General features: G+C 40.2%; 7 protein-coding genes and 2 long non-coding RNA genes across 9 annotated transcripts; 2 read left to right on the top strand and 7 right to left on the bottom strand.

The window, feature by feature from the left end:
- Positions 1–6,615: 6,615 nt before the first annotated feature.
- On the top strand, positions 6,616–20,522 carry LOC134676580 (serine hydrolase-like protein). The gene is made up of 8 exons (XM_063534971.1): positions 6,616–6,673; positions 7,013–7,144; positions 13,029–13,139; positions 16,131–16,313; positions 17,372–17,506; positions 18,105–18,252; positions 19,299–19,427; positions 19,862–20,522. The coding sequence occupies exons 1-8, from the start codon at positions 6,616–6,618 to the stop codon at positions 20,148–20,150; spliced, it is 1,185 nt and encodes a 394-aa protein (XP_063391041.1). The 3' UTR covers positions 20,151–20,522.
- On the bottom strand, positions 10,988–11,748 carry LOC134676334 (uncharacterized). The gene is made up of 2 exons (XR_010099909.1): positions 11,543–11,748; positions 10,988–11,405 (listed from the first exon to the last, which is right to left on the bottom strand). It is a non-coding gene; the product is annotated as an uncharacterized LOC134676334 (long non-coding RNA).
- LOC134676579 (putative cysteine proteinase CG12163) lies at positions 20,511–25,968 on the bottom strand. Its single transcript, XM_063534970.1, has 5 exons — positions 25,752–25,968; positions 24,749–24,872; positions 23,284–23,468; positions 21,947–22,072; positions 20,511–20,883 (listed from the first exon to the last, which is right to left on the bottom strand). The coding sequence occupies exons 1-5, from the start codon at positions 25,966–25,968 to the stop codon at positions 20,723–20,725; spliced, it is 813 nt and encodes a 270-aa protein (XP_063391040.1). The 3' UTR covers positions 20,511–20,722.
- A 2,095-nt stretch (positions 25,969–28,063) lies between these two features.
- Positions 28,064–67,118, bottom strand: LOC134676246 (transferrin-like). The gene is made up of 11 exons (XM_063534593.1): positions 66,839–67,118; positions 52,572–52,680; positions 51,497–51,624; positions 50,973–51,130; positions 50,427–50,571; positions 49,148–49,305; positions 47,648–47,778; positions 32,982–33,194; positions 30,847–31,044; positions 29,269–29,672; positions 28,064–28,892 (listed from the first exon to the last, which is right to left on the bottom strand). Exons 1-11 carry the CDS (start codon positions 66,924–66,926, stop codon positions 28,441–28,443), a joined length of 2,184 nt encoding a protein of 727 aa, XP_063390663.1. The 5' UTR covers positions 66,927–67,118; the 3' UTR covers positions 28,064–28,440.
- A 1,764-nt stretch (positions 67,119–68,882) lies between these two features.
- Positions 68,883–93,560, bottom strand: LOC134676578 (V-type proton ATPase subunit S1-like). Its single transcript, XM_063534969.1, has 6 exons — positions 93,044–93,560; positions 92,221–92,364; positions 89,056–89,214; positions 74,087–74,235; positions 72,734–72,872; positions 68,883–69,040 (listed from the first exon to the last, which is right to left on the bottom strand). The coding sequence occupies exons 1-6, from the start codon at positions 93,558–93,560 to the stop codon at positions 68,883–68,885; spliced, it is 1,266 nt and encodes a 421-aa protein (XP_063391039.1).
- Positions 79,235–82,015, top strand: LOC134676135 (uncharacterized). Its single transcript, XR_010099878.1, has 2 exons — positions 79,235–79,638; positions 80,257–82,015. It is a non-coding gene; the product is annotated as an uncharacterized LOC134676135 (long non-coding RNA).
- A 2,898-nt stretch (positions 93,561–96,458) lies between the features above and the next one.
- LOC134676577 (UDP-glucosyltransferase 2-like) lies at positions 96,459–107,991 on the bottom strand. Its single transcript, XM_063534967.1, has 11 exons — positions 107,980–107,991; positions 105,745–105,882; positions 104,143–104,236; positions 102,928–103,087; positions 102,058–102,130; positions 101,830–101,951; positions 100,789–101,005; positions 99,884–100,103; positions 99,167–99,386; positions 97,033–97,136; positions 96,459–96,616 (listed from the first exon to the last, which is right to left on the bottom strand). The coding sequence occupies exons 1-11, from the start codon at positions 107,989–107,991 to the stop codon at positions 96,459–96,461; spliced, it is 1,518 nt and encodes a 505-aa protein (XP_063391037.1).
- A 2,702-nt stretch (positions 107,992–110,693) lies between these two features.
- On the bottom strand, positions 110,694–124,125 carry LOC134676575 (UDP-glucosyltransferase 2-like). Its single transcript, XM_063534965.1, has 9 exons — positions 123,976–124,125; positions 120,761–120,860; positions 117,690–117,849; positions 116,535–116,729; positions 115,260–115,476; positions 114,302–114,521; positions 112,502–112,721; positions 111,781–111,884; positions 110,694–110,851 (listed from the first exon to the last, which is right to left on the bottom strand). Exons 1-9 carry the CDS (start codon positions 124,123–124,125, stop codon positions 110,694–110,696), a joined length of 1,524 nt encoding a protein of 507 aa, XP_063391035.1.
- Positions 124,126–129,511: 5,386 nt separating this feature from the next.
- LOC134676530 (cytoplasmic dynein 2 intermediate chain 1) lies at positions 129,512–138,479 on the bottom strand. The gene is made up of 12 exons (XM_063534917.1): positions 138,307–138,479; positions 136,892–137,640; positions 136,366–136,600; positions 135,656–135,815; positions 134,383–135,306; positions 133,682–133,838; positions 133,445–133,594; positions 132,440–132,914; positions 132,014–132,143; positions 131,628–131,739; positions 130,712–130,873; positions 129,512–129,904 (listed from the first exon to the last, which is right to left on the bottom strand). The coding sequence occupies exons 2-12, from the start codon at positions 137,624–137,626 to the stop codon at positions 129,797–129,799; spliced, it is 3,348 nt and encodes a 1,115-aa protein (XP_063390987.1). The 5' UTR covers positions 137,627–137,640; positions 138,307–138,479; the 3' UTR covers positions 129,512–129,796.
- Between the last annotated feature and the right edge of the window lie 989 nt (positions 138,480–139,468).

The following is a 139,468-nucleotide window of genomic DNA, read 5'->3' as shown; positions in this document are numbered from 1 at the left end:
TACTACTCTCAGAAGTGTCTGTTTTTGGTATAGTAACACTTGAAGATGAAACTGATAGTACGGGTGTGTCAGGACGCTCTATCGCGTCATAAGGGGGAACAAGCTTAACTATCACTGGTGTAATTGTAGTAATATCTTCATCAGGTATATCTCCTCGCTCATCAGGAGGTGTAACAGTACTTGATTTCACATTTGGAACTTTCATTTCAGTATTTGGTGGTAAATTTTCAGGAGCTTTTGATGTTGTTTTGTCTATTGGTGGTAAATATTCAGGAGCTTTTGATTTTGTTTTATCTTTTAATGGTAAATATTCAGGAGCATTTGATGTCGTTTTATCTATTGGTGGTAAATATTCAGGAGCTTTTGATGTTGTTTTATCTTTTGGTGGTAAATATTCAGGAGCATTTGATGTGGTTTTATCTTTTGGTGGTAAATATTTAGGAGCTTTTGATGTCTTTTTATCTTTTGGTGGTAAATATTTAGGAGCTTTTGATGTCGTTTTATCTGTTGGTGGTAAATAGTCAGGCGCTTTGAAATTATGAACAGGTTTTGTACTAGAATTGCGAATTGATATTGTGTTGGACGTCACCGTACAACAACCGGAAACAACGTGGTTTTGAATATTTTCGTAGCTCTTGAACCAACCAATTTTAAATGACTTCATATCTTGTTCTTTTCGATAGGTTCTGGTGTTAAGCAAAATGCGTTTTGGCCTCCAATGTTTATTTCTTCTAATGCGTACAATATTCTTCAGTCCAGTGGTTTCGTTCGCATTTTGGTTTCTAGTTTGCACAGAACCTTGAATAGTTTCTTTAAGCTGTTGAAAATTATTAATTTGATAGCCTATCAATACCTGGTTAAGAAAGTGTTGACCATCTCTTGTCCGTAGTTGAGTACCGTTCGGACTTTCATTTGTTTCTATAGAATGTTCTAATTTTTTTATTATTCTTGGTTTAAGTTTTGTTTTAAATTTATGTTTAATTTGTAAATTTTGACTGCTTATTTGATTCAAACTCACACTTTGTATTCGGCTGGAGTTAACACTGTCGTATTGTGTCAAGACTGCGAAGTTTCCATAACAGTGATTGTGAAGTTCTGAAACATTAAACAATGCATTATAATAATAATATTGCTTGCTAGCATTGTTATGGCTGGTGTCCGAACTCTTTACAATAGCCCAGTATCATTGTCCACCCAAATTTCAATCCATAGGCCGGTATACTCGTATTATTCACTTTTTATACAATGCCTGCTGAGACCGGTTCATGGGTGTTTATTGTTGTGCCAGTGAACGGGTTCCAGCAGGCGTTCCACATGACATTAAAGCTCTCCAAAGGACCTCTACGTGTTGGATCTATATCCCCACGCAAGCCTATCAAAGGACCGGGATTTAAAGGCCCGTGAAATCCAAAATGGAGGTACAAATAATATTGCTTCGATAGTTCACGCAGAAAATTTAAATAACATTTGATTGTATTTGAACGAGCCACGGGAAAAGCGAATGACAGTCAATATAAAAACGTAGAGACAATATTGTAATTTAAAATACATAATGTAGTATAATTTTTATAGGAATGAGTAAACTGACTATTAAATTTAGTATTTGACAATAAGTTTTACATACATACATACATATAATCAAGCCCATTTCCCGGAGGGGTAGGCAGAGACCACGGATTTCCACTATAAGTTTTAATACGAACTAATGATGTCTTATGTCTTATTCAGAAATAATCCAAAAGATGATGATTTTTCGAAAGAACGAAAATGGTAATTTACCATTTAAACTTTAATTGATTATGTAACAACAAAAAAAACTTAAACTCTAGTTATTTACTCACCTAACGCAACTAAAAAGAAATAGATCTTTAACATTATTATTTTTTTAACATAACACCATCCTAATAAGTATCACTACAGATACACCTTTCCATAAAAAAAAATATTAACTTTTAAGAGCCCTTCAACGTGCACACTAGCGCCACAGCTAAATAATCGAGATTATTTAAATTTAACGAAAGATATTGAAAAAAGGGGGCCGCTACGGACTGTATTGTGTATTTAAGTACCTTTTGAATACATCAAACTAGTTTTTATGTTGCTGGATTCGGCAATCTATGCGTCCAAAGTTAAAACGGCCGTTTTTCTTTTGAGTTCCTAGATCGACGAAACCAGCAACATAAAAACTAGTTTGATGTATTCAAAAGGTACTTAAATACACAATACAGTCCGTAGCGGCCCCCTTTTTTCAACATCTTTCGTTAAATTTAAATAATCTCGATTTTTTAGCTGTGGCGCTAGTGTGCACGTTGAAGGGCTCTTAAAATAATTCTGATGAATTTTCATATTATATCAGTTACTTTTCTACACGACTACTTCAGAGCAGTTACGATGTGTTACTAAGATCTATTTGTTGATGATTCTACTAACGTTCATAACATCAACAGATTGTGGGCCCGATTCGGATTTTGAAATAGACATCTATTAGATATCTTTGTGTAACATAATATTATTGCAGGTGACTGTACAAGATTAATATTTATTTATCACTATTAAGTAAATATAAAACATTAAATAAGCTTACAAATAATAATACAAACTATCTCTAAACTAAATAAACTTCAAATAAAAAGCCTATAAATAAAAAACGTCCCCCAAGTCACTGCCGATGGGCAGTGTGCCCAGAAGGCTGGCCGCATTGCCACGTTGTATGGCAATACTTATGCGTTGAGCAAAATACTGGATATCTTTTAGACATCACCAAGATACGATAACGATATGTTTAAGATCTAACCTGTCAAATTTGAATTTGCGCGATTCTGGAGATACTCTTGAACGATTTGCTCGGGCTATGAGTTAGATATCCAATTCACATCTAATAGATATCTTACGCTATCTAACGTAAAAGTGACATTGGTTGCCCGAATTGCGTTGCAAAAGTGAACTAGTTGATAACTATAACGTATCTAGAATAGATCTAGTACGTGTCGTCTCTTGTGTATATCTTGAAGTTCGAATACGGCAGTGTATTAGTAATAACCAATGTTATGTACTTATGTATAAAGTAGAGATGCAACGGATAGTTGTTTGGCCGGATACCGGATATTCGGCCTGACGTTTGGCCGGATATCCGGTATCCGCCTGCAGAATATTCGGCCAGCGGAACTATACCTACATTTCGGTTTTTCAGGTGCGCATTCTGCAGGCTTGACCTGTTTCCTAGTGAATGTTCGCGCGGACTCATTTCTAGGTTCGAAATGAGTGCGCGTGCAAATCAGTGGAATGTTTAAATTGTTTTAAAATAATAAACAAATACGATTATGATCAAAACTGTTTCTTAAATCCAATTAGTTTACTCCGAAAGCAATGTTACTATCCGGTATCCGGCCGGATATTAAAAACATGGCTGGATAGGCCGAATACCCGGCCGAATATTAAAATCATGGCTGGATAGGCCGAATACCCGGCCGGATATTAAAATCATGGCTGGATAGGCCGGATACCGGATAGTAACCGAATATCCGGTGCATCTCTAGTATAAAGTATAATATGGACTTACTCGTACCTGTAAATAAACAATCTATGACACAGTATAAGTACAATGACAGTAGGTAATCACCGTTCATTTAGTAACGTAATGTTTGACCACATAATAAATAATAGTACTAGGTACAGAAGACTCACTCTCTAACAAAACGCGCCTGTCACGGGGCCGATTTTTGAAATTCAATCGCTCGATTGCGGCACTCGAAAATCAGTGGAAAACGGCGAAATGCCAATTTCTGAAATACGAGCGATCGATATTTGGAATCTAGTGGTATTGACCACTCGATTTCAGTTTTATTAGTAGAATTTAAATGCCTAGTAGTGGAGATATCATTTAACGAAATACACGAAATCGAGTGGTCGAATTTCAAAAATCGGCCCCCAGCACAGATATGGCCGCTAGGTGGCGACAGCGTCACGCGCGGCTTATGGCAAACCCCAAAATTGGGGTCGAACGGATGTACTTTTAGCTACCTCTAGCAAAGCGACGAAATCGCGAAGTGAGCCACGCCTGGTTTGACGTCCAAATCTCGAACACAGTGACTGCTCGACCCTGGGGGCCGATTTGTATTTTGAGCGTTCGATTTCGTCACTATAAAATCGGTGGAAAACAGCGAAATGCTAATTTTTGAAATACGAGCAAAAAAATTGGGAATCGAGTGGTATTAACCACTAGTTTTCAATTCTATTAGTAGAATTTACATGCCGGGTACTGGATATATTATTGAACGAAATACACAAAATCGAGCGGTCGAAATTCAAAAATCGGCCCCCTGTGCGAATTACATTTATTTCCTAAAAAAAATCGCAAGTATACAGCCGACCACTGACGAACAGGCGGCCGGACGGTAACGGCCTGTCAGTTAGAACAAAATTTTGACAGTTCCGAACAACTGACCGGCCGATATCGTCCGGCGGACTGTTAGTCAGTGGTCGACTTTAAGCCAGGCGGCACACTCGGAATTATCATTCGGTTGCCGTACGGAATGACAGGTGGGAACGGATAATACATTTTGTGTCTGTAAACATCGTGAGGAAACCTGCATACATCTGCGAAGAAATTCAAAGTTGATGTCCCCAATCCGCATTAGGCTAGCGTGGGGACTTAGGCCAAGCCTTCTCGCGCATGAGAGGCCTGTGCCCAGGCTGAATTATTATTTGTACCTACTCCATTTTGGGTTTCACGGGCCTATAGATCCCGGTCTCTTGATAGGCTTGCGTAGGGATATAGATCCAACACGTAGAGGCCCCTTGGAGAGCTTTAATGTCATGTAGAACAGAATTATTATTATTATATTAAATACTAGTTTCTTTTTATAAGTACAAATTAGTTACACAGCATAACAGTAGGTACTTCTAAAGGGGCCTACTGATTAACAGTCCGCCGGACGGTATCGGCCTGTCAGTTAGAACAAAATTTTGACAGTTCCGAACAACTAACAGGCCGTTACCGTCCGGCGGACTGTTAATCAGTGGGCCCCTTTAAGGCAGTGCGAACTACAAAACATTCTTATCTGAATCAAAAGTAAAGTACCTAATTTTATACATTTAACTACATCTACATATAACAAAAATAGGATATATTTTAAATTGAAATAAATGTCATTACGTACCTATTAAGAAAAAGTGACCAAAGCCCTCGATTACACCAGGCTGGGATCGAACCAGCGTCCTCTGCTATCGCTAGGATATATTTTATACTAAGTATTTTTTTACTTTTTTATCGAAGGATATATTTTGGTATGAACATTGAGTTACAAGTACAATTTTGCAAAATTCAAATATACCTTGTTATAAAATAAAAAAAACCGGGCAAGTGCGAGTCGGACTCACGCACGAAGGGTTCCGTACCATAATGCAAAAAAAGCAAAAAAAAAAAACGGTCACCCATCCAAGTACTGACCACTCCCGACGTTGCTTAACTTTGGTCAAAAATCACGTTTGTTGCATGGAAGCCCCATTTAAATCTTTATTTTATTCTGTTTTTAGTATTTGTTGTTATATTAGCGGCAACAGAAATACATCATCTGTGAAAATTTCAACTGTCTAGCTATCACGGTTCGTGAGATACAGCCTGGTGACAGACGGACGGACGGACGGACGGACGGACAGCGAAGTCTTAGTAATAGGGTCCCGTTTTACCCTTTGGGTACGGAACCCTAACAATGCATAATTGAAAGTGAAGATACCTAATAATTATTATTAGGTATAATATACCTAAGACCTACCCCTACCTCTGTCCAAGTTAATGCCTGATTTTGAAGATGAACTACTTTTAAATAAATCTACTCTGAATATTACGTGATGAATGTGATGATGACCAGACGTAATAATTATAACTATTTTGTCGAGTTATTGGCATTGTATCAAATATGATACATATGATTTTCCGAAACTGGAAAATCCTGGATTTTTTCCTTTATTTTTAATAGTCTAGTATGCATAATTATAGCCATATCTGTAACACATTAGCATTGATCGTACGTTAGGACCGTTTTAGTAGCCGACTAGTGCATATCCCGCGTGCTATATTAATTAGTCATCTTTTAATTATTTATTTTCATTAGTTTCCAAGCGTTGACAGTTAAGGATAAAGGATAACTTACGTTAGACCGGGCCGGAGCTTCCAGGGCTTGTTATTTACCTACATACTAACATATATTATAAAATAATTCAAAAACAAGTCAAAAAACAATAAATAAAAATAACTTAAAATTAAACTTAAACTATTTAAAATACAAACTATTCTAAAATAAAATAAAACTAATCTAAACTAAATCTAAAAAAGGCCCCTGTGGCAAGGTCCCCAAGATACTAACATATATATTCATTTTTATTTTATGTTTAGTTATTTAACTAAACACTATTTAGGCGACACAACGACGTGGCTCCATTGTCGTCGTCTTGTGTTGGATTTTTATTTGTTATCATCACATACGTGATTGTTGCCTTGCAGTGATAAACTCGATAAAGAATTGATAAATATTGGGAAATGTCAAATGAATTCGTCACGTCTAGACACATAATGTTTGTTTTAGACAAGTTTTAATTGCATACAATTAATTTAAAATGCCGGAAAATCCGATGAAAGAGTGGTTTTTGAAAGTGCCTTGGGGAAAGTTAGCAAGTAAGTTTTTTTTTTTCAGATACTTATTGTGATTTAATGTGTATCCTTTTTTAGTTTTACCAAATAAATCACTCTTTCAGATATTGTTATTACTAATAAACTTTCAGATATTGTAATTTTTATTAATAATAAACTGTTTACGGAAAAAGTTATTGAATGCATCGCATGTTAGAGTTCAACCAAAATAACTGCAGCGATTTCGATAGCGCAGACTGTAAGTGTTATAATATATACGTCATAATATCATAGAAGTTTGTCGTTTAAAACACTTGCACAGTATGTGCTATCAAAATCGCTGCAGCTATCTTGGTCTAACTGTAATCAACTAGTTGCTTCCAGTGTTGTCCTGGGGAGATCCTTCGCTACCTCCAACGCTGCTGGTGCACGGATTCATGGACACAGCCGCCACCTTCATTCCCCTGGTCGACGTCATGCCTGCTACTTTCCACTACGTCACATTTGACTTGCCTGGTACTGCATATTTGACGACCTAGCCTATATAATAAACGTTCGTTATTTAGTTCACAACTTAGCTAGACGGAGCCCCGCTTCGCGGGGCTCCTATTTCTGGGCGGTTTGCCCTTCGAGCATCTGAAGCTACCTAACGAACCTAATCTACATAACCTATTAATTTAGTGTGACGTCCATGAAAAGTGGGGAAAAATGCGACCGGGAATAATGCTACCCGGAACTAACACGAGTGGGGGAAAATGCGATTGGGAATAATGCTACGCGGAACTAACGCGAGTGGGGAAAAATGCGATTGGGAATAATGCTACGTGGAACTAACGCGTTTGGGGCACATCTAGCTAACTACTCTCACTACAATAGAGTCAAAGTAAATTTTGTGGTGACAGTAAATTTACTGCCATCTTTCAGGCTAAGAACATTTGGCCTATACTCGTGTAGATGACGACACATTTTGATATTTAATAAATTTAACATTTATCAGTGAAAGAATAAGGATCAAAGTCAAATGACGTTCTAAAAGTTCAATGCTGTATTTACTGTGACTACAAAATTTAGTTTTACACTACGCCTCTATACTAAATTATCTTTGCTACAGTTTCAATACGACCGTTCTATCACGCTTCTGTTTCATTATTTCTATAGGGGAGACCGAGGTGAGTTGTGACAGAGGAGAGATGAGACATCGTCGATTTTTTGGAATAAACTAGAAACTAGGTCGCAATAGCGCGCGTTTGTTAATTCAAGTTACGAGCTAACAAACGCACACTGTTGCGACCTAGTTTCTAGATTCCAAAAAATCGACGATGTCACAACAGTTGTGACATCGTCGTTGAGAGTTACTCTCCTCTGTCACAACTCACCTCGGTCTCCCCTAAATCTACTGTTTAACTGAGGGGGTTGGTAAATTTTTAGTAGGGTAACTTGGTAACCTACAGACTGGTAGGCTTGGCTGTATGAAGCTTTTTCGCAAGCATGTACCTAATATAGTAACCAGTTTCAGGTCTAGACCTCAGCAACCTTTTACTAGAAAATTACCACAAGGACTTGTGGTAACCGTGTCTTTACCATTGTGGTAACCTTACCAACCGTACGAGATTGACCGAGCGTCAGCGAATGTCTCCGGCAAAAATGGGGCATTATCTATGAAAAGGGACCTTATTGTCGATGGCGCATACGCCGCACAGCGTCGCGCGGCATTGTATTTATATCGGAGCATCGTTAATAATGGCGTAAGCGCCATCGACAGTAAGGTCCCATTTCATAGATAACGTCACAAATGCTTTCGTATATCATATCCGAATGTTCTCCTCTACAGGTCGCAATTCTCAACCTATTCTCTTGACTTTTTGTGAGCTGGGGGCCTAGCCAAAACGCATTTCGAAAAAAGATATCGCTAACGAATCGATAAAAAATGTATGGGAATGACAGGTACCGTAGATGAGTTTGTCGAAAAATATTAACGAATACAAAAATGTTAGCCAAGTTGCAATGTTGTAACGAAACGCAAAACTTTCGTTACTGGAATTCGATATCTGTCATACATTGCCTAGCCGAGTGACACTTTTGACATGCGAAATCGAATCGTTATCGCCTCCTAGGTGTCGATAAGTAGCGAGAGCTATCCCCTTGCAGATAACTTATCGAAGCACAAGAAAATGCCGTATAATAGTGTTTGTAAATTAGAATTTGTAGTAAAAAGCATACTTTAACATTATTGTGGGCGGCGAACAACGCGGAAGTCTCGCTTAGACGCAGGCGCCGTCTGAAAAATCGCCTATTGAAACTGCTTAGGAAAGGACTGCCCTTAGCTGGTGGCTGGTGGCTTTATGCTACGGGGTCAGATCAAAGGATAGTGGGCCGTACGCAGCATTTCACCCAAAGGATCCAATGTGACCGAGGCGCTGAATATCTACCTATCTATATTGACAGTGTCATGGAAAAATGGATTATGCACCCACAAATGCAACACGAAACAACGTCCCTACAAAGGTAAGAGTGAGCCAATAACTTATCCCCACATACCTAATAAGTATATAAAATATGTAATTGATGCTAAAATAACTTCTTATGTGTTCCTGTTACGTCTTCAAATATAAACCGATGAACGGTGTAGATTAAATTTGGTACCCATATGCACACAGGCAAGCACTTGTTTCTCAATAGGAAAGTGAATTGAATGTGTAAAGGCAAAGGTATATAGGTAAAGGCTTTACAATTATAGATAAAGACTCGGGAACAAATGTTCTTCACACAAATAAATGCCCTTCCCGGGAAACAAAACCATAACCTTCATAGGCAAGGTCACTAACGACTAGCAATATTGTAGTGTCATCCCATTTTCTTAAATTGATTTGAAAGAGACGAGACTACAGTGTTGCTACTTTTTGATTTCTACAATTTCTTGTCGAACTGTACAGTAAGCTCAAGAAGACTTGTGTTGTGGGTACTTAGGGTACTTAGATAACTATATATAGATGGTCAAACCAATTTGTCACTCAGTAAGAACCAGGAAAACTATACTCATACTTTTGGGTGCTAGTACTAGTATATGACAAAGCTAGTATGATTCTCTCTGTCTTTGTTTGAAATGAGACAGTCCTTTGACAAACTATACTTAAATACATAGACAACACCCATGACTCAGGTACAAAATATCTGTGCTCATTACACAAACAAATTTCCTTACCGGGGATTCAAACTCAGGATTAATATCAGATTAACCGGCAGGGTCACTAGTCACTACCCACTAGGCCAGACCGGCTGTTTGTTATGCATATAAATTATCAACCATATTAATGAAACTTTTTCATATTATGAAACATATTGTATATGACTTCTTTTGGCAGGCGCAGGTACAGTCAGCTGCAGAGAAATGGTACCACTCCTGCATACAAACTTCTATGTAGCGGTGGTACCTTTTCTGTGCAGCAGACTGTACCTACACACTATATAAAAATATATGTACTTACACAAAACATTTAGTTTTTTTTGTCATATGACTGGTAGAGAATAGATAAATATTATAACCAAATGTTACAGAGTTTTTTGAAAAACTAAGCATTCATTTTGTTTCAGGTGACTTGGATATTCATTGCAGCCTTGACATATTTATGGTGCTCCAAAGCCAGGGTCAAGGGAAGAAACTATGACACATGTACAACCACAAAAATATATTGAGTGTTGTTTTACTATTTTAAAACACTACATAATATATGTACAAACAAGAAAAGAATGCTTGGCTACTGATTTCATGCTGCCGGCAAAAAATACCTGCTGTATCTTTCATTAATAGATTTCCAATAAAATAAATTAACTTTTTAACCCAATCATTGTTTCATTTATTTATGGTGGTTACCACCTTAACCTTTGGTATGCTTAGGAGCAGATCTGCTCCCATGTACTTACCTATATTCAACTTTAAAAAATGCATTAATTTTGACGACCGGTCTGACCTAGTGGGTAGTGACCCTGCTTGCTAAGCCGATGGTCCTGGGTTCGAATCCCAGTAAGGGCATTTATTTGTGTGGTGAACACTAATATTTGTTCCTGAGTCATGGGTGTTTTCTATGTATATAAGTATGTATTTATCTATATAAGTATGTGTCGTTGCCTAGCACCCATAGTACAAGCTTTGCTTAGTTTGGGGCTAGGTTGATCTGTGTAAGATGTCCCCAATATTTATTTATTTATTTTATTTTATTTAATTATGATTGATATATAAATTACAAATTGTTGACAGGAGCATACAAAAGGTTAAATATGAATAGCCAGTAGCTTAGCGGGTGAGATTTCCTTCCCAAATTTCCATTCAAAGCAAAGATGGTAGGTAATTAAAAAATAATATTAAGTAATAATATGATTTATTAGTTTTGGTTTCACAGGCAGCTTTTATCTTATCTAATGCATAACATCTATGTATTCAATGTTCGCTTGACTTTTGTTAATTTCGAAAATGTTTGAAGTCTATGAAGTAAATGAGTTCACTGAGGTTACACTGATTCGGGCAAACCTGTTCACAATCTCACTTCACGGTTTGAATCATTACTAACACTTAAAGTATTGTCTCTTCTGGTCAAGTAAGCCAGCAGTGCACGTCCTTAGCACTGGTAACTGCCATGAAGGCGTCATTGCAGCGGCAGCTTTGACTGTTCGTGCCAACTTGGCGAGGACTTCTCAGCGTGGAAGAAGAGCCCGCGGAGCCCGCTCTTGCCCGCTCTGGCTGCGCCGCCGCCTTGATTGGGGCTGCGGTGACGACGGCTGTCTGAAATTGTTAAACTTAGGTCAAAATTATATGCAATTAACAACGCACTCTTCAAATATTACACTATATAGAGTTATTTTATCACGAAATTGTAATTAACTAAGTTAAACAAATGCCAAAATATTTCATTTGCTTACCGATAAAACAATTATTTTCTCCAAAATTAGATTCGCTGTTCACTTGACACTCTTGACAGCTGACAGATGACGTTTCTTGACGGTTTTGAACGAGAACCACAGACTAAAATTAATTTTTATCGACTTGGCCCGTCGAATATGCGATAACTAAAAAGATTGCCTCTTGGCTAGGTTATTATAAACATTATCGACCAGTCGCTCGCGAACGTAGAGATCGAATCGATACGGAGCGAATGTAATTTGGCTACGGGCCCTGCCGGCCTAGCCAAGCTTACAATCGCTATCGCTTCGACATCGAAAAGCATTATGTCTCTCTATCACTCTTCCATATTAGCGCGACAGTGACAGTTGCGTTTCGATCGCTACGGAGCGTAAGCGATTGGCATCTTGGCTACGCGGCCTGGTTCGAAGAATAAATAGGTTTTTTTAATCAAATCATTTTTTTGGAAATTCTTCAGCCATAGGTACATTTGGATCAAACAGAAAACTGTGTTACGTCTTTCCTGTAGACATAAACAAGAGTTAAGGGCTATAAAGGTTAATTTTCTTATTTAACCCTTATCCACGTGGCAAAGGTCCTCCTTTTATTCCACAGGAGAGAAAAATGTACAGTTCGCGCGAACACACTAGTTTTCTCTCCTTATGGGCAATAGTTAACAGCTTGTGGGAATGTGGGCATGTAAGTAATGATTTTAGTAGTAGTAGTAGTAGTAGTAGTAAACACTTTATTGCACAAAACAAGTACATAACACAGAGAGAATACAATAAATGTGTACAAAGGCGAACTTATCCCGTTAAGGGATCTCTTCCAGCTAACCTTTAAGTAACTGAGAGATACATATGAAATGGTAGTCAAACTAAGATAAAATGTACATGACGGCGAGACTTAAAAGAAGTAGCTAACCCTAGGAACATAACTTAATACAATGTGATGCATTAGGTGCAAAGGCATATACATATATAGATATACGAAACAATTACATGTCCATAACAATATTACTAATTACTTCTAAATAAATAAATATATACATACATATATATAAATACATACAAATATATAAATATATATAACCGCACAATCCTACCTACGTGTCCTTCAGTTGACATTTTGTGTTATTGCCATAACCTCATTAATTTTGCCTTCAGCGACGCTACAGACTGACACTGCCTTAACGGGGATGGCAACGCGTTCCATAGCTTCACAGAGTGTATCGTGAATGACTTATTGTAAGACCGGTGTTTGTGGGGAGGAATGGATATGGGGAGCGATAGATCCGCACTAGATCGCAGCCGGTGGTCACTACCATCCGCCAAAAACCTAAACCGCTCTGCAAGGTAAGTTGGAGAAGAGGGGCAGAACAGCACCTTATAAAGTAGAGATAAGATGTGCAAGTCTCTACGGCGGCGGATAGGTAACCACTCAAGCTGAGAACGGAACGATGAAACATGGTCAAATTTTCGCAGGCCAAATATAAATCTTATGCAGACGTTCTGCAGGCGCTCCATCTTATTAAGGAGTTCCTCATTAAGGTTCAGGGTCGCGATGTCCCCATAGTCCAGAAGAGGAAGCAAGAGAGAGCGGGCAAGGACGACCTTCGTACGAAGTGGGAGAAAATTTTGTAGGCGCCGCAGGGAGTGCAGTGAAGCGAAAAGTCTTTTGCTGACCTCGGTAACGTGAGCTGACCAGGAAAGAGTCTGGTCCATGATAATGCCCAAATTCTTGACAGTAGAGGAGAGGGGAATGTGAGTTCCATCAAAGAAAATATTGGGTATTATCTGACCAGCCAACTTGGAGATGAAATAAGCGCCACCAACCATAATTGCCTGCGACTTCTTAGCATTTACCTTTAGACCAAACGACTCCGCCCAGTCACGAATAGAAGTCAAATCGTGATTTATTTGGCTTATCAACGACTCGACATCATCAACGCTAGCCGCTGCGTATATCTGCAAGTCGTCTGCATATAAATGATATGACGAAGTCAGAGATTTCGTGATACCATCAATGAAAATTGAGAATAGCAGTGGGGACAGCACACCACCTTGAGGAACACCAGCCGTAATTTCGCTCCAGTCAGAAGTACTGTCATCAACCTTGACTCGCTGGCGCCTCCCAAAGAGATAGTCTCGGAACCAGGCCAGTGCCAACGGGGACATGTTTAGATTACGCAACAGAGCTAACATAATATCAAAGTCAACTGTGTTAAAAGCGCTGCTAAAATCCAACAGGACTAACACCGTCAACAGGCGGTTCTCGATATTCAAACGAATGTCGTCGGTCACTTTCACCAAGGCAGAGACAGTACTATGTCCCGGGCGGAAGCCGGATTGAAGTGTGTTGAAGAGGCTGTAACGATTGAGATAAGAGGACAGGCGCTCATTCGCAAAGTGCTCAATGACTTTTGAAAGGATCGGGAGAATAGAAATAGGACGATACTGGGAGAATGACGTGGGACTAGGGACTTTAGGAAGTGGGATAACCTGAGCAAGTTTCCACGTGGTGGGAAAAGTGCCAGAGGAGAAGGAAAAATTAATTATATGAGCTAAAATGGGAGCAATATCTTCCGCCACGAGCAAAACCATGTCCAAGCTGATGTTGTCCTGACCAACGGCCTTCGTTTTAATTTTTTTAAGGATAGTAAGAACCTCCTGCGGTGAAATTTTGTCGAACTGGAACAACTGTGTATCGGGGCGTGGCGTATTATCAAGCAGGGATAGAGTTCGTTGCTTTACAGAGGAATCGAGCTCCACAGGAGAAACGCTAAAGTGGCGGTTGATGGCATCTACATCCAGAACACCCGTACAATTCTGTTGACATTTGCCCACCCCCAGTGATTTTAAAAACTTCCACAGTTTTGTTGGGGGGCAATCATCGATGGACTGATGTATATACTGCCGCCGTGCCGTTCTACACGCTCTATTGCAACGGTTCCGCAGAGATGTGTAAGCCTGTAAGTTATTTTCTGACGGGTCCTTGCGAAGTTTGACTCGAGCACGATTCCGTTTGGCCATAAGTAATTTAATGTCCGTAGTCAGCCAAGGCGCAGGAAAATGTTTAACTCGTGTTGGTCTTAAAGGGGCGTGTCTATCGAAAGTCGCGAGCAAAACATCATTGAAAGTTCCTAATTTAAACTCCACGTCGGTAGACTCCTCCACAGATGCCCAACTCACACTGCGTAAATCGCCAAGAAGGGCTTCCAGGTCAATGTCATGGAGGTTGCGACGCATCACTACCCTATGGCGCCTTTTGGGGGGGCGAATATTAAAGGAGGCGTATATGAGATCGTGGTTAGAAAAAGCTGCTGCATTGAATTGGCCGTGATTGGAAACTAGGTCGGGAGATGAAGTTAAAATTAAGTCTAAAAGAGAGGGAGGTCCATTGTGGGGAAAGTGTGTGGGACTAAGTGGCAGAACTTCAAGGTTTAAGGACGATGCCAAAGTAAGGAGTTTACGAGAGCGGACGTCTTTCTTTACAAGACAGGTGTTGAAGTCGCCCATAATGATACTGTGAGCGAACTGTGGACAAAGATCGACTAAAGTATTTTCAAGGGAGTCGAAGTAGTTGATGTTAGAAGAAGGGCTGTAAAAAACTCCAAGCAAAACGTTGCTATGATGTAACGTGACGTTAAGGAAGAGAAATTCTGGAGAATTTGAGTTCGCCGCCGGAGACTGTGCAACCACTTGACAGGGGAAGTCACTTTTTATGTAGATGGCAACTCCTCCACCCCGGACCATACTGCTACCGCCGTCCCTAAAACCACATCTGTCATTCCGAATTAATCGGTACCCAGACAAAGGATATATGTAGAGTTGAGGGAAGCGAAGGTTTCAGCCAGGATTCCGATATAAGTATAGCGTGGATGTTATCAGAGTCAAAAGTGGCTAGTAAATCAGAAAAGTGGGCCGGTACACTCTGTGCGTTAATATGAACCACATTGAAGCACTTTTTTGCCGAATCGAAAGTAGAGTGGAGACATTCGCGTAAGTCAGGTATGTCCGAAGCGTCGCTAAATGAATCATAAAGGCTGGATGAGGATAGTGAAAAAAACTCACTGCCTGAGGAGGCATTAAGAACGTTTGACATTATAGGAAGAATATGCGGTAATTTATATATATATAAAAATAAAATAAATATAGAAAAATAATAATATACCTATATAAAATGACTATATGTAGCTCTTAAAACTTTGCTCACTCACTCGCCGGCAGCTGGCACAAAAGCATAAAGAATTAACATAAACACATGAAAACAACACAAACAGTAACAGTAAAAACAGGAAGGCAGTAATTTATAATACAATCACATTATAAGTACAGTCACAATAAAATTGAAATAAGGGCTAGTTCCCCAAAAGAAAAATACACTTTTCGCAAAGGTGAAACGGAACGTAGCTGTCAAAAGTGACGTGACATTGACAGTACGACTATCCAGAGAAAACAGAGCGCAGTTACCTTCGATTTTTAATTAGAAATGAGAAACAGACTTAAGGTAGATAAGAAATTAGAAATACGTTATCAGAAGTACCTGCCTTCCAGAACAAAGAAATTTAGACTTAGGGATAAAAATACGGCAATCAACGACGATCAGAGTTGGAACCTGGAACCTTTTTGGCGGCCCGGGTGGGACGCGCTTTCAGCGCTGGCCCCGAAGCCGACGGGGTGACGCCAGCAGCCGCTGTGTGCTCCAATCTCTCAGACGCGGGGGCTTCTGTAATAGGGCAGTCGTCAGCAATAGGGGCCGGCGCGGCGGTGTTAGATATAGTGGGCGCAGGCAGGGCCCGCAACTCGGCCAGGGAGGTTACTTTTCGCCGCGACCCATCTGGGCACACCACCACAATGCGACCCTCGCTTGTCCAGCATCCATTAAGGCCGTATACTTGTCTCGCCTCCATAAAGACACTGTGACGGGTGCTTGTCAGAAATTCAGAGAGAGTCATACCAGATCCCTTTAGCCGCTTCTTCGAGGCCCATACACTATCTCGGGTTCGTGGACAAGAGAACTTTATAAGAATGGGCCTGGGTTTAGAGGGCACCTTTTGTCTACCAAGGCGATGGCAACTGATAAACGAGGACTCCGAGACACTACTCAGTTGCAGCCTGCCCTGGCAGATATCCCGGACTGTTGTAGATGCTAACTCACTCTCTTCTTCGGGAACCCCATGTAGCAGCAAGATGTTTGAGCGTGACCGGGTCTCCAGATCTTCCAGAGTCTTCAACACAAGGTCCATTTGCTTTTGGAGGCTCTCCACCATCTTCCATATAAGCTGTTTGAATGTTTGATAGTCATCTTGGATTTCTGGCTTCAGAGTGCTCTCTGATGCCACGGAGTTCTCAAAGGAAGCCATGCGAGAAGAAAATAGGTTCTTCATTTCCTCCATACCTTTTTGAAGTTGTGACAAAAGATCCATCGCAAGTGTAGTTAGTGACTTTTTCGAACTGTGCTTTAACTCTTACTGTTGGTGTGCAGAAGTATTGAAAACAGCTGTAGGCGGCACCGAGGTAAATATTAAGTCATACAAAAAATAATTTTTGAAAATTATTGAAATAAATAATTAAAATGAAATAAAATTAGCTTTCAATTACAAAATACGTGTCACTTGTTTGCCTACCCGTTTTTTTTTTTTCTTTTTTATTTTATCATAGTTCTCCAAATAAAAGAAGGACCTTTACACGTGGATAAGGGTTAAATAAGAAAATTAACCTTTATAGCCCTTAACTCTTGTGTATGTTTACAGGAAAGACGTAACACATTTTTCTGTTTGACCCATTTAGTGTTAAGCTAGTTTTTTTTGCTCACAGAGCCCACAAATTATTTCGTTTTCTTCTCAGGCCACGGACACTCGGACACGATGCCAGGTCCACCGATATCCCCCCTACATTTGGTGGAAGCTATACGTCAAATAGTTGACCAACTACAGTGGGACACGGTCTCTTGTGTCGCTCACTCCATGGGGTATCTCATTTGTGAGTATTTAAAACAAAAAATATTCTGAACTTCTTGGTTTATTTGACGACTAGTCTGGCCTAAAGGGTAGTGACCCTGCCTATGAAGCCGATGGTCCCGGGTTCGAATCCTGGTAAGGGCATTTATTTGTATGATGATACAGATATTTGTTCCCGACTCGTGGTTGTTTTCTATATGTATACATATGTAAGTATTTATATATTATATATATCGTTGTCTGAGTACCCACAACACAAGCCTTCTTGAGCTTACCGTGGGGCTTAGGGCAATTTGTGTAAAAATTTCCTATAATATTTATTTATTTATTGGCTTTCACGGTATTTTTCAACTCAATCACTTACACCTTATAAAATAAAGTCCCCGCCGCGTCTGTGTGTGTATTCTATAGTCCGTTTTTTTAGCATTAGAAAGAACTTCGCAGAAGTAAATTATATGTATTGACCATGCTACATTATATAATTCAATAATTACTAACAAATAACGAGCCTGATAAAAACTGCACGCTTGCTTCTGTGGAGTTCTTTCTAATGCTAAAAAAACGAACAGGAGTAGTTATAATATCATTACGTGTACCTTTACTACTTTCTAACATTGCAGGCGCGTATTACAACGCAGTGTACCCCGGTCGAATACGAAGGCTGGTGTCACTGGCTGGTGCGATCAGCATCCAGCTACACGGGCTGGTCGAACTGCCGAAGGACTGGTTCGACATCAGCATCGCCAGCTACTACCGTCGCTATTTCCAGTACGTACCTAGTAACAAAGTGTACCCTGGCTGTATACGAAGGCTGGTGTCGCTGGCTGGCGCGATCAGCATCCAGCTACACGAGCTGGTCGAGCTGCCGAAGGACTGGTTCAACATCAGCATCGCCAACTACTACCATCGCTATTTCCAGTCCGTACCTATTAACAAAGTGTCGTCGTAAATTTAAGAGTTAGACTCTTGTCGGTGTAGCTTTCTCCATTTGACTATCCAGGGCCGCCTCCTTGAATTCCTTATACGACATTACAGCTACCTTTTCTTTTATTTGTGTTATTTAGCTTATCCTCGGCCTTCCTCTTCCTCTCTTGCCTGCAATCTTTCCTTCTATAATGTTATTTATAAAAGCGTCATGTCGTATAAGATGACCAATCCTTTTCCCTCTCCTACTCTCTATTGTCCTCAACAAAGTATACCCCGGTCGATTACGAAGGCTGGTGCCGCTGGCTGGCGCGATCAGCATCCAGCTGCACGGGCTGGTCGGACTGCCCACGGACTGGTTCGACATCAGCATCGCCAGCTACTAATACCGTCGGTATTTCCAGTATGTAGTACCTATCCGAAGAACCACGCTTTCTACATTGAAAGCCACCAACGATTATGATGAATGTAAAACGGGTAACGAAAGCAGAATAGGACTAATTTAAGAACTTGACGAAAAACCAATGGGACAACCCAAGACGATACCCTTATTTTATGATTTTTTGAATAACACATATGTACCCCTTGAACCGATTCCTTTTAGACACCTAAGTAAAGGATGGCTCACGCTAGACCGGGCCGACGCGTCCAACAAGTTATTTTCTATGACGGCTGATCATGGGTTCGCAGCATCTGCGAACTTTTACTAACAAGATCGGTTACATCAGCCACTTGCGAGTACACCAGCGACAGCAACGGAGTTGACACCAGTCGCCGTGGCGGAAGTCGGCCATTATCATCCTTAAAACAGCTAGCAGACATCAGGCTTCCGTTACTCTTAGTATTTCTCAATTAACATCAAGCTTCTTAATACATCCTTTACTTAACAGGCCTCCAGCACCCTTAACCTACACATATAAGAAGGCAGTGGAATCCCTTGCTAGGGCTCGAGACGTGAGTGAGGCAGACGCCACTATCTTGGCGTCTCGATGCCTTAAATCAGTCGACGGAGAGTTCAGGTGAGATTTGCAGTGTTGACAGCCCTAATAGGCCCCCCCAGGCCTTGTTGTAACTACTCCATCATCATCCTGGCGTCAATCCCGGCTGTGACCCCGCGCGGGGCGCGAGGACCCGGGGTCCGCCTTCCGACTCCTTCGTGTCCACTTTGCCCGATCTTCGGCGTCCCTGGTGGTGAGTCCGTTGGTACGCATCATCATTCATCATCATTTCAGCCTATACATACATATACGTCCCACTGCTGAGCACAGACCTCCTCTCATGCACGAGAGGGCTTGGGCTATAGTTGGTACGCATGCCTTGTTGTAACTACTAGCGGCCTCTTTCTCAACACCCATCGTATAGACTGCCGCCCCTAATGTCTTGCCGCCCTAGGCCCGGGCCAAGCTTGCATCTAAAATAGTTTTTTTTCACAAAACCTTAATTCACATTCCAGGTTCACATGGGACGTGAAAGCAAAGAAGATCTACGTACCGCCCATCGCAGAAGACATATTATACTCTATCCTATCCACCCCCACTCCCACGCTTTGCCTCGTGCCTACAGAGGATAAAACGCCAATCACCTTCTACGACTGTCATGTCAACATGTTAGCGAAATTGACCAATGAGCGTTATGTGTTCGTCAGCGTGCCAGGCGGGCATAGCGTGCATTTGACTAATCCAGAGTTCATTGTGCCGCAAATTGTTAAGTTTTTTAATGAGGATGTAAAATCAAAGTTATAATAAATATAACTACTTATATGTCTGTATCTTTCGGCATTTAAATAAATATAAACTAACAATTTGTAAATATTCGGGTAGTTATAACATTTATTGGTTAACCAATCAAATACAAAACCGTCTGAATCAGTCACTGAACGACTTTAACCTACATAATTTGATCATGTACCTAATGTTGGCATCTACCCTCAACTGGCTTAAGGAGCCATTTTACTTTTATTTAAATACCTAAAGATACAGACTATACAGAGTATAGAGGAAGAAATTAAGTACAGCTCAGAGCCACTGGTAATAGCTCTGTGCAATGCGTAAGTACTCAACGCTGGTGTCGATTTTAATATCTTATATAAATAAAACCTAGAATTATTTGCACAATTTAAGGTTTTCATTTAAAAGCCTAAACTAATAGAAAAAATTATATTCCACTGCATTAGCCTAAGGGCTGATTTAGACGGCGCGCGAACTCGCATGCAATTTTAGTTACATTGCGGACTGTTGGTTACATCAAATTCAACCGACCGATCAAAAACGGCAATGCATCTCGCATGCGAGTTCTCGCATCGTCTGAATAGGGCTTAAGAGATATCTATTGCAACTTTAGCGTAAGACACGTCCATGGCGATGCCGCATGCGTTGGTCCCGCGGCGGAGGTAGTAGTACCCCTGGTCCCCCTGCGGCCAGTCCGTCCCCCAAGAGTTCTTGATGATCCAATATGGCACCGTTCGTCCATCAGAGCCTGTTTCATAGATTTATATTATTTTTTAGGGTTCCGTACCTCAAAAGGATAAAACGGAACCCTTATAGGATCACTCGTGCGTCTGTCTGTCACCAGGCTGTATCTCATGAACTGTGATAGCTAGACAGTTGACATTTGTACAAATGAAGTATTAAAAGTACGGAACTCTCGGATCGCTTTTTCATTACCCTTTGGGTACGGAACCCTAAAAACTTACTATAAGCGACGCTGTACCCAACTATGAGTACGGCGTGGTTCCGATCCTCCGGCGGGCACTGATCCTCCGTGAGTTCGTCTATGTCTAAACTTACTATAAGCGACGCTGTATCCAACTATGAGTACGGCGTGGTTCCGATCCTCCGGCGGGCACTGATCCTCCGTGGGATCGTCTATGTCTAAACTTACTATAAGCGGCGCTGTATCCAACTATGAGTACGGCGTGGTTCCGATCCTCCGGCGGGCACTGATCCTCCGTGGGATCGTCTATGTCTAAACTTACTATAAGCGACGCTGTAGCCAACTATGAGTACGGCGTGGTTCCGATCCTCCGGCGGGCACTGATCCTCCGTGGGCTCATCTATGTCTAAACTTACTATAAGCGACGCTGTAGCCAACTATGAGTACGGCGTGGTTCCGATCCTCCGACGGGCACTGATCCTCCGTGGGATGGTCTATGTCTAAACTTACTATAAGCGACGCTGTAGCCAACTATGAGTACGGCGTGGTTCCGATCCTCCGGCGGACACTGATCCTCCGTGGGCTCATCTATGTCTAAACTTGCTATAAGCGACGCTGTATCCAACTATGAGTACGGCGTGGTTCCGATCCTCCGGCGGGCACTGATCCTCCGTGGGTTCATCTATGTCTAAACTTACTATAAGCGACGCTGTAGCCAACTATGAGTACGGCGTGGTTCCGATCCTCCGGTGGGCACTGATCCTCCGTGGGCTCATCTATGTCTAAACTTACTATAAGCGACGCTGTAGCCAACTATGAGTACCGCGTGGTTCCGATCCTCCGGCAGGCACTGATCCTCCGTGGGATCGTCTATGTCTAAACTTACTATAAGCGACGCTGTATCCAACTATGAGTACGGCGTGGTTCCGATCCTCCGGCGGGCACTGATCCTCCGTGGGCTCGTCTATGTCTAAAGCGTGGCGAGGATTTAGCATCATTTTGTCGTTAATACCTGTAAGTAACAAGAAAAAATCCTCAGAGTTGACAGAACTCTTTGGGGTACTCCAACTCATGATTTTTGACCATCATACACAATATATCATCATTTTCCTTTCGTTATCCCGGCATTTTGCCACGGCTCATGGGAGCCTGGGGTCCGCTTGACAACTAATCCCCGAGGCGTAGGCACTAGTTTTTACGCCATCTGATCTGACCTTCCAACCTAGAGGCACAGGGCGGACACGCCATACATCAAAACTCGTTTGCGTGTATATGTGTGAACGGCACGTCTGTACACGCGTCATTGTGTGAGTAAGTCGCTTAGGGCTACTATTTACATGTTTTTGAGTTCACGGAGCGTTATCGTTGTACTCGTAACGTAAATATCAAACATTTTTATTCCTAAAATTAAAGAAACAAACATAATTGACAAGATGGTATTTTCTCCTAGATCCTTGCTATAATAAACTGTTCTATTCACAGGTCACAGCCAATATTATTTGAACGTATATGCGAACTCACACGTAACCCGTAAAGGCCGTAAAATATTACGTAAAGTATGGTGCGGCAATAAATTACCAAAAATGTCATGTCGAATTGTCGATAGACAATTAGCGTGGACTAAATATAAATAATTACAAAACGCTACTTTTTAATATATGTATAATAAAAATAAATGTTCTTTATTTCGTGAATTTGAAAAACAACCATACATCGCAAAATACATCGGCATTTTGAACGTTGCGTCATCGCGCCGCGGCGTTGCTAGCCGAACTGAGAGTATGTCAGGAGTCCGTCAGAACTCAGTCGCGGGGCGAGGTAATCCGAGTCGGGGCGGGGCGGTGCGTGTCCGTTCTGTATGATAATACTATTACTTATTCTGTGCTAGAGGGTAAACTAGGCCTTATTGGGATTAGTCCGGTTTCTTCACGATGTTTTCCTTCACCGAAAAGCGACTGGTAAATATCAAAAATGACATTTCCTACATAAGTTCCGAAAAACTCATTGGTACGAGCCGGGGTTTGAACGCGCGTCCTCCGGATTGAAAGTCGCACGCTCTTATTGCCGCTAGGCCACCAGCGCTCACATCACATACACAATTAGGGTTTGCAATCCGGATCCGAAATGTATGAAATTATCCGGATCTGGATCCGGATCCGCCGCGGATCTTCCCGAACATTTCGGATCCGCCGTGCAGACCCTGTACACAATACAAAGCCTTACCAGCAGAAAGCGGGCCATGTTTCCTCAAAGCTTTAGCCATTGCATCCTCGTCTCCTGGCCTGACTCGCTCCAGCCCAACCACGTTCACCAAACGAGGCTTATGCTGTGGGCATTGCAATTTTTTTTCACTGTACGGCCGGTATTGTGATTCGAATGGCACGCCTCCGAGATTCGCTATTATATCACTGAAACATTATTTACATCATAAGCCCGCTCCACACTCGTGCGCGAATCGCGGCGCGAAGCCGCGAACGCGAGTCTGGAGTCGATTTCGCATATCAGCGAACTAGACTCCACACTCGCGTTCGCGGCTTCGCCCGCGATTCACGCGCATAGTCTGGAGGGCGCTATACATACATCACTGGCTCAGTGACCCAAAGAGGATCTTGGCCTCTGACACAAGAGAGCGCCATTCTGCCCTATTCTGCGCCACCTCACGCCAGTTGGGTATTCCGAGGGCGGACAGGTCTTTTTGGGCTTCGTCACTCCAGCGGTATCTGGGGCGCCCGGAAACATTATTTAATTAATGAAAAGTTTTTATTATATTTTTACATACTTGTATTTCATTATATGAACAGTCAGCAGCAAAAGTTGCTAGGCGGGTGAGGTATTCAAAATTACCTTGACATGCTCTTATTCTCTTAACAATAAAGTCGCCAAGATCATTTTGAACTCCTGGCCCGCTTAGCAACTTCTGCTGCTGACTGAACAAGAATAAATTTTAAAGGGGTTTAACATTTTATTTGACTATCCATGACGAGGTGCGGATTTGCCCTAAGGCTCAGTAGGCCCGGGCCTCGGGCAGCAAGGTGTTAGGGGCGGCAAATTGTGGCAAAAAATTATCTGATGATAACAAGAAATAAGTCAAAATGTTGGTCAATACTGCTGCTGTTTGGGTGCTGAGAAAGGGGCGGCTACAGGGCCTGGGGCCTAGGGCGGCAAAACTGCAAATCCGTCACTGCCATGACGTACGCATATTATGTATAATTAAACCAAGGAAAGTCGGCAGTTATTTATACGTTACCTGAGATGTCATTTTTTATAGCGATTAGGTAGAGCAAATTTTCTGTCGGACGTACCGATTTTGAAAAACAAGCAAAAAATTTAACAAAAAAAATTTTACAACTCTTGGAATGGAGCAAACTCGGATTACACTAATTTAGAACCAAATGAAGTTATTAAGATAATTTCTAGCTTGTTGGTAATTAATTCCTGGGAAAAATCTAATTTGACTGACCTATAAGTCCGAGAACAGCAATACTTACGCAGGCGTGGCTCACTCCGCGATTTCGTCGCTTTGCAACAGGTGACAAACACACCAATTTTGGTGGCCGCAATAAGCCGCGCGTGGCGCTGTCGCCGCCTATAGCAGCCATATCTGTTCTGATCGTAACAGACGCGTTTTGTTAGAGAGTGAGTCTTCTGTACCTAGTACTATTATTTATTCTGTGGCAATATTACTTACGCAAATGTGTGGACAACGCTGACCGTGTGATTGCAATCAGCGCCCATGGTGTTGCAATCTAATAGGTACTGCTCTGAAAGGATGAAAGGATAACCCTTCATCCAAAACTGACTCTCGATGTTAGCTGAAAATTGTTGTGTGTTAAGCTTTAGATTGTCTGGAAGAGATCGCTCTTTAGCGATAAGACCGCCGGTTGTGGGGCCGATTTTTGAATATCGAGCGTTGGATTTCTTCACTCGGAAATCGGTGGAAAACAGCGAAATCCTTTTTTGAAATACGAGCGATAGAGATTGGGTATCGAGTGGTATTAACCACTCGTTTTCAATTATATTAGTAGAATTTAAATACCGGGTACCTACTGGAGATATTATTGAACGAAATACACGAAATCGAGCGGCCGAAATTAAAAAATCGGCCCCCATGTTCTTTTTCGTATTAGTGAGCAATTTTGTATTTTTTTTCTTCTACCTAGCGTTATCCCGGCCTTTGCCAGGGTCCGCAAAAAAGGGTTTGTATATTTTTATTGGGTCCATATTGGGTCGCATAATAGTTGATTGTCCTAATGTATTACTGAATCGCGATTAGAAAGGGATTGAGATAGCTGTCAATCCATATTGATTTTGACGTAAGTGTATGGAAATCTGTTATTTCTAATCCCTTTCTGATCGCGGCATGATAATAATGTTACGCATAAAACTCACTTCGCATAATTGTTACTCGTATTGTGCTGGAAATATTAACATTTCTGAAAAATTATAACACAAACCTAACCTAACCTACCCTATTCTACACAACCTATGCAAAATATTTTAGAAAATACTTTCTGTTTCAGCTGGAGAAAAAATATGCGAAGAGATTTATGCGTAACATTACATTATGACAATCAATTAATATTATGCGATGAGAGAGGATCCCATTTGTATTGCATTGTATTGTATCTGGGGAAAAAGAGTCGTAAGCGTCCAAAGTATTATTTATGATGCTTTATTAAAAACGGACTTACCAATGGCACTAAAAGCCCAGCAAGAAGAACAGGAATGACCTTGGTCCTTGACCGGACTTACCCCGCCACATTCCCTCCAATCAAAATGCTGACCTTCTAAATTTGAAACAGTTCCATGACAGAACGTCGGTTTTGACACATGCTGGGCGGTAAAAGACTTAGCTGAGGCAAGAACGTCGGTAAAAAGGCATAGTAAGCTGATAAGTTGGACGTACATTTTGTGTTTGTAGAGTTAAATGCGGCTGATAGCTTTTATATTGCTTATACACGCGTTTTGTGCACATTTTATGTTTTTTAGAGTTCTGTATTATTAATAACAACCATACGCCATGACAACTTTTTCCTAAACACCCTGGAAGGCAGGATTGAAAAGAGAAGAGAGGAAGGGAGACCTAGAATTACTTATCTCAGCCGAATAAAAAATAATGAGTCGTATGAGATTAAAAGACTGGCACAAGAAAGAAATGGTTGGTGATTACTTTCTCCCAGTGGCGTAGCTAGCATGGGTGGCACCCGGTGCGGAAATTGTGGGTGTCACCCCAAATATCAATCAAAATTGTAAAATATATTTAAAAAGAGTAATTGTAATTTATGTTAAATAGCTCAGGATTTACTCCATCGCATTAATTTTACATGATTTTACGAATTTTATAGATGGCACTACTGATGTTCACGGTCGGGTGTCACCCCTAAATGGGTGACACTCGGGGCGGACCGCCCCCGCTGCCCTCCCCCCCCCCTAGCTACGCCGCTGATTGTGATAATTATTAATAACATTTTTGTGGAAAGGCAGATAGAGAGCTATTAATACTATCTCCAAGAGGGTATTATGCCTGGGGATTGAAGTCCAATGGGAGTTGGTTGCTCATAACTGACATTCGAAACTCCGTAAGCGCGATGTAGAAAATACTAACGCCATCTGTTAACATATTGTGGCACATCGTTGATAAAAGGCGCCAAAATTTCAATAACAACGTTCTGTCAGACAAAGACATTAAAACGCTTTGTTGTATATTTCAACAAAAATAATTTGTTGCAATTGGGTACTTTCCTCTACTTAAAATAAATTATTTAACAACGTGCACGAAATAAAGCACCAGATTATAATAAGAAAAGCATAGATAACAGTTATTTTTAAACACAATTTCTGCTTAATTAATCGGATGGAATTGTATAAAAAAAGTAGGTGAGTTCACTGTGACGTCACTACACACGTTTTCATATAAATTCCATATTAGCAAATAATTTTGACAGTTCTAAAAAAGAAGCTGATTTGACTAGTAGAAAAGTAGCCAATTGAAAAACCCTGCTAAATATAGAATAGGAAAAATGCCAGTTTTTTCGTTTTACCTATACTAATTGGTTTGATTTATTACTTTACAAAAATGTAACAAGACAATAAAATAAAATACTTTTTTATTACCCTTGCCATTGGAAACGTTGTCTTACAAAAATGTATTTAATTAACTTCACGTGTACAGTCGCCATCAGATATATCGGAGCGGCCAAGGTGTTCACAATATCTGAACACGCACTATAACGCCTTCACAATAGAGGCGTGCTGAGATATTTGTGAGCACCTTGGCCGCTCCGATATATATGATGGCGACTGTACTAACTAACTAAGTAAATAACGTATGTTGATTATACTAAATACCATAGGTTTTTTTTTATTATTTTAATCTAGCGAACCGCCTGGGTGTCGCAAAAGTTTTCGCATTACCAAGGAATAAAAAAAAAAACATAATTAATATCACAATTATTTTATTTTCTTTACATTATTCAATACGTTCCCTAAAATGTATGTAGAGTCGGACCAAGAAAAGTTTGCAGCGGATTTGATAGCCCACTCAGTGCAAGTGTCATTTATACGTCATAATTTCATAGAAGTTTGACGTTTAAAATAACACGTGCACTACGTGGGCTATCAAATCCGCTGCAGACTTTTTATGGACTGACTCTATTACTTTGTTGCCAATATCTAGATCTGACTAAAATTTTATTGCAATATGGCAATTTAACTATGCTGGAAATAATATAACTCTGTATCTTTAGATACCTACTTAAATAAACGTAAACAAAATCTACCCTCAAATGGCTCCTTATTACCAGTTGAGGGTAGATGAAAACATTACATGATCAAATAATGTAGGTTAAAGTCGGGTCGTTTAGTGACTGCACAAGGCGGTTTTGTAATTGGTCGGTTAACCAATAAATGTTATAACTACCCGAAAATGTACAAATTATTTGTTTACTTTTATTTAAATACCTAAAGATACAGATTATAATAAAGTAAAAGTGTAGCCTTCAAGTGTATTTAACTGTTTTTATTATTTTCACTACATATGATTCATCATATATTTGTATATTCCAAATCCGCTACTTTATCGGTAAACATTTCTATATGTCAAGCCATTTCCGTCAGTAGAAACAAGCGGCAAATTTAAAAAAATGTAGGCGCAAAGAGTTATCGTCCCATAGAAAATTTTAATTGCGCGCCTTTTTCTACTGACAAACTTGTTTGACCGGCTATATCTTATAAATCTAACACAATTTCACATACAGCTTGGCAAAAAAGAGTAGAAATTAAAATGTGGCAACACTGTAGTGCCATCCTTTTCAAACCAATATATATAAGGAAACGGGACGACACTTTCTACTCTTTTTTGCCATGCTGTACATTCAGTTCTTACAAAAACAACACGCAGACCATCGACACAATCAACATTAACTTCGGCACAACACTACCCGCGGCACCTGTCAAATCTGACACATGACAGCTGTCAATATCCTTTAAGCTGCGTTCAAAATTCAGCGGCACTTTATCGAACGGATGCGTTCGTAAAACATCGCTTGTTGACAATGCCTTAGTATTATCATGGAATAGAATATTATTCTGATGATTGTAAGGCCCGTAGAGAGAAAACATGACTGCTGACGCTTGATTCGGGTTATGTTTGCCAAATAATTGGTCCAATTTCGTCATAACGTTTATGATTTCTTGGCGGCGCATCGCTGTGGTATTTTTGGCGAAAACATGGCCGATATTGGACCAGGATATGAAGCAGTATTTCTCGTTGTCCTCGGCGCAAATGGGTTTGATTTTGACGTCTTTGACCCAAGGTTCAGGAATTTGTTTGGCTGAAAAAGTGAAAATTAGGTTACGTTAAAGAATACCTAAAAAACCTCGACTTGATAATTTTTATTTTGGGGGCAGTGTATGAATTAGGTACACATGTCTTCACGACATTGAAATATATTATGGTAAAATAGACACATTAATTGGATTTGTATTCTTTCATTCAAAATGTAGGTAAGTACATAATAATTTACCAAGTAGGTACACCTATAGATCATTATAGGCGAATTCGTTTTAGAACTTATTTTAATCCCTTTATAATATCATTTCATAGTACATTTTAAATTGAGATAATAATATGGAACAAAAAATAAAAAGGCCCTGTTTACAAGTTCCTATAAGAAACTATCCAATAAAATCATAATTAACATAACTTACCAACATATTGGTTATAGGTAGCCATGCTTAAAAACGCGACGTCACTCTTCCCCTCCACTAGCGACCTCAGCGCCCCCCACTCTCCCTCTACCACCTTCCCCTCCTCCACAACGCACCCCTCTATCCACATCTTACTATCTTTTACATATTCATCTACACCCGGCGCACAAATACTTTTAAAAAATCCATTCAAGATATCTTTACAAGTATTTTTTTCTATATTCGCAAGGTAGCGTAGAACGGAATGCCAAGCCAGACCGTCGAAGCGCGGGAAAGCAGCGCGCGTTCCCTTCAAGTCGGCCATCTTGAATAGTTTCGCGTCCTCGCGGACGTAGGCTACGACTGTGGTGCTTTGGTTGATGATAGGCGTCGTTTCGTGAAGGATCGGTATGAGGGACATGTCTCTGTAATAAAACATAAAGTAATATAATTTTGAACACAGTCGATTATCTTCTGTGACTAAGAAAAATGACATAACGTAGAGACAACTAGAGATAATTTAAAAAAATCTATTTATTACAACTACCTTCAAGCGTCGGCGTCTAGTCAACTCTATGACTGCTGCTCGACGCAACGTTGGCGCAACTGCGCAGCGACGTCATTTCTCATAGCGCTGATTAGACGCTGACGCTCAAAAGACGCTAATGTGGTGTGGCCCTTATCTAGTCTTAGTCAGTTTATTTTCTTCTATCAAGAAGCTGAATGTCACAACAAGTTGAATGCGATATTAATGATGTCACTAGGACCAGGCGTGGCTCACTCCGTGATTTCGTCGCTTTGCTACAGGTAGCTAAAAGTACATCCGTTCCACACCAATTTTGGTGGATAGCCATAAGCCGCACGTGGCGCTGTCGCCACCTAGCGGCCATATTTGTCCTGATCGTAACAGACGCGTTTTGTTAGAAAGTGAGTCTTCTGTACCTAGTACTATTATTTATTCTATACCAGGACTCACCTCTCAGCTCTAACAAGCCAGTCCCCACTAGCGACCGTGACATCACAGCTTTCATTCTTCTTAACCGCTTGCATACAGGCCGCTCGGTCATCTTTCTCTTATCATGAAGTGTGCTAAGCTGAATACGATAGTTAATTAAAGATGTCACTAAGACTCACCTCTCTCCTTTAACGAGCCAGTCCCCACTAGCGACCGTGACGTCACAGCTCCCATTCTTAACCGCTTGCATACAGGCCGCTCGGTCATCTTTCTCTTATCATGAAGTGTGCTAAGCTGAATACGACAGTTTATTAAAGATGTCACTAGGACTAACCTCTCTGCTCTAACCAGCCAGTCCCCACTAGCGACCGTGACGTCACAGCTCCCATTCTTAACCGCTTGCATACAGGCCGCACGGTCATCTTTCTCTTATCATGTAGTGTGCTAAGCTGAACACGATAGTTAATTAAAGATGTCACTAGGACTAACCTCTCTGCTCTAACCAGCCAGTCCCCACTAGCGACCGTGACGTCACAGCTCCCATTCTTAACCGCTTGCATACAGGCCGCTCGGTCATCTTTCTCTTATCATGAAGTGTGCTAAGCTGAATACGACAGTTTATTAAAGATGTCACTAGGACTAACCTCTCTGCTCTAACCAGCCAGTCTCCACTAGCGACCGTGACATCACAGCTCCCATTCTTAACCGCCTGCATACAGGCCGCTTGGTCATCTTTCCTCAAGCACTGAACCGCAGGCTCCACTCCGTATACCGCAGCGGCTTCGCTCAGCCATTCACATTTATTCTGCTCGAGGATTGACGTGGTGCACATTACTATATGTCTGAAAAATTAAATAAATGTTACTACATAGAAAATTTGCATAAAACAGTGCAGTATCTCGGGAGAACGAAAATAATAGGGCAGGGACGGCCATTATAGACCGCGGGCCAGGAGCATTGTTAGTCATCGCCTCCCGTTTGATACTTTGTCAGATGAGGGTTTAGATGCTATCGTGAATTAATAAAATAGTCATGTAAAAAATAACGGCGATGTTTCGGTGGCTGCCATTCATGCCTCAACCCACCAACGGAGCGGCAGCTGACGTCCATGATACATACATAGCCGTTCACCACTATAAGAGTTACCACGATTAGAGGAAATGTATCAGGATGACCGATGCTATGAAGTCACATGACTATTTCCATACATTATTTAGGTTTCCAGGACCCCTTAGGGACCCCCCAGATGGCCCCTTGGCCAGATAGGAAGACAGGCTGGGACAGAATTAAGTATTTTTTTAGAGAAACACGGAATACTGTAAATCACGTAAAAAGAAGGGCTTGTAGTGCCAAATTTTTTGACTACGCAGCAAATTTGGCACTACAAGTTTCCATCCCAGGTCGAAGATCTAGGGGCAGACCCAGAACAAGATGAAAGGATGTAGTGCTATAAGGACATGAGTAACTGCAAGTTAAGCAGGAAAGCTGGCCCCACCACTATGTGGGATAAATATCATAAATAGCTAGGAAGAGAGAGACGAAATACAGTAAATATGAGAGCGAAAAACTATTACAGCACCCGACTTCAGTCTGTTTCAACTTGCAAGCCGTGTTAAATTATGAGGAAATAGATGATGTTACCAAAGCAAAAACAAGATGGGAAAAGGACCTAATAGAAACACTAGGAAATGGCAATAGATAGACAGGAATGGAAGAAAATGTTGGACAAAAACTTAAATACAGGGTGGCCAACTTGGAGGTATACAACTTTTTTTGCCGCCATTTTGTTTTGGCGGCAAATATGACAGTTGTTGCATGAAAATCACTTTGTGTAGATACGGCAAATTTGTTATGGAGCGTTTACAAGACGGGGACACGTGTCACACGCCACGAGCCACAATAGAAACATTAAAAATAACGTTTCCCGGTCGATTAATTTCGTGAAACGGTGACATTGACTGGCCCCCAAGATCGCCTGATTTAACAGCTCCTGACTTTTTTCTGTGGGGCTATCTAAAGGGACGTGTCTATGCTAATAGGCCAACGAACCTTCAGCAATTAAAACAAAATATTCGAAACACTGTCGCTGAAATAACGCCAGAAATGTGTGAAAAAGTGATGAAAAACGCGATGAAAAGGGTTCGCAGGGTGGCAGATGCCATGCTGCTAGAGGTGAACATTTGTCTGACATTATTTTCCATGTGTAATTGCTGACCCTACATATTATATTTAACAAGGAATACTTAATATTTTTTATGTTTTATAGAATAAAATTTCAAAAATAAAGTGTACCTATACCTAACCTGTGTGTGTATACCTGTTATTTGGCCACCCTGTATATTAGAAAAAGGCGATTCGGAAGAGGCCTAGGTGAAAAAGACCTTACGAACATGCATATAGAAAATATACATACACATATATATAATTGTTAAATGAAATTTTAACTGTTCGTATAAGAAAGGCTTTAATAATAATATTAAAGATGATATGGCAGGTGTCCGGACTTCTTTGCAATAGCCCAGTCTTTTTTCCATCCAAACTTAAACCATAGACCAGTACTCTGTCCATATTCTTTACAATAGCTTCCATTGCCTACTGAAACCGGTTCGCGGATATTGATGTACCCGTGAATGGGTTCCAGCAGGCGTTCTACATGACATCAAATCTCTCCAAACGGCCTCTACGTGTCGGATCCATATCCCCAGGCACGCCTTACAAATGACCGGGCTCGCAAGACCCGAGAGTTTTAAAACGGAGATACAAATAAAGATGATATCACCTTGACGGAGTGCATCCGGCCTGGCTGTAAGCCTCCCTGAACCCCCCGGCACCCGCCAGGTAATCAAGCGGCGTGCTCGGCGGCCGCAGCGGCGCCGGCAGCGCGCCGTTAGCCTCGAGCAGCGCGGTGAGCGCGCCGCGCCAGCCCCCGCCCACCACCACTCCCGCGCCGGTGAGGTTGGCCGCCAGACGGCTCACAGCTTCAGCCGCTTTCCTGAAAAACCGGCCAAGTGTCGGACTCGTGTTCCAAGGGTCCCTTCCTTTTTCCTCGCGTTATCCCGGCATTTTTGCCACGGCTCATGGGAGCCTGGGGTCTCCGCTTGACAACTAATCCCATGATTTGACGTAGGCACTAGTTTTAGCACTCACGATGTTTTCCTTCACCAAGAACACGATCTTGTTTTCACGATGTTTTTCTTCCAAGGGTTCCGTACATTACCCAATTTTTAACAATGTAACAAGTATGTTAAATGTGAAACGAGAGTTACTTAATTGCCTTTAAAAAACCCGTAGGGGTCGGATCAAAACCTAAGTAATTCGTCCAACTCACGCTTGACTGCATATTTCTAATAGGTTTCCCTGTCATCTATAGGTAAAGAACTATTTTGTGTATTTTTTTCAAAATTTTAGACCTAATAGTTTCAGAGATAAAGGGGGGACGGGGAATGATAATTTTCTTCGTTATTTTGTTAAATAACTTCTAAACTATTTATTTTAAAATTAAAAAAATATATATATTTGAGATTCTCAAAATGAGCTCTTTCATTTGGTATGTAACACGATACAGTTTAATAAACATTATTTTTAGATTTTCTCTTTTACCCCCCAAAAGTGACCTCCATGTTTAAAATTCATTTTTTTACGTAAGATGTCCGTCTTTGAGTCACAAAACATATGTGTACCAAATTTCAACTCAATTGGTCCAATACTTTTGGAGAAAATGGGCTGTAACAGACGGACAGACAGACAGACGCACGAGTGATACTATAAGGGTTCCGTTTTTTCCTTTTGAGGTACGGAACCCTAAAAATAATGCAAAATTATAAAATTGTATGAACCCTAAAAATAATGCAAAATTATAAAATTGTATTTCCTACAGATGTAATGCATAATACTCTATTGCACTACGTCTGTAGGAATACTGTACATACATGCGACAGCCTCTGTTATCTTTTCACACTTAAATCGATTACACGGGTATGGAAATTCGATTAGAACTTTAAGATATCGCTCCGTTAGACATTCACTAGGTATGAAATAGTAAAGATATGTGACGTTCCACGGCAAAAGGTACCTTATGGCAGCTGGCGCTTACGCTTATTATTAACGCCGCTCCAATATTCAGTCGGGGTAAAGGTACCTTTCGCCGTGGAACGTCACATACCTTTACTACATAATTATATCTTATCTAGTGCATATCTAATTCATTTCCCGAATCGCGCCGTGGAGTCGCGAGTAGGGTTACCAGATGACAGGAATTATCCTGACATGTCAGGAATTTTGGCCTTCTGTCAGGAATGGGGACGGAACACGAAAACGTCAGGAACTTTTTGAATTGATAGACTTTTTTATGAAGTACCTTTTAAGGCTTTTAATTGACTTAAATTATTCCTACTATACCTACTACCAAAAAGAATAGATAGTATAGAGGGGTCCTGTCATAGTAAATTTTTAGTCATTGTAAATTTACTGCCATCTATCGACACACGACTAAAACTCTTAATGAAAAAGTAAAAAATTATCAAAAAAATGTATAAGTATATGTATATGTATATGGATAAATGATATTATTATTATTTTTATATCATTTTGATCCATCTTCATTCACTGATATCTATGTTTTAAAATTGTTAAATATGAAATGGTGTCGTCACGCCATCTAGCCGAGCATAGGCCAAAGGTGTGTGTATCATCTATCCGAGAATGACTTTTTCTTGATTTCCGAGGCACGTTTTTTCCTTAGACTTTATTCGTCTTATATGAAGTTCAACCTGTTAAGGTGGATGTCTAGGGATGGGATGCCGATTATCAGCCAAAAGATGGCGTCACTGTGCACGAATTGTGGATTTTCACTATTCCTCCCAAAATACAAAGTTTCATAAGATGTGTTGATATGTCCGAAAACTATAAAAAATACTACATCCAAATCGAGACATGTTCAACTCAACATTGTCTCATTTCGTTATTATCGGAATCCAACTGCAAAATATTGCAATTTCTTGCATTTACGCACACTTACGTACTTAAAGTCACCTTAAAGTCAGTGTCAAATGTCAGCAGATTCGTAATGTTACAGTAAAGTAACCTAGAGGGCGCAGCGGATGAAATGTTTATTGTTGAAAAAAGATTGGAAATTAAATAATAAATTCTTGTTTGAGCAACGATGAAGAATTACAAGGCATTCAGAAGCAACTAATGTTTTCGACCATCAACTGTCATGTGCTCGTGGCACCCGTAGCCTCTATTTTGAAAAAAAAATCAGATTGTAGCTAAGATACATGGTTCAAACCCCGACATAGCCAATTTTTTTTCATTTTATAATTTTAGCATTTTCTTTTGAATCATTTTAAGCGTAAGTTATTCTTCGAAACTAAACTTACGTGAGTAAAATATTTTCAGTATTTTAATTATTTTTTAATAATATTATGGGAAGATTTATAAAAGTATTTTTATTTTCCGGTTTTCAAAGGATATAAATACTGATTAAAATTATTTAAAAAAAGTCATGCATGAGGCTAATTAGGATCGCAAAATAGGTACATAAGAAGTCAACTATCGACGAAGTATAGCTGGTCAAGCAGATCTTGTCAGTAGAAAAAGGCGGCAAATTTGAAAAATGTAGGCGCGAAGGGATATCGTTCATAGAACATTTGGATTTCGCGCCTTTTTTTACTGACAAGATTTGCTTGACCAGGTATAAAATAAGTTTCCAAAATTTTATTGAAATGATATACCTACATGAAATAATCAAATACAACACATTTACTTAAAATAACTTTTAAAATAAGGCATATAAAATTACCAAAAAGATGAAATAAAATAAATAAATAAATACAAAAAGAAATGAGTCTTTGTTCGTGGTTTGAACCCTGTTATGCTGTTCAACTTGTTAGACTTATACTCAATAGCTAAAAGCCACTAGACCATTTGACCATAGTAGACCCGGGCGAAAAATGCCTTCTTATTTAAGTAACCCATTACTGTCAAAAATATCAAGTTTTAATTGATTTGAAATATAATTTTTCATTGTCGACTTATTGACATCCAAACGTTGCGAGCATGTTGTACTTTAAACCATTTGGCAACGTCGCACGGGGAAATCTTCTGAAAATGTATGTCCTTTTATATTTTGATATTTATGGATATATGAGGATTCTTCTACTTATGTTGCAAATTGATTAAATTATCGAGAGAAAAATGCTAATGCAAAGAAAACAAGAAATATCCGTTTCATTTATCATGATTCGGTTAAATTGTGTTCTAATGTATGGGGAAGACAAACTAATTATAGCCAGCCTTTTATGAATGTAGTATGATACCTTAGGGTATGGTGCTTTACGCACACTAGCGTCCCTTCCCCTCCCCCTGACGCAACCCCCCCTTTTTGCATGAAATATGTCCCGGTTCACAGTTTTTTACATTTTTTGAGGAAAGTATACATTTTAGGAAAAAAGTGTCAATGAAAGAAATAATCCTTAATAAAATTCTTAATAAAAAAGGTCATATTCATTTTTTTTACATGATGCACCATATTCATGTATTAGCTTGTTAAAATTCGAAATAACATAGTTTTTACTTAGGATTCGAAACCCATTTATTATACACGGTGTAACACGAGGAAACCGAATAATTTTGACAGCGTATTCCTGATCATATTTAGAGACAAAAATGTCCTATAAACTTTTTTGAAATGCGGCTAGTTTCAGAGTTAATACCAATTTAAAAAAAAAAAACAAGTTTCTATTGTTACATAGTTCAAAACGCCTTTTTGATGGCGATGTTGTTACTATGGGATTTAGTCTAAATATCCTTATTGATATGTCAAAAAGTGACAATTAGGTAACACATTGCAAAAACTATGTTTTACGAAAAAAAAGTAAAAATCCATGTTAACTGACAAGTTTACCAATAACATTTACTTTTTATGTACATACATATATATTCAAAAAATTAAAAAAAAGCGGCCAAGTGCGAGTCGGACTCGCGTTCCAAGGGTTCCGTATATAACACAATTTTTAACAATGTATTTTTTATTTTATTTATTTATTTATTTAGATATTTAATTCAGGGAACAAGGCCCATATTACAAATACCTTACAGACTAACATACATATGTATTTTATAAACTTAAAACTAAACATTATTTATGCGAAACGTGAGTGAAATCTTTAAAAAATCCGTAGGAGTCGGATCAAAAACTGTAATTAAGTCCAACTCACGCTTGACTGTACATTTCTAATAGGTTTTCCTGTCATCTATAGGTATAGACCTATTTTATGTATTTTTTCAAAATTTTAAACCTAGTAGTTTCGGAGATAAAGGGGGGGGGGAATAGTCATTTTTTGCCTATTTTCTTAAATAACTTCTAAACTGTTTATTCGAAAATTATAAAAAATATATATTTGAGATCCTTACAATAAGCTCTTTCATTTGATATGTAATATGATATAGTTTGAAAGTTTTTATTTTTGAATTTTTTCATTTACCCCCCAAAAGTGGCCCCCATGTTTAAAATTCATTTGTTTACAAACTTACATATGTGTATCAAATTTCAACTTGATTGGTCCAGTAGTTCCGGAGAAAATCGGCTGTGACAGACGGACAGACAGACGCACGAGTGATCCTATAGGGGTTCCGTTTTTTCCTTTTGAGGTACGGAACCCTAAAAACAATAAAAAAAATTGTTTTCGGCGAAATTGACCTAAACTCATACATACATTTTTTCCTTCTTTTGACCTCAGAAATAAAATCTTTCGCATTTCTTGAGGACACCTTGTATAATAAGTGTTATAAAAATGAATATAACCTTTTTTACTAAGAATTTAATAAGGAACTATTTCTTTCATTGACACTTTTATCCTAAAATGTATACATGAGGTCAAAAAAAGGAAAAGATGTAATATGTGTTTAGGTCAATTTCGCCAAAAAAAAATTTTTTGTTTGGTTTTTTTATTTTATTTTATGAATGAATTTGTACATAAAAATTAAATGCTATTGGTAAACTTGTCACTTAAAATGGTTTTTTTTTCGTAAAACTTAGTTTTTGCAAAGTGTTACTTGTCACTTTTTGACATATCAATAAGGATATTTAGACTAAATCCCATAGTAGCAACATCGCCATCAAAAAGGCGTTTTGAACTATGTAACAATAGAAACTTGTTTTTTTTTAAATTGGTATTAACTCTGAAACTAGGCGAATTTCAAAAAGTTTATAGGACATTTTTGTCTCTAAATGTGATCAGGAATACGCTGTTAAAATTATTCGGTTTCCTCATGTTACACCGTGTATAATAAATGAGTTTCGAACCCTAAGTAAAAACTATGTTATTTCGAATTTTGACAAGCTAATACATGAATTAGGTGCATCATATAAAAAAAATGAATATGACCTTTTTTATTAAGAATTTACTAAGGATTATTTGGGGTCATCCATTAATTACGTCACACCAATTTCTAGGTTTTTTGACCCCTCCCCCCCCCTTGTCACACATGGTCACATTTGGCAAACCCCTCCCCCCCTAGTGTGACGTCACATTTTTTCTACGAAATCGCCAAATCGAATTAAGTAAGTACCTAAGTATTATTAATATTTTATCAAAATATTTTTGACGATATAAATATTAGTAATTTTATAACCCAAAACTGCTTAGGAAAGAAAATTAAACGATTAAAAACTATTTTCGTTTTAAAAACTTGTTATTTAAATGTACAGCGAACTAAATAATTTAAATAAATTTTCGGTTACTGATGAAGTTAAAGTGACGTCACAAAGTTTGTGTCTCCCCCCTCCCCCATGTCACAATGTCACATTTTCTTAACCCCCTCCCTCCCCCTAAACGTGTAACGTAATTAATGGATGACCCCTTTCTTTCATTGACACTTTTTTTCCTAAAATGTATACTTTCCTCAAAAAATGTAAAAAACTGTGAACCGGGACATATTTCATGCAAAAAGGGGGGGTTGCGTCAGGGGGAGGGGAAGGGACGCTAGTGTGCGTAAAGCACCATACCCTAAGGTATCATACTACATTCATAAAAGGCTGGCTATAATTAGTTTTTCAAAAAGCACAATTTGACCGAATATATGAAAGAGGGTCATTGTTGTTGTAAAAGGTGTGCAGGAAATGATACGTTTCTGCACTAGAGCAGTTTAGGTTCCAATTCCAAGTACGATTTTATTATTCTTTTTATAATAAGCAATTGAAATTTGGGTATACATGGATTTGTTATACAATTTCCATTCTGATATTTGACTCCCCATTCCATAAATAACGATACTTTTGGCCAAATTGTTAATTGAAAATACCTACTCTCAAAAATACCTACTATAAAAATGTATTTAAAAAAACACATGCATTTTACTTTCCTCGTATGCGAAATGAAAAGTAGAGTGTTTTAACTCGGGTGAAAGGCAGCATTTTTGAAAAAAACCAGGCAAGGGCGAGTCGGACTCGCGCACGAAGGGTTCCGTACCATAATGCAAAAAAAAAAAGCAAAAACAACGGTCACCCATCCAAGTACTGACCACTCCCGACGTTGCTTAACTTTGGTCAAAAATCACGTTTGTAGTATGGGAGCCCCATTTAAATCTTTATTTTATTCTGTTTTTAGTATTTGTTGTTATAGCGGCAACAGAAATACATCATCTGTGAAAATTTCAACTGTCTAGCTCTCACGGTTCGTGAGATACAGCCTGGTGACAGACAGACGGACAGACGGACGGACAGCGAAGTCTTAGTAATAGGGTCCCGTTTTACCCTTTGGGTACGGAACCCTAAAAATATCATCTACTAATGTTATTGTTATGCACAAGCAGAAGATATTATAGAATCTTGTTTATTTACAAGAAGATGACATTTTTCTCCACATACCTATATATTTTTGAGAAAAATATAGCTAGGTATTTTAGTTTAAAAATCATTGTTACAATAAATATAGGCTTTTCCAGAGAACATTTATATTTCTACCGAAACGAAAGCAGAATTCACAAGGGTTTTCGGTGGACGACCGTAACGCGAATGATTGTTTGGACTGACCTTTCTATGAATATATAAATGTATTTTATTGTGTAATAATCATAATAATTATTAAGTTATATTAAATCTGGGAATGAAATTATATCAGAAAGGCGATTCTTAAATGAGTAGGTATACTCGTAACATGCTTTGTGCATTCAATATACCTCCCTCTATCTATATCTATATCGGCTACGCAATGTAGTCTCAGAAGAAGCAGCTCTTTCTGCATATCACGGTTATGTGGCATCAATATTACGGTACGGGCTCATACTCTGGGGAAACTCGACGGATGCTGATATAATTTTTAAAATACAAAAAAAATGCATCCGCACTTTATGTAGAGCCGATTTCTTAGACCACTGTAAGCCACTTTACCAATCCAAACGTATACTGCCACTTCCATGTTTATATGTGTTTGAAATGTGTATCTTTGTAAAGAAAAATATGGAACTGTTTGATGTAAGAGTCACTAACTCTAAAAGAGGGACACATAGGATTAAGTTAAACTTACCGAAAACCAATCTAGCGTTATCACGACAAAATTCATATTGTATGGCTATTAAGATATTTAATATTCTCTCAGATACATTTAAAGAAATGGCTTTTAATATTTTTAAGAAGAAATTATTTAATTGAACATTGTTATTATTCTGTCGATGAATTCATAAACAAATGTAAATTGTAATGTTAGATATTTGTCAATTGTAGGTACTACTTATTCATTAATTTTATAAAATCGAATTGGAGAATTATTATTGTATATAAATTGCATGAATTGCATGAAATTAAAATTAAAATCGTAGTCTATGTTTCGGTTTATTCTTGTACATAGTCAATTTAGTTAGTATAAGTACAAACAATATTTGTACGCCAGTCATGGCAAAACAAGGATCGTACAAAAACAAAATGTAACACCTATATATACGCTTGTTTGAAGCAAATAAACATTCATTCATTCATTCATTCATTCATTCATTCATTCATTCATTCTATTGAGGGAAAATAAAACAAAATACACAGGTAATCTGTGTTGCGGTTTTAAAGTGCCATCTGTTACACCTTTGACAAATTAAAAATGATTGCTTGTCAAATGAAGTCGCCATGTTAGAATTACACCGATACTATAAGCATCACTCACACAAACAAGCAATGAGGCAAAATTTTACCAATATTCAAAGGCTTTTTTCTTAATAATTTTAATCAAAATCTAGTATTTTTTTACGTTAAGCGAAGACAGAAATATATATACTACCCAAACATTACATATACAAGTGAAGAAACCCTATATAATTGGAAATTAAACGAACTTACCTGTAAGTGAAGTTCTATTTCAATTATATTAGCTGCACAAACTTCGAAATGATAAATATTAACTGTGTAGTACGCGCTTATCATTCAACCTATTCCACATGAAAGTTACAGAGGTAAAACCAAAATTAAAAATATGTATGATTTATGAACGCAACTCCAACGCTGAACGGTTCCCGCGCCGTCATCTGTCACGTCATTTAGTTTAGAGTAACAAGCCAAGACATAACACTTTCACTGCCAGTAGCCCGCTAGAGTTCTCTATTCTTAGGTACTTATCGCTACAAAGCGGAAAAAACATATGGTATCCGCTATACTTGTAGCTCACGCTGGCAGTGAATATGCCAATAGATGGAACAACTTGGCCTCCAATTCAGCAAAGCCAATATTACCATAACTTTGACAGGGATTATAGGTACACGAATCCCTGGTTGTCTCAGGACAACGTGGGTACTGGGTGGGATGGGTTATCATTTCGAAGTTTGTGCAGCTAATATAATTGAAATAGAACTTCACTTACAGGTAAGTTCGTTTAATTTCCAATTATTATTACGCTGCACAAACTTCTTCAATGATAAATATTAACTGTGTAGATGTTTAGAGATAAGTACTTATTCAAAGTTTGTTTTGGCTTTGTATTGCAACAATGAAATCATTGATTAACAATGATTATGATTTCATTTTAAATTAGGTACCTTTTTAGTTATCATTAACTATTTTCAAAATATATGTATATTTAGTTTATAACATTATTTAGAGATCTAGTGATATCATTTCATCAACTGTCTATCGTCAGTATAGATAGTTGAAACAAAAATAATTTAATCCTTATTAATAGATGTATTTCATTTATACCACCAAATACCACATATAAACTTAATTATTATAGGAATATCAAAGAAATCAAAGGATAGCATGAGATGCAATTATTAACGAATACAACAACTACAGTAAGCAACTCTTGACAGTGTGTTGCAGGTTACAACTTTTAGTAACAGTTATTTTCTCATTTATCATAGTAAGGATTTACTAAAATTATTGGATAGAACCATGACTATGAAATTGAGAAAATCGTTATAATTAAGAATCACTCCACCTTGATGTTTTTCTTCCACCAATATTAACTCCTAAACGATTTACAGTTGACACCAACACAAAACAGGCTAAATAGGTGGTGAAAATAAAAATATACTTATCAATACAAGTCTTTAAGAGTTGACTTAGTCCCTCTACAAATCATTAGGGAAGTGATTTTTTCATGATTTTGAGGGCAATAAATAATCACTAACAAGTTAATAACTACCATCACGAATATTATTGTTTGTTATTTATATAGGTACAGGTAATCAATGTTTTACACCTCATCCAATTTAAAATTAGTGTTTTCCCTGAAAAAATAATAATAATACTATGGATAGCAAGGGTTGCTGAAATTTATCAATCAGAATAACAGTAAAGTTTGATATTTTTTCAAGGACAGGGTTTGCACGTTGTGTACAATCACAACAGCTAATAAAAGTGATTTAATCCTGTAATGAATGATTTTCATTAGTTGGTGACATTATTAATAAATAATTAAAGACCGATTAAGGGTACCTAGGTCACACTTTAAGGTTGAGTTTGGTGTAATCGAAAAAACGTTCTTCATAAAGTGTTCAATTCTGTCATTTTGAGGAGAGCTTATTCCCCAATAAAAGCACACGAGCAGATTTACAATTATTTACACATCTATACCTAGCTCCCTCATTACATAAGTAATGCTATTAAAACGGCAAGCACTTCTGGAACAGATGCCATAAAGTAATGAATGTAATTATTTTTACATAACATACACTAGTATTTCAAGTGTGTGTGTGTGTGTGCTTGACGGTGTTGGGCGCAAGGGATTACACCGCACTGTACTCCTTTCTCCCCTTCCTCTTCTCCTTCAGTGATGGCTGATGGCACTTCCTGGATAACACTGGGGTAACCAGGATAATACGCTGTTGAAACTTGAAACCAGTTAATAAAATATGTTATTATAAATGAGAGCTGGGGCGCAAATCTATACAATTATATGTACATATGCATATAAATCTTTTGTAAACTGGGCAATTCCAATGACCGTGCCTTGATGCTTTCTACTTTTCCTAAAACTTTAAGACCTTAGATTTCGTTTCAATTGGAAGGAAAACATAGATAAAATATTTTATGCAAAAGCATCTACTTATGTAGAAAAAACATCTGGGTTACTTCACCAGGATATTTGTATAATAACCAATAACTCGGTAGGTACTATATAGATTTCTAAAATGTTGTAAGAAATTTCAAATTTTATTTGGGTTAAATCTGAAATCTTACACTATTTCCATTCAATCAGCTTATGACACAGCACATATATCATTTAAGTAAAATATTGTAATGTTTCTTTTCACACCACTGCTTAATGTTCCTAGACATAAAAATACTGTATTTCATTTCACCAGTTTTTAAATAAACTATGTATGAAATGTAATTGCGATAGCTGTGTTGGCTTCTCTCAGATGTATCTCAGTCTGGTAAACCGGAAATGAGGGTCTTCAAACATAAACAAGACCACCATAAGCTGAACAAAATTAATGTAATGCATTCTATTAGGCTCATTTCATAATTTCCACACGGGTGTAAGTATTACTCAAAGTGATTAACATTCTGCAAAAAAAAAAATATTTATAACCCTTTATTTTAATTAGCCACCAAATTATGTCACACTAGGTGATATATTGGAATTGTATTTCTTTAAAATATACGATATTCAGTATAGGTAAGTACTTTTATCTTTTCAGCTCTTTAAATACACACATAATCATATTCATTAGCCAAACTTGTAGGTATCGGTACAAACAACCCATTTATATGAGCAGAGTTCATTAAAAATAATGACAATTAGACCAATAAGTATATAAAGGACTTGTTCTGTTTTATTTAAATTTGTATTTTTTCTTATCGGCTAAAGAAATAATTCTAGTATTACCCAGCTCTCTAAGGTAAGTACTAAGGAACTAGTTTCATTTGATTATAGCTCCATATAGGTAATGGTATCAAGACTAATTAAGTGTATCTTGTATAGGTATGCACCTACATTGTATGAAAACATTTAATAATGAGCTTCAACAATTGATATATAATCTAAACAATTGCTCATTGTGTTACCTCTAGATCTTAGACACTTCATGGAAGGTCTGACACATATAGACACCTAGTCTAATAAATGGACTTATGTCATTAGGTACTTCATTAGTTTCATAACAGTTCCAATTCCCTGTTGACTTAAATTGCTTAGTTGCAATAAATTTACTTGTCTTAAATATATAGGTACCTGTATTTATTTCTCTTAGGATTTGGTACAGAAAATATTTAAGTCAATATTAAACTGTATAAAGTTTACCTACATTATTATATAAGAACATCATAGGCATATACACACAGTATATATCACAGTCACCTAGTTTTCTAGTATTTGACTATCAATTTCACAGAAGTGATCATATTTCGGGATACCTGTAGGTATTGGCACAGACAAAAAATTTAATTTTGTATGACGAAATCCTTGTAAATATGATGTCACTGCAATTAAAGAAGTGTATTTAAATAAACCACAACTTATGAGAATTTGTTCTAAATGGACACAGGCTGTTGTAATGTCACTTGAGTGCGACCACATTACGACTGCAGAGAAGAAAGTGCTGCTTTTTGACCAGGGTTTTTGTCTGTTGTAATGTTAAATTAATACTTAATTATATGAAACAAATACAAGTAACAGCAAAACATACATTGAAAAATATGATTGATAATTGAGGCCTTGAAGTTGAAGTACCGGGCCCTAAGCCATTAGTTTTTCTGTTAGATTTTCTTATATCACTTGTTGACAGCATATTTTAAAGAATCTCTAATGCCATTTATTGTGCTTTAGTATTTAAAGGACTGCTGCCTTAGCAAAGATTCTCAAAGAAAAGAAAGTCAGTCACTTGAAAGCGACACCAGGTTGTCATAGCCGGTTGCAGCACAAAATTGATTGAGAGCTAAATCATCACAGTTAGCAACCAGGAAACTTTATTTTGTTTCATTTCAATACTTAGCCTTGTTCCTTACTGACAAGAATCTCACCAGCGGCAGTTTAAGTTGGTGGGTTCATCTTCAGAGCACCAATAAAATTTTACAGCGCAGATTATTTTTGCATAATCTTGTTTAGGTCATACTGGTTTTGTAATGTTTTTAATTATACATCTGAAAACAAACAACGAGGTTGTCCTATTAGGATTTTTCCATATCCAAATTTCTGGTGCCTCCGTCCCACGATGTCAAGATTTACTCGCTTAATTCTTTGCTTGCTGAAATAAGAATAAATGTTTTAATTCACCTACTTGAGGATGAGTATATATGAAGAGATGGCCTATTTGGCATACCACATTGATTAACTCATGGGGTTAAGAGCTGTGTCTAGTCTAACACGCCACAAAACCCAGTTCTAGCAAGACTTGTGGCCTTAAGTCCACTGCCATTGGCAGGTAGGACATGAGCAATATCTCAGTGCTGTTAGTAAGGAATATGACAACACCACAATGTCCCAAGGATACTGGCAGTGAACGCACCTAGTATTAGTATGTGAAGAATTGCCAAGTGCAAATATCATCAGAGATACCTAGGTTAGTACTCCAAAAAACTTAGCATAGCCATTTTGCAAACAGATGCACCTAAATTAGTGCTCCAAAATGCAGTGCACAGCTCAGTCACCAAGTGCAGTTAGCAGACAGACACACCTAGTATAGTGGCCCAGAATGCACAGTGCACGGCACAACCACCGTGTGCAGTTAGCAGACAGATGCACCTATCATAGTGCTCCAGAATGCAGTGCACAGCTCAGTCACCATGTGCAGTTAGCAGACAGACACACCTAATATAGTGGCCCAGAATGCACAACTGGCACGGCCCAACCACCGTGTGCAGTTAGCAGACAGATGCACCTAGCTAGAATAGTCGAAAATCATGAACGAATAAGCACTTGATATTTCTCCACTATATTTCTTACCTTTTTCTTTCCCTTTCGGAATTTTAGATATGTATTAAACATTCGGTCGCTGGCGAGCGAGGAGGGCATAGATTGCTTTTTATACGCCACGCGAAAAATCGCTTTTTTCTCTACGCCGCTGGCGGAGATGGAGATGATAATGCAGACCTAAAATAAAAAGTAGGTACGTCCATGGCCTGCTAGATTCTTATTTTGATATCCGGGCATGGATGGCTATCCATGCTATATGAATTATATGATGCTATCCACGAAACGACGCCACCTTTGACCTTGATCGCGAAAGTAGCATTTCCTTCTTCAATCTTCTTGTAGTTTCTTCCAATTTTGTAATTGGTCGGACTGTCGTACACTAACATTTAATTTTTTCACATGTTAATTATGTATTTACTATTATTTTCTGATAAAAATGTTATATTTTATCAAGCTCTAATGGTTTAGGTTGACATGAATAAACACAATGACGTGACAGATGACGGCGCGGGAACCGTTCAGCGTTGGAGTTGCGTTCATAAATCATACATATTTTTAATTTTGGTTTTACCTCTGTAACTTTCATGTGGAATAGGTTGAATGATAAGCGCGTACTACACAGTTAATATTTATCATTGAAGAAGTTTGTGCAGCGTAATAATAATAGGAGCTAGGGTGCCAAGAAAGTTGTATGAAAATCGAGCAAGGAGAACCACCTTAAGCGCTGGTGGCCTAGTGGTAAGAGCGTGCGACTTTCAATCAGGAGGTCGCGGGTTCAAACCCCGGCTCGTACCAATGAGTTTTTCGGAACTTATGTACGAAATATCATTTGATATTTGCCAGTCGCTTTTCGGTGAAGGAAAACATCGTGGGGAAACCGGACTAATCCCAATAAGGCCTAGTTTACCCTATGGGTTGGAAGGTCAGACCAAAGAGAATATAACCACTACGGTCAGATGGCAGTCGCTTTCGTAAAAACTAGTGCCTACGTCAAAACATGGGATTAGTTGTCAAGCGGACCCCAGGCTCCCATGAGCCGTGCCAAAATGCCGGGACAACGCGAGGAAGAAGATACGAAGTTACATATGTCTTTGCTAATACGTACGTTTTAGCGACGAGTAGTGGCCACGGCCTTCGCAGCCACACGCAGGGCTCTTCGTGTTCGTGAATCTCTTGCCAGGAACCGTCCCGGCAAAGGTACGCGAAGTCCGCGGGCTTCGCGAAGCCGGTCCTGCTCTGTAACGAAATGTGTGCACATTAAACACACTCGAAAATAATAGATTAAAGCACAAGGGGCCAAATCCGATATCTACAGTGACGTTCAAAAGTGCTTAATAGGGGATATCACTGCAATGTTCTGCCGCCAGAGTGCAGCACTACCGACTCAGTAAATTCATAGACTAACTTATAGGTACATACTGAGCCTTAAACTGTTTTTTGACAAGTTTTCACAGACAATAAAATATGACATTGATGCACCAAGGCGGTTTGTTAACAAGGGCCTACCGGGAAACTCGAAAATCGAAATTTAGTTATCTGCATCTTTATCGCTCGAATATGCAAGAGTGATAGAGAGATTAGATAACGAAATTTCGAGTTTCTTGTTTCGCGGTAGGCCATGTGTCAATGTGGTTTGTTTACTGTATGTGCCACAAAGGTGCCACCTACGCAGAGCTTTGCCTAATATTCCCTATAAATATTACGGTTGAAACATCTCCCTGCACTTTTGAACGCCAGTGTAAGTACAACTGTCAGATTTCGCATCCACGTCAAATCAACTGTTGATTTTATGGCATGTTGATTCTATCAAGCTCTATCAAGTGTTGATTCGATCAACTGTGGATAATATCTAGAGATGCAACGGAAACTCAACTCTGAACTCGGGGTGGTGCGGTTTAGATTTGGTTGTCACCTATCTGTGGATTGCTAATGTTAAATTTTGTACGTATTCGAGAACTTATGATTTGTCCCAGATCAACGGGAGATCAATAGGTACGATACGCCAAACCGTCGCTCGTCGAATAGGGGTCCTGACTTTTCTGAGACCCGAATATCTTACACCTTACAAACTTAACAAAATCCATCCGCACTCTGCATCTAATTGAAACAAAAGCTTTCCTAACCTATATTTTCTTACACCTAACTCATCACCAAAGTATTCATCCAGCCACGGAAGCTGCTCGCAAAATCAGCGGAGTACGGCGATGAAAAGATCTGACCCATATCCTTAAGAAATTCTTAAGGATATGAGTCAGATCTTTTCATTTCTTAATAAGAATCTACTTTTACCCAGGTAAAAAATTTCGAACCTATAAGTACGAATACATAGATAGACATGCCAGAGTTTTCAATTTCTCAAAAACTAAAATTCAAAGTCCTCCTCCTTAAATTGTATTCCTCATAGCTGAGGGTCATGACCTCTATAAATTACTTTCCGAACGATTGCTTTCCACGTGTTTCGGTCTTCGGCAGTGTGAATGGCCTCGTGAACATTCTTGCCGGAGATGTCACTGATTTGATCAGTCCATCGCATAGGACTTCTTCCTCTTCGATATCCCTCTTTTTTTAATGTCAACAGCATTTTCTCCAAAATCAAAGTACTTACACCAAAATATCCAGCCACAAAGTCCGCCTCGGCCCACGTGAAGTTGCCCGCGCCCTCGACCAGGCAGGAGAGGGCTCCGCCGGGGCCCCAGTAGCGGTCGTGGCGGTCGCACTTGCTCGCCCGGTCGCATGACGCGCAGAGGGAGGGGAACTTAGCTTCTACAATTAAGAAGAATAATGAAGAAGAAGAAAACAATACAGACAATTCAAGATTTTGATTAATACTAAATTTATCTAATCGATATTAAAATAATATATTTGGCTACATTAAATGGAGGGAGTCCGGGAGATTTGTACGCGGCTCCCATCAGTTTGGCATTGACATAAACGCTATCGTGAACGTAATTTACTTTCTATGCATCTCGCATATTAGTGCGTAAGAGATGCATAGAAAGTAAATTCTGGTGGCCTAGCGGTAAGAGCGTGCGACTTGCAATCCGGAGGTCGCGGGTTCAAACCCCGGCTCGTACCAATGAGTTTTTCGGAACTTATGTACGAAATATCATTTGATATTTACTAGTCGCTTTTCGGTGAAGGAAAACATCGTGAGGAAACTAATCCCAATAATACCTAGTTTCCCCTCTGGGTTGGAAGGTCAGATGGCAGTCGCTTTCGTAAAAACTAGTGCCTACGTCAAATCATGGGATTAGTTGTCAAGCGGACCCCAGGCTCCCATGAGCCGTGGCAAAATGCCGGGATAACGCGAGGAAGAAGAAGTAGCCGTAATATTGATATACTTATTTCAAATATTTCGATAAGCGGCAAGAACTGAGTTATCGTTTTCAAAAATAAGGCTTGCCTATAAGCAACGTCTCGCTTCTAATCATTCCAACAAAATTGCTCCTAATCCCATTTTGGTTCATTTGCTTGCATCCGCAAGCCGATAGGAATAAGCTTATCGTCTGTGTAATAAGAGACGACACGACGACATTTTCGCTCTTATTGCGCAGACATAAAGCTTTTTCCTATCGGCTTTTGCCGATTCCGCGTCAGTACCTATATCTGGGGAGACCCTAAATGAGCATGAAAGCCTTAAGGATTGCACGTCACTCAGTGGCGGATTTGCAGTCTTTGCCGCCCTAGGCCCCAGGCCCTGTAGCTGCCCTTTTCAAGGCACCCTACATTCACTACTTCTTCACTACTTTTGAGTTATTTCTTGTTACCATCAGCGAATTTTTTGTCACAATTTGCCGCCCCTAAATATCTTGCCGCCCTAGGCCCGGGCCTACTGTCCCTTAGGGCACGTCACTCCTACCAAAATAATATTATGAATTACTTACTAAGTTCTGCGTCTCTCTTAGCGTCTAACACCCAAGGTCCAGCGCGGCAGGACCTACCGAACATGTCCGCCATAGCCTTTATACGGTTCTCGGCTACTGACAGCTCGCTGTCGCATGACTTCCTCGTCACCAGCGACTCCAGGTACTGGAACAGATAAACCATAATTATAGGCCACTTTAGTAGTATACTCTGCATCTTTAGATATTTAAATAAAAGTAAACAAACAATTTGTAAATTTTCGGGTAGTTAGTAGTGGCGTAGCTAGCATGGCACCCGGTGCGGAAATTGTGGGTGTCACCCCAAATGTTCAATCAAAATTGTAAAATATATTTAAAAAGAGTAATTGTAATTTTTGTTAAATAGCTCAGGATTTACTCCATCGCTTTCATTTTACGAATTTTTATAGGTGGCACTACTGATGTTCACGGTCGGGTGCCACCTCTAAATGGGTGACACCCGGGGCGGACCGGGGTGGAAGTGGAATAAAAGCTACATATTTTATTTTTATCATTTTTTAGATTCTATCAATCTAAGGTCTAACGTACCTCAGTAAGCGTCTCGCTCAGCGGTCGTCGCTCATCTGCTCCAAGTCCTATATGACACATACTGGACCCCTTCAGGATGGAGTGGACAGAAGACACTGTGTCTAGTTCTGGCAGCAAACTTTTGTGGATGACCGCAACTATGCTGCTCGCGTATTTGCCTGAAAGTATAGAAATGTATAGAGTTCATCATCATTCATTATCATTAATAAATAATACTTAGTACCAGTATAATAGTAACACAGAATAATTAATAGTACCAGGTACAGAAGACTCACTCTCTCACAAAGCTAGTCTATTGTCTCGTCGAGCTACATCTATTGTCAAGTAGTATTACTGGAAATTCCGCTACTCGATGCTAGATGTCGACTGTGAAAATACTAATATTTTTGGTACCAAAACTGATGTATGGAGTGAGCACTCTTGTCTTACTATATTTCTCTATGCTTTGGGGGAGAGCTATGTCCAATTGTCCAGCAGTGGACGTCCTCTGGCTGATGTGATGATGATTCTATCAATATACTCACGTGGCCTCGATCTCACTTCGTCTGTCACCAGCACGTTGATGTTGGCCCATTGTGTGGCGATGAGGTCCTCAGGGCTGAACACACCGAAGTCGACCACGCCTTTGCTCATGCGACGGAGGCAATCCAATCTGCAACATTCACGATTTCTCGATTTCGATTCGATTTCATTTATACATCATTTAAAAATTTTCAAAGCAACATGGCGTGATCACAATAAAATTGCATTAAGTACTTTAAAGTGGTATCCAGACGGGGCTGATCAAATTCGATGTGGGCTGATTCGACCGAGGCTGGTCGATTCGATCAGAAGTGAAATTGGCGTCAATCTCCAATTTTAAATTTATGGTGATATTTGAGCGCTCTAAATTAAATAAATACCCCCAAAAGCGAATATTAGCGTCACAAATAGATATTCCTGCGTCCGCACCCCATTTTATTGGTAATATTTTATTCAGTTCGGTCATAATTTATTTTAACAGTATTCTGAGCCTGCACCAAATAGATCTTTCGGTTTAGCCCATGGTTGACTGGTAGAGAATGCCTTCTGGCATTAAGTCCGCCATTTGTACTCTTCATGTATTGTGCCAAGTTTAAATAAATAAATAATCGGCGGTTGAATTCGTCCAAATTGGCGTTTGTGTCCCACGGCCCTTTTGATCGAACTATTTGATTAAATTGTCCGATCAAATAGGACCGTTTCAAATTTTTCGCCAATCTAATTACATTGGAGAAAAATTGTCCCCATCTGGACATGTCTGTACAGTCAACGTGTACGTGTGTATGCAGTGGCGTAGCTAGCATGGGTGGCACCCGGTGCGGAAATTGTGGGTGTCACCCCAAAATTCAATCAAAATTGTAAAATATGTATATTTAAAAAGAGTAATTTTGTAATTTATGTTAAATAGCTCAGGATTTACTCCATCGCTTTCATTTTACATGATTTTACGAATTTTTATAGGTGGCACTACTGATGTTCACGGTCGGGTGTCACCCCTAAATGGGTGACACCCGGGGCGGACCGCCCCCGCCGCCGCCCCCCCCCCTAGCTACGCCACTGTGTGTATGTGTGTCGTACCTGTCTTGTCCGATAACGCATTCGACCCCCGAGTCTGACTGGTCCAGCACGGGACAATACTTGCTCGCGCGCTTGTACGAGCCGCGGCCCTCCACCACGCAGAGCCGTACTGCAAATAGAAATACAATATATAGTTATTCGTACAACAAGAGATCAAAGTTTGATATTTCTTCGAGTGCTTATTTTGAGTCCCGTGCAAGCGATAGATTCTATAATCGCTACGCTCGTGAATCTAATTTAGAATCTTGAGCGTAGTAAGGGATTCAAAAGCGCACGAGATGTAAATAACTTTGATCTCGTGTAGTACGCAAAAATTTTCACCCTAAGCAGTGAGAACATACCTAGAGGGACAGAGATAATAGAACCCAAGTATATCGAACTTGTATTAGACCCCGCATGTTGAAATGACATTTGACTATAAAGGTCGCTTGAATGACATTTTGTCTCACTCAGTGAGCAAAATGCGATTTTGCTCACTCATTTTGTCTCTCTCAGTGAGCAAAATAGCATTTTGCTCACTGTTTTTAAGAAGCAAAGTATAAGTACCCTTGTTCGAGCTGCTGAGGTGAAAAAGTATTAGCGTTAGACCATGATAAATGATAAGTCTGCAACGATTTTGATAGCACACGCAGTGCAAGTGTTATATTAGGCAGCTCGCCCACGGCGACTATGCGGTACGATGCATCAATTCTAACCCAGCTCCGAGTGAAAACTCGTCTATCCACCATGTGCTAAGGGTGCACTGCAGTGCAGTCTCATATAACGGACACACAAGTTTGGAAAAAAAGTTTGGAAAAACTGATTGTGACTGAAGGCAGATCATGCGGTCGTTCACCAATAAGATGGATCGATCAAGTTAAAGACTCGTCATCCTCTGCTTTCTACACGGTCATCAGAGACGCGTTGGACAGAAGCCGGTGGAGACAGAGGGCCTACCGCCAGTGGCGTAGCTAGGGGGGGGGCGGCGGGGGCGGTCCGCCCCGGGTGTCACCCATTTAGGGGTGACACTCGACCGTGAACATCAGTAGTGTCACATATAAAAATTCGTAAAATAAAAGCGATGGAGTATATCCTGAGCTATTTAACAAAAATTACAATTACTCTTTTTAAATATTACTACTATTATTAAATATATTTTACAATTTTGATTGAATTTTGGGGTGACACCCACAATTTCCGCACCGGGTGCCATCCATGCTAGCTACGCCACTGCCTACCGCGAACCACGTTCGACGTGTTGCCTCTCTGTCGCACTTGTAAATTCGTACGTAAGTGTGACAGGGAGGCAACACGTCGAACGTGGTTCGCGGTAGACCCTCAGATCATACGCTCCAGATGCAACCCTGAGCCCCCATCGCACGACAGCTTTTTAAACGCGCGTTAAAAAAGGGCTTGAATCTGTCCGCACTCTAAATTCGATTTAACGAAAATCCAACAACGCTTGATAAAAAGCGCCACCGCTGTCGTACATATACACATACATGGCTATCCATTTGTGTCATTCAAACGCTTTTTTAACGCGCGTTGAAAAAGCTGCCGTGCGAATGGGGCCTGATACTGACCACGATCCTCAGACATGAGGGACCTACCAAAGAGGGAGATCTTTTTCTTTGGGTAATAATTGCACTTACATTACATTAAATAAATAAGAAAACATTTTTTATTGATACAAGTAATTACAGTCAATATTTCTAACTACAATTGTACGTTTACCATTGAACTTTTCGTTTAAAAGTTATAACAATGATCCCATATTAATCTACGTCAAAACCAACCCACCAATCGGCTGTGATTAATAACAAAAATCAAAATGGCGGCAAGTTATTGTTCTAACTGACGGCACTTTTATTACGCCTTCTTTACGCCTTGGCCTACTATGCTTTCGAAACTTAAAAAAGCTGAGTACCTACTTATTCCTACTAATGTATACCGGGTGTGGCCTGTAACATGAGCAAATAATTAAAACATAGATTGCACTCCTCAAATGGTGACACTTTTGTTCAACAACTTTTAAAAATTATGAAGTATTTAGACTCCCTATTTTTCATACAAAATAAATATTATCTTCAATGGACGCCATCGCCACGCCATATCATTGTGATTGACCTTGCTTGTCAAGCCTTAAACATAACAAAATTCGCAATACATTGCGTCTTAGAATAAACTTTAAAGCAGCCATATTCTCAAAGTGTGTTCCGCTGAACCCTAGGGTTCCGCAAAGCCTCTGTTGGGGTTCCGCGAAAATATACTTGTAATAATAAGAAAAAAAACAGCTCTTCTATAGGTATATCTGGTCCACAGTGATGAACGAAAATTTTTAATTTGGGGTACCGTCAAATATTTCGCTTGCCGAAAGGGTTCCGTCACCAAAAAAGTTTGAAAACCGCTGCTTTAAAGTGTATTAAAAATCAAACCACAAGTTATTTTTAAAAGTTGCTGAACAAATGTTGGTCCGTATGAGGAGTACAGCCTACAGTTTATTTTTTGCTCGTATTACAGGCCACACCCGGCATATGTATGTACTTATGTCATTTTATTGCACATAAACAGGTTTACATAAAACGGACAAAACAAAACAAAAATAAAAAATTTATCCTACAAATGTTGAACGTCAAATGTTAAATGACCAAATATATTTAGATGCGAGGTCACAGAATAAATAATTAGGGATGTACCGACTAGTCGGGAAAGCCGACTATCCGGCCACATTTGTAGTCGGCGATTAGTCGGCGACTAGTCGGCAAAAATGGCCGATTAGTCGGCACTTTATTAGTGAAAGAAAAACAGAAAAAAAGAAACCAATAGTCAATATTTACCATATGTTTTATGTCTATTTTACCAAAATACCTATTCAGGGTGTGAAAACTTTTGTTCATATAATTGACCGTTTGATCGTTATCGTATGGTGGTGGGCTGGTGTTTTCCTCTACAGGTCGATCTTAACTGATTCTCGTGTAATTTCATGGCCAAGTTCTATACTTACAGGATTTTATTATAATTCAGTTTTTTTTTATGGTGGAGCCATGGGGAACTATTAATGTTATTGAAAAATTTAGAGACTTATAAACAGGGAACGTTGCTCGTAAAGGCGCTGACCACAGGGGATTGGTTCTTAACTGGCGACTTCGTTACGAGAAATAGAGCCTTGGAAATACCTCCTACAAGTTGTACCTACTGACGGTCTGCTCAGGATCGCAAAATAAAAGAAAGACAGAAATTGAACGAGGATTCTTGTGATAGGTCTTTGAACCTGTAGAGAACACCTTTTAGCCAAGCTAATATATGAATAGAGCAAACAAAAGAGCAAAACTATTGTTTTTCACCTGAACTTATACGAAACTAATGATCTGGCCGACTAGCCGACTAGTCGGCCGACTAATCGGCCATTCGAGCGCCGATTAGTCGGCTAGTCGGCTAGTCGGCCAAATCAATAGTCGGTACATCACTATAAATAATAGTACTAGGTACAGAAGACTCACTCTCTAACAAAACGCGTCTGTCACGATCAGCACGGATATGGCCGCTAGGTGGCGACAACGCCACCCGCGGCTTATGGCAAACCCCAAAATTGGCGAACGGATGGACGGATGGATGGAATGTTAAATTGTGGACACCATACCTACATACTAATCCTACTTAATATTATAAATGTCAGTGTCTCTATCTATCTGTCAGCTAGTTAACTAAAAACCGGCCAAGAGCATGTCGGGCCATACTCAGTGTAGGGTTCCGTGCCGTTTTTGAGTTTTAACAAAAAGTATATTTTGACAGACGGGTATCAACCAAAAACGTCACTTTTGACGCTGACATATCCGTATCGCTGTGGCATCTTATAAGCATCATTCGAATCATCATCATCATTGGCCTTTACATCTTCTTCAGATGTTTATTACAGCTACTGTGTATTCCGAGAGGCCGTAAATAAGTATAATGGCTCCTCTACACGATGGGCCAACGCCGGCCACTCCAAGGGACGCAACCATGCGGTAGAATGATATAGCAATATCACTTGCTCCCTCTAACGCATAAATGCGTCCCTTGGAGTGACCGGCGTTGGCCCATCGTGTAGAGGAGCCATAAAACTGGCTAAGGAGCCATTTGAGGGTAGATTTTGTTTACTTTTTATTTAAATACCTAAAGATACGGAGTCATCATCATCATCATCTCAGCCATAAGACGTCCACTGCTGAACATAGGCCTCCCCCTTTGGGGGGTGAATGCCATAATCGCCACGCTTGGCAGGCGGGTTGGCGATCGCAGTCGTAGGACTACGTCTTGGACGTAGTTTAAGGACATACCCGGGTCCAAAAGATACGGAGAAACAAAATAGACACACAAGTAAAGATACGGAGTATACGTATGTAATTATACAAATTATACTGTGATTATACGTAATGATCTAATGATCTTGTCAATTTGACTTCGATGTATATATGTATGTCCTTTACCTCTTGTTTACTGATAAATTTTCCTTGTATCTTCTCCGAAGAACAGATATGTTTTAACGTTTCAAACAAATATATTTATAGGGTTCCGTACCCAAAGGGACCCTATTACTGAGACTCCGCTGTCCGTCCGTCCGTCTGTCTGTCTATCACCAGGCTGTATCTTATGAACCGAGATACGAGTAGCTAGGCAGTTTAAATTCATCACAGAAAATGTACCTATTTCCGTTGTTGCTGTAACAACAAATACTAAAAAAAAAACCGGCCAAGTCCGAGTCGGACTCGCACACGAAGGGTTCCGTACCATTATCTAAAAAAACGGTCACCCATCCAAGTACTGACCCCGCCCGACGTTGCTTAACTTCGGTCAAAAATCACGTTTGTTGTATGGGAGCCCCACTTAAATCTTTATTTTATTCTGTTTTTAGTACCCATTTGTTGTTATAGCGGCAACAGAAATACATCATCTGTGACAGACGGACGGACGGACGGACTGACAGCGGAGTTTTACCTACATACCTATTTATACAAACAAAGATATGGCCTAGATGGTGATTAAAATGAAGTATGGTGCTAACTAGTAAAAAAGATATAAAAGTGCGATTATCTCGAAAACCACGAAACTTTTACTAGACCTATAAAAGTGCATTTTCTGGACCAGCCTAAGGTGCCCTGTCGATGGTTAGGAGGTTGTCCATTAATTACTGGACACCCTGTATAGACATAAATAAACTGGTAATTCCACAGTCAAGTAAACGCATTAGGAAGGTACGCTATAATGTTCTCATTTTCCTCATGTTGGGCAAACCTCGGCCAAGGCCCGGCAATAATGATGAACTTTACGATATGATTCATGATATTATTGATACAAGTCAATGTGACTTTAGAATTAACACATTCATTCTCGTTTGATTCTCGGTCATATAGGCCCCGTGCCACAGAATAAATAATAGTACTAGGTACAGAAGACTCACTCTCTAACAAAACGCGTCTGTTACGATCAGGACAGATATGGCCGCTAGGTGGCGACAGCGCCACGCGCGGCTTATGGCAAACCCCAAAATTGGGGTCGAACGGATGTACTTTTAGCGACCTGTAGCAAAGCGACGAAATCGCGGAGTAAGCCACGCCTGGCATTGCTGAAAGCAATTATTAGGGTTGACACAACTTGACGTCCCTTAATTTGCGTGCACGACCACAGATAAGATAATAACTTCACAGCCGTTCAGGGTCTAATCATGCTGTCCCTTTCTAATATATGGCGCTATCCCTTTCGGCTATTTAGGATTGTCAAAATTCAAGTAATTATCTTATCCGTGGTCACACAAAGGGACGTCAAGTTGTGTCAACCCTAATAATTACTCGGAGCAATGCTGAGCCGAACGGAGCCGAGTTTGCCCGAAGCGAGGAGTTTCGCACCCCAGGCGGACGCGGTAAGCACTGATAGTCTGATAGATAAATCCGCTACTTGACGCTATAGTTCGTTTTTTAGCATTAATAGTAAGGTAAACAATCTTGATGTGTCTTTTAATTGAAAAACAAATTTTAAAAATAAGTTACGTACGGCAAATATGTAACAATTATGAATCTAATGCAATCATTTATTATCCTTCTGCTTTAATAAGTAATAGTTAACCGTTTTTCAATTAAAAGACATGTCAAGATCGCTTGCCTTCTTGCAAGTTCTTTCTTGCTAAAAAAAAACCGGGCAAGTGCGAGTCGGACTCGCGCACGAAGGGTTCCGTACCATAATGCAAAAAAAAAACAAAAAAAAAAGCAAAAAAGAAACGGTCATCCATCCAAGTACTGACCACTGCCGATTGGTCAAAAATCACGTTTGTTGTATGGGAGCCCCATTTAAATCTTTATTTTATTCTGTTTTTTTTTTAGTATTTGTTGTTATAGCGGCAACAAAAATACATCATCTGTGAAAATTTCAACTGTCTAGCTATCACGGTTCGTGAGATACAGCCTGGTGACAGACGGACGGACGGACGGACAGCGAAGTCTTAGTAATAGGGTCCCGTTTTACCCTTTGGGTACGGAACCCTAAAAAAAGGAACTATAGATGTAACGAAATAACACGTTTTGGTAAGAAAACTAATGTATGGAGTTAGCACTCTTACATATTTCTCTATGCTGACAGTTCGTAAACCTTATTACAAAAGGCATAAGGTCCACGAATGGCCAGTCAAGAATGTTACTGTTTGTACAGTCAGCAGCAGAAGTTGCTAAGCGGGCGAGGTGTTCAAAATTACCTTGACACGCTCTTAAGGGGCCCACTGATTAACAGTCCGCCGGACGGTATCGGCCTGTCAGTTAGAACAAAATTTTGACAGTTCCGAACAACTGACAGGCCGATACCGTCCGGCGGACTGTTAATCAGTGGGCCCGTTATTCTCTACAATAAACTCTTTCTCTTCTCTATAATACTTCGCGTCAAGATTATTTTGAACACCTCGCCCGCTTAGCAATTTCTGCTGCTGACTGTGTGCAGTCAAGGACATAGTAACATATTAAAGTACTATACTTCGTTTCGTGTGGGACTGGTCTAGCGGCACAAAAAACCCGGTCCGGCGACCTTGCGACGGGCAGAAGACCTTACACGATCAATATGAACAGTACAATGACTTTGCGTTTGCGTTAAGTGTCATTTTGTATGGGATTTTTAGATAATTTTTAGTTTTAGAACGTCCCGCTTGGCAAGCTGTTCAAAATCCCATACCAACATATTATGAACTTACTTAAAGAAGACTTAACACAAATGCGAATGCTCGTCACGCTATCCGAATGAAATTTACACCATCTAGTCTGTATCTTTAGGTATTTAAATAAAAGTAAAATCCCGTACAAAATGTCACAACCCTTTCGACGCCGTGTCAAACGCAAAAGCTGTCACGCGGACGCCACGTCACCGAAGTGTCAAAACTAAATGAAACTTTACGCATATGCACTTATAGTTCGTTTTTTTTAGCATTAGAAAGAACTTGCAAGAAGGTAAGCGATCTTGACATGTCTTTTAATTGAAAAACGCTTTATAAAAATATAAAACTATTACTTATGAAAGCAGAAGAATATAAATGATCGTATTAGATTCATAATTGTTACATATATGCCGTAACTTATTTTTAAAATGTGTTTATCAATTAAAAGACATATCAAGATTGTTTACCTAATTTCTAATGCTAAAAAAACCGGGCAAGTGCGAGTCGGACTCGCGCACGAAGGGTTCCGTACCATAATGCAAAAAAAACAAAAAAAAAGCAAAAAAAAAACGGTCACCCATCCAAGTACTGACCACTCCCGACGTTGCTTAACTTTGGTCAAAAATCACGTTTGTTGTATGGGAGCCCCATTTAAATCATTATTTTAGTCTGTTTTTAGTATTTGTTGTTATAGCGGCAACAGAAATACATCATCTGTGAAAATTTCAACTGTCTAGCTATCACGGTTCGTGAGATACAGCCTGGTGACGGACGGACGGACGGACGGACGGACGGACGGACGGACGGACGGACGGACAGCGAAGTCTTAGTAATAGGGTCCCGTTTTACCCTTTGGGTACGGAACCCTAAAAACGAAGTATAGGTCTATGTTGCACTGTGCTCTGTGACCGATTAATCAGTCTTTGGCGTTGAACCTGCGGTGCGGATTAAACGCTTCCGGCACGTCACGTTATCGAATGGGGGGTTATCGCACACTAGTAGGGGTTGAAAACACCTTATTTATTTAAGTTTACGTGCTGCTGTGGCGCAACGACCCGAAGTGAAGTGGAAGTGGTTATTTAAGTTTCATCATCATCATCTCAGCCTATATACGTCCCATTGCTGGGCACAGGCCTCCTCTCGAGCGCGAGAGGGCTTGGGCTATAGTCCCCACGCTAGCCCAATGCGGATTGGGGACTTCACATACACCTTTGAATTTCTTCGCAGATGTATGCAGGTTTCCTCACGATGTTTTCCTTCACCGAAAAGCGACTGGTAAATATCAAATGATATTTCGTACATAAGTTCCGAAAAACTCATTGGTACGAGCCGGGGTTTGAACCCGCGACCTCCGGATTGCAAGTCGCACGCTCTTACCGTTAGGCCACCAGCGCCCGTTTAAGTTTAGTTAAGTTAAAATACTGCTAACACCTTACCGTAAGGTGCTTATGCTTACACATAAAAAGTGCGAGTTCGCATAACTTACACGTTGGGAATACCCGCGTGTAATCCCGATTGCACTGCACAGCCTGCTAGAGTTAGACCAAACTAACTCTGCATGGCTTTAGCAATGACAAAGTGTGGCGATGTCATCGTTAAGACAATATAAGTGGGGGGAGGGAATAAATAACTTCTTGCGTGTGTCTACTTCTATTTATTCGTATAAACCTAAAAGCTTTGGACCATACCTCTATACTAAATCGAGCTAAGGAGCTGTGATATAGAGTTGTTGTTACTTTTATTAAGTATGTATTCTAATATGTAATATATTAATAATCACATCAAAATATTATACAATATAAGGCAACAGTATTTTTAATTCTTGGGCATCAGACAATGACCAAAAGCAGTATGTTTTCCCGCCGCCAGGGTTGCCAACTCCAATTTTTTTTTACCCCTGAGCTCAACTTAAAAACCCCTAAAACTGTACTATTATTTTGGAAAACCCACTAAATAAAAAATAAAAGAAATTATTATAGATTTTCCAAATTTAGAACATTATTATGATTTTCAACCGGTTCGACATTTTAATGATCATACATATAAACGTTATACATAGATGGTCAAGAAAATCTTGTCAGTAGAAAAATGCGCGAAATTCAAATTTTCTATGAGATGATATCCCTTTGCCCCTACTTTTTTTCAAATTTACCGCACTTTTCTACTCTAAAAAAAACCCTAAAAAAACCACTAAAAATATTTAACCCCTAAAAAAACCCCTAGCTGGTTTATTTCCCCCTAAATTTAGTGGTAAAACCACTAAGTTGGCATCCCTGCCCGCCGCTTACGTCAGCGTTTTTTTTGTTTAAAAAAGACCAAGGCGTGTCTTATAAAACTTATAATGCTAACATTTGAATCTTATATTTTTTATGAATCGAAAAGTAGATAGCGAATAAATATTAAGGTATTTAGCATTTATGATGCAATATGTTTACGCGTTGTAAATTTAAGTTTTTAAATCATGTGAAGGAAGCATAGATATTAAACTTTTTCTAGGTCATGATAATTAGGTGTTTTTTGGTCAGAACATCGCGGTGGCCTTGCATTTAATTAATTATGAATGTTAGTTTTTTTAAATAATATAATGAAAGTACATGATACAACTAAAAGTACCTAAGTGGACTTAAAGCCAAAATGCATTCTTTACCAGTTAACCATCGGGTTGAAGAGAAAACATTAACTGTCTAACAGGAATTTTACAAAAATAATAATATATAAAAACTATACAAGTCTAAACACAAATAGAAAGAGATATATGAAATTAACTTTCTTCTCATTATTCTAAATTATATTATAAGTAAGTATAAACAAAAGGTATTTAAGAAAATTCCGTTATACCTAGGTAAGTACCTACTACCTACAGTAAATTAATATGTGGTACAGTCGCCAACAAATATATCGGAGCGGCCAAGGTGTTCACAATATCTGAACAAGCACTCAAACGCCCTGACAATAGAGGCGTGTTCAGATATTTGTGAGCACCTTGGCCGCTCCGATATATCTGATGGCGACTGTACTTACCTATTGTATAACTTGCATTATCTAAGTATCTACCCTAACCGGTTCTGGCCGTTAAAATATCGTTAGGGAAATCAGAGTAATTAAGTATTTAACAGCATACAACACTAATATACTGTTAATCAAATTATTCCGGCAGTTCTAATGGTTTAATTTGGATTTTCCTGATGACTTTGCGGGGGCGTATTTGGCCTCAAAAGGGGCCATGGTCCTGGGGTTGCGAAGGGCAGAAGCCTAATAGCCTTTAGCCCAAAAGTAAGTTATGTACGGCGCGCTCATTCATTCTTCCGTGGTAATAGTTTTTCATTAGTGTCCGACCATAGTTTTGCTATCGGCATAAAATAGGTATTTGTATCACTCGGTGGCAAAGTTGTTGTTTATCCGCTTGTGCTAATATTGATACCCAAGCAAGCGAAAGATTCCAAAATTGCACCACGAGCGTATTTGGGTCAATTTCACCAAACGAGCATTTTTGTCTAATTTCCATGGAATTTTGAAATACCAACATTACACAAAAAAAAATATGCTGAGAATTTGATAAAAAATATAATAAATATTAATTTTCTTATGGGATAAAAATATTCATAAAACTATAAAAGTTATTAAATTTAAAATTTTGGTCAGGGCACGGGAATTAGTGTGTCCATGGAAATTAGATTTTACTAGGACGGAAATTAGAACACGGCACGGGAATTGTTTTCTTAACTTATTTTGGTACTTAAAACTATTATTTATGTATATTTTAATCTACAATAATATACTGCAACCATACTGAAGTGGCATCGGACATATTTACCTTCTTTAATTTTAGTTTCGAACGACAAATCTACGAAAGTATGTTACACTAAAAACTACGTATATGACTAATCCTTTCCTTTATTTTAATGGCAACTAATCTCTCTTTCTTAGTAAAATGTACATATTTCAAAACAATACTTTGAGTAGTTTCTTAAACTTGTCCGCCTTTACATACAAAACTATTCATTAAAAAGTGTCATTATGTATCTGCATGTAGATAGGTACAAGGTGTATGATCTGGTATATGGTCTTATAGGAAATGATACTAAGAAATAAATAGGGGCACAGTGAGAAGAAGTTATTGTGTAAGTTAATCTGAAGAAATCGAATATGCTGCCTTCATAAATTAATCACCCAAAAAATTGTTTGAACACATATGAGGTAAGGTGGGGTAAGGCTATCACCGGGGTAAGACTATCACTTGTATGGAATCCTCATAATGTTAGTCTTGCCCCGATCAAAATAAACTAAGTTAGTCTTACCCCGCCTTACTTTACACATAGGTATACGGGGTGTCCCTGCCCTGCGGGAAAATCTTCAAAGCGTAGGTTGGTTAAGTAATTTCTCAAAAATATCATAATCTTCCTAAAAAAAACTTGCTTACAAAATACCCCCTGGCACTAACTAAAATAACCGACTTGGTTTCACATTACATCCCAAAACTTTTTTGTAGTAGAGTAGAAGAACTGCGTTGCGAGATTTGCATCTTTTTACATGAATTGAAATGATCCCATCTCTTTTTGTAGGCTGTCGTTCTTTTCGGGTAAACATACCCATACCATACTGATACTATGTATATACATATCATAATACATCTTTATTCATACTCACATCGTCCATCGTAGTGTACCTTTATTTTCCCTACTAATTGTAAGAACTAAAAGGTAACGTTGTTATCGCATATATTTCTATAGGATTACAAACTTAATTGTGCAGTTATCTTTAGAACGTGACTAATATTGCAGTATTATTAGATTTTTATTGGCTTAAAAAGCTAAAACCTAATTACGTTTCAAATTTGGAACTTGTGGGTATGCTAGAAGTACCTTAAAATAATATTGATTGAGAGTGATTGTGCCAGTGACAAAACTAAGGGATTTTAAAGTGTATTAATTCTTAGACTACATGCTCAAATTAAATGTTATTTAGATAGAATGTTATTGAGATTTGATGGTACGGCCGTGCCACTTTGTTTTGCTCGACTTGGCGGCGGCACTGCCGTGCCCCCAGATCCTTTGTCCTTCTTCAGGCCTCAAACTATCTCCATGCCAAATATGTATTATCAAGATGATATTGTTTCAGCGGCTTAAGCGTGACGAAATAACAGACAGACAGACAGAGATACTTTCGCATTTATAATATAGTAAGAATAGGATATATTTATTTTTTCTTGTACCTATTAGAAAAGCTAATTTATAACAACTAATCTATTAAACGAGCAATTCTTGTATATATTTCGGGGATCTCGGAAACAGCTCTAACGATTTCGATGAAATTTGATCATATATGGCGTTTTCTGGGATGAAAAATCGATCTAGCTAGGTGTCTCTGGGAAAACGCGCATTTTTGAGTTTTTAGGTAGGTATATGTTTTCCGAGCAAAGCTCGGTCTCCCAGATGTTTAAATTTTATACGGCTTACGCTGTCAGCTGTCAAATTTACAAAATAAAACCATTGTAAATTTGATTCATTTTGTTTCATGTAACCTTAGGTACGGGTATTATAATATGTAATAATTCCAAAAATAGTTTTATGTTTATATAATATTTTAATATTATAATATGATAAATGAATAAGGTAAGGTGGCGCAAGACTAACAGTACGAGGATTCCATACAAGTGATAGTCTTACCCCAGTGTCGTCTTACCCCACCTTACCTTACGTATTAAAATTGCCCGGGTTATTCGGGTCCACCCTGTAAGTATGTACTATAGTACTTATACTAAAAAACCGTTCATAGATTTTTGTGCGTTCTCTGAGATTTCCTTAAATGTAAAATACAGTATGTAAACTTACTAAAACCATTTACTCAAACCCGTTAATGTGTAGATCACACTGAGCAACTTTTATTAGGGCACCGACCCCGAAATCGCGAAAAAAAATTTGGTTGTTTCATACATTTTGCTGGTCTAGCATTGAATTTTTCTATGGGAGAATCAATTTCTTTTTTGCGATTTCGGGGATGGTGCCATAGTAAAAGTTGCTCAGTGTGACCTATTCATTAACGGGGTTGAGTAAATGGTTTTAGTAAGTTTACATACTGTAGAAAGATATACGTCATATTATTATTACATATATTAATATATATTCAATGCCAATATATATTATATGTAATAATAATATGACGTAAACATTGCCAATTAACTTACAGTGCCCCCAATTAAAATATTGTTGACAATAAATGTAATACTTTCTAATTCCCGTGCCACTTAATCAGCTGTTTTAGGTAAATATTCTATGGGAATTAGGGCACGGAAATTAGAATTCGTAATAAATATATTCGCCAAAAATTTAAATCGTGTTTAACCAAACTGTTATGTTATCGCTTACATAAAGATACATAAAGGGCTCCTAAATATGACAATTGTTTTTGAAAAGCTATGTGGGAAATAAAATTTATAAGGGGCATCGAAATTAGAAAAAAATTGTCGCCCACCCGGATTCCGAAATACTTATGCGATTTGCTCGAACACGCCGCGGCTTGACGTACATCCGCTTGCCTTGAGAATCAGCCGAATATTACCAGTACAGGTGAGGCGGGACACGAGGCGGTTCAGATACAGACGTCGGCTGTGAGAGCCCTTTGAGTTTTGCCGACGAAATTTTACTCGCGCGCTCGGACAAAATTTAAACTTCGATCACGAGTTATTTACCACAATGAAGTTAATAGTGTATGTGCTCAGTGATAGTAAATATCATCTAGTTTAAGTATTTGACACTAAATTAGTGATACTAATGTAGAATTTTTCGTAGGATTTTTCATTATGCTCAAAAGTAGATTCCGGACAGGGCACGGGAGTAGTAATTTGAGCCTTTAGGTATTTTTAAGTGTACTCTAAAAACCAATTAATCAGTGAATTCATATGGAACCCGGTGTGAAAGTGTGGCTTCTTTATGTAAAAAAAAAATGGTAAGTATTATTTGATGCTAACCCGCGATTTTCATCACGGACAGAAAAAAAATCGTGTTCAGAAATTGACCCATTTCATGTGTTTATATTATCTTTTCGAACTTTCAAAGCGGTAAGTTAATTACCTACATGTAAAAATTACTTATAATTCAAATAAAAAAAAACAACTTACATTTTCCATCAGTCCCCGATCCTGATCCCTGAGGCGACACTGAACTTACAAAAACAAACACAAACAATAACAAAACCTTTAAACACATTATCACACACTAAACTCCCTCCAAAAAGCAATGAAAAATCACAAAACCCTCCAACCAAGAATATGCCCGCAAAAAGAACCTAAAAACTCCCGCCTAAATCCGCGCCAACTTTTTTTTTTATAAAAAAAGCCTGACGTCCGGCTTAATAAGCCAAGACGTGTCGTCTGCTCGAACAAATACTTACTCAAGGTAAAAATAAGTTATTGACGTTAAACCGACCCGTTTCGATATGCAACCAGTTCGCTGGGCAGGCGATCAAGTTGTGGACTTCTTTATTTGGTTGGTGGTATGTTTTGCGAGGTCGTTGTGTGATCTTGGCAATGACGGGGAGCTTACAATTTTAGGGTCCCATTTAATGTGTCATTCTATGGAACTCGCTAAAGTTACTGTAATGCTGTACCTCGCTAAAGTTACTGTAATGCTGGACCTTCCAACCCAGAGGGGAAACCAGGTCTTATTGGGATGTTTTCCTTCATCGAAAAGTGACTGGCAAATATCAAATGATATTTCGTACCTAAGTTCCGAAAAACTCATTGGTTGGTACGAGCTGGGGTTTCAACCCGCGACCTCCGGATTGAAAGTCGCACGCTCTTAATTGCGCTGGTGGCGCTTGGCCACCAGCGCTTATATACTATATAATACATATTATAAGATTGTTATGAATAAATAAATTGTATCTGAATGATGAATTTACTAGTGCATTTTGTTTAAGTACATAGTTAGGAAGTTCCATAGAAAGACGTTACAATACGTAGAGATTTATTATGCCCCCAACACTTGATCGCGCTTGTCATCTCATAACATAGTCTGTCAAGCCATGTCCGTCAGTAGAAAAAAGCGGCAAATTTAAAAAAAAAATGTAGGCGCGAAGGGATCATCTCATAGAAAATTTGAAAAAGAGAAAACTTCTTTAGCGGCGCTGGGGCCGATTTTTTAATTTCAATCGCTCGATTTCGTCACTCGAAAATCGGTGGAAAACGGCGAAATGCTAATTTTTGAAATACGAGCGATCGAAATTTGGAATCTAGTGGTATTGACCACTCGATTTCAATTCTATTAGTAGAATTTAAACGCCTAGTACCTAGTGGAGATATCATTTAACGAAATACACGAAATCGAGTGGTCGGATTTCGAAAATTGGCCCCCTGTGCACTTTTTGTGATGGGGAAAAAATGTATACCTACCTATTGTGTTCAGTACATCATACCTACCTACTGAATGCAGTGATATCAAATATAGCGAGCGACCACTTATCGATTTCTAAAAGACTTCGGGAAAATACCAATCTACTAGAGTTAGACCAAGAAAAGTCTGCAGCCATTTTGATAGCCCACGCAGTGCAAGAGTTATTTAATATGACGTATAAAATAACACTTCCACTGCGTGGGCTATCAATATCGCTGCAGACTTTTCTTGGTCTAACTCTATCAGCGTGGATAGTAAAAGGTATGCTATTTTAATTAATTTTATTACAAAGCAAATTAAGTAATTACAATTGTTAATTTCATTTTACCTAAAATAATCTTAACAATATCGTAAGCTAAAGAAAATAAAATACTGTAAATGATCATTGTTAGCGCAGTCATACAAAGTGACGCTCACGTGCGTCATATAGCACTACAGCTACGCGATTAAAGTTACTATGACAAGAGGCTTGGTTAAGGTCGTCCATGCGTTAGTTTTTAGCGCAGTTAAAGTACTGTGACGCACAGGTGCGTCATGTACCACTACAGCTACACAATTAAAGCTGAGCAAGTATGACAAGAGGCTTCTGGTTAGTGTCATCTATACGGTCGTTGCTAGCGCAAGCCTATAATATTACAACGCACATATGCGTTATGTGGCACTACAGCTACGTCACTTCAGCTGAACCTATACAACCAGAGGCTTTTGGTTTTGATTGTTCACACAGCACTATGACGCATATGTGCGTCACGTGGCACTACAGCTACGCAACTAAAACTGAGCAACTATAACGAGAGGCTTCTGGGTAGGGTCGTCCATGCGGTCGTTGCTCTTGCAGTCGTACAGTACGGTGATGCCGACGAACGTGATGCTTATAACCAAGAACGCCACGAACAGACCAGCTAGAATGTGACAGTTGAAATTGGTACCTGGGGACAATAGAATGATGCTAGAACACAGAAAAAATAATAGTACTCGGTACACAAGATTCACTCTCTAACAAAACGCGACTGTTACGATTAGGGCAGATTTGACCGCTAGGTGGCGACAGCGCCACGCGCGGCTTATGGCTAGCCGCCAAAATTGGCGTGGTACGGATGTACTTGTAGCTACCTGTTGCAAAGCGATGAAATCGCGGAGTGAGCCATGCCCGGCTAGAAGAAGAAAGTAAGCAAGCACAAGAGTAATGATTATCCCATCAAAAACATTTCATGTAAAAATATGCAAGTCTCGCAATGCAATTCTTCTATTGCAAAAAAGTTTTGAGATGTAATGTGAAACCAAGTCGGTTATTTATGTCAGTGCCAGGGGGTTTTAAAACCGTATCATAATCAAAATGGCCTGGTGGAAAAGAAATGAAAGGTTTGCGACTGTAGGTGACAATGTCTGCTTTTTAGGGTTCCGTACCCAAAGGGTAAAACGGGACTCTATTACTAAGACTCCGCTGTCCGTCCATCTGTCACCAGGCCCCTATTTCACCAACGTGACAGGTGACACCCATCCAAGTACTGACCATGCCCCACATTGCTTAATTTTGGTCAAAAATCACGTTTGTCGTATGGGAGCCCCATTTAAATCTTTATTTTATTCTGTTTTTTTGTATTTGTTGTTATAGCGGCAACAGAAATACATCATCTGTGAAAATTTCAACTGACGGACGGACGGACGGACAGCGAAGTCTTAGTAATAGGGTCCCGTTTACCCTTTGGGTACGGAACCCTAAAAAACGAACGAGACATATAGCAACGACAGGAATAGTGGAAACACTTGCAGTGGTTACACTGTGTGCATTGCAGCAACATCAAAAAGGTGCCGAGTCAGCTATACGCTTCGCTCTTTCGAGCGAGGTACCATGTTCTAATAAAACATGGTCTTCTCTTCCCAGAGTGACACAAGCCTACGTCACAATAACATGGCCGCTATATACACGGTGTAACATGAGGAAACCGAATAATTTTAACCACGCATTTCTGAGTTCAAAAGAAGTAAAAAATTTAATTTGAGTTTAGGTCAATTTCGCCAAAAAATTTTTTTTTTTGTTTTTTTTTATTTTTGAATGTATGTACAAACATAAAAAATAAATGTTATTGGTAAACTTATCACTTAAAATTGATTTTTACATTTTTTTTCGTAGAACCTACTTTTTGCTAAGTGTTACTTGTCACTTTTTGACATCTATCAATAAGGATATTTAGAATATATACGTCCCATACCAGCAATATCACCATCAAAAAGGCCTTTTACACTATGTAACAATAAAAACTTATTTTTTTTTTTTTAATTAATAATATCTCTGAAACTAGGCGAATATCAAAAAAGTTTATAGGACATTTTTGTCTTTAAATATGATCAGGAATACGCTGTTAAAATTATTCGGTTTACTCATGTTACACCGTGTATAATGCTGTCGCATATTATCATATAGCGGTGTCGAATGATGACGTAGGCTTGTGTCAGTCACATGACCACGAAAACCAAGAGAGTACCAGGCGGAGTATATTATTATACCATGCGAGGATTGCGAGGCACTGATACTCTGCCGGTACCCAGGCCCCAATTTCACATCGGTGACAGGTGCGGCGAATTGTAAAATCACTGTTGCTTGTAGCGATGCTACATATTTGCCTAGGATAAATACATACTTTTCCATACAAGATAACCGGTACAACATGACTGTCGCATTTCCAACAAAATAACATACACCACAGTGTGACACTTAGGTAAAACCGTAACGTACCTTCTTGGCCGCAGGTTGATTAACATATCCTGCCTCCTGGCTAACTGGTTTCGAAGAAACAAGTCCAAAGAGTATGCCACTTGAACGGAACTTGTCACCCAGATTGTGCAGAGGTTGCTGGACCAAACCTGGCTTCACGTATATCAAAGTGATCCTCGTGACCCATCCTAACTGCCCAAGTAGGTCACATCCTAATTTAATTCGTATTTTAGAATCATTTTCGGAATTTTTATGAAACATAAATGACGATTTTGACGGTGTCAATGGGTTGAAATCTTTGACAGGACAACTGTCAGAAAATAAATTATGCGTTTAGTTACCGCTTCGGAAGAAAGGTATTCTGAATGAAACAAGGTAGAAAACGTACGATAAAAATATAATTATTAGTAATAATTATTAACCACTTAAAATATTACAAGTATTAATGAGCATTGATATTTTTCGAGAGTCATTTGATTTGGAAAAGGTTTAAGTTGGTTTGACGTTTGATGCGTCGATATGGATCGAAACGGAGGGCTGGGGTATTTTGGAATTGGTGATGGATGTGTCAGTTGGAATTGGGGCTCGCTAGCATTTATACAGCTCCTAATTGAATATCGAAATAAACCGCCTCGCCCCCTTCCGCCGCCTGCCCTGGCCGGTGGAAGATTGGGATATATGTAAAGTGCGCCGTGTGTGTGTGTGTTGTGCGCGAAAAGGGCGTAGCCCACCGAGTGCTTTCCGTGCCACCGGCGAGCGCAAGCATGGCCGACGGCCGTGTCTCTCCAAGCGTCGTTGCGCGCTCCCTGATGTGCTGAGCGTCGTGGGGACGCTGGTTTCCACCGCAGGGCGCAGTTTGCAGCCCGGCGAACCCGAGGTGCTTCACACAGGCCTCCCCTTCACCTGCGTGGCCTGTCGACTCCGAGGCGCGTCATGTTGGCGCCACCATCAAGCCGTAGGGCACGGCCTTGACCCGCGAGCCGTGTGTCGGACAGCCTTGCCGCGGTCCGACGATCCCAAGGTATCATCGCGCGGGTCCTTCTTGTGGAACTTCCGAGCGCCGCGGGTTGTTCTCGCCCGGGCTTGCCAAAGCCGGAGCTTGAGGAACGCCCGCCGCCCACCGTCAGCGATCCGCCTGCTGCGTTAAATACCAGCGGGCCTGTGGATGATCTACGTTCGGTACCCGTGAGTGCACTAGACTTTTATCCCAGGTTTTGGCCAAAACCCCGCGTCTCGTCCGTCTCGCGATCGTAGATTAAGGTTTACTATAGTGTCACCCCATAACCGCCGACGGTTCATAGAAACCGATTGTATTTTGAGCAGCGCCCGCCCTAAAGCGGAGTGCATTGTAAGTAGTTAGCGAAGTATATTAAATTGCATGACAGATATTTGGCTGTGTCTTTTCAACACTCTACCAAGTCTCCCCGTTAATCAGGTTAGAATAACAAGAGGACCCTTGTACTCCAATAGTCCAACGTTTGACGGCAGATCTTATCCGAGGCACTATTTCTGTTAATTATTAGAATCGATTAAAGGCATCATTTTTCCTGCCTCACATCCTACCTAGCTTGAGATTACAATAATATATAGTATAACCACATTATTATACACTACATGCTGACGTCACAGGCATCCATGGGCTACGATTACCACTTACCATCGGGCGGGCCGTATTCCTGTTTGCCACCATCATTGTATTATTTAAAAAAACTTTATTATATCGGAAAAAAACAGATATTTCTCCTGCGATGGTGGCAAACAGGAATACGGCCCGCCCGATGGTAAGCGGTAACCGTAGCCCATGGATGCCTGTGACGTCAGCAACAGTGATTTTACAATTCGTCGCACCTGTCACGTTGGTGAAACAGGGGCCAGATCACGTGGTGAGTGTGTTTTACATAGTTACCGCAGCTCTGAGTGTTGGTGAAGCTCGTCTTGTCTGATCCACCATCTGCAGGTGGTGGTGGTGGTGGTGGTTGTGGTTCACCACCATCTTCTGGCTCTTGTAACTTTAGGTAACTCGAGTTGATTTGCAGAGGCTCCACCTGTAAATCGTATTTTATCGTTTTTTATGATTTAGTAGGCAAACGAGCAGCCGAACCGGTCATACGGCGCATGACGCACATATGCGTCACATACCTGATACTTGGATATGGTGACATAGCTCTTGTCCCTTGAGTTGCCTATAATGAGAGGCTGAAAATAAAAGTAGGACCAGTCGTGACACATGACGCATATATGCGTCACATACCTGATACTTGGATATGGTGACGAAGCTCTTGTCCCTCGAGTTGCCTATAATGAGAGGCTCAAAATAAAAGTAGGTCCAGTCGTAACACATGACGCACATATGCGTCACATACCTGATACTTGGATATGGTGACAAAGCTCTTGTCCCTCGAGTTGCCTATAATGAGAGGCTCAAAATAAAAGTAGAACCAGTCGTGACACATGACGCACATATGCGTCACATACCTGATACTTGGATATGGTGACGTAGCTCTTGTCCCTGGAGTTGCCTATAATGAGAGGCTCAAAATAAAAGTAGGACCAGTCGTGACACATGACGCACATATGCGTCACATACCTGATACTTGGATATGGTGACATAGCTCTTGTCCCTGGAGTTTCCTATGATGAGAGGCTCAAATTAAAAGTAGGCCCAGTCGTAACACATGACGCACATATGCGTCACATACCTGATACTTGGATATGGTGACGTACCTCTTCTCCCTAGAGTTGCCTATAATGAGAGGTTCAAAATAAAATTAGGTCCAGTCGTAACACATGACGCACATATGCGTCACATACCTGATACTTGGATATGGTGACATAACTCTTGTCCCTCGAGTTGCCTATAATGAGAGGCTCAAAATAAAAGTAGGACCAGTCTTAACACATGACGCACATATGCGTCACATACCTGATACTTGGATATGGTGACGTAGCTCTTGTCCCTAGAGTTGCCTATAATGAGAGGCTCAAAATAAAAGTAGGACCAATCGTAACACATGACGCACATATGCGTCACATACCTGATACTTGGATATGGTGACGAAGCTCTTGTCCCTCGAGTTGCCTATAATGAGAGGCTCAAAATAAAAGTAGGTCCAGTCGTAACACATGACGCACATATGCGTCACATACCTGATACTTGGATATGGTGACGTAGCTCTTGTCCCTCGAGTTGCCTATAATGAGAGGCTCAAAATAAAAGTAGGACCAGTCGTGACACATGACGCACATATGCGTCACATACCTGATACTTGGATATGGTGACATAGCTCTTGTCCCTCGAGTTGCCTATAATGAGAGGCTCGGAACAGAAGTAGGACCAGTCGTACGGCGCGCCGACGCCCATGGGCGTTCGTCCGACCTCCTCGCCGTCCTCCAATAGGACAACGCTGTCTGTAAATAGCAAAGAGAATAGAGTGTATAGAGGCTTATTGTCATAGTAAACTTTGTAGCCACGGTAAATTCACTGACATCTTTCGACACTATTAAAATTAAAAATTAAAATTAATATTTTAAATGGTAATTAACTTTAATTAATTAATTTAATCATATTTTATTATGTAACTTTAATGTATGAACTAAATAGTGGATATTAGTCATATTCCTTATGGGAATATAGTTCAGAGCCGGAAACCGCTACCAACTTTTAGTATGTTGTTGGGCATGGCATTGGGTCTCCAAAACTGCCGGGAGACAGCGGCGCCGGCCATCTACTTCAGCGGAATGACGTCATCAAAATGACTCCCGTTTCGTTGGGAATATTGCATATTGTACCCAAACTATGCATGGCACATAATTGTGTGGGGTATTTAATGAAAGCCAGTTAAATATGCTATATTTCATTTATACAGTGTGTATCAAAATATTCAGCCGTTTAAGAGCCATTTGCAAAAGAATCAAAATGATGTAAAAAAAATTCAATTATTTGGGTTTTACAACCAAACCAAAAGTCGGACGTTAAAGCAATGTACTACAAAATTAAAGACGACGTCTTCTTCATACATTAAAGTTGATATCCTCGGAGTAAATATCTATGGAGCGGCCATTAACAGGCGTTCCCCTCTGCAAAAAGATCGCGGCCGCCGGTCAAGGAGGTTATATAAAACTAGTTGCCACACGTCATACGCCATTCAGCAAACGTCAGTCTAAGCGGAATGATAGGAGCCGAAAATGCCGAATTGCAGCATTTTCTCATGCAAAATGAGATCGGAAACGTCTAGTCTACAAAAAGAACACGTTTCTTATCATATTTAAGTACTATTACATCTAAATATTATCAAATAGTGCATTAATTTTGCAAATAACTAAAAAACATTGTCAATCTGACAGTGATACCAGTGATATGAAATTAGATCTAATTTAGGGTAATTCTAAAGAAGACTTTCTAAATATGAATTAGGTACGAGTAGAATTTCTAATAGGAAATATTATGCGAAACTCTGCGTAGGGGGCGCGACTACCACAATTCATCACAATCTGGTGGTCCGCCGCGGAACAATAAAATTTAAATTTCGTTATCTAACCTCTCTATCACTATTGCATATTTGAGCGATAAAATGAAAAGAGAAAATTTACTAGCTAGCTTAGTGTTACACTCTGGCGGCAGAACATTGCAGTAATATGCCCTATTTGCTATGCTTTTTGTTATATAATTTATGTAACACATTATTTTCATATAACACCTTAGTTTCATATCAACCTAATCTATTTAATCAAATTAATAGATCTATAAGAATAAAGAAAAGGGGGACGGGGGATCAAAAAGTAGTCGAAACCATCTCGCGTGATTTGTGCACAACCCCTAAATAACGTAAAATTACCGATAGACTATTTTTTGAAAATTAATTTTTCCTTTAGTTTCTACATATAGCTGGTCAAGCAGATCTTGTCAGTAGAAAAAGGCGGCAAATTTGAAAAATGTAGGCGGGAAGGGATATCGTCCTATAGAAAATTAGAATTTCGCGCCTTTTTTACTGACAAGATTTGCTTGACCAGCTATATATTTTTATTTAACATGTCAAATATATTATTAATTTAAGGTATTTACGGCTGTCACTTTCCATAAATAGGCACTTTTAATTTATTACTCTGGTATCACCGTACCAATATTAGTGATGGGACACCATAAAAACCAAAATCGGTAAAATCGATATAAACATAATGAATAATATACAGATGGTCATGATGACTAGTGACCACCAGCCATATCGTGCTAACTTCAAGGTGTGATATTCCTAAGCAAATCATGAAACGCCGGCATGTCATGATCTGACTAGTGACAACCAGCCATACCGTTCAAACCTCAACATTTAGGCATATTGAATAAGTAGGATGTCCTAAATTTTAGCAAATGATAACCATTGAAATGGCTTGACATCCTACTTATAGTACGTGTTTGGGTAGCGTATGATTTTAGTACCTACCTAGTATCTACGCATTCTGCTCCAAATGCCACATAGAATGCAGCACTAGCAGTGGCAAAAAATGCAAAAGGCAGATTATTAAATGGCGGCGTTTCATGATATGCCTAGGAATATCTCGATATGCCCGATTTAACGATCTACCGCCGATATATATTAGGGTGGAGCGAAATTATTTTTTTTGGATTTTGGATTTCTAATAGTGATAAAAAGTTGCCTTTAGGGTTTAAGATAAGAAGTTATTATGACGACTTTACTATTAAAAGGGAGTAAGTGCCTCCGCAAGGTCAATGAACTTTTGTATGAAAATTTTTTGTCCTGTATATAGCACCAACTTTGTTTAAGGATTATTTGGACTGAAAATGACAAATTTAGGTTTTTTACTTATTAATTATTCTTTTTTATTTAAAGTTATTATTTTAGGTGAATAAAAAGTTCAATCAGACATTCACCTCTATAGTAATTATTGATTATACCAGTAGTCAAATATGGGCGATATCCACTGCAATGACGTATATTTGAAATATAGTAAAATTGACCAAGTAGTGGTAAAAAAGTATGTTTTATGTCTTCATTATATCAGCGATGAAAGTGAATCCATGCTATTGCAAAATATAAATACCAATTTGACGAAATTCCTGCGAATTCCAGTTTTCTATCTGATGATTAAGTGGAGGAGGGATATATATCGCTTTGGCCTTAAATATTGATTATAATATTATAAATAGGTACACAATTATATTGTTTCTGAATTATTTATCAAAGTTGATTATTTTTGTTTCAGAAGACACTTAGTTTGTCGTTGTATATAACTTAAATTGTAATTAATCACGTTTAATATCTTGTCGTCCTGAAGTGGGTTATACGGTGAGAAGAGTGTAGTCTTCAAATATATTGCAAAACTTTTTATGGACTCAAAATAAAAGAAAAAACTCTTTTAACACCTAAATGTATTCCAATACATATTTATCTAAAGTAAGAACCCTTTAAAAAAAAAGGAAAACAATATTTAACACATACATATGAGAGTAAAAGTTGCTTGCACTCACGTAGTGTTGGTGGTTTCTTCTTAGGTATTTGAAACCATTTATTATGGTTTATTTAACTGGGAAATGGATAATATCGAAGAAGGAAAACATATTTTTATGATATACAATAATCAATACATACATATCATGTTTTATTTTTTTATTTCGGTTATTTTCACTTTAGCGATGTTGATGCTGCCCGTAATGGATTTTCAAGGCCCATTTCATCAAGCAATATATTTTTTTTATAATTGGTACTTATATTTTTAATCCATATTTGTTTACTTAGGTGCTTACAATAACTGTATAATTAAATATTTAGGCAGGAAATAAAGCTTTATATCATTTTTGATGGTTACACACGTGTCACGTTTTTCCACTTCTTTAAATATTTTGAAGGTGATGCGGAGGCACAAGATGACGTCATAAAAAAATATAAAAAAATCACACAATATACTCTCACCATAAGACAACTTTTCCGCACTATTAGAATTGAATTTACGAAAAAAAATTTTTTTCCATACAAGCGCGCTCCACCCTAATATATATACTAATTATCCCCTACTCAATATCCCTTAAATGACATCCTATGGCCGCGTTCCATCTCTGTCATCATGCAGATCTGCATGCTCGATAGTATATTGCATTGCTTTCAGAAGTAAACCAACATGTAAAATATTAACTAATGAACTGATAATAAAAAATCATTCTATTAGCGGAAGCAGTTATAAAGTTGACCCAAAAATTTTTTATTAAGCTATGAGCTTCATCACATATGTTCCTTGAGTAATTCTAAGCATTTCAAGCCTGGGAGGCAATAAGAAATGTGTGTCTACTCGGATTTGTAATGGATTCAAACTTTCAATCCCTTTTTAACCCTGTTAGGGGATGAATTTTACAAAACGCTGAAATTACTTTTCCTGTCTTTTAATAATATCCCCAAATACAAAGATTCAAGTCCCGCGTTCGAAAAATTTTTTGATATCCATACAAACTTTCAACCCCTTTTTCACCACCTTAGGGGATGAATTTTCAAAAACGCTGAAATTAGTTTTCTTTTATTTTAATAATATATCGTTTTACGAAGTTTCAAATTCCTAGCTTAAAATAAAACTTAAACCCCATACAAACTTTCATCCCCTTTTTAACCCTCTTAGGGGTTGAATTTCTCAAAATTGCTTCTCATCTCTTGTACACTTTATAAATGTAGTCTAGTGTGCAAATTTCAACTTTCTATCTTTTGTAGTTTCGGCTCCGGGTAGCAAAAATCTCCAACCAAATTTTTCACCTTTTTACGTTTTTCTTGTAAAATTACTATGAAACTGAAAAAAACAAATATCAGCAATGAATTCTACGTCTTTGGTTTATACGAAAATGATACCAAACTTGCCCTAGTATCCACCAAGATCAGAATAGATTTTTTTTAAAGATGACCGGTGGCGGCCCTCTTTGTACCCCACCCTCCCCCCCACTCTAGGCTAGAAATGCTTAGAATTACTCAAATATCAGATGTGATGAAGCTCATAGCTTAATAAAATTTTTTTGGGTCATGTATGGCAGCGTTACATAACTGACTCCAGTATATATCAGCTTGCAAGATTGGCCCTAAACAAATTGACACACTATTAGAAATAACATCTAAACAATACAAAAATTGAAAGTTAGTAAAATGCTGGTACAAAGACATGATATTGTATTATTATTATAATTGATAAAAGCATCGACAATATTATTATTACGCTGCACAAACTTCTTCATGATAATTATTTACTTGTAGTAGGCGTAATATCATTCAGCCTCTGGCCATGTTAAGTATTCAGAGTACCTAAAATTTTAAAATTTCTCAACGAGAATTCAAAATTTTGTATCAGATTTCTGAACGCATAGTCGCGCCCCCGCGCGCGCGCCGCTTCTGTCGCCCTCATTGACGTTTTTCATGCAGCCGCGGCCATTACGTCCTATTAAAATAAAAAAGTATTTATATCAAATAAAGGACGAAATATGTAAAGAAGAAAATAAAATAGTATATCTTATTTACCAATATTGCGGAATAGAAGAAAAAATAAGAAGATTGGAGAAGATTCAAGAGCATACGCGTTCAAATCCAAATACGGCGTCCTTTCGTTGGAAAAGGCCCAGACGCGTTACATACCGATCGATGGATCATGGTCTTCAACCTATTCTAGGTCTGCAATTCTGCATCATCTAGATCCCTATCTCCGCCAGCGGCGTAGAGAAGTAGATATCGCTCGGTATCCAGATGTAAGCCTCGCTCTCCAATAGTGCCAGCATTCGGTTAATTATTTAATACACATAATATTCCGAAAAGGAACATTAATTATAATCAGGTAAAAAATATGATTTGTTTAAGTTATTTTTATCTGGTGTTAGTGCTGTGCGTTGGAGTGTTATAACTAGCCAACTGGTTGCTGACTGTACTTGGTTATGATGTGCATATGCATTCTGTAGCGCTATTCTCTGTTTCTAACTGCATAAAATGGCTGTGCTAATCATTTTGGAGTGTTAATCTAGACATCTCTGTTTGATATTCGCACTTGGCAACTTTGGCGTACTACACTAGGTGCGTTCACTGCCAATAGCCAGGGGATATTGTCACATATTCCTTGCCAACAACACTGAGACATTGCTCATTTCCTACCTGATAATAGGGTGCATTATAAGCCACCTACAAGTCTTGCTAGATAAACTTACCTACTGGGTTTTGTGGCGTGTTAGACTAGACACCGCTCTTAACCTAATGAGTTAATCATGTGGTATGCCAGATTAGGCCGTCTCTTGATATATACTCATCTTCAAGTAGGTGAAATTAAGAAGGTACTTACTTATTCTAATGTCAGCAAGCGAAGAATTAAGCGAGCAAACCTTGACATTGTCGGAGGGACGCACCAGAATTTTGGATATTATAGGAAAAATCCTTATAGGATAGTGTTGTTGTTTGATTACAGATAAATAATTAAGAACATTATAAAAGAAGTATGACCCGGACAAGATTACAAAAAACTACTCTGCGCTGTAAGAAATTATTGGTCCTCCAAAGATGAACCCACAGACTTAACCTACAGCTGGCGAGATTCTTGCCAGTGGGGAACGAGGCTAAGTATTGAAATGGTACAAAATAAAGTTTCCTGTTCTCTGACTGTGATGATTTAGCTCTCAAAAATTGTGTACTGTACCAGCTATAAGAAGGTATTGTCACTTCTAAGTGATTCTGTCCATTTTTTGAAATTAAATACTGAATCATAATAAATGGCATAAGAGGTTTATTAAATCTTTTAAACATGCTGTTGACAAGTGATGTTTTAAGAAAATCTAGCAGAAGAAGTTTAAACTCCGGCAGCCCAGCCCGTAAGCCTGGCACTTTAAACTTCAAAGGCTCAAATACCAATCATATTTTCTAACGTATGATTTGCTGTTGTATTTGTTTCATACAATAAAGTATTTATTAAACATAACAATATACAAAAACCCCTGGTCAAAAGCAAGGAAGAGGAAGCAGAGCAAGACTTTCCTCTCTGCAGTCACAATGTGGTCGCCACAGTGGTCGCACACAGCGACATCACAACAGCCTGTGTTCATTTAGAACAAATTCTTAAAAGCTGTGGTTTACTTAATTGTATGTACCTAACCTACCTTTTTTCACATATAAGGATTTTGTCCGGTCTATCTCATACAAAGTTCCTTTTTTATCTGTGCCAACACCTACAAGTATTCCGAAATATGATCACTTCTGTGAAATTGATAGTCGAATACTAGAAAAATATGTGACTGAGGTATATACTGTGTGTACAAATATATGCCTATGATGACCTTATAAAATCATGTTCACTTTATAGGTACCTATAGGCAAGATCCATATATTAATATATAAGCACATTTAGGTAGTGCAACTGAGCGGTTTTAAGTTAACAAGATATTAAAATTGCCAGAAACTAAGAACACAAAATTGTTAAATGAGCACTAGCTCCAAGATGTTTTACTTGATTTCTTGAATGTAGAAAACATATCTGTTTCATGTGGAAAGATGAGATTTCAGTTTTTAGTCTTAACATACCTAGACTATTAAACTAGATATCTCTCTAGCTAGATATATGTGCCAGACCTTTTATGAAGTGTTTAAGATCACATACACACACAGACTGTTTAGATGATAGATATATCTATTGTTGATACTCCTTATAACAAATGTTATACTATGTAGGTACTTATACAGGACACACTTAATTTTAGTCTTGGTACCATTACCTATGTGGAGTTATAATCAAATGGAACTAGCTTCTTAGTACCTCAGAAAGCTGGCTACTATATAGATTTATTTCTTTACCTACTAGGGAAAAAATTCAAAGTTAATCAAAAGATAAAGCCCTTTATAAATTGGTACATTGCTAATATAAATTGGTTGTTTGTATAGTTATAGGATAAGTTTGGCTATCTGTATGTTTACACAAACGCTTTAAGGGTTAAAGAGCTGAAAAGACAAAAATACATACTTAAGTATACTAAATTCAATATATTTTAAGGAAACCTAGTGTGACATTTTTTGGTGGCTCATTAAAATAAAGATTTATAAATATACTTTCTGCAGATATTTACTTACTTACAGTAATAGTTTATTGACACGCTGGGGCGGCAGATTAGAATGAGTTAGCTGTTGGATTATGGAAGGAGTCAAAAAGAATATATATTACATTAAATTTGTTCAGCTTATGGTGGTCTTTTATGTTTAAAGACTTTCTTTCCGGTTTAACAGATTGTGAGATGCTTCTGAGAGCACAGCTTGACAACACAGCTATCGCAATTATTTATGAACTGAATAGGTGAAATTAAATCCTGTATTTTTATGGCTAGGAACATTTTGCAGTGGTGCGAAAAAAGACATTACAATATTCTACTTAAATGATATATTTGTGCTATAAAGCTATTAAGTGATAACTGGGGATTTTAGAGTTAATACAAAGTTTTAATACAAATTTGAAATGTCTTGCAACATTTTGCAACTTCATATACCTATCGAGTTATTGGTAGCCGTGCAGACGAAATATGTGAACGCTATACATATATCCTGGTGAAGTAACCCAGATGTTTTTTCTACATAAGTAGATGCTTTCACGTTTTCATGCATATAAAAATTATTTTATCTATGCTTTTCTTTAATTTGAAATGAAATCTAAGGTATTAAAGTTATAGGAAAACCAGAAGGCACGGTCACTGAAACTACTCAGTTTAACAAAATATTTATGAGTATATGTTACATATAATTGTAAAGAGTAGAGCCCCAGCTCTCAATTAAATAAACTTATTCTATTAACCGATTTCAAGTTTCAACATGGTTATCCCAGTGTTATCCGGGGAGTGTCATCAGCCATCTCTGAACGAGCAGGGAAGAGGAGGAGGAGACAGGAGGAACTTCTGATTGGTGAGGCCAACAGTATGGTGTAATCCCTTGCGCCCAACACCGTCAAGCAACATGATGCCTAAACACTTGAAATACTGGTGTATATTTTGTGAAAATAATTACATTATTTTATGGTATCTGTTCCAGAAGTGCTTGCCGTTTTAATAGCATTACTTATGCTAGGTATAGAAGTGTAATTTTCTGTAAATCTGTTCTTGGGTTTTTATTGGGGAATAGGCTCTCCTCAAATGATACAATTGAACATTTTAGGAAGAACGTTTTTTAGATTACACCCACCTCAACATTAAAGTGTGAGCTGATACCTTAATCAGTCTTAAATTACTTATCAACAATGTCACCAACTAATGAAAATATTTCATTAGGTACAGACAGAAAAAGTAAAAAATTACTTTATTTCTTTTATTAGCCATTGTGATTATACGCAACGTGCAAACCCTCAAATTGATAAAATATGAAACTTTATTCTGATTTTTGATAAAGACCTTTATGGGCTTTATAAATTACAGTAACCTTTGCTACCTTCAAAATTAATTTTTCAAGATAAAACTAAATTGAAATTGAGTAAGGTTGCTTAAGCTAAACATTGGTTAGCTATATATAAATGAATGATAATATTCGTGATGGTAGATTATAAAATTGTTAGTGATTATATATTATTGCCTTCAAAAACCTCATGCAAAATTGCATGTTAACTCCTAATTTCTATAAGTACCTACTACATCTCAAGCAATAAAATTCTATGTCTATTTCAAAGAAAAAATCTCTTCCTAAACGATTTGTAGATGGACTAAGTCCTACTCTTAAAAAATAGTGGTGTTGATATTTTTTAATCCCACCACTCATTTAACCCATTATGCGCAGCCTGACAAGGCTGCTCAGGCTGACAAGCAGAAAAATCGTTTAGGAGTTACAAAAACATTACACTTCTAATAATTTTGCTCAATTTCATAATCATAGTTCCATCTAATTCTAATAATTATATAAAGATATATCCTACTATCTAATTAATGAGAAAATAAGTGTTACCAAAGGTTGTAAGCAGCAACACACTATCAAGAGTTGCTTATAGTTGTTGAATTCGTTAAAAATTGCATCTCATGCTAACATTTGATTTCTTTGATAGTCCTATAATAATTGAGTTTTAAGTGGTACTTGGTGCTATTAATGAAATACCTATTAATAAGAAACAAATTAATTTTGTTTCAATTATCATATGACAGGCAGTTTGATGAAATAATGATCTCTATATCTATAATGATCACTAGATCTCTAAATAATGTTGTTAACTAAATATACATATATACTGAAAATAGTTGATGATAACTAAAAAGGTACCTACTTTAAAAATTAAATCATAAATCATTGATTTCATTATTGTAAGTAATACAAAGCCAAAACAAACTTTGAATACTTATCTCTAAACATCTACAAGTAAATAATTATCATGAAGAAGTTTGTGCAGCGTAATAATAATTGGAAATTAAACGAACTTACCTGTAAGTGAAGTTCTATTTCAATTATATTAGCTGCACAAACTTCGAAATGATAATCCCTCCCGCCCAGTACCCGCGTTGTCCTGAGACAACCAGGGATTTTAATAGTGAAAAATCCCTGTCAAAGTTTAAGATAATATTGGCTTTGCTGAGTTGCGGGCCAAGCTGTCATATCAGTTGGCATATTCACTGCCAGCGCGAGCTACGAGCGAAGCTGATAATATGCGTTTTACGCTTTGTAGCGACAAGCGCCTAAGACTAGAGAACCTGCCTAGGTAGCGGGTCACTGGCAGTGAAAGTATTATGTCTTGGCTTGTTACTCTAAACTAAATGAGGGCGACAGAAGCGGCGCGCGCGCGGGGGCGCGACTATGCGTTCAGAAATCTGATACAAAATTTTGAATTCTCGTTGAGAAATTTTAAAATTTTAGGTACTCTGAATACTTAACATGGCCAGAGGCTGAATGATATTACGCCTACTACAAGTAAATAATTATCATTTCGAAGTTTGTGCAGCTAATATAATTGAAATAGAACTTCACTTACAGGTAAGTTCGTTTAATTTCCAATTATCGACGCGTCCCTCGCACTACCTAGGTTTACTTAGAACTGACGTCATCTCGTTCACGGACAGGGTTGTCTGTGTTTGTTCTTGTACTTGTGTGAATATAGTTTTTGCTAGTGTTTGATAATTTTGTCGTGTGCGTGTGTAGCGACGTATGCTAAAAATGCATTAGTGTTAACATTATTTGTGTGCGTTACCTCGTCCCCCGCGCCAAAAACGACAGAATTTTTCAGATAGAAATTAGTGCGCGTCTCTACTCCATAAATATTTACTCCGAGTTGATATCAATCAAGTCAAAATTGGGCCAAATATGTGGAAATTATGCATCAAAATGTAGATATTTGCCCATACAAATGCATTAAAGTAAAAAAAATCCAAATTGGTCATTTTCAGGATAATCCGCGTAAGCTTCTAGTCTGTTATTAGCAATATGACCTGGGTCCTAAAACTGCCGGGAGACCATCTTTATTGTCCCCCAGTCACGAATAATGACGTCATACAAATAATCACTGCCGAATTTCGTAAAATGTAAATTATAGCTATACTATGAGACACACATACATGTGTGTTACATGTAATGAAAGGTTATTAAATTTAGTATGATTCACCTAAACATTGTTTGTAAAAAAAATGTACGGTTTAAGAGCTAGAAACAAAGAAATACCACTTTTTATGGAAAAAGTAGATGTATATCAATTTTATAGCTAAACTAAAATCGTCAATAAAATGTTGCGTATAATATTTAAAAAACCAGTTATTTAACTATATATCACAATTTAAATTTTACATTTCCGACAAAAACTGTGGAAGTTCTGGAAAAAAAATTAAAGCGCCCCAACAATTCTACCTTAATGCGCTCATATTATGCAAAGAATAGTTCTAATCATCGAGTATTAAATGAATGAACGACAAAAAAAAACGACATTTTCGAATGGAACCATAATTAAAAAATAATAATAATTTACTTGATAAGTAAGCAAAATACTGTTTCTTTAAGTACCTAATCTCCTCCTTTCAAAGTCGGTTAAAATGTGGCTTTTGTGACCTGGGCTACAAAGACAAATAAATTGACACCTCATTTATCAAAATCAGTTCAGTTGTTTCATGTAAAAAATACATAATTATATATTTAAGCCTCGATTAGCCTTATACATACATACATACATACATCACTGACTCAGTGACCCAAAGAGGATCTTGACCTCTGACACAAAAGAGCGTCACTCTGCCCTATTCTGCGCCATTTCGCGCCAGTTGGGTATTCTTATAAAAGTGGAATCTTCAGTGGTGCAAGGGTTTCAAGGCTGAGCTGAGAAGGCTGGCAGAATTTTCCCTCTGATCCTCCGAAATACAGGTCACCCCTCTGGTCTGCTAACATCTACGGCCTGAGGGTTTCAACGTTAGATGCCAAGCCACGCCAGGCCATAATAGTAAAGGTCTAATTATTGAATTTTAATTTTTTGTCGGACTACGGCAGAATTTGCTATCTATGCGTGCATGTGTAGGTACCGTTTGCATGAAAGTACTGAACTGATTTTGATAAATTAGGTGTCAATTTATTTGTCTTTGTAGCCCAGGTCACAAAAGCTACATTTTAACCGATTTTGAAAGGAGGAGATTAGGTATTTAAAGAAACAGTATTTTGCTTACTTATCTAGTAAATTATTATTTTTTTAATTATGGTTCCATTCGAAAATGTCGTTTTCATCTATTTTATGTAATGTTGATCCATTTAATACTCGATAATTAGAACTATTCTTTGCATAATATGAGCGCATTAAGGTAGAATTGTTGGGTCGCTTTAGTTTTTGTTCCAGAACTTCCACAGTATTTCTCGGAAATGTAAAATTTAAATTGTGATATATAGTTGAATAACTGGTTTTTCAAGTATTATACGCAAATATTTTTTGACGATTTTAGTTTAGCTATAAAATTGATACATATCTATTTTTTCCATAAAAAGTGGTATTTCGTTGTTTCTAGCTCTGAAACCGTACATTTTTTTTACAAACAATGTTTAGGTGAATCATAATACATTTAATAACCTTTCATTACATGTAACACATGTGTATGTGAGACTCGTGGTATAGCTATAATTTACATTTTGCGAAATTCGGCAGTGATTATTTATATGACGTCATTATTTGTAACTGAGGAACAACAGAGATGGTCTCCCGGCAGTTTTAGAATCCAGGTCATATTGCTAATAACATACTAGAAGCTTATGCGGATTATCCTGAAAATGACCAATTTGGATTTTTTTAACTTTTATGCATTTGTATGGGCAAATATCTACATTTTGATGCATAATTTCCACATATTTGGTCCAATTTTGATTTTATTGATATCAATGTATGGCTTGAGATGTCATCTTTAATGTTGTAGTACATTGCTTTATCGTCCGACTTTTGGTTTGGTTGTAAAACCCAAATAATCGAATATATTTTTACGTAATTTTTATTTATTTGTAAATTTCTCTTAAACTGTTGCATATTTTGGTACACTTTGTATAAATAAAATAAAGTTTATTTAATTGGCTTTCATTTAATACCCCACACGTGTATGTGCTATGCATAGTTTGGGTGCAGTATGCAATATTCGCAACGAAGCGGGAGTCATTTTGATGACGTCATTCCGCTGAAGTAGATGGCCGGCGCCGCCGTCTCCCGGCAGTTTTGGAGACCCAATGCCATGCCCAACAACATACTAAAAGTTGGTAGCGGTTTCCGGCTCTGAACTATCTCTGCGACCGTTTCCCATAAGGCATGGCACTATATAGTCCCCTCGCTAGCCCAATGCGGATTGGGGACTTCACATACACCTTTTGAATTTCTTCGCAGACAGTGTAAGCCACAGACAAAACATCCTCCAGACTGAGCATAGTCGCGCTACCCTCTCTGCCACGCATACGGTAATTTTACTCCATGTTCGAGTCGAGAGTGTCTTTGTGTGACGTCCGTGTCTTTGAACGGACCAATCACGGCACGGGATTACGCTCACCTCGTCCCGCGCACCCCCGCATTTTTGGCATCATCGGCACAGAATAAATAATAGTACTAGTAGGCCAAGCAATAAGAAGTTATAGAGGGAAATGCTAGGAACACAATTTTTGACTACGTAACTTTGTTTGGACTAGTTAGGAGGTGAACATATCAAAAGTCCCCGGCCGTAACCCCGGTGCTGGGGGGTGGAGGGGGGAAAGAAGGTCTAATTTTTCGGTTTTTCACTTATATCTTGGAAACTTTGCGTCTTAGCGACATGACTACTAAGACAAACCAAAAGCTGATAAAATTAGTTACAAGTTTTATCCAGTCAAGTTTTTCGATATCATGAATAGTTTATGAGATACCCGCTCTTGAAAGTTTCCAAGATATCAATGAAAAACCGAAAAATTCGACCTTCTTACCCCCCTCTACCCCCCAGCACCGGGGCTACAGCCGGGGACTTTTGATATGTTCACCTCCTAACTAGTCCAAACAAAGTTACGGAGTCATAAATTGTGTTCCTAGCATTTCCCTCTACAATGTTTTTTGAGCATTCATTTCCTGACCTATAGGTACAGAAGACTCACTCCCTAACAAAACGCGTCTGTTACGATCAGCACAGATATGGCCGCTAGGTGGCGACAGTTTAATCACGGTTCGAAAGAAGGCAGTATTTACTGTGCCTACACAATTTACTATGACATTAGGCCTCTATACACTTCCCTTTGCTGTAAATATGTGTATATTAAAAGCACTCAGATATATACTCATGCGCTGAAAGTGCTCATTACACATATTATATGAAACGGGATAAAAATTCACACGAGGATATCATAGTCCTCGAAACGTCGGAGGTAAATTTAAAACTTAATTTTACGTATGTGCCGTCGTTGTGAATTTCCACTGCTAATGCCAAAAACGCATATACGCGTCCTACCAAGCAGCCAGCCGTCCCGCAGATACTCGAAGTTGAAGTCCAGCTCGAAGTCTCCATCGTAGAACACGCGCGTCGAGGCGCGCCGGCGTGCGACCGGCGCGTGGACGCGCGAACCCCAAAATGGAGTACAAATAATAATAATAAGAATAATTCAGCCTATATACGCCCCACTGCTGGGCCCAGGCCTCCTCTCATGCGCGAGAGGGCTTGGGCTATAGTCCTCTCGCTAGCCCAATGCGGATTGGGGACTTCACATACACCTTTTGAATTTCTTTGCAGACAGTAAAAGCATTTCACTTTTGGAACCCCTATGAATAACGTATCTAGAGTTATAAAACATTAGACTATCCTACCAAGCAGCCAGCCGTCCCGCAGATACTCGAAGTTGAAGTCCAGCTCGAAGTCTCCATCGTAGAACACGCGCGTCGAGGCGCGCCGGGTCGCGAACCGGCGCGTGGACGCGCGCGGCCCGACCAGGTGCGTACGTTTCGGCCCTTCGTGGTGTACTACTTCTGCAAAAAATATTTATTTAATTATTTAACAAAAGACAATCAAAGACAAAGGGATAAGTTATAAGTTCGCCTTTGGCAGGTGTGGCTCACTCCGCGAATTCGTCGCGTCGCTACAAGTACATTTTGGAACCCCTATGATTAATTTATTTATTTAGTCTTTATTGCACAAAAGAAAATCTTATAGTACAAAAGGCGGACTTAATGCCATAAGGCATTCTCTACCAGTAGTAGCAGTAGCAGTTGCCGCGCACCGCTACGGAACGGACGCGATGTGGTTGGACTTGCACGTGTAGAAGACTCGTATTATCCATCATCATCCATCATTGTTCAGCATCCAGCATTGCCCAACGAAATCCAACGTGGCTTATATACGTACCAGAGAGCCGGATGAGCACCTGATCAGTCATCATGATTGGTGTCCGACGTGTCTCGCTTGCTAAGGCTGCAGGGACGCTTATATCTCCGAGCGGTGTCCAGCATGGGCTTGGACTTGCACGTGAGAAGACTAGTATCGCCAGAGGCCGTCCATCATCACCCAGCATTGTCCAACGTAATCCAACGTGGCCAATATACGTACCAGAGAGCCGGATGAGCGCCTAGTAGGTCACCAACATGATCGTGTCGGAGGGCGAATCCCGCTTGCTGGGGCTGGGACGCTTGTATCTTTGATCTGTGTCCAACATGGGGTTAGACTTGCACGTGTAGAAGTCTAGTATTACTCATCATCATCCATCATTGTTCACCATTATCCAGCATTGTCCAACGTAATCGAACGTGGCTAATATACGTACCAGAGAGCTGGATGAGCACACCTCATCAGTTATCAACATGATGGTGTGGCGCCACTGTGCCAGCGCCGCACTTTTCTTTATCTGTGGCAGTACCTAGATACTTAAGATAAGATAAGATAAGATAAGATAGTTCTTTATTGTACAACCGTGTTACAGAGGTATTATGCACTTAGTACATGTGAGTTTCAACGGTAACCCAACTCGGGTATACAATGGACACTTAAAACTAACTTAAAACTAGAAACCACATAACTATTATACACATACAAATATTATTCTATTCAATTCTATATCTATATGTACAGAGTAGACAGTATCATGATTCATGAAGAATATAATTCAAAGAAATCCTTGAGAGAATAGAATTCATTCTTAATAAGCCATTTTTTTAAACTACGCAAAAACTCTATGTCATCTAACATTTTTAATTCATCTGGAAGCTGATTGAAGACGCGAATGGCAGTTATATATGTGCTTTTATCGTAAGTTTTATTATTGACTAGAGGCAGTTTTAAGTTATACTTATATTGAGAGCGGAGGTTGTCGCGGAGGGAAGCTAATGTTGTAAAATAATTCTTGTTGCTCTTAAGAAATTTACAGAGTTCGTATATATATATGCCAGTTAAAGTTAGAAAACCTTTGTCCTTGAAAACATTTCTCAGTGATTGTCTGTAGTTCATACGATAGATAGTTCTTATGCACCTCTTTTGCAAAATAAATGTTGACTGCACGTCTACGGAGTTACCCCAGTATATGACACCATATGTCAATAGAGAATATATGTTTGCGTAGTACGCACTAATAACAACATCTTCAGAACACGTTTCGGATAATATAGATAATGCGTAACATTGACTGGAAATTTTGCTATTAATCTTCTCTATATGATGTTTCCAGGTCAAGTGAGGATCTATAGTTAAACCTAAAAAACTTATGTTGTCTACTTCTTCTAACAAAGTGCCTGACTCCATCACATTCAAATTTGGCGGAGATTGTTTACAGTTCCGGAACTGCATAAGTTTAGTTTTTGTTAAATTTACTTTTAAGTTTATTGATTTTAACCAACTGACGACTGTCTTTACAGTGTTACTAATATTTGTGCAAAAAGTATCGTCTATTGTTTCACCAGAGAATAAGATTGTTGCATCGTCGGCAAACATTACACATAATTCCTCAATAATATTTGGTAACTCATTGACATAAATAAGGAATAAAAGAGGCCCTAAGATACTGCCTTGAGGAACGCCCAGATTTACAGCTTTATATTCTGATTGTACTTTTTCAACAGTTTTTGAATCTATATTATAACTATCGATAATAGTCGCTTGCTTCCTGTTGGTAAAGTAGCTTTCAAATAGTTTTAACGCATTTCCGCGGATACCTAAGTGTTCTAGCTGTGATAATAAGATGGATGGGACTACGCAGTCGAACGCCCTGCTCATATCGAGGAAGAGGCTAACGCAAGGTTTTTTGTTATTAACTGCATCCCAAATATACTTGAATGTTTTAAATATTGCCAGAGAAGTGGATTTACCTCGCTGAAATCCAAATTGGTTGCTGTTTATTACGTTGTTTGCAGTGACAAAATGTGCAACTCTGCTATAGATTACTTTTTCTACAATTTTAGAAAAGGAAGGTAATAACGCAATGGGTCTGTAGTTACTAATTATGTCTTTATTTCCTTTCTTATGCAATGGTAATATCAAAGATTTTTTCAAATCATCCGGGAAGATTCCCGATTCTAAAATTAAGTTTATTATATGAACAAGAGGTTCCGCGATGTATTCAAAACAAGCTTTTATGACTGGTAGCGGTATGTTATCGTGGCCTGAACTAGTTTTGTTTTTTAATGAATTTACAATCTTTTTTAACTCGGGTATGCTTACTGCCCTTTATAATCTGTGCTCTCTGCCCTGTCAAGAACGCACGGTGCCGGCAGACATTTTGTACGCTTAGGAAAAAGCTGTATCTTTGAAGAAATACACAATTGATTCTACATACATCGGAGTTTTAATGAAAAAGCCCCTCAACGCTAGGAAGGCTAGGGCTTCCAACAATGGTGTCGGCCGACGTGTCTCGCTTGCTAAGGCTGCAGGGACGCTTATATGTCCGGTCGGTGTCCAACATGGGCTTGGACTTGCTAACAACATCGTCCATCATCGTCGAGCACTATCCAGCATTGTCCAACGTAATCCAACGTGGCTAATATACGTACCAGAGAGCCGGATGAGGGCCTGGTCGGTCACCAACATGATCGTGTCGGAGGGCGACTCCCGCTTGCTGGGGCTGGGACGCTTGTATTTCCGGTGCGGGTCCAGCATGGGGTTGGACTTGCCCGTGTAAAAGGCAATTATTGGCCCTGGAATAAAAAAAACATTGACCCTTAGAATCTAAGGGTTTGATCAAATGATCACTTATACTTGACACTGAAACAAGACTCTTTTGACAAGAGATTTTTGACAAAAAAGAATCATAAAAGCTTTTAACCTTGACACGATCTTATTCTTTTAGAATTAATTCGCGTCAAGATCATTTTGAACACCTCGCCCGCTTAGCAACTTCTGCTGCTGGCTGTAGGTATGTAAATTTTCAGCTTAAATCGAATAATGGGGTGTAATGAGGAGTACCATAGAATCGAGATAGGGTCATTGTGCTAGTTTTCCTCCACTTGACGAAATTTGAATACTAGGTATAAAAATTTGGACTTATTACAATCCTTAGGGCCCCCCCACATTTGGCGTCTTTCGTGCGTCGGCGTCTACAATTCTATGGCCGCTGCTCGACGCAACGTCGACGCAGCGTCGACGCAACTACGCAGCGACGTCATGTTCCATAGCGCTGACCAGACGCCGACAGCCGCCGACGCTCGAAAGACGCTAGATGTGGGGGGGCCCTTAATATCTAAACAATTTATCGATTTACTTAAAATTATATTCCACAAGTAGCAAATTATAAATGCAATGTATTATTTGCTAATCCGTCAAGTGGACACCGGACGGTAAACTAGCGCATTTCTTGAAAAACTCATAAAAACCTACCTTTACGCTTCGAACGAAAATTCGTGTAAGCATCCTTAATAAAATCATCATGGCGCCTCAGCATTTGTATTCTAGTTTCATTAACGAATTTACCCTCCTCAAAATGTATGTACTGATAATTCAATCTATCATTCAATCTCAAATAATTAGCAGCAGCCATAACATTATCTTTTCTCGGAGGTAAAACCTTCTCTAAAGTCCTAAAAGGCTCTATAACTCTTGGCATATATTTCGCGTTATCTTCTACAAAATTCTTATGTATATTACAGTACGGACTTCCAAGCTTATCTCTAGAAGAAATGTCTTCAACGCTAAGTTTTTCTTCAACGAAAATGAGCACGCCGTCGCCTTTGTGAATTGCGTCAAGAGCGATAGCAGCGAAATGATCGGATGACATATCCTTGAAGGGGTTCTTAGAGATGTCTGGATGCAAAACGCTCTGTGGGTCTATAAGTATAACCGGCACAGTTATGCAGGCGCAAGCTTTGATGAAGAGTAATGCTAGGACGATCGCCATTTCCACTGATTTTCACGAAAGAATGACGCGAGAATGACGGAAGATCAGTTTACTTTTTAATGTTTTTATTCAGCCGATTTTTAGGGGAAAGAAAAGAGGTTGGATAAGTTTCGATTTGGACTTTTTAGACAAAGAATAATATAACATTGGACAAAAAGAGCCATTCTTATATTTTGTAACTATTTTGTTTGTAGCGCCGTCTGCAATTCTGAACCAAAACTATTGATATCTGTATCTATAGACATAGACAAAGAGAATTTGAAATAGAGAGTTATTGTCACGGTAAATTATTTTTCACCTCAGCAGCTCGAACAAGGATACTTTGCTTCTTAAAAACAGTGAGCAAAATGCGATTTTGCTCACCGAGTCATTTAGTCTCACTCAGTGAGCAAAACCGCATTTTGCTCACTGAGTGAGACAAAATGAGTGAGCAAAATCGCATTTTGCTCACTGAGTGGGACAAAATGTCATTCAAGTGACCTTTATAGTCAAATGTCATTTCAACATGCGGGGTCTAGTACAAGTTCGATATACTTGGGTTCTATTATCTCTGTCCCTCTAGGTATGTTCTCACTGCTTAGGGTGAAACATTTTGTGTACTACACGAGATCAAAGTTATTTATATCTCGTGCGCTTTTGAATCCCTTACTACGCTCAAGATTCTAAATTGTATATTATAGAATCTTTCGCTTACACGGGACTCAAAATAAGCACTCGAAGAAATATCAAACTTTGATCTCTTGTTGTACAAATAACTATAGCTAACTACAGTACATTTTCTGCCATCTTTCAACAGACGATTAAAACTGATAGAACGCCATTTGACTTTGATAATTAATCTTTCACTGATACGTGTTAACTTATTAAATATTAACGCCATCTACTTACATTATTTTTATTTATCATCAAATTGAAAGTAATTATCCGTTTAAAGCCCCCTCCAGACTATGCGCGTGAATCGCGGGCGAAGCCGCGAACGCAAGTGTGGCGTCGATTTCGCAGATTGTTCACGCCTTCGCGCCTTGTTCTCCGTTTTTTGTCGGTATTTCGGCCCGCGTCAAAGAAGACGCGAAGCGCGAACTTGCAAGACTCCACATTACACAATATTTTGGCTCCTCTGTGGCAAGATAAATATGAATTATATTATGATTATATTATATTAAGCAGCTATATTTTACGGTTTTACAATAAAACTAAATGGAAAAACAGCTAAATCACGTATGATGCCATAGATAACTAACAGTTAAACTCGATCAGCTGATGCTTTTCCGCTATATTGCCGCAAACCAAACTGCGAAATCGCCGTGAAGTGTGCGAGTGTGGAGTCTTACGTCAACTTCGCGATATGTTCGCTCCGCGACGTCGCGCCGCGATTCACGCACATAGTCTGGAGGGGGCTTAAGAAAAGGGGTCGAAAAGTGCTCGAGTGAAGACCATGGACTAGCAAGCGCAGCGTAGGACGTCCACTCACAAGAGGACGGACGACCTTGTTAAGGTCGCCGGAAGACGCTGGATGCGGGTCGCTTCCAACCGGTACGAATGGCGGTCCAAGGGGGAGGCCTATGTTTAGCAGTGGACGTCCTATGGCTGAGATGATGATGATGATGATCCGTTTAAGACGAAAGTGGATGACCTACTTATCTTCTACTAAGTTCTAAGTTTTTTTGTATTAAAACAAATGCACAGTATTGTATAGTTTTATTCAGCTTTCCGCTTGTGTGCCCTTGGCTGTCGCGCCACAAGTCGCCCCGCCGTGTAGAGTCCGTAGAAGAGCGCAGCACAGAAGAGAAGCTGGTCTATCCGGGCGCGCGCGTACCAGGGGTAACATAACAACATTCGTAATTTAGGTTCATTGTTCCCCACCAAGCTTTGGTGGGGAACAACAAAATGTCTATCCTTTTGACATGACATTTGGAACAGTCATAAATGACACTTTAGACAAAGATAAAACTATAATAGCGCTTTCTTTGCTACTCCTGGGCGCGTAGCCAACGTGCCAATTGTTATAGTCAGACCGTAAAAAGTCTGCAGCGATTTTGATAGCCCACGCAGTGCAAGTGTCATTTTAAACGTCAAACTTCTATGACAAGAGGGCACAATTATTTGAAGCTGGGGGCTATACAGCAACAGATGTTGGGGTTTTCCAGTCGATATTGGCGGAACCCCTATCTAAACATGCGAAGTTCGTGTACCATTTCTTTGATATCTAGCAACACTAATGTAATGTAGAGTAATGTAATGTAGAGGCCCAACGGAGCCGACATGTCCCATAGATAAAGGCTCCTTCTAAATACGTAGATAAAAAAAAAACTATGAAATTATGACGTATACATAACACTTACACTGCGTGGGCTATCTGTTATGTGGGTAATCTAAGATATGACGGCGCGTTGCGTACCCGCCGAAAGCAGTCGAATATAATTTGTCAATGTGATCGGCCGGTGTTTAATTTGTTTCCGTTTCGGCTCCCTTATTCGAGAAATAACACTATCAAATCCACTGCAGACTTTGTTTGGTGTGACTATAACGCTCCGTGGCGCCTAGTGGCGCGTAGCCTCTCTATCACTCTTCCCCATTAGTGCGACAGTGACAGTTGCGTTTCGTTCGCTAAGGAGCGTTAACAAATGCACGTTGGCTAAAGGGGTATCCAGACGGGACTGACGGAAGTCAGTCGATTTGTTCAGGAAATCTCTATGAAAATTGACATTTTTGAGTCCGCACCTGCTGATGTGATCGGGGAATCAAATTGGTAATTGCGTCCGCACGGCCCTGTTCGATAGGAGAATTTCATCAGATTGGCGATAAATTGTCTCGTCTGGATACAACTTAAGGCAACTGAAACGGTCCTGTGAGGTGTGTTATTTTTCTAGTGATACAAATGTACAATATTGTATAGTTTTATTCAGCTTTCCGCTTGTGCGCCCTTAGCTGTCGCGCCACAAGTCGCCCCGCTACATACAAGCCGTAGAAGAGCGCAGCACAGAACAGAAGTTGGTCCAACCGTGCGCGCGCATACCAGGGATAGTGCCGCGCTGCCGACCGCAGGTGGTAGGCACCTGTGAAAATAAATATATCAAGAGTCTTAAGGGCGGTCTTAAGGGAGTCTAAATACTTCATAATTTTTACAAAGTTGTTGAACAAAAGTGTCACCATTTGAGGAGTACAATCTATGTACTTGCTGTATGTATTTGCTCGTGTTAGCTCCCATTCGCACGGGAGCTTTTTCAAGGCGCGTTAAAAAAGCGTTTGAATGACACAAATGGTTAACCATGTATGTATTCACACGACAGCGGTGGCGCTTTTTATCAAGCGTTGTTGGATTTTCGACTTTAAGCCTTGGGTTATTAAATCGAATATAGAGTGCGGACAGATTCAAGCGCTTTTTTAACGCGTGTTGAAAAAGCTGTCGTGCGAATGGGGGCTAACAGGCCACACCCGGTATATTCCTGGTCAGGCTTTATTGGCTAGATACCTTGAGACTCTATGGCCAGTTCCACGTAGTGAGGTATCAGCTTGGAGGGCGGCACTGGACGCCTGTGAAACAGCTTTGATAGTCGCTTCGCTGTTTTATAATAACTGTAAAGTAAAAATACTTGTCACGTTTTACGTTTGAGCTAAGTCACAGAATAAATAATAGTACTAGGTACAGAAGACTCACTCTCTAACAAAACGCGTCTGTCACGATCAGCACAGATATGGCCGCTAGGTGGCGACAGCGCCACTCGCGGCTTATGGCAAACCCTAAAATTGGGGTCGAACGGATGTACTTTTAGCTACCTGTATAGCAAAGCGACGAAATCGCGGAGTGAGCCACGCCTGGCTAAGTATACCTACTTGTCATAACAGACAATGCATGAACTATAGGCACAGGAGCCGTCAGATTTTCGTCGCGAGGCGTAAATGTTAAGTTTATTATGCTTCCGATGTAGCCCACAAGATGACAGAACCAACTGTGCACAAGGAAACGTACGAGAACGGTAGATGGCAGCACTTGCTTTGGCAATGTACATGTTTATGTTTCCGATTGAGGCCACAAGATGGCAGACCGATGACTGCGCTGACATCTACTGTTACAGTAGCTGTACTGATAATTCCGTTACTTGAGACTAGGGGCCGATTGCATAACAAACTACAACTAATATTACAAGCGGGACTCCTTATTTAATAAGTGAAATTAGAAAAGGAGTTCCGCTTGTAATATTAGTTGTAGTTTGTTATGCAAGCGGCCCCAGATGTCAACTAAGAAAATAATAGGCGTTTTGGTAAAAAAAGTGATGTATTATGGAATGAGCACTCTATGGTTACTTATTTCTCTATGGCCCTATGGTTGAGCCCCTTCGAGCAACACCGGCTTCCGACACGTCGGAAGGGAGGGGCCCAAGCGATATCTCACCGTACAAATCATTCTGCCATTTTTCGCGGGGGGGAGGTGCACACAGTCGCACTTCTCACACACTTACATACAAAATCCAATCAAAGGCCCTACCGCGAACCACGTTCGACGTGTTGCCTCTCTATGGCACTTGTAAATTCATACGTGAGTGTGACAGGGAGGCAACACGTCGAACGTGGTTTGCGGTAGGCCCTCTGTAATGACGACACAAACACATAGAAAATGACACACGTCAAAGACAAATCTTGCAAACCTCGATCTCTTTTTGTGTACGGACGAGTGACTAGTGTCACAACACGTACACTAACACATTTTCTTTGAAGTATGTCATTGTATTCTGAGAGATGAGAAGTCGGATTTGTCGCTCGACCGATCCGCAATTTGTACTGAGCGAGTAAAATCGATAAATCCAACAATTACTTGAGACTAAAATATAATAATTGTATTTAAATGTAATGAAACGTATGATATGTAAAAAAAATATTACATGTGAAATGTAACACTTTCTTTTTGTAAATTTGATGTCCCCGACCTCTTTTTATAACAAAAAACCGAGCAAACAGGCATTTTTGTGCAGCAGTGTTCACGCGCGCATCTGGACTCAGTCTAGTGAAAAATCCAAGTGCAACTAGTTTTATTACCCGCGCTAGATTTTATTGACGCGCTAATCTTGTACCTCGGCAGAGGGGAAATAGTGCGAATGCCGCCTCCCTTCCGTGTTGCTCGAAGTTGAGCCCCCATAAGCACGACAGCTTTTTTAACGCTTGTTAAAAAAGCGCTTGAATCTGTCCGCACTCTAAATTCGATTTAACGACCAAGGCTTAAAGTCGAAAATGCAACAACGCTTGATAAAAAGTGACCGCTGTCGTATGAATACATACTATCCATTTGTGTCATTCAAACGCTTTTTTAACGCGCGTTGAAAAAGCTGATGCCGTGCGAATGGGGCCTGACTGATTTCTCTAAGGTTGGACAAAGTCTGCTTAACGGTGCTAAATTGAGAATATACCTTACATCAAATTCATTCTATACGGACGTGTCCTACGGACATCCTAAAGGGGCCTACTGATTACCAATTTACCAGTCCGCCGGATGATATCGGCCTGTCAGTTAAACGCAAAATTTGACAGCTCCGAACAACTGACAGACTGATATCGTCCGGCGACCTGGTAATCTGTGGGCCCCTAAAATGCCCCGGTGCCTAAAATCCTACCTATCATTGCCAATCATCTCATCAAGTCCCCTTCGCAGTTCGCTCGCCATTCCAACATGAAAGTCCACTTTGACCGCGAGGCCTGAGGCCGCCGCTCTCTCCGCGTTCACGGGCTGGTCTCCGAACACGGGCACGGCCAGTACCGGCACGCCGTGGTGGACGGCCTCGATCAGAGACAGGAGGCCGCCGTGAGTGATGAACAGCTTTATGTTGCGGTGCGCTATTGATGAAATAGCAGATGTTATTCTGTTATTTTTCTATTATTCTTTGATGTATTTTATGGTTTTCGATGACCATGAATCATGAGGGATTAGGAGTCATACAATTACGTACGTGCAATAAGTAATAGAAATCAGACAGAGTATTCGCAATGCAAATACCTAAAACAGTTCAGATTTTGTTTCTCCACTGGTCATGGTCATTGATTTTCAAAATCTCGTGGCTAATGAGTTTTACGGAACTTATGTACAAAATATCAGTTGATATTTACGTCGCTTTTCGGTGAAGGAAAATATCGTGAGGAAACCGGGCTAATCCCAACAAGACCTAGTTTCCCCCCTGGGTTGAAAGGTCTAACGTAACGGCAGTCGCTTCCGTAAAAACTAGTGCCTACGTCAATTCTTGGGATTAGTTGTCAAGTGGACCCCAGGCTCCCATGAGCCTTGGCAAAAATGCTGGGATAACGCGAGGAAGAAGAAGTGAGAAAAAAGTATGTACCTAATATCCCAGGCTGTGGAAACCACTTCCTCACATGTACGTTCTTCGGAAGGTCCTGCAGCTCCTCATCACTTCTCCACAGCACCGTGTAAGGCAGCTGACCTAACATCTGGCTGAGCTCTGTCTTCAGGCTAGCTGGCAGTTCAGATACCTGTACTACGGAACCCAGGCTAAAATAAATAAAGCCTTGGGCCGAAGAGTCTAGAAGCTTTTGTAGGTCCTGCAGACAAAATACAGATGGATAATTGTTTTCCACCGTATTTTCTCGGAAACGATCGTATTTGTCATGCTACTTCAGTCAACCTCTGTACTTTTTGTACCGAGACTGACTCAAATAGTTCGTACGTTTCCGTGAAAATACGATGGAAAATAATTGTGTCGCTTAGCTTCAAACTCGGATTTCCATTCCTCCCTCTACCATCTACCCTATTACCTTTTCTTAATACCACAATCGCATAATCTGATAGATTGGATTTACCCGAATTTGAAGTTAAGCAACTCAATAATCGTTTTATTCTTACACTACGGAAATTAAACTTAGCTGAGCACCACAAGGCGTGGCTCACTCCGCGATTTCATCGCGTCACAAGCACATAAGGCCCACACCAATTTTGGTGTCTAGCAGTAGTAGTTGCCGCCTACCGCTCGGAAATAAGCAGGCGCTTGCGCTAGCGCCACCTTCTCATATCCGTCGTAATAGACAAGTTTTGTTAGAGAGTGAACCTACTGTACTTAGTACTATTATTTATTCTGTGGTACAGTCGCCATCAGATATATCGGAGCGGCCAAGGTGTTCACAATATCTGAACAGGCACTCTAACGCCTTGACAATAGAGGCGTGCTCAGATATTTGTGAACACCTTGGCCGCTCCGATATATCTGATGGCGACTGTACCAGCACGGACCTCGGGAAGCGTAGCATTCTCTTCTACATGGTACCCCGCTATATCAACCACATTTGGCGGGAAGCTTCGAGCGGGAGCCAGCACGGGGTGCGAGTTGACAAGGAGGATAGACACGTTGTTGTAAACTTCGGAAAGTGGCGGCAGCACTGAGCCGCGAGCGGCCGCCAGGGGGCCGAAGAGATCCGTGTACTGCTTTGAAGAGTAGACGCGCATTGCCCTGAAAAGACCATATATTACATCTCAAGAGGTAGCTCCCTCCGAATAAATATACTACGGTAAGCATAGCATATCGATGCTTGAGCATCTCACATGGACATTGCGGTTCGCTCACCCAATGCAACATTTTACGAAAACGTGTGGCCAAGCGGTAACAGCGTGCGACTTTGAATCCGGAGGTCGCGGACGAACTCCGGCTCGTACCAATGAGTTTTTCGGAAACTATGTACGAAATATCATTTGATATTTACTAGTTGCTTTTCGTTGAAGGAAAACGTGGTGAGGAAACCGGACTAATCCCAATAAGGTCTAGTTTACCCTCTGGGTTAGAAGGTCAAATGGCAGTCGCTTTCGTAAAAACTAGTGCCTACGCCAATCCTCGGGATTAGTCTCCAAGCGGACCCCAGGCTCCCATGAGCCATGGCAACGCGAGGAAGATGATAATGTTTAGCATTTCGCGATCCCCCAACGAATCTATGGAACGAGTATATGGAGGAATAAACTGCTGTATTCGAACTTCAAGATATTCACAAGAGACGACACGCACTAGATCCATTCTAGATACGTTATAGTTTAGATATCAACTAGTTCTCTTTTGCAGCGCAATTCGGGTAACCAATGTCACTTTTACGTTAGATAGAGTAGGATATCTATTAGATGTGAATTGGATCTCTAAGTCATATCCTGTGGAAATCGTTCAAGAGTATCTCCAGTATCGCGCAAATGTCAATTTTGACAGGGTAGATCTTAAACATATCGTTATCGTATCTTGGCGATGTCTTAAAGATATCTAATAGATATCTATTTCAAAATCCGAATCCTCACCAAGTCCCGATCTTCATCGCCCCCACGACGAGGCTGTTGGCAGCCCGCTGGAAGAACCCCATGGGCAGCGGCGCCCGAGTCAGCATGGTGGGCACGAGCGCCGTGCTGGTCACGTCATCCACCTGTCACGGTTGAAAATCGTAACGTCAGTTCTTATTCCTCTGACGCATAAATGCGTTCCTTGGACTGGCCGGCGCTGGCCCATCGTGTAGAGGAGCCAATACTCACCAGCATCTCCAGGCCAGCGTGGGCCACCACGCTGCTCAGCAGGATCCATGGTGCCTGCTGGACTGCTGCGTATCTGCAACAATTTTACTTTTGGTGCCACAGACAGGCTAAAGTTGACATCAACATGAGACCATGGAGACAATAATGCCCTCAAAACGTTGGAAGTAATTTTCAAGTGACTCTCGGTCTCAGGAAGCTGGGCCGGCCCCTAGTCTGGGACGTCACATGGGTCGATACTCTTGCACCGTCCCACCTTCCAGAGACCTCAAGTAAGGTTGGGACGGCTGCCGTAGCGGTCGAGCTCCTCAAACGGCGCAAATATGCAGCCATTGATTCTGGTTGCATGTTTGAGCCGTTTCGGATCGAGACCATCGGGGCTTGGGGACTCGGGGCACACAATATATTTAGGTACCTAGCTAGCGAAGCGTCTCACTGATGCTACGGGAGACCAGAGGGCTGATTTCTTCCTGTGCAATGTGCAATGCCACACCTGCCTTGGGCACCCTACCAATGGTAGGCTACCATCCAGCGCCAAGCTAGCTCTCATTTTTTTCTTTGTAAATATAGTTTGTCAAAGGACTGTCTCATTTCAATCATAGACAGAGATCATATTATCTTTGTCTTAAACTAGTACTAGCACCCAAAGAAAAGGATAAGTACCTTTTATAGTTTTCCTGGTTCTTATTGACTGTCAAATTGGTTTGACCAACTATATGTGTTTATAAACCTCACCCAGCAGGTAAATCCGACGCAAACCACTCCGTGACTACAGCATGGAAATTCACCGTCAGCATCGCATGCTGCATCGCCAGTGCTGCTGCCGCGATGGCAGCTATAGGTAGGTATGTGTATATAGATTATAAACCTCACCCAGCCGGTAAATCGGACGCGAACCACTCCGTGACTACAGCATGGAAGTTCACCGTCAGCATCGCATGCTGCATCCCCGGCGCTGCTGCCGCGATGGCAGCTATGTCGGAGGCGAGGTATGCCATTTGGTGGACCGGCTGACGGCTCGTCATATTCAGGTCTGCGGACAATGTGCAGCATACAGTATGTGACGTCCCACGGACAAAACTACCTTATAGCGGTTGGCGCTTACGCTATTATTAACGCCGCTCCAGTATTATTGCGGCGCTATGCGGCGTAAGCGCCAGCCGTCATAAGGTACCTTTTGCCGTGGAGCGTCACATATTATTGTTAAAAGAATAAATGTAAGAACTTTCAAAGAGCACAGCCTTCGAGCAATACCGGCTTCTGACACAATAGAAGGGAGGAGCCGAATTGATTTCTTACCGTACAAATCGCGCGTTTTGCCACAGAAGTGACCGTTTACTAAAATGTGTTTGACCCGGGTCTCTATTGTTTCCTCCAAAAAGTTTTACGTCATAAATGTATTGTTTGTCCACATTTTCGTTAGTCATAATTTGTTTTACTCACAAACGCGATAATTTTCAGAAATGCCATAAAACAAACCTAACATATCTATAGATCACCTTACGAAAATACTGAAAGTTAACGGTTTCAGAATTATGGCTAATGATAATATGACAAACAATACATTATGACTTGAAACTTTATGTCAAACAAAGAGACCCCGTTTGACCCATTATCAGGGGTGCGAAACTCCTGACTTCGGTCAAACTCGGCTCCGCTCGGCTCAGGCCGCGTAGCCAAGACGCCAATCGCTTACGCTCCGTAGCGATCGAAACGCAACTGTCACTGTCGCGCTAATATAGAAGAGTGATAGAGAGACATAATGCTTTTCGTTGTCGAAGCGATAGCGATTGCAACCTTGGCTAGGCCGCCAGCATTGCTCCGAGCGATTATTAGGGTTGGCACCACTTGACTTCCTTTTGAGTGCACGACCACAGCAGATAAGATAATCACTTGATTTTTGACAACCCTAAATAGCCGAAAGGGATAGTGCCATATATTAGAAAGGGGCAGCATGATTCGACCCTGAACCGCTGTCAAACTTCGTTTTTGTAGGAAGTTTCCTTTCTGTACGGTAGTACTATTAATTCTTCTGTGCCATTATGTAGTTTAATTAATAATTATTCCTATTACATTGTAATGATTTACTTTTAAACATGATCCTAGTTGCGCTGACATCGATGACGGTCAAGTTGGTTTCTGGCTGGTTCACCTTCTCCGGATATGGGGTCGCCCACCAAACCTTAACAATAAATAAAATAGTTTCATCATCTCAGCCATAAGACGTCCACTGCTGAACATAGGCCTCCCCCCTGGACCTCCATACGTGCCGGATGGGGAGTGAATGCTATAATCGCCACGCTTGGCAGGCGGGTTGGCGATCGCAGTCGAGTACACCGAATTTAAGGGACGCTGCTGCCCGTCCACCGGTGGTTTTGGACGTAGTTTAAGGACATACCCGGGTCCAAAAATAGTAACTAAAACTAAAAATAGTTTATTTGCCAAAAAGTGTAGAGTCAGACCGTAAAAAGTCTGCAGCGATTTTGATAGCCCACGCAGTGAGAGTGTCATTTTGAACGTCAAACTTCTATGAAATGATGACGTGTAAATAACACTTGCACTGCGTGGGCTATGAAAATCGCTGCAGAGTTTTCTTGGTGTAACTCTACAAGTTTTACTTAACCTATGACTGCTACACTAGGCTACGCCTGTCTTGTGGAGTCAGATTGAAAACAATACTAAATTAAATTACATCCTACGCTGAAGTTTTGATTTTCTAATGTATCTAGTACTAAATAATATTTGTAATAAAAATAACAGGAACAATCACAATTTAGATACAGTAAAAACAAAACCTTTTCACCACACTGGCTCGAAAAGGCTTACTTTGCACTTCAAAAACTGATAGCAAAGTTGCATTTTATTCACATGTGAGGCAAAGTAATCAAATGCAAATTTTGACTTTTTTTCTCATGTTTGCTGGTAGAATTGACTTTCAAATGATGAATTTGAATGATAAATATTTAATAACATTTATTTGGATTTGATTTGGTTTGATTTTGTTTGATATTTTAATTTAATGTTTGCTTCGGGTTGGTGTGGTGAAAAATTTTGTGTTTCACTCGGGGGCAATTTTTGTTTAACCCTCGTGCTTTGAAACCCTCTCAACGCTCAAGATTCCTTTTTCGAACCACTCGCTACGCTCGTGGTTCAATTTCGGAATCTTTCGCTTGCTCGGGTATCAATATTAGCACGAGAGGTTAAACAACTACTTTGCCCCCTTGTAAAACAAATAACTATTACATGATTAATGTCTATATTAACATCAACCATGCATGTTGTATAGCATAAAATTAAAAGAAAACTTAGTCAAAACCATGTCAAAACTGAAATTGAACTTTATGCATATGCACCTACGTGCGTCACTGACCACAGAGCAACATAGACGTGGGTGACGTATATCCAGTGCGCCCTGTCAGCTTACTACGCATATGCACAGTCTTGGCTTAGTTATGGTTTGCTGTTGTGGGGTCATAGTAGTGACGCCCACGCATGCGACCCATTTCCATTGTAACATCTATTGTATTATACCATGGTTTGCAATAAACGATACTATACTATACTATTGTTAGTTTGTGGTCAGTGACGGATTAATCCGTCTTCGTTGTTAGACCTAAGGTACGGATATATCCGTCATTGGCGTCAAAAAGGTTAAATATTCACCATTCTTCTGAAATTACGAGATAGTACCTGGTGTCCCGCTTCCAGCAGCGCGTCCACGAAACCTTTCCCCAGGATGTTGTGGCTTGGAGACGGAACAGGGAAGACGCACAGGATCCTGTAGCCCTCCGCCAGGGACATTGTAGCCCACAGGACCAGTAGGGCTAGCTTCATGTTGCCTGAAAATTGCACGTAATTTACAGTGAGCTGTAAAATGACATGGAGAAATGTCATGCCATTCGCCAAGCACTTACGGCTGATGGTACATGTGTATTAATTAAAGTCTTCTTCCTCGCGTTGTCCCGGCATTTTGCCACGGCTCATGGGAGCCTGGAGTCCGCTTGGCAATGAATCCCGAGAATTGGCGTAGGTACTAGTTTTTATGAAAGCGACTGCCATCTGACCTTCCAACCCAGAAGGAAAACTACGCCTTATTGAGATAAGTCCGGTTTCCTCACGATGTTTTCCTTCACCGAAAAGCGACTGATAAATATCAAATGATATTCCGTTCTGAAAAACTCATTGGTAGGTACGATCCGGATTGAAAGTCGCACGCTCTTACCGCTAGGCTACCAGCGCTTGTGTATTAATAAAAGTAATTAAATAAATATTACCTGACACTTGAAGTGCGATTTGTGGACTGATTATGTTGTACGCCTATATTACGATAATATGTGATTTATCTCAATTATCTGACTAATTACAAAGATAACTTAAAAGGCGAGAGTTTAAGGGGCCTTTTATTACTTATATTTATCAATCTAGTCTGAATATAATCAATAATAAATAAGGATTAAATTTTAATGTGCATATATCTAATCTATCCCAGGATGCCTAACCTAGCGCTACGACAACGAAACGCTACCTATCTCTTTATCGCATAAGTAAGAGTGATAGTGACATAAAGCGTTTCGTTGGCGCAGCGCAAACGACTCGCATCTTGGTTAGACCCCCCAGGTATCGCTGGAGCGACATGGTGGAGGATTAGCGCGGGCTCCGAGCTCCGAGTCAACAATTGGTGAGAAGTACCGCAGGACCGACAAAAGTGGTGTTGTCTTGTGTCGGATGTGAAGTCTCATTTTGGGTCACCGAGCCAGCAGAGTAAGGTAATATACCACCTGCACCTTCTGGGCGAGCTCGCTCCATCGTAGGCCACGTCTACGCCTCGGCTAGTCTGTGGCCATGAGTAAACCCATGCATAATAAAAAAAAAAATATATATATATAATAAATAAATAATAAATATTTTGGGGCAATTACATGCACGGTACGCACGATTTAAAAATTAAAACGGTTAAAGACGGTTAAATGCTTCGAGCAACGCCGGCTTTCGACACATTTTTTTTTTTTTATTATGAATGGGCTTACTCATGGCCACAGACTAGCCGAGGCGTAGACGTGGCCTACGATGGAGCGAGCTCGCCCAGAAGGTGCCTGTTCACTCTTGATTTGAAGGTTGCCGGGTTATAAGAACACGGAAATATAGACGCCGGCAGGGAATTCCATTCCTTGGCAGTTCGCATAAGGAAAGTAGAAGCAAAGCGCTTCGTGCGAATTGGTGGAATATCTACCATGTAAGGATGGAAACCGGCCGTGCGTCTAAAAGTCCGATGGTAGAATGGGGACGGTGGTATAAGCTCGTGTAGCTCTTGGGCACACTCCCCGAAGTGCAGCCTGTAGAATACCGACAGGCTGGCGACTTTCCGCCGATGGGCCAAAGACTGAAGCTTAGCCGTTAGCTTCTTGTCGCCAATCATCCTCCTGGCTCTGCGCTCCACTGAGTCCAAAGCGGCGAGTTGGTATTTAGCTGAGCCATCCCACAGGTGGCTGCAATACTCCATACACGACCGGACTTGAGCTTTGTAAAGTGTTAGAAGCTGTCCAGGTGTGAAGTATCGCTTCACCTTATTTAGGACGCCCAGCTTTCTGGCCGCAGTTTGAGCTTTAGACTCAATGAAGCTGCCAAGCTGAGGACTGAACTCAGCTCCATGCCGAGGAGTTCCAGACTGTCGGCAATAGGTGCACCCCGATACCATACCCCGTACAGATGCACCCCGGAAAGAAGGAGTCAGGTCGAATGGACTCCGTTTTGCGGAAAATAGACACGTCTGCGTTTTGGAGGCATTGAACGTGACCAGATTGTCATCACCCCACTGGGAAACGAGACTAAGGGTCAAGTTCATTCGCTCAACCATGGCCTCTCTCTGTGAACGTATATCCTCCCTGCTGTCCCCTGCACTAGCCAAATATCTTTCAACAACCGTACTGTCATCTGCATAACCTACAATGCTGGGTTGCAGCATGTCGTTAATGTGGAGCAGGAAAAGGGTTGCGGAGAGAACAGACCCGGAAGGGAGGGGCCCAAGCGATATCTTACCGTACAAATCTTTCTGCCATTTTTTGCGGGGGGAAAGGTGCACACAGTCGCACTTCTCACACACTTACATACAAAATCGAATCTGTAATGACGACACAATTACATAGAAAATGACACACGTCGAAGACAAATCTTGCAAACCTCGATCTCTTTTTGTGTACGGACGAGTGACAAGGGTCACAACACGCACACTAACACATTTTCGTCGAAGTATTCTAAGCATATTCTGAGAGATAAGAAGTCGGATTTGTCGCTCGCCCGATCCGCAATTTGTACTGGGCAAGCAAAATCAATAAATCCAACAATTACATGAGACTAAAATATAATAATTGTGTTTAAATGTAATTAATCGTATGATATGTAAAATAAAAAAATTACATGTGAAATGTAACACCTTCTTTTTGTAAATTTGATGTCCCAGACCTCTGTTTACGACAGAAAACTGTGTTCACGCGCGCGTCTGGACTCGGTCTAGTGAAAAATCCGAGTGCAACTAGTTTTATTACCCGCGCTAGATCAGTTGATCTTGTACCTAGGCAGAGGGGAAATAGTGCGAATGCCGCCTCCCTAAGTGTTGCTTGAAGGTTAAATGGTAAAAGATTAACTGAGCAAAATCAATATTTTTTTGTACAAAAAACACACTAAAAATTATGATTAAAAATAAATTACTTTATCAAACCGGCTTATTCAAACAGAGATATAATGGATATATTCCCGAGTACCGCTACTTATTATATCATGATTCTGATGTTCGTTTTTATATATAATTTTTAAAGCCTACCAGTGCTACTGGCTAAGTGACTACCACCAGTTTGGCACTGATATAAACGCTATAAGTTCGTCAAGCAGATCTTGTCAAGTTGTCAGTAGAAAAAGGCGGCAAATTTGAAATTTATAGGCGCGAAAGGGATATCGTCTCACAGAAAATTTAAATGTCGCGCCTTTTTCTACTGTCAAGATTTGCTTAACCATCTATATCAAGAACGTAACTTACTTAAGTACTTTCCATGCATCTCGCTCGTACTCGCTTATTAGTGCAAGCGAAATGTATAGAAATTACGCAGACGTTAGCGTATACATCAGTTTTGACACTGTGTCGGTGACTCATGGATATAGGAGGTAGGATAAACTTTAAGGTTAGGATCGGCTACACACAAAATGGCATAGCTAGAATATTTCATATAAATATTCAATATAAATAAGAAAGTAGTATATTTCAAGAAAATATTTACATTATTGTTATTATCTTCTTATAGTACTTATATCTAATTGTAAGCTAATTTGTGAAAGTAAGTACCTATAGGTAAATTTACAGAGAAAGCCTGAAAAATCCTAAGAATCATGTCCCTGAGCGGACAAAATTTGACTAAAATATATAAAATGTACACTATAATAAATAGATACACTTATTCATTGACATATATCGTCATGAATTCGAATCACGCGCGCGATTGGTCTCAACTAGTTGCGTTATGGCTCCTGTACACGATGGGCCAACGCCGGCCACCCCAAAGGACGCATTTATGCGTTAGAGGGAGCAAGTGATATTGCTATCTCATTCTACCGTATGGCTGCGTCCCTTGGAGTGGCCCATCGTGTAGAGGAGCCATTAAGGCCAAACCACACCGGATGCGTGTGCGTGACGTGCGCGTGCACGTACGCGTCCCGCTGCGTTGTAGAATATGAAAACTCATAAGAGAGGACACACCGCTTGCGTGACGTGTGCGTGACGTGCGCGTACGCGTGACTTGCACGCAACGCAGCTCCGACGAGACAAACCGGCTGCGTGCTGCGTGCACGCGTCCACGCAGCGGAGCGGCAACGTCGCTTCGTTGCGTGCAGTGATGACGTTGTGTTTAACTGCGTTCCCTATGAGAGGGCGAACCGAGCAGGTTCGGACACGCACAGCTCGGTGCTGCATAGGTGCTGTGCGTGTACACGCGCAGCCACTTGTATTTATTTACAACTCGGCCGGTGCGCGTGCTGGTTTTTAATACGGATTCAGTGATAAAAGAAAAACTAATTATAAGATTTCGTTAATATGGATGTATATTTACGATATAGCACAAAGATTACCACAAATACGTCTTAAAAAAAATAATTTGGCCTGTGGGAAAGAATCGATTTTAGGTATTAACGATACTATTGGAAAACAAGGTTGTTGTATTGTAAACTATTTTGCGTCGGTGAACAATATTATGTAGTTACTCTCAACTATCTCGATTCAAATATGAGACATTTTTTTCTTCTAATTGCAATGGCGGCATTAGGTGAGCAGCTTCCATTTGCAACGGGAGTTATAATAACATGATGTAGGTACTGTCGTAGGAGTATTTTATTTTACTGCACGCATGACTGAGCTGCAGCGTGCACCTGCGTGGCGTGTGCAGCACGTTGCGTGGCGTGCGCTGCGTGACGTGCGCGTCACCCGGTGTGACAGGGGTGCTGCGCACGACACGCAGCGCACGCCACGCAACGTGCTGCACACGCAGCCGGTGTGGCTCGGCCTTTAGACTGCACGATTGGCTCGAATTCGCGACACCGCTGAACTAGCACCATTCTTAGTGCCCGTAAGGCCCGTCCTTAGATATAAGTCAATGCACTTATTCAGTTTTCCGCTTGGTGGCCCTTAGCTGTCGCACTACAAGTCGCCCCGCGACATAGAGTCCGTAGAAGAGCGCAGCACAGAAGAGAAGCTGGTCTATCCGGGCGCGCGCATACCAGGGGTAGTGCCGCGCTGCCGACCGCAGGTGGTAGGCGCCTGTAATCATTGAGTTACAATTAATAGGTAGGTTCTTACTAGAGATGCACCGGATATCCGGTTACTATCCGGTATCCGGCCATTATTTTACTATCCGGCCGGATACCGGATAGTGACCTATTATCCGGCCGGATACCGGATAGTAACATTGCTTGATTTCGGAGTAAACAAATTGGATATAAGAAACAGACACGGTCATAATCGTACTTGTTTATTATTTTAAAACAATTTAATAATTCCATTGAGTTGCGCGCGCACTCATTTCGAACCTAGAAATGAGTCCGCGCGAACGTTCACTACGAAACAGGTCAAACCTGCAGAATGCGCACCTGAAACACCGAAATGTAGGTTTGGTTCCGCTGGCCGAATATCCGGCGGCCGGATACCGGATATTCTGCTGAAGGTCAGGCCGAATATCCGGTATCCGGTATCCGGCCAAACAACTATCCGTTGCATCTCTAGTTCTTACGTATAAAAAGTACCTAATAGTGTGGTTTAGTGAAATCACCACCACGCTTGCGAGTAGCCAACCGTTGGGAATGTTCGATGGAATCTGCTGTAATTCTGTAATGCGACATGCTAAAGACTAGAGATGCAACGGATAGTTGTTTGGCCGGATACCGGATATTCGGCCTGACCATCAGCTGAATATCCGGTATCTGGCCGCCGGATATTCGGCCAGCGGAACCAAATCTTCTTCTTCCTCGCGTCATCCCGGCATTTCTGCCACGGCTCATGGGAGCCTGGGGTCCGCTTGACAACTAATCCCAAGAATTGACGTAGGCACTAGTTTTTACGAAAGCGACTGCCATCTGACCTTCCAAACCAGAGGGTAAACTAGGCCTTATTGGGATTAGTCCGGTTTCCTCACGATGTTTTTACTTATCTACAGGAAAATATTTAGTTAGCATACGTATGATATTTTTTACCTTGAGACTCTATGGCCAGTTCCACGTAATGAGGTATCAGCCTAGAGGGCGACACTGGACGCCTATGGAATAGCTTTGACAGGTGCTTCGCCATTTTGTAGTAGCTGCAATGTAAAATGATTTATCAATTTATATTTAATGAGAATAGAACTAATAATAGGCCTTTTCATCTGTGTCAGATGTTTTAAGCAGCATCCCGGTAACTACACTTGAGTTCGTGGCTGTATAGCCCTATGCGGGAGAGGATTTCTCGTCCACACACGCGGCAGGTGTAGGTATGCTCCCCCAGGTGGGCGGGAATTGGAGGTTTGCTCGTGGTGCCTCAAGCGTTTTTCTTTTAAAAGAATAGAACTACGCACTGTGAAAATGACAACATATTATACTTGATAATTCAAAAGGAATGAGAGACTATGGGAAATATATTTGAGCGAGAACATTTCCCATGAAAACAGAGAACGTTCTCTAGAGAAAGGCACGAAACAGGCAACACGTGAGACGGAAACCCATAGTCTAATAAAACATGGTCTTCTCTTCCCAGAGTGACACAAGCCTACGTCACAATAACATGGCCGCTAAATATAGCGCATATTATCATATAGCGCTGTCGCATGATGACGTAGGCGTGTGTCAGTCAGGTGACCTAGAAAAGACGGGAAGAGAGTACCAGGCAGAGTATATTATTATACCATGCGGAAACCTAACGGTAGCAAATATAGCCCACCTATCATTGCCGACCATCTCGTCAAGCCCCCTTCGCAGTTCACCCGCCATTCCAAGATGGAAGTCCACTTTGACCGCGAGGCCTGAGGCCGCCGCTCTCTCCGCGTTCACGGGCTGGTCTCCGAACACGGGCACGGCCAGTACCGGCACGCCGTGGTGGACGGCCTCGATGAGAGACAGGAGGCCGGCGTGAGTGATGAATAGCTTTATGTTGCGGTGCGCTGCAAACATATTTCACTATAAATAATATAAATACAAGCCAAAAAAACCCAAGGCAAGAAACTTTGCAGTGCGCTACAAAGATATTGGACTATAATAGAATATAATATTACATTTAAGACCACCGGTGGACGGGCAGCAGCGTCCCTCAAATTCGGTGTACTGTGTACTCGACTGCGATCGCCAAACCGCCTGCCAAGCGTGGCGATTATGGCATTCACCCCCCAAAGGGGGAGGCCTATATTCAGCAGTGGACGTCTTATGGCTGAGATGATAATGATGGTGATAATAAAGCCAAGCCAAAAAACCCCAGGTCTAGAAACGTGGCGGCCATTTATACAATCTTTGACTACGAATTCATAATAAAGTATCTTTCGGATCCTCAGATGTCAAATCATGATTAGAGCAAATTTTCAGTCTGATGTACTTACCTACCGTTTTTGAAATACATGCAAAACTGAAAAAGAACAATTTATTTCCACAACACATGGAATGGAGCAAACTGGGATTACATTTGGTTCTAAATTAAGGTATGGTACAGGGTGGCCAACTTGGAGGTATACAACTTTTTTTTGCCGCCATTTTGTTTTGGCGGCAAAGATGACAGTTGTTGCATGAAAATTACTTTGTGTAGATACGGCAAATTTGTTATGGAGCGTTTACAAGACAGGGACACGTGTCACGCGCCACGAGCCACAATAGAAACATTAAAAATAACGTTTCCCGGTCGATTAATTTCGTGAAACGGTGACATTGACTGGCCCCCAAGATCGCCTGATTTAACAGCTCCTAACTTTTTTCTGTGGGGCTATGTAAAGGGACGTGTCTATGCTAATAGGCCAACGAACCTTCAGCAATTAAAGCAAAATATTCGAAACACTATCGCTGAAATAACGCCAGAAATGTGTGAAAAAGTGATGAAAAACGCGATGAAAAGGGTTCGCATCTGCCATGCTGCTAGAGGTGAACATTTGTCTGACATTATTTTCCATGTGTAATTGCTGACCCTACATATTATATTTAACAAGGAATACTTAATATTTTTTATGTTTTATAGAATAAAATTTCAAAAATAAAGTGTATACCTCTTATTTGGCCACCCTGTATTAAGACGATTTCTAGCTTGCTGGGAATTAATTCCTGGGAAAATCTAATTTGACTGGCCTAAATAGCGTTATACTGATTGAATATAATATATTATATTGAATATAATCTTCTGCCCGCGAATTTCTCTGCGTGGGGTGATATGAAAACAATTCTACGAGTATGTCCTTCCTCGGGCCTTAAACTATCTCCATACCAAATTTCATACTTTAAGAATAAAGTAGCACTGGGCTGAACATGTCTGCCGGATGCATGATGACAGATGGACCAAAATAGCCACTGGCTGGCATCCTCAGGGTAGTCGTGGCAGAGGCAGACCGAGAAAGAGATGGCGGGACGACCTGGATGCATTCCAGCGGGATTGGCGGGATCTTGCTCAGCACAGGGAGGATTGGAAAAGGAGACGGGAGGCCTTTGCCCAGAAGTGGGACACACACATAGGCTAATAATAATAATAAAAAAAGAATGAAGTATGTACCTAATATCCCAGGCTGTGGAAACCACTTCCTCACATGTACGTTCTTCGGAAGGTTCTGCAGCTCCTCGTTACTTCTCCACAACACCGTGTACGACAGCTGACCAAGCATCTGGCTGAGCTCTGTCTTCAGGCTGGCTGGAAGCTCCGAAACCTCCACTACGGAACCCAGACTGAAGTAGATAAAGCCTTGAGTTGAGGAGTCTAAGAGCTCTTCTAGATCCTGCAGGCAAAATTAACTTTAAATCTTCAGAATAAAATACAATACTGGAACATTTCATCCCAACAAAAATATAAATTTGAAAGAATGCCATGTACTTTCGCTAATTTTAAGAAATGACCACCTCGCCTACGCCTCGGCTAGTCTGTGGCCATGAGTAAACCCATGCATAATAAAAAAAAAAAAAAAAAAGTGATCTAACTGGAAACCAAGATCTTTCTAACTAGGCCTGTGACTCAAACGTTCATCAAATTGACAACATTCTATATTTTTGTGTCAGTCAGGCAGGACATCGTTGACGAGTCCATGGTACAAACGTTTCTCAAAATCAAAAAGTCTAAGCAATCAAAAGCTTTTATTAAAGAGAGACTAGTTGCGACTGCTACTGCAATATTTTATTTGACCGAATATAAGTTATGTAGAAAACATTCAGAAAACCATTGCTCCTCTATGCTCAAAACATTGGATCCCGCGTTTGCCGCACATAACCACAGAATAAATAATAGTACTAGGTACAGAAGACTCGCTCTCTAACAAAACGCGTCTGTTACGATCGAGACAGATATGGCCGCTAGGTGGCGACAGCGCCACGTTTATGGCTAGCCACCAAAATTGGTGTGGAACGGTACTTATAGCTACCTGTTCCAAAGCGACGAAATCGCGGAGTAAGCCACGCATGACCTAACGCACACACCTGCCGCTTCCTCAGGCCACAAATCCTCGAATCTTGCAATCACAAACCTTAGGAAGACTAGCATTCTCCTCCACATGATACCCGCCTATGTCCACGACGTTAGGCGGGAAGCTCTGTGCCGGCGCCAGCACCGGATGCGAGTTGACAAGGAGAATGGACACGTTGTTATACACTTCAGAAAGGGGCGGCAGTACTGAGCCGCGAGCGGCCGCTAATGGTCCAAATATATCCATGTACTGGTTTGCGGAGGTGGTGCGTAATGCCCTGCAAACATAAGAATACTTAGTCAAGTGCCCTGTTTATCAAAATCTTGTAACTTGTAATACAAGTGGAAGTCCCTTTCCAACAAAAGCTTTCCAAAAGGGACTTCCACTTGTATTAGAAGTTACAAGCTTTTGATAAACAGGGCACGTTCTCTTCTTCTTCGTTACATTCTTGATAGAGTGGTCGTGGCCATTATGTAGGCTTTTGAGCGACTTGTTTAACGACACGTCGCCATTCCTCCCGTAGAGCCGCTTTCCGTGGACATTTGCCTACTGTGGCCGACACACTGGCTTTGATTTGGTCGGTCCATCTCATTGGCGACCTTCCTCTAGCCCAGTCAACTCCCATTCTTCCTTGCACAACTAGACGTTCTATGGATGTTCCGTCTCGTCGAAACACGTGTCCAAAGAAGTTGAGGATCCGAGTTTTGACCGTAGAAACATTTGCCTTAGTCCAGTTACCAATGGATGAACTTTTTTATACTACATAATATGCAACCTGTGTTCTAACAAGCACCCTCGTAGGGCTCACGATCCTACCCGTACATAATTATGTAGACTATGTAGTGCATAATTGTTTTCCATCATATTTTCTTGAAAACCTTATTTGTCATACTATTTCAGTCAACCTCAGTACTTTCTGTACCGAGACTGACTGAAATAGCAAGACCAGTTCGTACGTTTCCGTGAAAATACGATGGAAAATAATTATGCACTACATCTGTAGGGACTATTTACTTCAATGTTATGTAAACCATATCCAATTGGAACAGAGTTGCATTTCGTTTAATTTTCTAAACAAAAGAAATTTAACTATTATTCCTTCACTATAGATTTCAAATGGCATATTTTTGTATAAAGCCCGATTTAGACGATGCGAGAACTCGCATGCGAGTTTCATACCATTTTACCATTGCGGGTTTTGATCGGTCGGTTGAATTGAACGTAACCAACAGTCCGCAATGTAACTAAAATCGCATGCGAGTTCGCGCGCCGTCTAAATCAGCCCTAATGGGCCTGATTAACAGACTGGGTGACCCCATATCTGGAAAACCTCACCACATCATAACCTTCATACCCCCCACGACCACACTGTTGGCAACTCTCTGGAAGAAGTTCATCGGTATCGGCGCACGCGTCGCCATGGTGGGCACGAGCGCCGTGCTGGTCACGTCATCCACCAGCATCTCCAAGTTAGGGTGTGGGGATAGGCTGCTGAACAGGATCCATGGCACCTGCTGGACTGCTGCGTACCTGAAACGTCACAAGCGCCAATAAAAAGCGGCAACCCGGATTTTTTTAAACGCATCTCACAACTGAGCCCACTCCACACTAGCGTCTCCTGATCGTCGGCGTTGACTCTAGACGCTCTAGTGTGGGGTGGCCCTAACTTTTACTCTAACTCACCCGGCCGGCACACAATTGACGAACCCGTGCCTACGGAGGGACAAAACATATGTACGCAAAGCGACAATATTAATAACACGTTTTAACATTTCTGACAACATACCAAAAACAATCTACGTAATTCGGTCGGGTTATTTGTTGCCCACCATAAACCATACTAAATGTTTGGTGGGGAACAAACAAAAAGTGAGACTGTGACAAGGACAAGCAATAATACCGCATTCTCTGCTACTCCTACTGAAATTTCCATAAGTGCATCTCGTTCGGTCGTTTGGCCCCTCCCCCGTGTCATCTCTATGTTATTGTACCTCTATGGATGAACCACTCAGTGACTACAGCATCGAAGTCCTCTAACATCGCTTGCTGCAACTCTGGAGACCTGGCAGCGATGGCCGCTATGTCAGAGCCGAGCGTTAGCTAGATAACCTAGCCTACCTGGCCACCAGAACCAGCTACAAGGGCTAGACGTCTAGGACTGTAGCCGCGGAAGCTTAAAACGCCGGTTCGAGTCGGTTTGGTCACTTTTTCATCGGTTCATCATCATAAGACCCAGATTTCTTGCAGGTTTGAATTTGAAACGACCGTAGGTATGCAGAAAACGACCAACTCAATTTTTTTATCAAGGCAGAAAGCAACCAAAGCTACTGTTGTTAAGTTAGGGTGTAAGTCACTTTGACAAAAATAAAAAGTTGGTCGCTTTCTACAGAACTACGGTCACCTTCCTAATTCCATTGCCTATAGTTAAAAATTCTATTGCATTTTGTCCTATTAAAAGGAACTGGGGACTTGCCTACATCTTTAACTTACCCAGCCGGCATATCACTCACGAACCACTCAGTGACTACAGCGTCAAAGTCCTCTAACATCGCTCGCTGCATCTCTGGAGAGCTGGCAGCGATGGCCGCTATGTCGGTGCCGAGCGTTAGCGTCCGGAGCATCGTCTGGTAATCCGAATTGTTGAACCCCGCTGTAAGAACCATAGAGAAATATAAGTATACTTACAAGTAATCATCATCATCATCTCAGCCATAAGACGTCCACTGCTGAACATAGGCCTCCCCCTTATGGGGGGTGAATGCCATAATCGCCACGCTTGGCAGGCGGGTTGGCGATCGCAGTCGAGTACACCGAATTTGAGGGACGCTGCTGCCCGTCCACCGGTGGTCTTGGACGTAGTTTAAAGACATACCCGGGTACTTACAAGTACAACAAAGATATAGTTTTGTTGCATAATACATGTACAATTAGCAATAGTAACAAAGTCTTGATCCACTACAACTAAGAATTATTAGCTGTTACAGCCACAGAATAAATAATAGTACTAGGTACAGAAGACTCACTCTCTAACAAAACGCGTCTGTCACGATCAGCACAGATATGGTCGCTAGGTGGCGATAGCGCCATGCACGCGCGGCTTATGGCAAGCCCCAAAATTGGGGTCGAACGGATGGACTTTTAGCTACCTGTAGCAAAGCGACGAAATCGCGGAGTGAGCCACGCCTGTCACAGCTAACAACAATGTCTAATAAAATTTAGTTGGTACCAATAAATCAATTAGCTGTAGTTGCTAATCAGTTAGTAGCGGTAGCAAATTTATATTAGAAATTCGTTTAGCTAAATATCATTAGCAAGGGCAGCTAACTAGTTTTAGTTGCTATAGAAAAAGCTTTGTTACATTTGCTAAGAATTTGTTTGCAGCAAAGGAAATTTCAGCGAAGCGAGTTTAGCTGCCACAGATAAAGTATTTTTTCACCACACCAGCTCGGAAAGAATTACTTTGCACTTCAAAAACGAATAGCAAAGTTGCATTTTATCCACATGTGAGGCAAAGTAATCAAATGCAGATTTTGAGTTGTTTTTTTATGTTTGCTGGTAGAATTGAATTTTAAATGATGATTTTGGATGATAAATATTTAATAACATTCATTTGGATTTGATTTGGTTTGATTTTGTTTGTTATTTTACATTTAATATTTGCTTCGGGTTGGTGTGGTGAAAAATTTTGTGTTTCACTCGTGGGCAAATTTTGTTTAACCCTCGTGCTTCGATACCCTCGCAACGCTCAAGATTCCATTTTTCGAACCACTCGCTACGCTCGTGGTTCAATTTTGGAATCTTTCGCTTGCTCGGGTATCAATATTAGCACGAGCGGTTAAACAACAACTTTGCCCCCGAGTGAAACAAATAACTATTTTCCGTGTATCTAAAGAAAGAGTGGTCTACATCAGCCGGCCTAGCCAAGGTTACAATCGCTATCGCTTCTACAACGAAAAGCGTTATGTCTCTCTATCACTCTTTCACGTTAGTTACCAAAACGCCTATTATTTTCATAGTCGACATCTAGCGTCAATTAGCGGAATTATCAGTACTACTACTCGAGAATAGATGTTCTTTATCTCACTTATTTATATGCCTACTTGTTTCTCTTTGACCAAACGTAGGTTAATGATAATGACATTCTGTTGAGCCAAAATTCAGTGAAGATTAGATTAGAGCGGCGAAAAGTATAACGCTAATGCTCTAGTTTCCTAGGATAGCGGTGCCGTCATATAGCGGCCGTCTCCATACAAATACTACGACACCCATATTTAGCCGTATTATTTAGTATGGAGACGGCCGCTATATGTGACGTCCCACGGGTAAAGGTAGCTTATGGCGGTCGGCGCTTACGCTATTATTAACGCCGCTCCAATATTATTGCGGCGCTATGTGACGTAAGCGCCAGCCGTCATAAGGTACCTTTTGCCGTGGAACGTCACATATAACGGCACCGCTATCCTAGGAAAACCGATCTTTACTGTCGCGAACGCGTGCGAAGGATTTTACATCATTGACATACTTATATCGAAGGACGGGCCTTACAGGCAATAATTATGGGGCCAGACAGCGGTGTCAGGCACACGAATTTGAGCTAATCGTGCGGTCTACACCACAACGCGATTGGTTGATGAGTTCACATCACGCACGCGATTGGCCGCAACTAGTGGCTTTAGACTGCACGATTGGATGGAATTCGTGAGTGACACCGCTGTACTAGCACCATTCTTAGTGCCCGTAAGCAGTGGCAGATTTGCAGTCTTTGCCGCCCTAGGCCCCAGACCCTGTAGCCGCCCCTTTCAGCACCCATCATATTGACGACATTTTGAGTTATGTCTTGTTTTCATCAGTGAATTTTTTGTCACAATTTGCCGGCCCTAAATATCTTGCCGCCCTAGGTCCGGGCCTACTAGGCAGTCTAGGCATTAGGGCAAATCCGCCACTGCCCGTAAGGCTATGGCACCCGCGTGCGTGCGCCCTTATTGAATTTTGTTTGCTTATGTACCAAATAGAGATGCAACGGATAGTTGTTTTGCCGGATACCGGATATTTGACCTGACCATCGGCCGAATATCTCGTATCCGGCCGCCGAATATTCGGCCAGCGGAACTATACCTACATTTCGGTTTTTCAGGTGCGCATTCTACGGGTTTGACCTGTACAGTTACCATCAGTTTGTCACTGACATAAACGCCGTCGAGAACGTAATTTACTTTCTATACATCCCGTTTGCACTAATATGCGAGTGCGTAACCGTACTGTTTCCTAGTAAACGTTCGCGGGGACTCATTTCTAGGTTCGAAATGAGTGCGCGTGCAAGTCAGTGGAATTATTAAATTGTTTTAAAATAATCAACAAGTACGATTATGACCGCGTGTCTGATTCTTAAATCCAATTTGTTTACTCCAAAATCAAGCAATGTTACTATCCGGTATCCGGCTGGTTAGTAAAATAATGGCCGGATAGGCCGTATACCGGATAGTAACCGGATATCCGGTGCATCTCTAGTACCAATGATGTAGGCGTGTGCATGAACATTATGTGTAGATATAAATGCGTACATAGTGAAGTAAACTTTATAACTCTAGTGGCGCTGACGTCGATGATGGTCAGGTTGGATGCCGGCTTCGTCTTCTCTGGATACGGCGTCGCCCACCATACCTAAACATAAAAAATACGTTTTTTTAGTAGTTTAAAAAGTAAAAAAACCGGCCAAGTGCGAGTAGGACTCGCGCATGAAGCGTTCCGTAAAGTACCATAAAACGGCAAACGGCGTGTTTTCAAAAAAGGCAAAAAAAACACGTTTGTTGTATAGGAGCCCCACTTAAGTATTTATTTTATTATTTTTTAAATATTTGTTGTCATAGCGGCGAAAGAAATTGAAAGTAATTCTCTAAAAATTCATCTGTGAAAATTTCAACTAGCTATTACGGTTCATTCTGAGTCTGGTCAGTCTGGTGACGGACAGACGGACAACGGAGTCTTAGTAATAGGGTCCCGTTTTTACCCTTTGAGTACGGAACCCTATAAACACTATGCAACAATCATCGTATAAACGGGTTATAGTGTAAGTTAAGTAGGTATACCTGGTGTCCCGCTTGCAGCAGCGCATCCACGAAGCCTCTCCCCAGGATCTTGTGGCTTGGAGACGGAACAGGGAAGACGCACAGGATCCTGTAGCCCTCCGCCAGGGACATTGTGGCCCATAGGACCAGTAGGGCCAGCTTCATGTTCATAGAAGAGGAAGAGGGTTCTATTGTGGTGTACCTAGTGTCCCGCTTGCAGCAGCGCGTCCACGAAGCCTCTCCCCAGGATGTTGTGGCTTGGAGATGGAACAGGGAAGACGCACAGGATCCTGTAGCCCTCCGCCAGGGACATTGTGGCCCACAGGACCAGCAGGGCCAGCTTCATGTTCATAGAAGAGGAAGAGGGTTCTATTGTGGTGTACCTGGTGTCCCGCTTGCAGCAGCGCGTCCACGATGCCTCTCCCCAGGATGTTGTGGCTTGGAGACGGAACAGGGAAGACGCACAGGATCCTGTAACTCTCCGCCAGGGACATTGTGGCCCACACCAGCAGGGCCAGCTTCATGTTCATATAAGAGGAAGAGGGTTCTATTGTGGTGTACCTGGTGTCCCGCTTGCAGCAGCGCGTCCACGAAGCCTCTCCCCAGGATGTTGTGGCTTGGAGATGGAACAGGGAAGACGCACAGGATCCTGTAACTCTCCGCCAGGGACATTGTGGCCCACACCAGCAGGGCCAGCTTCATGTTCATATAAGAGGAAGAGGGTTCTATTGTGGTGTACCTGGTGTCCCGCTTGCAGCAGCGCGTCCACGAAGCCTCTCCCCAGGATGGTGTGGCTTGGAGACGGAACAGGGAAGACGCACAGGATCCTGTAGCCCTCCGCCAGGGACATTGTGGCCCACACCAGCAGGGCCAGCTTCATGTTCATATAAGAGGAAGAGGGTTCTATTGTGGTGTACCTGGTGTCCCGCATGCAGCAGCGCGTCCACGAAGCCTCTCTCCAGGATGTTGTGGCTTGGAGACGGAACAGGGAAGACGCACAGGATCCTGTAGCCCTCCGCCAGGGACATTGTGGCCCACACCAGCAGGGCCAGCTTCATGTTCATAGAAGAGGAAGAGGGTTCTATTGTGGTGTACCTGGTGTCCCGCTTGCAGCAGCGCGTCCACGATGCCCCTCCCCAGGATGTTGTGGCTTGGAGACGGAAGAGGGAAGACGCACAGGATCCTGTAACTCTCCGCCAGGGACATTGTGGCCCACACCAGCAGGGCCAGCTTCATGTTCATATAAGAGGAAGAGGGTTCTATTGTGGTGTACCTGGTGTCCCGCTTGCAGCAGCGCGTCCACGAAGCCTCTCCCCAGGATGTTGTGGCTTGGAGATGGAACAGGGAAGACGCACAGGATCCTGTAACTCTCCGCCAGGGACATTGTGGCCCACACCAGCAGGGCCAGCTTCATGTTCATATAAGAGGAAGAGGGTTCTATTGTGGTGTACCTGGTGTCCCGCTTGCAGCAGCGCGTCCACGAAGCCTCTCCCCAGGATGGTGTGGCTTGGAGACGGAACAGGGAAGACGCACAGGATCCTGTAGCCCTCCGCCAGGGACATTGTGGCCCACACCAGCAGGGCCAGCTTCATGTTCATATAAGAGGAAGAGGGTTCTATTGTGGTGTACCTGGTGTCCCGCATGCAGCAGCGCGTCCACGAAGCCTCTCTCCAGGATGTTGTGGCTTGGAGACGGAACAGGGAAGACGCACAGGATCCTGTAGCCCTCCGCCAGGGACATTGTGGCCCACACCAGCAGGGCCAGCTTCATGTTCATAGAAGAGGAAGAGGGTTCTATTGTGGTGTACCTGGTGTCCCGCTTGCAGCAGCGCGTCCACGAAGCCTCTCCCCAGGATGTTGTGGCTTGGAGACGGAACAGGGAAGACGCACAGGATCCTGTAGCCCTCCGCCAGGGACACTGTAGCCCACAGAGCCAGCAGAGCCAGCTTCGTATTCATATAAGAGGAAGAGGGTTCTATTGTGGTGTACCTGGTGTCCCGCTTGCAGCAGCGCGTCCACGATGCCTCTCCCCAGGATGTTGTGGCTTGGAGATGGAACAGGGAAGACGCACAGGATCCTGTAGCCCTCCGCCAGGGACATTGTGGCCCACAGGACCAGCAGGGCCAGCTTCATGTTCATAGAAGAGGAAGAGGGTTCTATTGTGGTGTACCTGGTGTCCCGCTTGCAGCAGCGCGTCCACGATGCCCCTCCCCAGGATGTTGTGGCTTGGAGACGGAACAGGGAAGACGCACAGGATCCTGTAGCCCTCCGCCAGGGAAATTTGGCCCACAGGACCAGTAGGGCCAGCTTCATGTTCATAGAAGAGGAAGAGGGTTCTATTGTGGTGTACCTGATGTCCCGCTTGCAGCAGCGCGTCCACGATGCCTCTCCCCAGGATGTTGTGGCTTGGAGACGGAACAGGGAAGACGCACAGGATCCTGTAGCCCTCCGCCAGGGACATTGTGGCCCACAGGACCAGCAGGGCCAGCTTCATGTTCATAGAAGAGGAAGAGGGTTCTATTGTGGTGTACCTGGTGTCCCGCTTGCAGCAGCGCGTCCACGATGCCCCTCCCCAGGATGTTGTGGCTTGGAGACGGAAGAGGGAAGACGCACAGGATCCTGTAGCCCTCCGCCAGGGACATTGTGGCCCACAGGGCCAGTAGGGCCAGCTTCATGTTCATAGAAGAGGAAGAGGATTCTATTGTGGTGTACCTGGTGTCCCGCTTGCAGCAGTGCGTCCACGATGCCTTTCCCCAGGATGTTGTGGCTTGGAGACGGAACAGGGAAGACGCACAGGATACTGTAACTCTCCGCCAGGGACATTGTGGCCCACAGGACCAGCAAGGCCAGCTTCATATTCATATTGCCTATACGTTTCACACATCAGGTAAATAACAAGTAATAAAATGGTCTGCCAAGACAGAATTGACTTTTATCCTTTAGCCGCCCACGAATCACAACTTGCCAAGACAAAAGCGATTTTGTTTTTTTACACCAAGGATTCAAAATGCAATTGGACGATGGCCTTTTTATAGGTCTCTGGGCGACTAGAGGTTAAATGATGATTTTGAAACATAAATATTTTAATAACATTCATTTTGAATCGATTTGCTTTGATTTTGTTTGATGTTTTACAGTTAATAATTACCTCGTGTTGGTTGGTGAAAAATGTTGTGTTTCACTCGATGGCAAAATTTGTTAAACCCTCGCAACGCTCAAGATACCATTTTTCGAATCATGGAATTGGAATTTTGGAATTTTCGTTTGCTCGGGTATCAATATTAGCACGAGAGTGACGAGAGGTTAAACATCAACTTTGCCCCCTCGTAAAACAAATAACAGATTATTGATCAGCAAATCTAATAAAGTAAGTACAAAATGTATACATATATAACCTTTTCTAAATTCCGCGTTTTTCATAAACAATTACTTTTATTAATTTAAAATAATTCATAGTCAAGTAATTAATAAAACAAATAATAATACCTACCAATTGCCGTCGTCGAGATTTGGAAACTGATAGTAGCGTCTAGCTGATACTATTAATGAATGTAATCATTACAACATGATAATTTGATAATTTATCGAAATTAATCTCTTTGATAATGGGGCTGGCAACTGTCAAAGGTTTGCATAGATGGCGCCATCATAGCTTGCCCATTTCTCTATACTCTGTATGTCTTTAGGTACTTAAGTAATAGTAAACAAATAATCTGTACATTTTCGGGTAGTTATAACATTTATTGACTAACCAATAACCAACCAAATACAAAAACACCTGGGTCTGTCACTGAACGACCTGACTTTAACCTACATTATTTGGTCATGTAATGCTTTCATCTACCCTCAACTGGCTTAAGGAGCCATTTGAGGATCGATTTTGTTTACTTTAATTTAAATACCTAAAGTATACTCTGTACTATAGTTTTGTAATGAAACGTTGCACATACTATGACATGAAGTATATCTAGTCCTGTGTAATTAGTTTATACCGGGTGTGGCCTGTAATATGAGCAAAAAAATTAACTGTGGGCTGTACTCATAGATATAAACTATGGATGAGCGCATGCATACGAATTGCCTGTTGCGATCTTCATGTCAGCAAAAAAGCGCCATCTGTTACACACTGCGTACAACTACGTAAGCTCGACGCTCGACGCTCGACGCGATAACTTTGTATGGGCGTACAAGGCTTGTTAAGTTCATTCGCGGTTTATATCACAGGAGCGTCGAACTCCTCGCGATAAACTTAAAAGCTACTGAACGGATTTTCATACTGTTTCACCTATCAATAATTCTTGATAATGGAAGGTTTTGGTGTATAATTTGCTAATAATGTAGAAAAATATGGAATAGCATGAGTCCGTGGTCCGGGTTTAAAATAAGGGTCATTACGTTGACGTCGAATAATACGGCTCCAAATTTGATTTCGTGTTGGATCAAAAGGATTAATTACATGTCAAGATTTGTTACATAATATTGGATGAAATTTAACTAAATGTAAAGTATGTAATCAGTTCAAATACAAATGTCAATCAGAATAATATTAAAAATCATAAAAATGTATCTTAGATTGTATGTATGTATAAACTCTTTATTGTACAAAACACAAATTTATGGCGCAGGATAGGCAGTACAAAGGCGAACTTCTCCCTCTAAGTTTCCGTTATTCTACGTTATTTTGTGATGTCAGGCGGCAATGCAATATTTTAAACATTCGCGCCGTGCGGTGTGCCGCCCTGTGTAAGCCGGCTCTGTCAAGGTCAACAAGTTGGCCGAGCTACTAGCTACAGTCCGATAAGTACATCCCGCGCTTTCGCGCGTAAAATGCGGCGAACAACTTTTTCTATCAGTTTCTTGCTTGCAAAACAGGTAGAGTAAAAAAGAAGGAATCTATACAGCGATACAAACATGATGCAAAAATATAAGTAGGCAATTAAAAGTAATAAATACAGCGATGTGAATTAATCGGTGTTTGAAAATGCGCGCTTTGTTTCTAGCGCTTACCTATTAAACATTTTTGAGTTTTACCTACATTTAATTAAAAACTTATACCTGACAAGAATTAATATAAATACCGAAATTAAAGTGCGTATAGGTCCCTAAGTCAACGAATAAAACAATAACAAATACTTGATCTTGTTATTTTGAATGTTTTTAATAATTATGTAAAACAAAACGGGAACAAACTCTGTAAAACAGACAATAGGTACTTTAATTTCAGTAATTATATCCGGTAGGTAATCAACTAATCATATTTAAGTAAATTTACCTATACAAATTACGCATTATGCATTTCTACTTCATAATAACTTCCAAAGAGGAATGACGTCCTTACAAGGTTAATGTATTAGGGCTATGACGTACGAGCGAACATCAGTACCGCGTGAGAATGAAATAAAATTATCGTTTAAAATTGGGTTTAAGCAATAAATAAACGTAATTGGAAATTACTTACCGATGATATGAGATCCCATCTTTTTTCTTACACTTCCGGTAATGGTTTTTGCACCCTTTTACAACGCAATGAGGCATTTTTATGTTATGCTGCGTGACAACTTTCTACTGCGCAACTCGCCACACGACTGAGCGCCGTGGTGTGATAAATGCGATTATCACACCCATGTAGCGGCCCCCTTTTCAGTGCTCGTTAACCGCGTCCTTACGAAGTAATATATATGTCAATGGCTGTACTCCTCATACTGATCAACATTTGTTCAGCGACTTTTGAAAATAACTTGTAGTTTGGATTTTTAATACACTTTAAAGGTTACCTATTCAAAGACGCAATGTACTACGAATTTTGTTATGTTTAAGGCTTGACAAGGGCTGCTATTTAACTGATCACCAGATTTAATAAAATTTAATACCAAAAAAATCTACTTTACCACCCTAAAATAATGAATGATCACCAAAATTATAACACCATTTTAATGTGAAATGATTACCAATTTTAATACATTTTACTATCCTATTAAAGGAAATGACACCAAATTAATCATTATTAACCCAAAAATTGTAAATAATTACCAAATTTCAAACCCCAATTTAATGTCAATTGATAACCAAATTTTTACATCGTGCTATCCTATTAAATAAAATGACACCAAAATAATCATTGTAAACCCAAAAATAGTAAATGACCACCAAAATTAGAACTCCATTTTAATGTAAAATTATAACCAAATTTTTAAATCTTGCTATCCTATTAAAGCAAAGCAAAATTTTCTAGTAGCATTTCGTTTCTGTATGGGTTGCAGTTCAAACCTAACCTAACCCACTTTTCTAGTAACATTTCGTTTCTGTAAGGTTCGCAGTTCAAACCTAACCTAACCTACTTTTCTAGTAGCATTTCTTATCTGGAAGGGTCGCAGTTCAAACCTAACCTAACCCACTTTTCTAGTAGAATTTCGTTTCTGTGTGGGTCGGAGTTCAAACCTAACCTAACCCACTTTTCTAGTAGCGTTTCGTTTCTGTAAGGGTCACAGTTCAAACCTAACCTAACCCACTTTTCTAGTAGCATTTCGTTTCTGTAAGGGTCGCAGTTCAAACCTAACCTAACCTACTTTTCTAGTAGCAATTCGTTTCTGTAAGGGTCGCAGTGTTAACCTAGCCCACTTAACTGATAGCAGTACAAACCTAACCTAACATACTTTTCTAGTAGCATTTCAGTATGCCTACCTAAGTTATGCGGTGCGGGGTACGGGGGTTGAGCGGGAGGGGCTAGTAATTTTGGCATCATTTTACTTTATTTGGTAATATGTATAAATTTTTTGGTATAATAGTGGTTTATTTAGGTGAAAATATCGCATTTATTTGGTCTTCAAGATTTGGTGATCATTAATGATTTTTGGTAATCATTCAATATATTTGGTATTCGAATACAATTTGAAGTGCAGTCGTAATTAAAATGGTGGTACATTTGTAATTTTAGGCCTTATTTTTTTGGTGTTCAGTAATTTCTTTTGGTAAGCATGATTTTTTTATTTAGGGTACCAAAGTATTTTTTGGTGGTCATTATATTTGTAGCCCTTGACAAGCAACGTCAATCACAATGATATGACGTGGCGATGGCGTCCATTGAAGATAATATTTATTTTGTATGAAAAATAGGGAGTATAAATACTTCATAATTTTTAAAAGTTGTTGAACAAAAGAGGTAACACAAAAAGAATGTCTTGAAGTACCTTAGTGTATAATATTAACATTAACTTAATAAAGGCAAATAAATAAAATGGAAATTACCCACTTATTAATATCAAATATCTGGGAGACCCCCCATTGGGATGTGAAGTCCCCAATCCGCAGTGGGCTAGCGTGGGGACTATATAGCCCAAGCCCTCTCGCGCATGAGAGGAGGCCAGTGTTCAGCAGTGGGACGTATATAGGCTGAAATGATGATGATGATGATGATGATCTGGGAGACCGAACTTGGCTCGGAAAACATATACACGGTAGCTTGAACATGTCATGCTCGCTTAAAAGTCTTTGCTTACGGTGGCGTTGTTGATCGGGTCGCCACTTTCCCGAATGAAGGTTGAGGGAGGCGATGGCTGAGATACGCGTCATACTCGTGAACGGGTGCTGTTTGTGGAGACTGGTCTGTTAAGCTAACACGAGCTATTATACTTAGTAACTTTTATTAATTAATTACAGTGAGACGCCTCATTCTGTTCTCGTATGTTTCTTTTCTTTTAATGAATGTATTAATTATACAGGATATTGACTCTTGGAGACCCTATACATCTCTAAGGATAACTTGATAAACTATATAATCTTATAGTTCTGACACCTAGAGACATTTACACCTCTAAATATTATAGATTTTTTGTGTGTGTTTTTTTATCTGTATTTTGTATGTAATTCGACATTAAGAGACCATATACATCTCTTAGTAATTGTAATACGTTAGATTGAATTGTTAGTTTTAATTTATGAAATTGTTGATGTTATTATTTTTGCTTTTATGTAAATTCAATGTTGACGTGTAAAAGTGCCCTTGTGGCCTATTTGCTGAATAAATGTTGATATTTGATATTTGATATTTGATTTGATATAAACACTCAAAAATGCGCGTTTTCCCAAAGATAAGACCTAGCTAGATCGATAGATTATAGCAAATTTCATCGAAATCGTTAGAACCGATTCCGAGATCCCCGAAATATATATATGTATAAATATATATGTATAAATAAACAAGAATTGCTCGTTACAGGTATTAGATTTATTTCAAGATATCAGTGCACGGACAATCTCATTGCTGTAATCTAAGATAGACAATATAATATTACAAATATTACAATCATCTTAGATAAAAAAAAACAGATTCTTAACAATCATATAATTAAAACATGACTGTGTGTAAAAAAAATTTCAAAAAGTTTTGCGTGAACATTCTTTATAATTTTTATGATCTTATTTATTAAATGTTTCATTGAAACAGGCTTAGTTTTAATTAAATGATCAAGATATCTATACATATAGACAAATTCGTGCTTCGAAATAAAATTACATATGACTGATGGTCTATGGTCTATAAGAGTGCTATGTATTTGTGGAATAGATTCGAATAGTCTATAGCTTTGTCTTTGGTGTTGGACAGCCGATGTACTTGTACGTCACCCTCGTTGGTCACCAGTGCCTGTGAAAGAGTAATATTTTTATTCCTATTTTGTTGAGAAAAACACTATAAATCGGCCGAAATAGGAATCGCCAGCCTCATGTTAATAAACAGCCTCGCTTCACTCGTCCGTCAATTCAATACTACACGCGACCGAAATATACTCACTAATGTTCCATCGCTGGACATGCAGGTGATTGTGGACTTTACTCCAGTGTGTTTAGGGTATATATCGCTGTGAATGAGCTCCCAGCATGTGAGACCATTAGAGAAACGACTAGAAGACTGAAATATACTCACTAATATTCCATCGCAGGACATGCAGGTGATTGTGGACGTTACTGCAGTGTGTTTAGGGTATATATCGCTGTGAGTGAGCTCCCAGCATGTGAGACCATTAGAGAAACGACTAGGAGACTGAAATATACTCACTAATGTTCCATCGCAGGACATGCAGGTGATTGTGGACTTTACTCCAGTGTGTTTAGGGTATATATCGCTGTGAGTGAGCTCCCAGCATGTGAGACCATTAGAGAAACGACTAGAAGACTGAAATATACTCACTAATGTTCCATCGCTGGACATGCAGGTGATTGTGGACTTTACTCCAGTGTGTTTAGGGTATATATCGCTGTGAGTGAGCTCCCAGCATGTGAGACCATTAGAGAAACGACTAGGAGACTGAAATATACTCACTAATGTTCCATCGCTGGACATGCAGGTGATTGTGGACTTTACTCCAGTGTGTTTAGGGTATATATCGCTGTGAATGAGCTCCCAGCATGTGAGACCATTAGAGAAACGACTAGAAGACTGAAATATACTCACTAATGTTCCATCGCTGGACATGCAGGTGATTGTGGACTTTACTCCAGTGTGTTTAGGGTATATATCGCTGTGAGTGAGCTCCCAGCAGGAAAGCCCTTCTTGTGAGACGAAGAAGATACAGAACGGATTGATGCGAGACCAGAGGACTGACGTCACGGATAGCTGAAATAATTTTACGAATTAATAGGGTAATTCGCCAAGAACTGGCCACTGTATTGGCCACCCTGAACTAAAAATGAATTCTTAGGGTGCCCTTGACCTGGCCTTTCTACAGGATTACCCCGATCTGATCAGAGAAAGTCTCCCTTATACACTATCTTTGTTAGTCTTCTTTCACTCATTCTTTCCACGTGTCAAATCTTAACATCTCTTTCTCAATTTTCGTCACGACATCTACATTCAGTCCACACTTTTATCTTATCACACTGTTCCTAATTCTATCTTGCAATCTTAGTGTCACACACTTCTCAGCGCTCTCATTTCCACTGCATTCACTTGCCTCTTCTGCCATACCCATTGACATAGTTATCTTGAGGGACTGGCCTTACGGGCACTAAATGAGGCAGGACAGGGACCAGTGCAGCGGTGTGACACCGCTACAACGCGATTGGTTGATGAGTTCGCATCACGAGCGCGATTGGTTGACGAGTTCGCATCACGCGCGCTATTGGCCGCAACTAGTTGCGTTAGACTGCACGATTGGCTCGAATTCGTGAGAGACACCGCTGAACTAGTACCATTTTAGTGCCCGTAAGGCCAGTCCTTAGATATAATACGTCAATGGTTGGCGGGATGATCTCGACGCTGGCGGGAGTTTGCACCAAACCGCGATGAGTGGCGTCAGAATGGGGAGGCCTTTGCCCAGCAGTGGGACACAAAATAGGCTAATAAAAAAAATAATGAAAAAAGAACTTACCCTGCTAGTTAAATTGATGTCACCGGCGCTATGTCTGTGACTTTGTGGTTTATCGACGAACCTTCCCTTGAAGTCCGCTTGAGGGCCCGATAATTCTTGCGGGGAGCTGTTGCTGAAAATAATCAAAATAACGACGATTAAACCCTTTTTCAGCGTCCACATACTCGCCAATAGAATTTCTACCTTAGGAATCCGATTTAAGGTTCATATTCGATTGGTCTTTTGGGAAAAGTTACTTCTCATTAAATGAATCATCAAAGCTGATGCTGTCTGGAAATAGAGTCCATGAGGTGATTGACCTGTTAAAGATCGCCGCTTTGGTTGTTTAGAGCCAAATCAAAGGCTGGCAGGGTCGCTATGATGAGAAAAACGTCATATAGCCTTACCGGCAGTCAAGAGTAAGCAGCACTCTGGCCTCCACCAGAGAGTATAGACTGATGGTTCCAGCGTCTGATGCAGCGAGGAAATAGGGTCCATGGGGTGAAACCTCCAGACAAGTTATGGAAGAGGTGTCCGCTGCAAATTTTCAGAGTTCACATCTTATTGAAAAATTTTAATGTAAGTTGACACATTATTGCTTAACAGCATCCAAATTATACATGGTGTTTTATGTTATGCAAATTGTTATTTATTTATTCATTCATTAAAATGTACTTTTGACGATTTAAAAAGAGGTTGTAAAATCCTATCAATATATACAGTAGGTGAATGTTTTTTTTTTTATTCTAAATATGTATTTATTCGATTAGTTAGTTATTCGATTAGTAGGCACCCCTGCAGCTTATGTAAAATAATAAATGATTTGTACTCACTAGAAACACACAGCCTCTCAATCTTCACAGCGCCCAAACTCTTCGTACAACTCAAAACCTCACCATTATTCTTGGCCACCAAAAACCTATCACTATTATTGTACTGCACTATTTTCAAATCGCCACACACAATCCCACTCTCCCAATCGTGGGGTAATTTATTTTCGACTGGCAATTTTCTTGCACTGGCAACACTGCGCGGTCTGTCAATGTCACTCTCTGCCGATTTTTGGCGCGTAAAATTTCTGGCCAGTATTTTGTCTTGTTTTCTTTTTAATAACCTCTTTTTGCCGGCATTTAAATTGAAAGCATTATCGCTTATGTCTTTAGTGCTTAGAAGTTTGGCTATAGATATGGTTTGAGTTTTTTCTAGTTTCATTTTGGACCAGAAAGCTTTGCCTAAGTCGTGAGTTTTGGATTTTTCTTGAATTATCGTCCATATTATTAGGATTCCCAGTCGTTGTAATGAACAGACCTGTAAGAATTAAGTTAGATTATTAGTTAACATAAAAGGATAACCAATTAGGTACTTAAGTTGTATCCAGACGAGACAATTTATCGCCAATCTGATGAAATTCTCCGATCAAACAGGGCCGTGCGGGCGCAAATACCAATTTTATTCCCCGATCACATCAGCAGGTGCGGACTCAAAAATGCCAACTTTCATAGTAGAAACAATAATACTCCCTGTATTACTGCGATGTTCAGCCACCAGAGTGCAGCTCTAGCGCACAAACTAAACCATAGAGTAACTTTTACATACTACGCTATTACAACCTGAAATTGTACAATGCCAGGCGTGGCTCACTCCGCGATTTCGTCGCTTTGCTACAAGTAGCTAAAAGTACATCCGTTCCACACCAATTTTGGTGGCTAGCCATAAACCGCGCGTGGCGCTGTCGCCACCTAGCGGCCATATCTGTCCTGATCGTGACAGACGCGTTTTGTTACAGAGTGAGTCTTCTGTACCTAGTACTGTTATTTATTCTGTGACAATGCTCATACCTGTCCTACAACTCTCCTCCCGTTGTCTTGCGCTTGCGTCGCTCTGAGGAACTCCAAGCCCACCGTGCGGTCAATGACCTCTTCGTTCCCCAAGTTGGCAGCACTGCTCGTGTACGCGCACGCTTGTAACGCGTGATGTATCTGTGGGCGCTGTCAAAGAAACCGTTAAAGTTTGAACGTACGTCAAAAACATAAGTTGTAATGCTAATGGAGTTAATCAGGAAGTGTAATAAATACCTGTTCATTAACATTGATATTCTTCTTATTAAATTCTCGATCAATTTCCGCTGCGGTCAATAATTCCGTATTTATTTGGACTATTTCATCTTTTGTTGAGCTGGCAACATCGTCCCGCCATGTCGGTTGTTCAGACAAGTCCCAAAGATGCAAGGAACTAAAATTATTTCAATAAAAATACAAAACTCCGTAATTAAGCATATTCGGTTACAAAAGTAGAAAAAATCTGACGAAAATAACTTAGGGATCATCCATTAATTACGTCACACGAATTTCCAGGTTTTTTTACCCCCCCCCCCCTCCTTGTCACACTTGGTCACATTTTGCAAATCCCTCCCCACCTGGTGTGACGTCACATTTTAGGCAATTTTTGTTTTCAACGAAATCGGCAATACTAACTCGGCGTTATTTTTTTAATAAAAAAATATTTTTGGTAAAAGAAATATTAGTAATTTTATAACACAAAACCAATTAGGAACGAAAATTACCTACTTCCAAAACCTCATTTTTTAAATGTACCTACAGCGAATAAAAAATTATAAATTAATTTTCAGTTACTGATGAATAGTGATGAAGTTAAAATGACGTCACAATGTTTGTGACTCCCCCCTCCCCCATGTCACATCATGTCACATTTTCTTGACCCCCTCCTACCCCCTAAACGTGTGACGAAATTAATGGATGACCCCTTATAGTCTTACCTATCTTCTAAAGCGGCCACTAGTAATCCATCAGTATTTCCTCTAAATCTTCCCAAAACCACATCATCTATGGCAACCAAAATTTTTATCGGCTCACTCCTGGCAACACCAGCGTCCCATAGACAAACTAGACTTTTCCCCGCCAAAACTCCATTAGTAACTTTCTTATGCACCGTCAAAATTGAATTGCTTTTATCCTCAGAAAATATTAAACTTGTAATTTTTGCTTGTTTTAGAAAAGACTTCTCTTCAGAGACTTTCTTTGTTGTTATACCGACATATCCAGAGCTAAACGGTAAGTTTGATTTTGTTACATTGTCAGATACGGTGCCATTTAAATTTAAAACATGGCTGACTTTCCTTTCGACCTTCTTCAAAAACCTTCCCAATGCGTTCGTATTAAAATCATCATTTAATTTACTTTTATATATTTCATATGGCAACATATCACAACTACCAACCCCACTTTTTTGCTCAAGTAAAATCCTTAATTCATTCTCTTTGTATTCTTTGAAAGCATCTACATCGTTGGTCCCACGATCTTCGAATAAAAACTTAAATTTCGACGTATAATCATCGCTATTCCTTTTATTTTTCTTCAAATTGTGATCATTTAAGTACACATCTGCTTTAGAAAATTTTACAGGATGCTGTGTCCATTTATTCTCCATATCAATATCATCAGTTTGAATCTCCTCAGTGATACCATCATCAAAAGTTTGAACTGTACTTTGCGTATAATTCGTTCGGCCGAATGTTGCCATATACAAGTCGTAGGATATAGGCTTCATTTCGAAGAGCGTGAATGACATTTCGTGCAGTGTTACCATGCTCAATATGTCTTTTGCTCGACGCAACATGTTTTCGACTATGCGTTTCTTGCGTTTCTTCTCTTTTGATTTGTTGAAATCTATGAATAGGGGTCTGAAAAGACAAATACCTTGTAAACCTTACAACACCGAAAAAGAACACTACCATCTTTTGGAAGGGACCTCTCTCTGATGGAGAAGTCCTTGTGCATAAGGACCCTTCCCCAATGAAAATCCACATACGGGGCTGACCCCATTTGAAATGACGTAATTTATGAATACTCGCTGGACGGATCCTCTCCTGGAGGCAATTAATAGTGACACACAGCCGGCACTTCATCAAGCTCAGAACAGAGCAGCCTGGAGACTTCTTATACATAGAGCTACTTATGGTGGTCACGACCCTCAGCTGTGAGGATAACGACGAAGAAGAAGAATTTATGAATAGCCCCTATGATAAATACCTCTCCAGCACCTCCACCGTCCTCATGCTGGACACAGCACTGGAGCTGTCCTGGAAACCCTCGTCCAGAGAACTGGCCTTGTCTTCTTCTGTCTCCGGGATGAATTCCATGGCTGCCGGCTTGGATTTGGCTGAGCGCTGCTCGCGAAGGTCGAAGCTCCCTGAGAATGATTTAAAATTCAAGCAGTTAATCTAAACCAGGGCTCTCCAAACCCTGGCCCGCGGGCCAAATCCGGCCCCCGACGCGTTCCAATCCGGCCCATTACACCCAAAGCGTCCGGCCCGCGAGAGCAGCCAGATACACCCCCCGGGCGCCGACGGTGGCCCAGCACGCGAAAGTTTCTGAGGCGCAATATGGCCCTCAGGTAAAAAAGTTTTGAGACCCCTGATCTAAACGTTAATTATTGTGGGCATTTACTACCGGGAGATTCTATGTTCCTAAGCTCTTTTCGCTACAAAGCAGAAAAACGCGTTATCGGCTACAAGCGTAGCGCGTAGCTCGCGCTGACAGTGAATGCGTTAGAGTTCCTCCACATATGTCGACGCGGAATCGGCAAAATCTTCACAGAAAAAGCTTTATGTCTGCGCAATAAGAGCGAAAAATAAGTTCAGCTCGCCTTGCATCGGCCAGCGCCTGCCGACACGTCGATATATCTGGGGAGACCCTAAATATGTCCCAAAAGACCAATTATCCAGCAATAAAGATCATACCTGAATCCAGCATATTCTCCTCATCCTTTTCCTTTTCTCTCTCTCCCGCGTCCTCTCCAACCTCCGTCTCTCTCCCACCTTCAGTCTCGTCTCCATCGACCTCTATCTCTCTCCCACCTTCAGTCTTATGTTCAGAACTTTCTTGGCTATTCTCGCTGTGGTAAGAGTCGAAGTCAGATTCATAGCTTTCGAAGTCATCCTCGTAACTTACTTCTTCGTCGCTTTTGATTGGAGCCTGTGTAAGGACAAATTACTTTAGTAAATCTTTACCAGAACATAAGAAGAAGAACGAAATACAACTATCTCTGTCGCACTAATATGGAAAAGTGACAGAGAAATAAGTAGTTACGGAGCGTGAACTATTGCCATCTTGTCTCTTGTCTACGCTTTTAAAGAAAAATTATGAAGAATAACCTTTGAAGCGTTCGTACGTCTCCGTGAAAATACGATGGAAAATAATTATGCACTACATCAGTAGTAGATTGTACATTATGTAACAGTATTCATCTACAAACTATTCACATACCTTATCCCTATCTTCGTCGAGCCCCACATAAAACGCTTTCGGTCTCGCCACCAACTTCTGCTTCAAATTTATCATTTCTTCATTATTATCTATTCTATCAGGTGTCAATTCTTTCACTTCATCTTCATCTAAAGTCCTCGTTTTTGTTCTAATTCTTTCTCCGTTATCTTTTCCATTTGTTTTAATATCTTTAACATCTTTATCAACTTTTACTTTTGTATTATCACCTTTAGACTTATTTTTATCTATAGGTTTATCGTTATCTATATTTAAATCTAATTTCCTCTTAGCTATAGGAGAATTAACAGTAACATTCACAAATGGTAGATCCTTAGCCGTTCTAGCTCTTACATTGCTAGTACTAATAGTACTATTACTTGTTTTAGCTTTGCTAGTACTATTACTTGCTTCATTGATTCTAGGTCTACTACTAACTTTACTTGTACTATTACTAGTTCTAGTACTAATTTTGCTTGAACTACTAATTTGACTTATAGACGATGGTGAGGATTTTAAATAGTCTTTCATTAGTGATTTTTTATAGTCTTTTGAAGACCCTGCAATTTTTTTAGGAGTCTTATAAATATCAGCGGTAGAGGTCTTTTGTACGAAGTTCCGTGGAGTCGAAACATTGTAAGTGGTTTTCTTTAGTTTTTCGTCTTGTGTCTTTAATTTTTCTTCTTGCAGTTTGTCTTTGCTTGTAGTTTTTTTAATCGGTTTTTTGGCAGGTTGCATGTTTTCAGAAATACCTAAAATATTAAAATCTCTGATGGTTATCTTTGAAATAAAACTGAAATAGGTAAAATGAAAAATTCAAAGCTTAATACAAATAATTTTTACTTTAATTTTATGGCAGTGGTCCAGATCCGTCGGACTCTTAACTACTGTGTGGTTAAGCTCTGGGTGCCTAGCCAACGTGCAAATTTTTAACGCTTCGTGGCGTAGCGTAGTCATCTCTCTCTATCACTCTTCCATATTAGTGCGACGGAGACAGTTGCGTTTCGATCGCTACGGAGAGTAAAGCGATGGTAACGTTGGCTACGCACCCTGGTTTCCTAGGATAGCGGTGCCGTCATATAGCGGCCGTCTCCGTACAAAATACTAATCATCCATATTTAGCCGTATTATTTTGTATGGAGACGGCCGCTTTATGACGGCACCGATATTCTAGGCAAACAGAGCATTTACATAGATTATAGCTTTTGCGTGACTGATTTGCATACTGATCAGTAGGTATATTAAAGTAGGTACCTACTTTTAGTTCTAAAGTAAGCCTTCTGCTAGAAAACTATCGCGTCAATACCTTAAAAACCAATCGAGTTAAGTAGTAGGCTATAGTTAAATACGACGCAGACAATAAACGAACTGCGATGCGAATTTATTCATAGAAAATCAATTACTTATAATTGACTTACCTTGACATCATTTCACAATATGGGTCAACAGTAAAAAATGTGTCACTACAAAAAACTCTAAAATTAAAAACTATTCGCAACAGTTTAGTTTATCACGTTATTATAATTAATTTTAAATATTTTTTGCGCTATTTCTCCACGATTTTATGACAATCGTACAAAACGAACACATTTCGTTGTCATGGTAACGAATTTGACACAACAAAGCTTTATTGATACAACGGCGAAAAGAGGAACTAAAATAGCTACATAGAATTGGCACGCTTTAGCATAGACAGTGGCGCCGCCGCTATCGACCGAGGTATCTTTGTACTACTACTGCAAATTTATTTGAGGTGGTGCCGAAAAAGGGAACTAACTTTTTTCATACATTTTACAAATAATGTGGCGCCATAGATACAAGTATATGTAAATTGGTAATTTTTCGAAATGAGACCAAGGACTGAAAAACCGCAAAAGACCGGTAACCTAAAATAAAGGTATCAATTGAGTAGGTATCCAACAGTAATGGTACCCGAATAAAACGGCAAAATACTAGTACTTAAAATAAAGGTATCAATTGAATAGGTATCCAACAGAAACGGTACCCGAATCAAACGGCAAAATAGCAGTACCTAAAAAAAAGGTATCAATAGAATAGGTATCCAACAGTAAGGGTACCCAAATAAAACGGCAAAATACCCGTATCTAATATAAAGGTATCAATTGAAAAGGTATCAAATAGTAACGGTACCCGAATAAATAAAAATCAAACGGTACCGTTAACGCTAACGGTCTTCAGTAGGTAAAGGACCTTATGCCTTTTGTAATAAGGTCTTTGTTGTTTTATAGCTTTTCAGGACTGAGGACTTAGAAAATGATAACTGTTTTGGAATCCAACATGTCTGTCGTGTACTTTGACATAAAAGTCGACATAGGAGTGCCGAGTCATCATTTTTGAATTCTGCACGCCCTAAAACCTATAAAACGACACACATGATGACTTTTATGTCAAAGTGCACGTCAGACATCTTGGATTCCAAAATTGTCATCATTTTTGAATTCTGCACTCCCTGAAACCTACAAAACGACACCCATGATGACTTTTATGTCAAAGTGCACGTCAGACATCTTGGATTCCAAAATTGTCATCATTTTTGAATTCTGCACTCCCTGAAACCTA

This window comes from Cydia fagiglandana, chromosome 24 (genome assembly GCF_963556715.1).
Source record: "Cydia fagiglandana chromosome 24, ilCydFagi1.1, whole genome shotgun sequence".
In the NCBI taxonomy this organism is placed as follows: Eukaryota; Metazoa; Arthropoda; class Insecta; order Lepidoptera; family Tortricidae; genus Cydia; species Cydia fagiglandana.
This window is presented reverse-complemented; position numbering and strand designations above follow the sequence as displayed.

Bases quoted from the DNA above. Each gene is read 5' to 3' on its own strand.
- LOC134676580 (XM_063534971.1), top strand. From the start codon at position 6,616: ATGCCGGAAAATCCGATGAAAGAGTGGTTTTTGAAAGTGCCTTGGGGA. The intron at 13,140-16,130 runs GTACGAAGTGGG...AACGACGATCAG, and splicing joins AGCGGGCAAGGACGACCTTC to AGTTGGAACCTGGAACCTTT. The intron at 16,314-17,371 runs GCAGGGCCCGCA...TTTTCTTCTCAG, and splicing joins GTTAGATATAGTGGGCGCAG to GCCACGGACACTCGGACACG.
- LOC134676579 (XM_063534970.1), bottom strand. From the start codon at position 25,968: ATGTACGTCCAACTTATCAGCTTACTATGCCTTTTTACCGACGTTCTT. The intron at 23,469-24,748 runs GTAAGTAATATT...ATAATGTTTCAG, and splicing joins AGCGTTGTCCACACATTTGC to TGATATAATAGCGAATCTCG. The intron at 22,073-23,283 runs GTAAGGCTTTGT...TGTTACTTACAG, and splicing joins ACATGGCCCGCTTTCTGCTG to GTATTAACGACAAAATGATG.
- LOC134676246 (XM_063534593.1), bottom strand. From the start codon at position 66,926: ATGTGTTTAAAGGTTTTGTTATTGTTTGTGTTTGTTTTTGTAAGTTCA. The intron at 47,779-49,147 runs GTAAGTACTTTG...ATTTCGTTACAG, and splicing joins TTGTGGCTGGATATTTTGGT to AGCAGGACCGGCTTCGCGAA. The intron at 29,673-30,846 runs GTTAGTCCTAGT...GTTTTATTACAG, and splicing joins TGGCTGGTTAGAGCAGAGAG to AGACATGTCCCTCATACCGA.
- LOC134676578 (XM_063534969.1), bottom strand. From the start codon at position 93,560: ATGGCGATCGTCCTAGCATTACTCTTCATCAAAGCTTGCGCCTGCATA. The intron at 89,215-92,220 runs GTACGTATATTA...TATTTTTTGCAG, and splicing joins GGCCCTCATCCGGCTCTCTG to AAGTAGTACACCACGAAGGG. The intron at 72,873-74,086 runs GTATGTGACGCA...TACGATTTACAG, and splicing joins TCACCATATCCAAGTATCAG to GTGGAGCCTCTGCAAATCAA.
- LOC134676577 (XM_063534967.1), bottom strand. The intron at 103,088-104,142 runs GTAAATCATTAC...CATTGTCCGCAG, and splicing joins AACTAGGATCATGTTTAAAA to ACCTGAATATGACGAGCCGT. The intron at 100,104-100,788 runs GTCCGTGCTGGT...TTTTGTCTGCAG, and splicing joins AGAATGCTACGCTTCCCGAG to GACCTACAAAAGCTTCTAGA.
- LOC134676575 (XM_063534965.1), bottom strand. From the start codon at position 124,125: ATGAATATGAAGCTGGCCTTGCTGGTCCTGTGGGCCACAATGTCCCTG. The intron at 112,722-114,301 runs GTACATACTTCA...ATATGTTTGCAG, and splicing joins TCCACAGCCTGGGATATTAG to CGCACCGCAACATAAAGCTA. The intron at 111,885-112,501 runs GTGGGCTATATT...TTTACATTGCAG, and splicing joins GAGATGGTCGGCAATGATAG to CTACTACAAAATGGCGAAGC.
- LOC134676530 (XM_063534917.1), bottom strand. From the start codon at position 137,626: ATGCAACCTGCCAAAAAACCGATTAAAAAAACTACAAGCAAAGACAAA. The intron at 136,601-136,891 runs GTATGTGAATAG...GTCCTTACACAG, and splicing joins TCGACGAAGATAGGGATAAG to GCTCCAATCAAAAGCGACGA. The intron at 129,905-130,711 runs GTGAGTATATTT...ACTCTTTCACAG, and splicing joins TGTCCAGCGATGGAACATTA to GCACTGGTGACCAACGAGGG.